Raw genomic sequence first — 113,986 nt, forward strand, 5'->3', positions numbered from 1 at the left:
ATATTCTGATTCCCAGTTTAGTTGTTGGAATGTGTGCACACTGCTCTCTGGTTTGAGCTGTGTAAATGCTCTGGTTCCCAATTTATTTGTTGGGTTAGGAACAGGAGTAGGCCATTTAGCCCCTCGAACCAGTTCCTCCATTCAATGAGATCATGGCTGATCTGTGACCTATCTCCATATACCCACCTTTGCCCAATATCCTTTGATTTAATTTTGGTTAACAAAAGTCTATCTCAGATTTAAAATTAACAATTGATCTACCATTGAAATGTCTGGCTCTAATTTTTAGAATATGCCCCCTAGTTCTAGTCTCCCCAAATAGCAGAAATAGTTTCGCTCTATCTACCCTATCTGTTCCCCTTTAATATCTTGAAAACACTGATCAAATCACCCCTTAACCGTCTAAATTCCAGGGAATACAATTCTAATTTGTGTAATCTCTCCTTGTATGTGTGTCAGCCGTGGCTCAGTTGGTAGCACTCTCGCCTCAGAGTCAGAAGGTTGTGGGTTCAAGTCCCACTCCAGAGACTTGAGTGTAAAAAAACTAGGCTGACATCAAGGGAGTGCTCCGCTGTCCGAGATGCCGTTTTTCAGATGAGATGTTAAACCAGGGCCGCATCTGCTCTCGGGTGGACATAAAAGATCCTATGGCACTATTTTGAAGACGAGTAGGGTGATTATCCCGGTATCCTGGCCAATATTTAACCCTCAATCAACATCACTAAAATAGATTACCTCTGGTCATTATCAGATTGCTGTTTGTGGGAGCTTGCTGTACACAAATTGACTGTCATGTTTCCTACGTTACAACGACTACACTTCAAAAAGCTCCTTGGGACGTCCAGGAGTCATGCAAGGCGCTATATAAATGCAAGTCTTTTTCTTTTTGTAATTTAACACCTGGACTCCAGGTATCATTCTGTTAAACCTATGCTGCACACTCTCCAAAGCTGATATATCCTTCTGTGCACCCTGCTCTTTTATTTGATCTCTGTATATACTCTTGTCCCCAGTTTATTTGTTGGAATGTGTATGCAGTGCTCTTTGATTTGAGTTGTGCTGGCTGGTCTCACGCTCTACCCTACTTGAGGTCATCTAAATACGACTTCCCCCGTGTTCTAACTAGCACCAAGTCTCGTTCTCCCATCGCCTCTGTGCTCGCTACATTGGCTCCCTGTTAAGCAACATCTCGATTTAAAAATCGGGGATCTCAAAGATGTTGTAATCGTGGCCATCTTCAAGAAAAGTGACAAGTCCAATTGTGGTAATTACTGAATAATTTCCCTGCTGTCTGCCACAGAGAAAGTTATCGCAAGAATCCTCCTCAATCGCCTTCTCCCAGTGGCTGAAGACCTCCTTTCAGAGTCGCAATACGGATTCCACCCACTAAGGGGCACAATGGACATGATCTTCCCCGTGCGTCAAATTCAAGAAAAATGCAGGGAGCAGCACCAGCCTCTGTATGTGGCCTTTTTTGAGTTCACACAGGCCTTCGACACTGTCAACCTGGAGGGATTATAGAGTGTCCTCAAATTCGGCTGCCCTCAAAAGTTTGTCACGATCCTCCGCCTGCTTCACAATGACATGTAAGCTGTGATCCTGACCAACAGACCCAATACACGTGCAAAGCAGGGTCAAGCAAGGCTGTCATCGCACCAACTCTCTTCTCGATCTTCCTTGCTGCAATGCTCCATCTCACCCTCAGTAAGCTCCCTGCTGGAGTGGAGCTAATCTACAGAACAAACTGGAAACTGTTCAACCTCCATCGCCTCTAGTCTAGTTGCAAGGTCCTTCCATCCTCTGTCAATAAATTACAGTATGCAGACGACGTTTGCATTTGTGCACACAGGTCGAACTCCAAACCATCGTCAACACTTTCACCGAAGCGTACAAGAGTATGGGCCTTACACTAAACATGCGTAAGACAAAGGTGTTCTCTCAAATTGCCCCCGCCACATAGTACTGCCCCGATTATCAAGATCCATGACGAGGTCTTGGACAACGCGAACCATTTTCCATACCTCGGGAGCCTACTGTCAACAAGGGCAGACGTCGATGATGAAGTCCAACACTGCCTTCAGTGTGCTAGTGCAGCCTTCGGTTGCCTAAGGAAGAGAGTGTTTGAAGACCAGGACCACAAACCCAGCACCAAGCTCATGGTCCACGGAGCAGTAGTGATACCTGCCCTCCTATATGCTTCAGAGACATGGGCTATGTACAGCAGGCATCTCAAAGCACTGGGGAAGTACCACCAATGCTACCTGCATTGGCAGGATAGGCGCACCAACATCAGTGTTCTCGCTCAGGCCAACATCCCCTGCATTGACCATACTTGATCAACTCCGATGGACGGGCCACATTGTCCGCATGCCTGATACTAGACTCCCAAAACGAGCGCTCTACTCCAAGCTCTGATACGGCAAGCGAGTCCCAGGTGGGCAGAGGAAACGCTTCAAGGACATCCTCAAAGTTTCCTTGAAAAAGTGCAACATCCCCACTAACACTTGGGAATCCCTGGCCCAAGACTGCTCAAAGTGGAGGAGAAGCATCCGGGAAGGCGCCGAACATCAAGAGTCTCTCCGCCGGGAGCACGCAGAAGCCAAGCGCCGACAACGGAAGGAGCACACGACAACCCAAGCACCCCACCCACCCGTCCCTCTAACCACCATCTGCCCCACATGTGACAGAGACTGTAGGCCCCGCATTGGACTCGTCGGTCACCTAAGAACTCTTATTAGTGTGGAAGCAAGTCATCCTCGACTCCGGGGTGACTGCCTAAGAAGAAGATATAAGTACAAGTTTGTGTTGTGTTCTCTGGTCCCCAGGTTTAGTTGTTTGGATGTGTGCAATTTTCTTTGATTTAACATAAGAACATCATAAATAGGAGCAGGAGTAGGCCATACGGCCCCTCGAGCTTGCTCCGCCATTTAATACAATCGTGGCTGATCCGATCATGGAATCGGGTCCACTTCCCTCCCCGCTCCCTATAACCCCTTAATCCCTTATCGTTTAAGAAACTGTCCATCTCTGTCTTAAATTTATTCAATGACCCAGCTTCCACAGCTCTCTGAAGCAGCGAATTCCACAGATTTATAACCCTCAGAAGAAATTTCTCATCTCAGTTTTAAATGGGCAGTCCTTTATTCTAAGATTATGCCCCCTAGTTCTAGTTTCCCCTATCAAGTCCCCTCATAATCTGATTTGTTTCGATAAGATCGCCTCTCATTTGAGATGTGTATGTACCCTGGTCCCCAGTTAAGGAGGGTTGTGTGTGTGCAATTTTCTTTGATTTGAGTTGTGCATGTAGCCTGGTCCCCAGTTGAGGTGTGTGTGTGTATAAAGCTCTGGAGGGCAGGTATTACTACAGGCCTGTAGACCATGAGCTTGATGGCAGTTTTGAGGATCTGGTCTTCAAACACTCTTTTCCTCATGGACCATGTACAATAGACACCTCAAGTTGCTGGAGAAATATCACCAACGATGTCTCTGCACAATCCTACAAATCCCCTAGGAGGACAGGCGCACCAATATCAGCGTCCTCGTCCAGACCAACATCCCCAGCATTGAAGCACTGACCACACTCGATCAGCTCCGCTGGGCAGGCCACATAGTTCGCATTGCCAGACACGAGACTCCCAAAGCAACTGCTCTACTCGGAGCTCCTTCACTGCAAACGAGCCAAAGGTGGGCAGTGGAAACGTTACAAGGACACCCTCAAAGCCTCCCCTGATAAAGTGCAATATCCCCATTGACAGCTGGGAGTCCCTGGCTCAAGACCGCCCTAAGTGGAGGAAGTGCATCCGAGAGCGCGCTGAGCACCTCGCGTCTTGTCGCCGGCAGCGGAAGGAGCGTGCGGCAAACCAGTCCCACCCACCCTTTCCGTCAACGACTATCTGTCCCACCTGTGACAGAGACTGTGGTTCCCGTATTGGACTGTTCAGCCACCTAAGGACTCGCTTCAGGAGTGGAAGCAAGTCTTTCTCGATTCCAAGGGACTACCTATGATGATGATGAGTGATGATGATTAAAGCGCTGGCTGTGTCACGTGCTGCCTTGGCTGAGCTGTGCCTGTGACAGATGCTCCTCCCCCTCAGTGACCCGGTTGCCATGGGAGAGGTCGGTGAGTGAGTGAGGGGAGGGGAGGGGAGGGGATGCGATGCGCGGGGTCGCGGGTCTCTGGTTCGAGCCCGGGAGCCGCCCTCCTCCCTTCAGGTGCGGGGAGAAGGGGCCTCCGCTGCTGCTGACGGCCGCTGGAGAAGGGGACAGGCCTCGTGTGAATCCCCGGACTCGCGTTAAACCTCCGCCCGGGAAGGGGAGGCCCCTCCTGGACTGTTGAGGCTCAAGGCTGCACAGTGGAGAGTGGCCTGAGAAAGGGGGAAGATTGCTGCACTGATCACTCCCAAGTACTGTGTTGTCCATGCTCCAGGAAAGTTCATAGAAATTCTGGGCAAAGATGATTTTAATATTTTAAGTAGGAGAAAGAAAATCTGCTGTACTCCTGGGGGAGAGCAAGGAGATTTAAAGCAGTATGAAAGAGGAAAGAAATTTATTTATATAATGTCTCAAACCTCTTGTGGCACTTCACTCAACTGCCCAGTGGCTGCAAGAAATGGAAATTGGGCAGTGAAAGCCTAGTATTGAATTTTAAAGTCTTGTGTGCATCCTGGGTCTGTACAGCAGTAAATGTGAATGGCCAATTGATATCTGATGAATTCACTTGCTACTCAGGCTCGTTAAATTTGTTGGAAGTACAGTACTCAAAAATTGAGCTTCCCAGCTTTTTACGATTCCAGCACTGAAAATGATTAATCAACTATTGTTTGATACATAAAAAGGTATGAAAGATACAGAACCCATCAAACTCACTCTGTTGTTTATACACTGTAGCTTGCAGGGTTTTTATTACCTGTTTTAATGTAACTCGGTGAGCAGAGCTGGGGTGAAGTGGGATCAGCCCTAATGATCACCTGAATTCCTGTGTCTGGTGGAGATGCCCTTAAGCAATGAATGGAGCTTACTTTTACAGTTTGATGTCTGGAATTGTTACAGTGGTAATTCCTACAATAGTGTATTGTGCTAGCGTCTGTCACAAGTAGCCTGCGTGCAGTACATATTCGCAAGTTTTAAATCTGCGACTAAGTGTGGTGAATATATATATATACATTTGAACTTTCTGCTCATTTTATTGGTGATAGATATAAAATGATAAATGTTCATATGTGGGGAGCAAGCAGCAGAGTGGGATTAAACCAGATGGCTCGCGTGAAGAAAAACATCGATGGGCTGAATGGCCTATTTCTATGCTGTAACATTAAATATATTCAAATCCCTCCATGGCCTCGCCCCCTCCCTATTGCTGTAATCTGCAGCTCTGCAATCGTCTTGAGATCGCTGCGATCCTCCATTTCTGCCCTCTTACAAAAGCCTAATTTATCTTTGCTCCATCATTGGCGGCTGTGCCTTCAGCTAAACTGTGCCCTAAGCTCTAGAATTCCTTCTCTACCTCTTTTTTTTAAGATGCTTCTTAAAACCTACCTCTTTGACCAAGCTTTTGGTCATTTCCTTGTGTGGCTCGTTGTCAAATTTTGTTAACGGTTCCTGTGAAGTGCTTTGGGATCTTTTACGCCATTAAAAGGTGCTTTATAAATGCAAGTTGTTACTGATTTGTATTTCTTTTTTAATTCCTGTTTGTCAGCCTGCCATGTCTATAAGACAGATCTTGTCACTGGGAAAGCAGATTCCATTGCAGACTTCTGTAGAAGGTGTTTGGTTATGCCAACATGTGGCATGTAATCTGTTGGCATACCCTCATGCCAATAGCACTTTGTTACGAAATTTCACTACAAGCTGTTCCAAATACGCCAAGGCTCGAGGACTCAGGAAGAAAAGGGAGCTTTCTGAAAAGAAACAGGTAACATTAATCAGTCTTCATCCATACAATCTTCAAATGCCTTGATATATTTGACATATGCATTTTGTATGATGGGGAAAGGAATTATATTGGCCTATAATATTGGCCTGGATATTGCAGTCAGTGCTGAATGAATGATGCTAGCCATTTATCACACTTGCATTTGCCCACAAACTTTCTGTGGGCTTTTGCACTGTGGAACTTGCGGTTATTAGAGAACCAAAACAGCGCAGCGCCCTCTACAGGGGATCTGGGATCTGTGTGGAGAGGGCAAACAACGGCATGTCTACTTAACCAATCAGATTGAAGAATCCTCGCTGAGACACACAGTCCAAAGCAGGAAGAATAAGTTAGAATGTGAAATTAGGTACAGAAAATGAAATAAAGATGGGATTAAGAAAGAGAAATAAAATATATACTTTTTTTAATTGTCAATTTAAAAAAAAAAACTCTCCAACAATAATTCAAATCTGAAGGAATGAGACTTCGCACTTGTGAAAGTTGATTTTTAGTGTTGGGTTGTTTGGTAGTAATTAAGACTTATCATGCTGTTGTTAATTGACTTACTCTTGAATGGACAAGCCCTAACTTTTTCTGGTGTGTTTAGCGGGTATCCAGTGGATAAGTATAGCATTCTGATGCCCTTCCATGTATTGTAATGCCGAGTCTCTCAGTGAGGTACCAGTATAGCAGGGCAACTCAGACAGCAATTCCCTGATTTCTGCGTTTAACTGCTCGTGTGTGGATGCTGGTGGTTGCTGTCTGATTTACTGCTTAATAACTGAGTGCTGAGTGCCTCGCCACTATTCCTACTGCAAAATCCAGGCCATTGTTTAAGGTATCGAATGTCCATGTACACCAATTACCAACAAAAGTGTCGACCATTCAATAAAGATAAATACAGAAAGTTCAGTCACAAAAAGGAAAACAATTTGAGCTTAAAATTTCTATAATCTTTTGTTGAGGGAATTTATCCATATGTTTAGAGCGCTTTCTGCTTTTTAAAGGGGCAATTTAAAAAAAAAAATTGGAATTGTAAAATTATTTGTAGCCATAACATTTCTTATCATTTAGACCCGGTATTTTGTGGATCAACGAAGAATCAGTGTGATTGGAGGGGCAGGCGGTAATGGAACGTGCACTTTCCACAGTGAGCCTCGCAAAGAGTTTGGAGGACCGGATGGAGGAAATGGAGGCGATGGAGGACATGTTATTTTAAAAGGTAAAGGGGCCGAAATTGCCCTCAGCGAGAAATTGGGGAGGGCACTTCAATTTAAGCGGAAATTTACCGACCGGCGGGAGTTGGAGGGAAGAGCCGGAAAATCCGGCTTTTTAACTCTTGACACCGCCTCCCTGCGCTGTTGGAGGTGGGATTGGGGCGGTGTCCATCACTGCCGCGCTGACCATGAGAGCGCTGCGGTGGTGACATCAGCGCGACGCTTCACTTAAAGAGGATGGACGCTGCAAGGCCTATGTGGAGCACACTGGACCATGAGGGAGGGTTCGGCCGGACCAGCGGCAGCCATTGTCGAGCCAACTTCGGAGTCGGCCGACAATTAAAACAAAACGGTGGCCGCGGGAGTGCGCCCTCCCCTTTAAGGGCGGCCGCACTGCCCAGCCACTGGCAGCTTCCCGCCGCGCGAAGCTGTTGGGTACTGACCGGTGGCCGCACTCCTGCAGGGCAATTTCCCCTGCGAAGCTGAAAAGGGGTCGCCGTCGGGCAGTAAGGGATCGGCGCGTGGCCGACAACGGGCGCTGGGTGGGGTGGAAACACGGGACGCGGAGGCAATTGCGGATGGGTTGGTCCCGCTGCCTGCCCCCGGTTGGAAAGGCCTTACCACCCCGTTACCGCCATTTTTCTGCACTCTTCTTGCATGGGACTGTTCAGTGGGTGCTGGTTGCCCTCTAGTGGCCATTATTCATTCATGAGCCTTGATTGTGAGTGTCAGCAGGCTGTTTGGCTATGTGGAGCATCATAACCGCGCCTGGTCTGAATGTCCACATACCTTGCTGCAGGGGGCACTGGATAGCAGTCAAGAGGATGGTTCCTGGTTGATGTGCCCCTCCCTTACTCCAGGTGTGCTGAGGTTAATTGAAGTATACATGCTGTTGCTGCAACTTAAATTCACCAATTTTCTGTGTTTCTATGTTTCTAATTCTACACAGACCAGGATTGAATCTGGTTGTATGGCTCCGTTATTCACTTGATAAACTCCCAGCTGTTAAAACTCTGGTGTGCCTTTTAAGGGACTTCATAGATCCACAGTGACAACAATGCTATTTTAACCAGCTTATTGCTGCTCTAGAGTATATTCATAGATTTTTTTAAATTTCCTAACCTAAGGTATCTGTGATAATGAAATAAGACTTAAAATTTTGAAAACTGTCTTTGTGAATGAGCAGTACCTGTCCCTAATGATTTTGCTTCATCTGTTTTAAGTTGTTTGTCAAAGTTAGTTAAGTTGAACAACTAAAACATTACATCTAAATTGTCATTATATGTCATCCACTTTATAGTCATTTTGTACAAAAACTGCAGTCAAATTTATTAACTACACAAAAGGAGTACGTAGGGTGGAATATGAATTGTGCTGTATGGGAAAGATTTTGTTCATATTCTAAAGAAAAATAAAGAACTTGAACTTGTATAATGCCTTTCGTGATCTCCGAAAGTTCCAAAGCACTCACGAGTAATAAAAAGTATTTTCTGCCGTGTACTCACTGTTGTAATGTAAAGAACTGCGGCAGCCAATTTGTACACAGCAAGGTTCCATGAGATTAATGACCAGGTAATCTGTTTTTAGCAGGGTCAAGTTAGATGCATTTACGTCATGACCCATGATAATCTCCTATTTTAGTAAGCTGTGGGAGAGACCAAATCTGACAAAACACACTAACTGAGACCGCAATAGGAGCTGTAGACATAGATATTAGTATAAACGGCCCTCTTCAGGGCCTGAGATTTTTGAGCTATCATGATGATCTGTTTTAGTTGTGTAGTGCCATAGGACCTTTACGTCCACCCGAGAGGGCTTCAGTTTAATGACTCATCCAAAGGTCAGCCACATTCTAAATGCAGGTAATTGTAGATTAGTCAAAAATCTATTGATTCAAAATTAGAACTCCTATTTGCATATATAACCTTTCTGGTCCAAAAGGTTAGAATTCATAGAAAATATGTTCAAAATATTCATTAGTGGAAGATTTCAGTACACTGTAAAACTTCATGGTAGAAGACACTAAAAACATCCCAATAGTGGATAATCAAGGGGCTATAGGGAGGGAGGAACTTAATACAATCACTATCACTAAAGAAGTAGTACTCGGTAAAATAATGGGACTAAAGGCGGACAAGTCCCCTGGACCTGATGGCTTACGTCCTAGGGTCTTAACAGAAGTGGCTGCAGAGATAGTGAATGCATTGGTTGTAATCTACCAAAATTCCCTGGATTCTGGGGCGGTCCCAGCGGATTGAAAAACCACAAATATAAAGTCCTTATTTTTTTTAAAAAGGAGGCAGACAGAAAGCAGGAAACTATAGACCAGTTAGCCTAACATCTGTCATTGGGAAAATGCTGGAGTCCATTATTAAAGAAGTAGTAGCAAGACATTTGGAAAAGCATAATTTAATCAAGCAGAGTCAGTATGGTTTTATGAAAGAGAAATCATGTTTGACAAATTTGCAGGAGTTCTTTGAGGATCTAACGCGCATGGTGGATAAGGGGGAACCAGTGGATGTGGTGTATTTGGATTTCCAGAAGGCATTTGATAAGGTGCCACATAAAAGGTTACTGCACAAGATAAAAGTTCATGGGGTTTGGAAATAATATATTAGCATAGACAGAGCATTAGCTAACTAACAGAAAAGAGAGAGTCTGGATAAATGGGTCATTTTCCGGTTGGCAAACAGTAATAGTGGGGTGCCGCAGGGATCGGTGCTGGGGCCTCAGTTATTTACAATCTATATTAATGACTTGGATGAAGGGACCGAGTGTAATGTAGCCAGGTTTGCTGATGATACAAAGATGGGTTGGAAAGCAAATTGTGAGACGGACACAAGAAATCTGCAAAGGGATATAGACAAGTGAGTGGGCAAAAACTTGGCAGATGGAGTATAATGTGGGAAAATGTGAGGATATCCACTTTGGCAGAAAAAACAGAAAAGCAAATTATAATTTAAATGGAGAAAAATTGCAAAGTGCTGCAGTACAGAGGGACCTGGGGGTCCTTGTGCATGAAACACAAAAAGTTAGTATGCAGGTAAAGCAAGTAATCAGGAAGGCAAATGGAATGTTGGCCTTTATTGCAAGGGGGATGGAGTATATAAGCAGAGAAGTCCTGCTGCAACTGTACAGTGTATTGGTGAGGCCACACCCAGAGTACTGTGTACAGTTTTGGTCTCCGTATTTAAGGAAGGATATACTTGCATTAGAGGCTGTTCAGAGAAGGTTCACTAGGTTGATTCTGGAGATGAGGGGGTTGACTTATGAAGGTAGGTTGGGCCTATACTCATTAGAGTTTAGAAGAATGAGAGGTGATCTAATCGAAACATATAAGATAATGAGTGGGCTCGACAAGGTGGATGCTGAGAGGATGTTTCCACTCATTGGGGAAACTAAAACTAGTGGACATGGTCTCCGAATAAGGGGCCGCCCATTTAAAACTGAGATGAGGAGGAATTTCTTCCCTGAGGGTTGTAAATCTGGAATTCTCTGCCCCAGAGAGCAGTGGAGGCTGGGTCATTGAATATATTTAAGGTGGAGATAGACAGATTTTTGAGCGAAAAGGGAATAAAGGGTTATGGGGAGCGGGCAGGGAAGTGGAGCTGAATCCATGATCGGATCAGCCGTGATATTAAATGGCGGAGCAGGCTCGAGGGGTCAACTGGTTACTGCTGCTTCTATTTCTTATGTTCTTGTTTTTTGGAATTTAAAAGAATGTTATCACAGGCTACTTGTGGGAAATTGGGGGGGGAAAAATCCACGGCAGTTTTTCCAGAATAAAATGGACCAAAGCTTTAGCATTTTGTTTCATTTGTGGAATAATTTGTCTTCACAGTGTGTCGTCCTATTAGTGGTGCTTTGGTCACGTAGATCAAAAGGCAGCAGGATCTTTGTCTTGATGAGGTGTGCACCCCACCGTGGAGGACTTGCGTCATTGTTTCATTCTCACTGCTACAACATTCTGTGGCTGTCGATGGTGAAAATAACCCTGATAGCTGTAAACTAAAACAAAAAGCCGTCAGTGTTTTCCTGAATGTATAAAGAATTCAATCTCAGCCCTCAAGACGATTCATTTTTGTGAAATTCTCTCTCTTTCTAATTTCAAGTAATTTTGGTTTTTCAGTTGCTCAACAAATAAAATCACTCTCATCCACTGTATCGGTTTATCGTGGCAATAATGGAGAATCCGGAGGGAATAAAAATTGTTACGGAAAAAACGCAGCTAACACTTACGTAATGGTGGGTACCCCAAAACTGATCAAAACCTTGCATTTCTGCAGTTCAATCGGTTAAATTAAATTGCAGCTATGCCCTTTAGGTGCCTCTTGGTACTGTGGTGAAGGAAGATGGGAAGATAGTTGCTGATCTCTCAACTCACGGAGAGGAATATGTGGCATCGTATGGTGGGCTTGGTGGCAAGGGCAATCGTTTCTTTCTGTCCAATGAGAATCGGGCACCGACGACCGCAACCCCAGGAGAGCCTGGTCAACAGCGGGTCTTGCAGCTGGAGCTCCGGACTATGGCTCATGCTGGGATGGTATGTAAAGATGAAAGTTTTTTTTTTTTACTTTGCCAGTTTTCAACTATGTAATGCCTTGACGATTAACTGTGTAAAGCAACACTGTGTACAACTTCGTTTCTTGCCAGCTGTGGCTCAGTGAGCAGTGCACTCGATTCTGAGTCAGAAGGTTGCAGGTTCAAGTCCCACTCCAGGAATTTGAGCGCACAAATCTAGGCCGACACTCCCAGTGCAGTGCTGAGGGAGTACTGTACTGATGGAGTTGCAGTCTTTCGGATGAGACGTTAAACCGAGGCCCCGTCTGCCCTCAGGTGAACGTAAAAGATCCCATGGCACTATTTTGAAGAAGAGCAGGGGAGTTATCCCCGGAGTTCTGGCCAATATTTAACCCTCAATCAACATAACAAAAACAGATTATCTGGACATTATCACATTGCTGTTTGTGGGAGCTTGCTGTGCGCAGGTTGGCATCTGTGTTTCCCACATTACAACAGTGACTACACTCCAAAAGTACTTCATTGGCTGTAAAGTGCTTTGAGACGTCCAGTGGTCATGAAAGGCGCTATATAAATATAAGTCTGTCTTTTTTCTTCCATGTCAGAAGTGATGGACATTTGCCATGTTTATGATGTCTCAGTAAAATTATTCATCACTTGCTCATAACTAAGTATTTTTCCCAACTAGTAAAAGGCCCAAGCTATTAAAAAAAAAACTTCCACCCAGCTTTATGTCATCTAACACATTCTTTTTAATGAAGCCTGAAAGGCAAGACCACTTCCATTCTACGTGATTTGTCTATGCATTTGCACCTGATACAGATAACTTGAATAATTTCATCAGCACTAATGCATTTTGAGGTTTTAGGTTTAATGGAGACCGGAACCTCCTTTTGAATTGCAGACGTATGGTAACTTAAAAAATGGCCTTTTTCAAGTTTTCCTTCACTATCACTTTCTCCTCCCCCCCCCCCCTCCCCCGACCAGCTGAGAGAACAGGATGCCCCGAGGCCTTTGCTGGCTGACTGCTAGGGAGTGAACAAGAGTGGCCTGCGGCCTATTTTCCCCTTCCCCAGCCCTGCCCATCACCACCTCCTGTGGTGAACCGCTGATGTCAGGGTTGACTAAGTCAAACTTACCGTACCCTTTTTTTAAAAAAAAAAAATAAAACCCCTCAAAATATATATATTTTTTTGTTTCTGTGGTACATGCATTTTAGATAGGCAGCTTAAAAAATAAAACACTTGTGAGATCATACTAGTAACGATGAGTAACTTATAATAGAACATAAGAATTAGGAACAGGAATAGGCCATCTAGCCCCTCGAGCCTGCTCAGTTCATAACATAGTTCACCGTGGAATAAAGTAATGAAAGGACTTGCATTTAAACAGCAACTTTCACTAGGTTGGGGCAGCCAAAGCGCATTACAGCCAATGAAGTACAAGTGTAGTCACTGTTAGAATATAAGGAAACGTGGCAGCCAGTTTGCAAACAGCAAGGTCCCACAAACACATATATGACCAGATAATTTATTTTAAGCAGTGTTGGTTAAGAGATAAAGTGGTTACCAAAATTGTGTATACTCATGATGTATCCATTTGAAATAATGGGGTTTTACCACCACCATCTAGAACTATTTGCACTTGCAATGTCAGAATAGTACAGCTGTAGCCTAGCTGGTCAGGCGATGTGGTTGCCATGGCACCAACACCAACTGGAGGGGAACTGACTGATTCTCAATGGTAGTTTTGATTGGCAGCTTGCCAAGCCAATCCTCCACACCAACATCTGAGGGAGGAGCAGCGATTAAGCTTTTGGCTTCCCCGTCTTTCTCTCTGTGGAATAAAGAGAGTTTGAGTGTAACAGCAAGAGAGGCAGAGGATTTTGCTTTCCTTCCAGCTAGAACAAGGCTGTCAGAAGCTCTAGTCTGAGGCAGTAGGCTTGTAATTTCTTATTTTTTTGATGCTATGAGGAATGATGTGAAATAGGTAAAACTCGCTGTGCAAACAATAATCTCTTCTTGTGTTTCATATCAAACAAACCAGTTTCTTGGTTTATAATTATCCTCGTCTCACTAGAGTACTCATCAGCTGGCCTTGCAGTAGATAGGAGAAATGAATAATGGAACATATCTGAGATCAACATAGTCGGTGCACACAATCGGGGGGGGGGGGGGGGTCTTAGAGTGACTGAAGGGCAGTAACAATATTATATAACTAGATATATTTGGGCAGTAAAGGAATACTCGGATCTTAGGGGACATGAGGTCTGCTTAGCGAGAGACCCTTAAATTGAAAGAATATCTATTGCAGATCCCAAATTGACATTTGCATACCATCTTGAATGTCATTTGACATCTACATTTCTCAGGAAATGTTAATTCTGACATATCCGTCCCTAGCCACTGACTCCATCCCTCTCCCCAACTTCTGTCTGAGGCTGAACCAGACTGTTCACAACCTTGATATCACATTTGACCCTGAAATGAGCTTTCGACCACATAGCCACAGCATAACTAAGACCGCCTATTTCCACCTCCGTAACATCGCCCAACTCCGCCCTTGTCTTAGCTCTTCCATTGCTGAAGCCCTCATCCTTGCCTTTGTTACCTTTAACTTGGCTATTCCAACGCACTCCTGGTTGGCCTCTCACATTCTCCCCTATATAAACTAGAGGTGATCCAAAATTCAGCTGCCCATGTCCTAACTCGCACCAAGTCAGCCCTGTGCTCGCTGACCTCGATTTCAAAATTAACTTCCTTATTTTCAAATCCCTCCATGGCCTCGCCCCTCCCTATCTGTTAGCCCCTCCAGCCCCACAACTTCCCTCCTCCCCCCCCCCCCCTCCCCACCCCCCCCTCGAGATGTACGTGCTCCTCTAATTCTGCCCACGTGAGCATCCCTGATTAAAGTCGCTCAACCATTGGTGGCCATGCCTTTTGTTGCCTAGGCCCCAAGCTCTGGAATTCCCTGCCTAAATTTCTCCACCTCTCTACCTCTCTTTCCTCCTTCAAGACGCTCCTTAAAACATACCTCTTTTTCCAAGCTTTTTGGTCACCTGCGCTAATTTCTACTTATGTGGCTCAGTGTCAAATTTTTTAATCTCATAATACCCCTGTGAAGCATCTTAGGACGTTTCTCTACGTTAAAGGTACTAAATAAATACAAAAGTTGTTGTTGTAACGAGCTCCCGGTTAGATTTTGAAAAACGAAACTTTCATTTTGAATATTCCAGCCATTAGGAATAACAATAGTGTATCCTCCCTCAGTGAAAATATTGCATATGTTAGCATATTACAAGCCTCGGATGCATTGTTTAACAATCTATTCAGGGACTGTTTGTAAGAAAAGGCAGACTGATTTCCCCCTGCACTTGATATCAAGTGCAGCCAGTTTTGCATTCTCCCTCCCTGAAATCAGTGATTTTAAAAGTTCTTACAAAACTCGCATGCTGCAAATTCCAAGAAAAGTTTTTTTTTTAAATTAATCATTCGCGGGATTTAGGTGTCGCTGGCAAGGCCGGCATTTATTGCCCATCCCTGATTGCCCCATAGAAGTTGGTGGTGAGCCGCCTTCTTGAACTGCTGCAGTCCGTGTGATGAAGGTGCTCCCACAGTGCTGTTGGGTCGAGCTGGTTTTATTCTTATCGTATTTGCATAGTGGTTTTGATACTGAGTGGTTTGCTAGACCATCTCAGAGGGCAGTTAAGAGTCAGCCACATTGCTGTGGGTCTGGAGTCACATAGGCCAAACCGAGTAAGGACATCAGATTTCCTTCCCTATAGGGCATTAGTGAATCAGATGAGATTTGATGACAATACGGTAGTTTCATGTTCACCATTACTGATACGGTACTGGATTGAACCTCCCTTATCCAGACCCTTGGAACCTGGCCTGTTCTGGATAAGAGATTTTTCCCGACGTGGGGTGGTCACGTTAAATTGGATGGTACAGGTACTAAGCAAGGGAATATCTGGGCTGGCTGACTTGGGCTTTGGGCTAGGAGTGTGGCAGAGAGATCATGGGGGTGGATCGCGGGGTCAGGCCAGCGATTGCGGGAGTCGGCAGCGAGGAAGAATTTCAATTTGTTCATGTCGGAGTTCTGCACATGCGCCACCTGGGTGGCCGGGAATGGTTCTGAACGAGGGGTGGTTCTGGCTAAGGGAATTCTGGATAAGGGAGGTTCAACCTGCACTAGCATTTTATTGCAGCTTTAGCTAATTAACTGAATTACTAGTCCAGCAACATAACCACTATGCTACTGTACCCCTATGTAGAGATTCTTGTGATTTTATTCACAACGATTGATGGCTCTGTTACAAGCATAAACCAACATGATACCTTATGATCGTTGGCATACCACTGCATCAGGCAGTGCCTTTACCCATATACAATCAGAAAAGTTCTTTGCTGCTCCAAAATCTAATGAAATGTGAAAGAGTCTTTATACAGGCTGCTATGTTTTCACCATATCAATGCATCAAAGTGGTGTTTTTTTGGTCAATTTTTATCTAATTATTGAAACCATTGCCAGTTTATATTGTGAATGGGTTTTAATACATACAAACAAAATTGGATGAGTATATATGGCTGTTATGCATTTATTTTAGACCAGCATTGCTTGACAATACTAAACATTATTTCCTATTGTGTTAAGGTTGGTTTTCCCAATGCTGGAAAATCATCTCTTCTGCAAGCAATCTCAAATGCCCGGCCAGCAGTGGCTGATTATCCATTTACTACATTAAATCCTCATGTTGGTGTGATACAGTATCGAGACTTCGAGCAGATCGCAGGTAAGCCTTGCTTTTTTAAACTGCTTATTTTCTGCTTGAAACTGATAATGATTTAGAATTGTGTGGTTATTTTGAAAGTTTAATGCGCATTGGCCTGTAATTTGTGGTCAACGGTAAAGCAAAGGCATTCGCCACTGGCCCCGAAGTAAGCTTCCCACAAAGGTGTCTCAATCTCTGTGGTGAGAAGTTTGGCTTTTCCGACGTTCAGATGAGATCCGTGTAAGTTAACGGGGAATCCCTAATGTGAGCTACTGAGATGTCAACAAACTGTCTAAGCAGTCAATCACAATGCAAAATTCTCTCGGACTGGGAACCAGGAAACATAGAAAATAGGTGCAGGAGTAGGCCATTCGGCCCTTCGAGCCTGCACCACCATTCAATAAGATCATGGCTGATCATTCCCTCAGTACCCCTTTCCTGTTTTCTCTCCAAACCCTTGATCTCTTTAGCCGTAAGGGACATATCTAACTCCCTTTTGAATATATCCAATGAACTGGCATCAACAACACTCTGCGGTAGGGAATTCCACAAGTTAATAACTCTGAGTGAAGAAGTTTCTCCTCATCTCAGTCCTAAATGGCCTATCCCTTATCCTAAGACTATGTCCCTTGTTTCTGGACTTTCCCATCATCGGGAACATTCTTCCCGCATCTAACCTGTCCAGTCCTGTCAGAATCTTATAAGATTCTATGAGATCCCCTCTCATCCTTCTAAACTCCAGTGTATAAAGGCCCAGTTGATCCAGTCTTTCCTCATATGACAGCCCAGCCACCCCTGGAATCAGTCTGGTGAACCTTCGCTGCACTCCCTCAATATCAAGAACATCCTTCCTCAGATTCGGAGACCAAAACTGAACACAATATTCCAGGTGAGGCCTCACCAAGGCCCTGTACAACTGCAGTAAGACCTCCCTGCTCTTATACTCAAATCCCCTAGCTATGAAGGCCAACATACCATTTGCCTCCTTCACCGCCTGCTGTACCTGCATACCAACTTTCAATGACTGATGAACCATGACACCCAGGTTTCGTTGCACCTCCCCTTTTCCTAATCTGCCACCATTCAGATAATCTGTTTTTGCCCCAAAGTGGATAACCTCACATTTATCCACGTTATACTGCATCTGCCATGCATTTGCCCACTCACCTAATCTGTCCAAGTCACTCTGCAGCCTTTTAGCGTCCTCCTCTCGGCTCACACCGCCACCCAGTTTAGTGTCATCTGCAAACTTGGAGATGTTACTCTCAATTCCTTTATCTAAATCATTAATGTATATTGTAAAGAGCTGGGGTCCCAGCACTGAACCCCGCGGCACTCCACTAGTCACTGCCTGCCATTCTGAAAAGCATTTGTTTATCCCGACTCTCTGCTTCCTGTCTGCCAACCAGTTCTCAATCCATGTCAGTACATTACCCCCAATACCATGTGCTTTGATTTTGCTCACTAATCTCTTGTGTGGGACCATGTCAAAAGCCTTTTGAAAGTCCAAATATACCACATCCACTGGTTCTCCCTTGTCCACTCTACTAGTTACATCCTCAAAAAATTCCAGAAGCTTTATCAAGCATGATTTCCCTTTCATAAATCCATGCTGACTTGGACCGATCCTGTCACTGCTTTCCAAATGCGCTGCTATTTCATCTTTAATAATTGATTCCAACATTTTCCCCACTACTGATGTCAGGTTAACCGGTCTATAATTACCCGTTTTCTCTCCCTCCTTTTTTAAACGGTGGTGTTACATTAGCTACCCTCCAGTCCATAGGAACTGATGCAGAGTCGATAGACTGTTGGAAAATGATCACCAATGCATCCATTATTTCTATGGCCACTTCCTTAAGTACTCTGGGATGCAGCCTATCAGGCCCTGGGGATTTATCGGCCTTCAATCCCATCAATTTCCCTAACACAATTTCCCTCTTTTTATAAAGATATCCTTCAGTTCCTCCTCCTCACTAGACCCTCGGTCCCCTAGTATTTCCAGAAGGTTATTTGTGTCTTCCTTCGTGAAAACAGAACCAAAGTATTTGTTTAACTGATCTGCCATTTCTTTGTTCCCCACTATAAATTCACCTGAATCTGACTGCAAGGGACCTACGTTTGTTTTCACTAATCTTTTTCTCTTCACATATCTATGGACGCTTTTGCAGTCAGTTTTTATGTTCCCAGCAAGCTTCCTCTCATACTCTGTTTTCCCTCTCCTAATTAAACCTTTTCTACCTCTGCTGTATTACAAAATTCTCCCAGTCCTCCGGTTTGCTGCTTTTTCCGACCAATTTATATGCCTCTTCCTTGTATTTAACACGATCTTTAATTTCCCTTGTTAGCCACAGTTGAGCCACCTTCCCCGTTTTATTTTTACTCCAGACAGGGATGTACAATTGTTGAAGTTCATCCTTGTGATATTTAAATGTTTGCCATTGCCTCTCTACCGTCAACCCTTTAAGTATCACTCGCCAGTCTATTCTAGCCAATTCACGTCTCATATTGGAGCTGAGGGTGGATTCACTCTGGAGCATCCACGATGCTGAGAATGACGTGAATAGCACGTTTAGTGAGTTGGTCATACCGCAGGTGAAGGGTCCACAGCCAGCTAGGGAATGGAAGACCAGCAGGAAGAGCAGTGCAAGGAAGGTAGTGCAGGGGTCCCCTGCGGTCATCCCCCTGCAAAACGGATACACCGTTTTGAGTACTGTTGAGGGGGATGACTCATCAGGGGAGGGCAGCAGCAGCCAAGTTCATGACACCGTGGCTGGCTCTGCTGCACAGAAGGGCAGGAAAAAGAGTGGGAGAGCAATAGTGATGGGGGATTCAATTGTAAGGGGAATAGATAGGCATTTCTGCGGCCGCAACCGAGACTCCAGGATGGTATGTTGCCTCCCTGGTGCAAAGGTCAAGGATGTCTCGGAGCGGGTGCAGGACATTCTGAAAAGGGAGGGTGAACAGCCAGTTGTCGTGGTGCACATTGGTACCAACGATATAGGTAAAAAAAAAGGGATGAGGTGACGAATTTAAGGAGCTAGGAGCTAAATTAAAACATAGGACCTCAAAAGTAGTAATCTCAGTATTGCTACCAGTGCCACGTGCTAGTCAGAGTAGGAATCGCAGGATAGCTCAGATGAATACGTGGCTTGAGCAGTGGTGCAGCAGGGAGGGATTCAAATTCCTGGGGCATTGGAACCGGTTCTGGGGGAGGTGGGACCAGTACAAACCGGACGGTCTGCACCTCGGCAGGACTGGAACCATTGTCCTCGGGGGAGTGTTTGCTAGTGCTGTTGGGGAGGAGTTAAACTAATATGGCAGGGGGATGGGAACCAATGCAGGGAGACAGAGGGAAACAAAAAGGAGACAAAAGCAAAAGACACAAAGGAGATGAGTAAAAGTGGAGGGCAGAGAAACCCAAGGCAAAAAACAAAAAGGGCCACTGAATGTAAAGGGGCTGCAGGAGGGGTCAAAACTAAAAATCATGGTTTAAAAACTAGTATTAAAACATTCTACCTAAACGCGCGCAGTATTCGAAATAAAGTAAATGAGTTGACGGCACAAATCATTACAAATGGGTATGATTTGGTGGCCATTACAGAAACGTGGTTGCAGGGTGGCCAAGACTGGGAATTAAACATACAGGGGTATCTGACGATTTGGAAAGATAGACAAGAAGGGAAAGGAGGTGGGGTAGCTCTGTTAATAAAGGATGATATCAGGGCAATTGTGAGAGATGATATTGGCTCTAATGAACAAAATGTTGAATCATTGTGGGTGGAGATTAGAGATAGTAAGGGGAAAAAGTCACTGGTGGGTGTAGTTTATAGGCCCCCAAATAATAACTTCACGGTGGGGCGGGCAATAATCAAGGGAATAATGGAGGCATGTGAAAAAGGAACGGCAGTAATCATGGGGGATTTTAACCTACATATCGATTGGTCAAATCAAATCGCACGGGATAGCCTGGAGGAGGAATTCATAGAATGCATACGGGATTGTTTCTTAGAACAATATGTTACAGAACCTACAAGGGAGCAAGCTATCTTAGATCTGGTCCTGTGTAATGAGACAGGAATAATAAACGATCTCCCAGTAAAAGATCCTCTCGGAATGAGTGATCACAGTATGGTTGAATTTGTAATACAGATTGAGGGTGAGGAAGTAGTGTCTCAAACGAGCGTACTATGCTTAAACAAAGGGGACTACAGTGGGATGAGGGCAGAGTAGACTGGAAACACAGACTAAACGGTGGCACAATTGAGGAACAGTGGAGGACTTTTAAGGAGCTCTTTCATAGTGCTCAACAAAAATATATTCCAGTGAAAAAGAAGGGCGGTAAGAGAAGGGATAACCAGCCGTGGATAACCAAGGAAATAAAGGAGAGTATCAAATTAAAAACCAATGCGTATAAGGTGGCCAAGGTTAGTGGGAAAATAGAAGATTGGGAAAATTTTAAACAACAGCAAAGAATGACTAAGAAAGCAATAAAGAAAGGAAAGATAGATTACGAAGGTAAACTTGCGCAAAACATAAAAACAGATAGTAAAAGCTTTTACAGATATATAAAACGGAAAAGAGTGACTAAAGTAAATGCTGGTCCCTTAGAAGATGAGAAGGGGGATTTAATAATGGGAAATGTGGAAATGGCTGAGACCTTAAACAATTATTTTGCTTCGGTCTTCACAGTGGAAGACACAGAAACCATGCCAGAAATTGCTGGTCACAGGAATGTGGGAAGGGAGGACCTTGAGACAATCACTATTACTAGGGGAGTAGTGCTGGACAAGCTAATGGGACTCAAGGTAGACAAGTCCCCTGATCCTGATGAAATGCATCCCAGGATATTAAGAGATGGTGGAAGTTATAGCAGATGCATTCGTTATAATCTACCAAAATTCTCTGGACTCTGGGGAGGTACCAGCGGATTGGAAAGCAGCTAATGTAACGCCTCTGTTTAAAAAAGGGGGCAGACAAAAGGCAGGTAACTATAGGCCGGTTAGTTTAACATCTGTAGTGGGGAAAATGCTTGAAACTATCATTAAGGAAGAAATAGCGGGACATCTAGATAGGAATAGTGCAATCAAGCAGACGCAACATGGATTCATGAAGGGGAAATCATGTTTATCTAATTTACTGGAATTCTTTGCGGATATAACGAGCATGGTGGATAGAGGTGTACCGATGGATGTGGTGTATTTAGATTTTCAAAAGGCATTCGATAAGGTGCCACACAAAAGGTTACTGCAGAAGATAAAGGTACGCGGAGTCAGTGGAAATGTATTAGCATGGATCGAGAATTGGCTGGCTAACAGAAAGCAGAGAGTCGGGATAAATGGGTCCTTTTCGGGTTGGAAATCGGTGGTTAGTGGTGTGCCACAGGGATCGGTTCTGGGACCACAACTGTTTACAATATACATAGATGACCTGGAAGAGGGGACAGAGTGTAGTGCAACAAAATTTGCAGATGACACAAAGATTAGTGGGAAAGCGGGTTGTGTTGAGGACACAGAGGGGCTGCAAAGAGATTTAGATAGGTTAAGCGAATGGGCTAAGGTTTGGCAGATGGAATACAATGTCGGAAAGTGTGAGGTCATCCACCTTGGGGGGGAAAAAAAAACAGTAAAAAGGAATATTATTTGAATGGGGAGAAATTACAACATGCTGCGGTGCAGAGGGACCTGGGGGTCCTTGTGCATGAATCCCAAAAAGTTAGTTTGCAGGTGCAGCAGGTAATCAGGAAGGCGAATGGAATGTTTGCCTTCATTGCGAGAGGGATGGAGTACAAAAGCAGGGAGGTCCTGCTGCAACTGTATAGGGTATTGGTGAGGCCGCACCTGGAGTATTGCGTGCAGTTTTGGTCACCTTACTTAAGGAAGGATATACTAGCTTTGGAGGGGGTACAGAGATGATTCACTAGGCTGATTCCGGAGATGAGGGGGTTACCTTATGATGATAGATTGAGTAGACTGGGTCTATACTCGTTGGAGTTCAGAAGGATGAGGGGTGATCTTACAGAAATATTTAAAATAATGAAAGGGATCGACAAGATAGAGGCAGAGAGGTTGTTTCCACTGGTCGGGGAGACTAGAACTAGGGGGCACAGCCTTCAAAATATAGGGGAGCCAATTTAAAACCGAGTTGAGAAGGAATTTCTTCTCCCAGAGGGTTGTGAATCTGTGGAATTCTTTGCCCAAGGAAGCAGTTGAGGCTAGCTCATTGAATGTATTCAAGTCAAAGATAGATAGATTTTTAACCAATAAGGGAATTAAGGGGTATGGGGAGCGGGCGGGTAAGTGGAGCTGAGTCCACGGCCAGATCAGCCATGATCTATTTGAATGGCGGAGCAGGCTCGAGGGGCTAGATGGCCTACTCCTGTTCCTAATTCTTATGTTCTTATACCATCGAAGTTACCTTTCCCCCAAGTTCAGGACCCTAGTCTCTGAATTAACTGTGTCACTCTCCACCTTAATAAAGAATTCTACTATATTATGGTCACTCTTCCCCAAGGGGCCTCGAACAACAAGATTGTTAATTAGTCCTTTCTCATTACACATCACCCAGTCGAGGAAGGCCAGCCCTCTAGTTGGTTCCTCGATATATTGGTCGAGAAAACCATCCCTAAAACACTCCAGGAAATCCTCCTCCACCGCATCGCTACCAGTTTGGTTAGCCCAGTCAATATGTAGATTAAAGTCGCCCATGATAACTGCTGTACCTTTATTGCACGCATCCCTAATTTCTTGTTTGACTGGCCCCATCCTCATTACTGCTGTTTGGTGGTCAGTACACAGCTGCCACTAGCGTTGGGAAGTGATTAAGCTCATTTTATTGGAACTTTTAAAAAATGTTAGAGAGCAAAACAAAGATTTGAGCTCTTAATCAGGAAACAGTAAACTGAAGTAAAGATAAGATGAACAAAAGAAAATTAAAAAAAAAAACATTCTTTTAAGTTTCTTAATTTTAATTTTGATTAAAATGAATAAATTTGACACTCCACAAAATTAAAACTAGTTTTTCAGGGTTGTAGCATTTGTTTAACAGTCAATAAATTGTTAAAACCCCAGATGCACCTAATCCAAAATGGTCTTAACTTTTAACGCGTATTTACTAGCGATTATTACCATGGAAAAGCCCATGTTTTTGTCAGTTTAGCTGATTTTGCTGATTACACTGATTGCAGGCTATTGGGATTTGTGGGAGGGGGGTGGGGGGGCGCAGTAACCATGCAGCCAGTGTCGGAGCAGTGAATGACTGACTGCAACTTCAGGATTTCCACATTCGGATGTGCAAGCACTTCATCCTGAAGTTTCAGAGGAGTAATAACAGCGAACGCTGTTCGTTCCCTGATATCCATTTTCTGCTTCTTAACAAGTAAGTCTGATAGTTGCTGGTATGCTTAGGGAGGAGTGCTTCAGATTTTGGATCGCATTTATTTTTCCCATAAATCTGCTCCCCTGCATCCCTGAATGCATAACCTCCTTGGTGGGGTATGTTTGCACAGGTACCAGTTGCCCCCTAGTATCTCGCCCAATTGGCCAAGAGTGAGCCTCCACAAGTAAGTTACGACAGATAATCATCCACGAGTTTGAATTCCGTTCTGTTTCAAGCATCATTTCAGCCTTTGTTCGGAGGTGGGACCTGCAAAGGCAACATCCTGCTGAGAGTTCCTCTTCTCGCCAGTTCGGTTCACCACCATTCCTTCCCTTCCTCCTCCCTGCCATCACTTTGGGAGTTCCTGGGGCAGATTTTGGTCTGGGCCCATTTTTACAGCACGCGGCTGAACCAAGAGGCCCGAGGATCACCAGGAATTGGTTCTTGGGCCTCATGGGCGAGGTGCCGGCAGCTGTTTTCTTTTCCTGATTTCAAAAAGAGTGCCTTAGTTTGGTTTCCATTCTGTGCTCAGTATCAAAATTACCCTAGTCAAAGTACTAATGACTTCCTTTGTGCCTGCAACTAGGGCCCATCTCTCCTTGTACTCCTCAGCCACTCCCCAGTGTCAACCAATCCATCCTACTCCATTTGTTCCTTTTCTGGGGAACTGCCCATGGCTGCTCAAAATTTGAGCATAATCAGACTAAAAATTAACACTGAGCCAAAGAAGGAGAAATTAGGAGAGGTGAGGTGACCAAATGCTGATCAAAGAGGTCAGTCTTAAGCAGCATAGAGAGGTGGAGTGGCAAAGATGTTTCGGGGAGGTAATTCCATAGTTTAAGGCCGAGATTGCTGAAGGCATGGTCGCCAATGGTGGGGTGAAGGAAGTGGGGGTTGCACAAGAGTTCTAACTTAAAAATCTTCATGTTTAAAAAGAAAACATAGCCTTTTATTGTTGGTATATGCCATTTAGAGCTTTGAAAAAGAAATGCCTACAACAGAGATTTTTGCAATTTTTTTTCTTTTTCTTTTCTTTTCCAATTCAAAATGCTGTACTTCTATGCTATTGGCTATTGTATTTAAAATACAGAACGGAATTGCTTGTAAGCAGTTTTTACATTGCAAATCAATCTGAAGAGGATGCTATTGCGCATTTTAAAGGCGTATTTCTTTCTGTAGTTGCAGATATCCCTGGCATCATTAGAGGAGCTCACAGAAACAAAGGCCTGGGAGTTTCCTTTTTGAGACACATTGAACGCTGCCGCTTTCTGCTATTTGTGCTCGATCTGTCAACACCAGAGCCCTGGCAGCAGCTGGCAGATTTAAAATATGAACTGGAGCAGTACGAGAGAGGATTGTCAGAGAGACCATTTTGTGTCATTGGGAACAAGATCGACCTTCCAGAGTCCAAAACCAATCTTGTTCTGCTTCGAGAAAAAGTAAGGCAGAGTGCAATAATCCCAGTATCTGCACTAACTGGTGCAAATGTTGAAGAACTTTTAATGCATCTCCGGGAACTATATGATGGATACCTGGAGAGCACCCAGATCGAAGGCTCCATACCAGTCAAGTGGTAAAATTATACTTATGGGAATATCTATCCAAAGTAAATAATTAAACTTGTCAAAAACAAATTGTGTGATTCTTTTGTTCTGAATATAAAGTGTTGACGTCTTTATGATCCTTTGTACAACAACATTTCTATTCAGGAATGCACAGTATCTTCCAAGATTTTATAACAGTGGAAACATTCATTCAAATGAAAATTGGACAAATTTCTTTCAGAATATAATATTTTAGGATATAGTATCTGAGTAATCTGAGACATGACATTTGGCAAGTGCAGCATGATTGGGAGGAACAGGTAACTTTGGATATGTGGGGGTGGGGATGGTTCCTCAACTCGTATCTGAGTCTCTTGTAGACTAATAGAGATTGATTGCTATGATTACTCAACAACTCCATTGTTGTTGTATTGTGCAACTACCAGGATGGTAGAAGGCAAACTGGATAATTGAAGGCAAACTAGATGGACCTTGGCCTTTTTATGGCTACCAATTCTTATGTTCCTATGTAATGTTCAGGCTTTGCAAATAATTTTTGTTTTATCATGCATTTGGCTTTATATTGTTCCACTTAAACAGCATCACATACAATGAATTGCTTTGAAGGAAGTGCAGTCATTGTTACATGTGCAAAAGATGACTGCCATGTTTGCCTAACAGTTGAGGTCAATAACTATTTAATCTGTTCTTAATTTATTAGTTGAGAATTACGGAAATTTTATTGGCCCATTTTATCCACCTGATGAGCCAGATTTTAGATGATTTAGGAATGTACTGATTCAAAAGCAAAATACTGCGAATGTTGGAAATCTGAAATAAAAACAGAAAATGCTGGTAACACTCAGCAGGTCTGGCAGCATCTGTGGAGAGAAAAACAGAGTTAACGTTTCAGGTCAATGACCTTTCATCTGGCCTGCAAGTTAACTACTTCTCCACAGATGCTGCCTGACCTGCTGAGTATTTCCAGCATTTTCTGTTTTTACTTAGGAATGTACTAAAATATTTTAAGTTCTATCCCTGATCAAATTTAGTTTTTCTTTGGATAAAATGTAGCCTCTTAATTAAAATGTAGAAGTCTTTAGTGTACCTTCATTATTATTTGTAAACATAAGTAGTTGCAGTCTGTCAGAGACGAGTAGTGATGCTGTGGGTTCCAGCCAGGCACTACCCAGTTTACAATACCTGGCTGGAACTCTAATTCACATACCTAGGAGAGAGATCTGTCCATGCATTTATGCATAAAACTCCTCTCTCAGCACTTAAAATTTATGTTGAATACAGATAGGAGTGTCTGTACAGCCTAAACATATATAGGTTAGTTTTAAAGAGGTCCGAGGAATCTCTGAAACGGTTTTAAAATTTATGTTGGCACTGCATTGAATCACGCGCCATATGGTGTCAAATCTGAGCAGTGCGTAACTAGTCACTCCAGGGAGTCTCGCATCACTTCTCATCAGTCATGCTGGGGTCTGACTCAGACGTTGTATCGCATCTTTAGCATTGCTGCAAATTGGAAAGCAGTTTAAAGAACCTATAAATAGGAAAATAGACAATATTTTAAGGATTTTATTGGCTGTTAAAACAACTTGTTTGAATTGTACAAATCTAATATGATGCAGAGAATTAAGAAAATGCCCTAATAATCGATGATTAATGCTCAAGAGCATTAATGAGCTTGAGGTTTTAAACAAAAAAATTGAAAGCTTATTTGAATTATAGAATCTTACAGCACAGAAGGAAGCCATTCGGCCCATCGTGCCTGTGTCGGCTCTTTGAAAAAGCTAACAAATTAATCCCATTTTCCTGCACTTTTCCCACAGCCTCCTGCAAATTGTTCCTTTTCAAGTATATATCTAATTCGCTTTTTAAAGCTACTATTGAATTTGCTTCCGCCACCCTTTCAGGCAGCGCATTCCAGATCGCAACAACTCGGTGCGTTTAAAAAAAAAAATATCATCGCCCCCTAGTTTTACTAATTATCTTAAATCTGTGTTCTCTGGAAACAGTTCCTCCTTATTTACTCACACAGCCCCATATCATTTAGAAAAGCTCTGTTAAATCTCCGCTCAGCCTTCTGCTCCGCGCAGAACAATCCCAGCTTCTCTAATCTCGACACATAACTGAAGTCCCTCATCTCTGGTATAATTCTGGTAAACCTCCTCTGCACCCCCTCCAATGCCTTGACATCCTTCCTAAAGTGTGGTGCCCAGAATTGGACACAATACTCCAGCTGAGGCCTAACCAGTGATTTATAAAAGTTAGCATAACTTCCTTGCTTTTGTACTCTACACCTCTATTTATAAAGCCAAGGGATCCTGTATGCTTTTTATATAACAGCCTTATCAACTTATCCTGCCACCTTCAAAGATTTGTGTATGTAAACCCCCAGGTCTCTCTTCCTGCACGCCCTTTAAAATTGTACCATTTAGTATATATTGCCTCACCACACACTTCCTCCCAAAATGCATCACTTCACACTTCTGCACTAAATTTTATCTGCCATATTCTGCCCATTTTACCCGTCTGTCTGTCTCATCTTCAAGTCTGTTGCTAACCTCCTTGCTGTTTACTACATTTCCAAGTTTTGGGTCAAATGCAGACTTTGAAATTGTGCCCCCTCTACCCAGCTCTAGGTCATAAATATATATCCAAAAGAGCAGTGGTCCTAATACCGACCCTTGTGGGATACTACTGTATACGTCCTTCCAGTCTGAAAAACAACCGTTCACCGTGGCTCAGTTGGTAGCACTCGTGTTCAAGTCCCACTCGAAGGACTTGAGCACAAGAATCTAGGCTGATACTCCAGTGCAGTTCTGAGGGAATGTTGCGCTGTCAGAGGTGCTGTCTTTTGGATGAGATGTTAAATCGAGGTCCCGTCTGCTCTCTCATGTAGACTTAAAAGATCCCATGGCATTATTTTGAAGAAGAGCAGGGGAGTTATCCATGATGTCCTGGCCAATATTTATCCCTCAATCAACATCACTAAAAACAGATTATCTGGTAATTATCACATTGCTGCTTGTGGGAGCTTGCTGTGTGCAAATTGGCTGCTGCGTTTCCTACATTACAACAGTGACTACATTACAACAGTGACTACACTCCAAAAGTACTTCATTGGCTGTAAAGTGTTTGGGACATCCTGAGGTCTTGAAAGGAGCTATACAAATGTAAGTCTTTTAGTGCACTCTGCTTTCTGTCTCTTAGCCAGTTTTGTACACTTGCTACCACTGACTCTTTAATCCAATGGGCTTTAAGTTTGAAAGGCCAGGGCCCATCACAAGGACACAACCAAGGTTGGAAAACAAATATAGAGCAGTCAAAATAAATCATTAAGTATTAGGTGAAGCCAAGTGTATGTTTAAAAGACCTTCAGAAACAAAATTCAATGATCTAGGTAATTTTGAATGAAACAATAGACATTTAAGAACATAAGAATTAGGAGCAGGAGTTGGCCCTACGAGCCTGCTCTGCCATTCAATAAAATCATGGCTGATCTTAGACTTTAACTCTGCTTTCCTGCCTGATCTCCCTATCCCTTGATTCTCCTCGAGTCCAAATATCTATCAATCTCGGCCTTTAATATACCTTTCTCCAGAAATGTAGTCTCATGAGATTTGCATTTCATGAAAATAAAAATCCAATGTGAAAATACAATGGAATGTTTAAAAAAAACCTATATGGGTGTTTATATAAAATATTTAACATACCATATAAATGATCTACATTGTCACGACTTAATGGGATTCTCTTTGACATATAAATGGACTTGTACATGTTTGTTCATTTGTGTTGATCCAGCACATAACTGTTTTATTGATTTTTCCGTTTGCTTACATTTACTGTAGTGGGGGAGGCCTGAATTGTCTAAAAAAAAATAAGGCATTTTTGACCGAGTTTTTTTTCCCCCTGGAATGGGAAAATCTTTCCCCCTCCCCCTTAAAGGGTCCATCTTCCTGCGTTGGGCTGGAGGAATGGGGCGTGGCGCTGAATGGGAAAAGCTGAAATCAGGGATAGCTCACCTCTGCTCGCTGACGGGTCAGATGACAGTATTATTGATGCAAACAAAGGGACGCAGATGCTGCCTTTACCCCGGGCGGCGGGGATCATGCTATGCCTGGTCCGTGGGAAAAGATCTTGGAAGCAGTGTCCTGTGGTGCCATTCCAGCAATAACCAGGTAACGGGATCGAGTGAATGGCTTGTGTGTTCTTATTCCGGATTAGATTTCTTTCCGAATACCTGCGCACGATTCGCACAGATCGAATTTGAAGATTAATTTGGTTCCTGCATTTTTACACACCGGTGTATTACGGGAGGTGACAGAGCGCATTGCAGAGGGGAAGTGATTCCATCATTACAGCTTGAATGAAGCAAAATCTCCCCTCCCGGTATAAATATAGGTCGTTGTGAACGAACACATTTTTTCATATTTTGACTATTCAAATTAATTGAGTTTCAACAATTTAGGGTTATTTTTGTTTAAAGTTCGGGGGGGGGGGGGGGGCGAGGGATATATTAGAATAAATGTCTAGCATTTTTTAAAATTCCAGAAGCATTTATTTTTAATTCCAGAAGGGGGAAAAGAGTAGTGTATCCTTTTTTGTCACAATAGCATACTGAGTAACAGAATGAGAAGGGCAACTGATTTACTGCAGCAAGTCATTTATCATACATACCAACATTTTTCCTGTCTCTGGCACTTTTTATGCAAAATTACAATGTTCGCCAGCTGTGCTGTGTAGAGATTCAGTCAACTTGTGAGGTGTTGTACTGTGACAAACTTGCCCCACCATTAAACATTTTGAGACATAGCATGATAATTCTCCATTTAAAGCTTAAATTTAAATTTGCACTTCGTTGTGGAATGGATTCTATTTTCAGTACAAAATCCTATTCCGGCACCAATTTAGCCCTCGATTGCTGGAAGGGCCAGGCCAGCCAGTTTTTCATGTCACTGAAATAAACCCCAATATTACAGTAATAACATTGCTGAACGGTTACGTCTTTACCTGGCCGCGAAGTAAGCTTTGCACAAAGATATTGCGATCTCTGTGTCGAAAACTTCGGGTTTTCCGACGTTTAATTCAAATCAACAGACTGTGGTGGGGATCCCCTAGTACGAACTGCTATGACGTCAGCAAGCTGACGAAGCAACCAATCAAAATGCAGAATTCTCACACAGCAAACAAGGAAGTGAGCAAGCTCTTAAAATTCTCACATTTTAGAAATGTTAGAGAGAGCTAAACAAAGATTGGGGCTCTCACACGGGCAAAAAGGCAAACCTGAAATAAAGATGAACAAAATTTTTAAAAAATAAATATTTTTTAAAGTTTCTTAAAAAATTAAATTTTTTATTAAAATGGATAAATTTCACTGCACAAAATTTAAATTGGTTTTCCAGGCCCTTAGCCTTTGCTTAGCAGACAATACACTGTTAAAACCCCAGTTACACCGAATCCCTTTGAGACTAACTTTTCGTGGGGAATTTACCAGCGTAATTACTGTGGAAGAGCCGAAGTCTTCGTCAGTTTCCCTGATTTGAGTGATTGCCGGCTCTGTGTGGAGGGTAGGGGGAGGGGCGGTGGTGGTGGTGGAGCCTGTGCCGGAGCTGTCAATGACAGACCGCAACTTCAGGATTTGCACATGTGCCTGCGGTTGCCCTAAATTGTGAAGTTGCGGTTGGTTTCAAAGGTGGAATGACACTGAACGCTGCCAGTTCGCCATCATCTGGACCGCAAATTCCGGACCATTTAGTTTATGGGTGTTGTTGACGCAAAGTGGTTTTAAGTGTTTATCAAATCAAAAGTATTACTTGGGAGTGAGGTCACAATCTAAGCACATTAAAACCAAGCAATGTGACCTCTATTCAAGAACCATCTCATAATGGTTTGAGCACACTTCAGGTGCATTATAGCTCTAGCCTGGTGCAAAGTCACATTTTAAAAGTGTCTATGTAGTCTTTTGAACTTCTTGGATACTTTGTAAACTGAGCTTTCAATGTTTTTAATGTAAGGGGAAGGCCGTGCTCCCACTCCTGTTCCAGTAACAAAAGGTAGCTGTCCAGGGTGTACAGATGCGTACAAGCACTCATCAAAAGGTCTTTTTTATGTCCATGTGACAGTTGGCAGTATAACTTGGATCTGCTAACTTCTCGTCATACTACAAGCACTCTAACCTAAGACTGGTAGCTGCTCCCTCAAGAATATCGCATTGAAAAATGTTGGGTTCTTTATTTTAGCTGATGGAGATGATGTGAGTGGAATGGATAGAGACAGCAAACAATGGGCACAAGTGTTATGGGACTGCCTTAAATTGGGACAACCTCTTGTAAAGGTAGGAGAGCTTCATGAATGACTGGCAGAAAGACAAACTGTGCATTTGCACAGCTACAAAGATAAACATTCTAATGATGAATCATTGTAAGATTATTTCATCTACTGCATTCACTTGCCGTCGATTCCATCCCCCTTTCTGAGCACTGACTCAGGCTGAAACAGACTGTCCGCAACCTCGCCGTGCTACTTGACTGTGAGCTGAGTTTGCCATACTATCATCTCTCCATCACCAAAACCGTCTACTTCCACCTCATTATAGAAACATAGAAACATAGAAAATAGGTGCAGGAGTAGGCCATTCAGCCCTTCAAGCCTGCACCACCATTCGATAAGATCATGGCTAATCATTCCCTCAGTACCCCTTTCCTGCTTTCTGTCCATACCCTTGATCCCCTTAGCTGTAAAGGCCATATCTAACTCCCTCTTGAATATATCCAATGAACTGACATCAACAACTTTCTGTGGTAGGGAATTCCACAGGTTAACAACTCTCTGAGTGAAGAAGTTTCTCCTCATCTCAGTCCTAAATGGCCTACCCCTTATCCTAAGACTGTGTACCCTGGTTCTGGACTTCCCCAACATCGGGAACAATCTACCTGCATCTAACCTGTCCTGTCCCGTCAGAATCTTATATGTTTCTATGAGATCCCCTCTCATCCTTCTAAACTCCAATGTACAAATGCCCAGTTGATCCAGTCTCTCCTCATTTGTCAGTCCCGCCATCCCTGGAATCAGTCTGGTGAACCTTCGCTGCACTCCCTCAATAGCAAGAACGTGCTTCCTCAGATTAGGAGACCAAAACTGAACACAATATTCCAGATGAGGCCTCACCAAGGCCCTGTACAACTGCAGTAAGACCTTCCTGCTCCTATACTCAAATCCCCTAGCTATGAAGGCCAACATACCATTTGCCTTCTTTACCGCCTGCTGTACCTGTATGCCAACTTCCAATGACTGAGGAACAATGGCACCCAGGTCTCGTTGCACCTCCCCTTTTCCTAATCTGCCACCATTCAGATAATATTCTGTCTTTGCGTTTTTGCTCCCAAATTGGATAACCTCACATTTATCCACATTATACTGCATCTGCCATGCTTTTGCCCACTCACCTAACCTGTCTAAGTCACCCTACAGTCTCTTAGCGTCCCCCTCACAGCTCACACCGCCACCCAGTTTAGTGTCATCTGCAAACTTAGAGATATTACACTCAATTCCTTCATCCAAATCGTTGATCTATATTGTAAAGAGCTGGGGTCCCAGCACTGAGCCCTGCGGCACTCCACTAGTCACTGCCTGCCATTCTGAAAAGGACCCGTTTATTCCCACTCTTTGCTTTCTCTCTGCCAACCAGTTCTCTATCCACGTCAGTATATTACCCCCAATGTGCTTTGATTTTGCACACCAATCTCTTGTATGGGACCTTATCATTGCCCACCTCCGACCCTGACTTAGCCCATCTGCTGCCGAAACCTTCATCCATCCACTGAGCTATCTTCTCTGCTTTCCTCCCTCTGCCTCTACACTGAGTGACCTCACCTCGGTGATTTCAACCTCCACCTCAAATCTTCTTGCTCCCTCTCCTCTGAATTCACTGCCCTCCTTTCCTTCCTTAATCCCTCCCTTCATGTAAACTTCCCTACCCATGTACACAGCCTCCCTTCAATGTTATCATCTCGCTTTCTAAGGATAAGGGGTAAGCCATTTAGGACCGAGATGCGGAGGAACTTCTTCACCCAGAGAGTGGTGAACCTGTGGAATTCTCTACCACAGAAGGTTGTTGAGGCCAATTCACTAAATATATTCAAAAAGGAGTTAGATGAGGTCCTTACTGCTAGGGGGATCAAGGGGTATGGCGAGAAAGCAGGAATGGGGTACTGAAGTTGAATGTTCAGCCATGAACTCATTGAATGGCGGTGCAGGCTAGAAGGGCCGAATGGCCTACTCCTGCACCTATTTTCTATGTTTCTATGTTTCTATGTTTCTATCTCGTGTAGCCTCGCTATCTCCACCGATAAGGCAATCTCCTACCATTTCCTTATATCACTCTCTGCCCATAGTCCACCTACCAACCCCATTTTTTTTTGTGTCCACCCCTGGAAAAAACTCTTCCACAAGTTCCTTATCACTGCATTTTCTAATTCCTAACCATCTACAGCAACAACTTGCATTTATATAGCACCTTTAACGTAGCTTGGGGCCTAGGCAACAGAAGGCCACCAATGGGTGAGCGACTTTAATCGGGGCTGGCCTATTCATTGCCTAATATTTCCAACAATATTCTCTACATTCATATGATGTGGGAACCATTGTGTTGAATTCTATAGCCAACACATTTCTATTCAATTACATTCACAGCCTTGATATTACAACAACAACGACTTGTATTTATATAACACCTTTAACGTAGTAAAACATCCCAAGGCACTTCACAGGAGTATTATGCACTAAAATTTGACACCGAGCTGCATAAGTAGAAATTAGCACAGGTGCAAAAGCTTGGTCAAAGAAGTAGGTTTTAAGGAGTGTCTTGAAGGAGGAAAGAGAGGCAGAGAGGTTTAGGGAGGGAATTCCAGAGCTTGGGGCCTAGGCAACAGAAGGCATGGCGACTTTAATCAGGGATGGCCTATTCATTGCCTAATATTGCCAACAATATTCTCTACATTCATGTGATATGGGAACCATTGTGTTGAATTCTATAGCCAACACATTTCTATTCAATTACATTCACAGTCTTGATATTACAGTCACAGTCTGGATAGACTGGGCCTGTATTCACTGGAGTTTAAAAGAATGAGAGGGGATCTCATATAAAATTCTGAAGGGACTGGACAGGTTAGATGCAGGAAGAATGTTCCCGATGTTGGGGAAGTCCAGAACCAGGAGTCACAGTCTAAGGATAAGGGGTAAGCCATTTAGGACCGAGGTGAGGAGAAACTTCTTCACTCAGAGAGTTGTTAACCTGTGGAATTCTCTTCGGCGGAGAGTTGTTGATGCCAGTTCATTAGATATATTCAAGAGGGAGTTGGATATGGCCCTTATGGCTAAAAGGGTCAAGGGGTATGGAGAGAAAGCAGGAACGGGGTACTGAGGTGAATGATCAGCCATGATCTTATTGAATGGTGGTGCAGGCTCGAAGGGCCGAATGGCCTACTCCTGCACCTATTTTCTATGTTTCTATGTTTCTATGTTTCTATTACAACAACAACAACGACTTGTATTTATATGACGCCTTTAACGTAGTAAAACGTCCCAAAAATGTGACACCGAGCCGCATAAGTAGAAATTAGCACAGGTGACCAAAAGCTTGGTCAAAGAGAGAGGTTTTAAGGAGCGTCTTGAAGGAGGAAAGAGAGGTAGAAAAGCAGAGAGGTTTAGGCAGGGAGTTCCAGAGCTTGGGGCCTAGGCAACAGAAGGCACGGCCACTAACGGGTGAGCGATTATAATCAGGAACAGCCTACAATTCTTCATGACATTTCAGCAGCTTCTGACTTGCTAAATCTCACCCTCTCCACCACCTCTGACCCCATTAAAATTATTACACTCTCTCACCCTAGTCGATCCTCTGGTATACCCCTCATCTCTGCTCCCTTAAGTTTAAGGGACGCAGACTTGAATGTCTTTGCTGGTCAACTGGTCGAATCATCCATCACCAGATATGACTAGATCATATAAGCATGACCAGGTCCCGCTCCCATCACTAAAACCGCCCACTATTCTAAGATCATTCAGGATGGCAAAAATAACCATTTCATTCCTATCTTTCCAGTCGTAACAATAAAGTTACTAGCAATGGCTTCTCTTCTCAACCCTGTACCGCCACCAAGGATGTGGCCCCTCTCCTATTTCTCATCTACATAATGACCCTCGGTGACATCATCCAGCAGCACGACATGAGTTTTCACATGTATGCTGATGATACCCAGCTCTACCTCTCCTCCATCTCTCTCGAACCCTCTACCGTCTCTATACTGTCAGTCTGCTTTTCCAACATCCAGTAGAAATTTCCTTCAATTAAATATCGGGAAGACTGAAGCCATTGTTTTTGGTTCACGTCACAAACTCCATCCTCTTTCCATTGATTCAATCTCTCTCTCTGACAGTTGTCTAAGACTGACCAAGTCTGTTCGCGACCATGATGTTATATTTGATCACGAATTGAGCTACCTACCTCATCTGTTCTATCACTAAGACCGGCCATTTCCACCTTCGTAACATCGCCTGTCTCCGCCCTTGCCTCAGCTTATCTGCTGCCAAAACCCTCATCCATACCTTTATCACCTCTAGATTTACTGTTCCAACGCACTCCTGACTGGCCTCCCTAGTTCTACTCTCCATAAACTTGAGGTCATCCAAAGCTCTGCCACCTGTGTCCTAACTCGCACCGTCCTGCTCACCAATCTCCCCTGTACTCGCTGACCTACATTGGCTCCCAGTTAAGCAATGCTTCGATTTCAAAATTCTGATCATTGTTTTCAAATCCCTCCATGGCCTCGCCCTTCCCTATCTCTGTAATCTCCTCCAGCCCAATAATCTCCTAGACTTTTGTGCTCTTTTTATTCTAGCCTTTTGAATATCCCCAATTCTAATTGCTCCACCATTGGTGGTCGTACCTTCAGTTGCTTCGGTCCTAAGCTCTGGAATTCCTTCACTAAATCTCTCCGCTTCTCCACTTCTCTTTCCTCCTTTAAGATGCTCCTTAAAACCCACCCTCATCAACCCTCTCTGTTACCGCTTCAAAAAACTCGATCAAGTTGGTAAAACACGATTTACCTTTAAAATATCTGTGCTGGATTTCCTTAATTAACATAGAAACATAGAAATTAGGTGCAGGAGTAGGCCATTCGGCCCTTCGAGCCTGCACCACCATTCAATAAGATCATGGCTGATCATTCAACCTCAGTACCCCTTTCCTGTTTTCTTTCCATTCCCCTTGATCTCTTTGGCCGTAAGGGCCATATCTAACTCCCTTTTAAATATATCTAATGACTGACCTCAACAACTTTCTGCGGTAGAGAATTCCACAGGTTAACCACTCGCTGAGTGAAGAGGTTTCTCCTCATCTCGGTCCTAAATGGCTTACCCCTTGTTAGATCTCTTAATTTCCAATGAAATACAAACTCCGATGGTAGTTTTAACTTTTTAATCTTGGCAGAGAGCAACAAACTTCTTGGCTTCAAGCCAGGTCTTTGTTCTTACTGAGACACATGGTCAAAATGGTTGTATTTTATACCTGGATCAATTTACAGAAAAGAACTCGCCTTCTTTGACCTTATTGGCTCAATTGAAAGTCTTTTAACGTTTTATTGGCTCGCTACCCAAGGTCCGAAAATGTCAAGTTGATTGATGAGTTAATGCAACATGCCGAACTGCATGTAGCAGCCTTGACTTGGGGGTCTGTGAATTTTCACAGTCTGTCTAAATGAGCCTGTTTGAATTCTCTATTACCCCTTATTCTTAGACTGTGACCCCTGGTTCTGGAATTCCCCTGCAACGGGAACATTTTTCCTGCCTCTAACCTGTCCAATCCTGTCAGAATTGTATATGTTTCTATGAGATTCCCTCTCATTCTTCTAAACTCCAGTAGATACAAGCCCAGTTGTTCCAGTCTCTCCTCATATGTCAGTCCTGCCATCCCGGGAATCAATCTGGTGAACCTTCGCTATACTCCCTCAATAGCAAGAACGTCCTTCATCAGATTAGAAGACCAAAACTGAACATAAACTGGAGTTTAGAAGAATGAGAGGGGATCTCATAGAAACATAAAATTCTGAGAGGATTGGAGATGTTAGAGGCAGGAAAAACGTGGCCTCACCAAGGCTCTGTACAACTGCAGTAAGACCTCCCTGCTCCTATACTCAAATCTTCTAGCTATGAAGGCCAACATGCCATTTGCCTTCTTCACTGCCTGCTGTACCTGCATGCCAAACTTCAATGACTGATGTACCATGACAACCAGGTCTCGTTGCACATCCCTTTTTCCTAATCTGTCACCATTCAGATAATATTCTGTCTTCCTGTTTTTGCACCAAAGTGGATAACCTCACATTTATCCACATTATACTGCATCTGTCATACATTTGCCCACTCACCTAACCTGTCCAAGTCACCCTGCAGCCTCTTAGCATCCTCACAGCTCACACCGCCACCCAGCTTAGTGTCATCTGTAAACTTGGAGATATTACACTCAATTCCTTCATCTAAATCATTGATGTATATTGTAAATAGCTGGAGTCCCAGCACTGAACCCTGCGGCATCCCACTGGTCACTGCCTGCCATTCTGAAAAGGACCCGTTTATTCCCACTCTTTGCTTCCTCTCTGCCAACCAGTTCTCTATCCATGTCAGTACATTACCCCCAATACCATGTGCTTTCATTTTACACACTAATCTCTTGTGTGGGACCTTGTCAAAAGCCTTTTGAAAGTCCAAATACACCACATCCACTTGTCCACTCTACTAGTTACATCCTCAAAAAATTCTAGGAGATTTGTCAAGCATGATTTCCCTTTCATAAATCCATGCTGACTAGGACCGATCCTGTCACTGCTTTCCAAATGCGCTGCTATTTCATCTTTAATAATTGATTCTAATATTTTCCCCACCACCGATGTCAGGCTGACCGGTCTATAATTTCCTGTTTTCTCTCTTCCCTCCTTTTTTAAAAAGTGGTGTTACATTAGCTACCTTCCAGTCCATAGGAACTGATCCAGAGTCAATAGAATATTGGAAAATGATCACCAATGCATCTACTATTTCTAGGTCCACTTCCTTAGGCTGCATCCCAGAGTATTTATCAGGCCCTGGGGATTTATCGATCTTCAATTCCATCAATTTCCCTAATACAATTTCCTGACTAATAAGGATTTCCTTCAGTTCCTCCTTTTCGCTAGACCCTCGAACCCCTAGTATCTCCAGAAGGTTATTTGTGACTTCCTTAGTGAAGACAGATCCAAGTGACTGTTAACTTAGTCCCTGAATATCGTTTCTAAAAGCTTCGCCACTACCGAGGTTAAACTGACTGGCCTGTAGTTTATCCTTACACCCTTTTTTGAACAAGGGTGTAACATTTGCATTTCTCCAGACCGCTGGCACCACCCCTGTATCTAAGGAGGATTGGAAGATTATGGCCAATGCTTCCGCAATTTCTATTTTTATTTCCCTCAACATCCTAGGATGCATTCCATCTGGTCCTGGTGACCTATCTACTTTAAGTATAGCCAGTCTTTCTTGTACTTTCTATCAATTTTTCTCCCATACAGTATCTCAACTACCTTCTCTTTAACTATGACGTTGGTAGCATCTTCTTCCTTGGTAAAGACGGATGCAAAGTACTCATTTAGTACCTCAGCCATGCCCTGTGCCTCCATATGTAGATTCCCTAATTGGCCCCACCCCTCCTCTTACTACCCATTTATTGTTTATATGCTTATGGGTGTTTGGATTCCCTTTTATCTTAGCTGCCAATCTATTCTCATACTCTCTCTTTGCCCCTCTTATTTCCTTTTTCACTTCCCTTCTGAACTTTCTATATTCAGCCTGCATCTCACTTGTTTTCTCAACCTGATATCTGCTTCATCTTATTCTCTATCTCTTTCGTCATCCAGGGAGCTCTGACTTTGGTTGCCCTACTTTTCCCCGTGTGGGAATATACCTCAACTGTACCCGAAAAGGGTTCAAGGCTGAGATAGATAGATTTTTCAACTCTAGAGAAATCAAGAGATATGGAAATCGGGTGGGAAGCTGGAGTTGAGATATGATCAGCCATGATCATATTGAATGGTGGTGCAGGCTCGAAGGGCCGAATGGCCTACTGCACCTATTTCTATGTTTCTATGTAAGATCAACCATGATTGTATTGAATGGCGGAAGAGGCTTGAGGGGCCGTATGGCATACTCCTGCTCCTAATTCTTATGTTCTAACCCTCAGAATCCTGCTCACCTATCATCCCTGTGCTTGCTGATCCCCAATGTCTACAATTTTAAATTTTCATCCCTTCATGGCCTCAGCCTTACAACCCTCCAAGAATGCTGCATTCCTCCAACTCTGGCCTCTTACTTTGGCCTCTGGCCCCCACTCCCTTTGCCCCACTCTTGTTGCGCCTTCTTCCATCGAGGCCCTAAGCTCTGAAATGACCTTCCTAAACTTCTCCACTTCTCCACCTCTCTCTTGTTCCTTAAGATCCTCCTTAAAACTCATCTCTTTGACCAAGCTTTGAGTCACCTCTCCTAATATCTTCTTCTTTGCACAGATTCACGTTTGATCTAATTATACTCCTGTGAAACGGCTTGGGACGTTTTATTATGTTAAATGTGTAACTTGTTCATAGAATCATAGAATAGTACAGCACAGAAGGAGGCCATTTGGCCCATCGAGTCATAGAAACATAGAAACATAGAAAATAGGTGCAGGAGCAGGCCATTCAGCCCTTCTAGCCTGCACCGCCATTCAATGAGTTCATGGCTGAACATGAAACTTCAGTACCCACTTCCTGCTTTCACGCCATACCCCTTGATCCCCCGAGTAGTAAGGACTTCATCTAACTCCCTTTTGAATATATTTAGTGAATTGGCCTCAACTACTTCCTGTGGTAGAGAATTCCACAGGTTCACCACTCTCTGGGTGAAGAAGTTTCTCCTTATCTCGGTCCTAAATGGCTTACCCCTTATCCTTAGACTGTGACCCCTGGTTCTGGACTTCCCCAACATTGGGAACATTCTTCCTGCATCCAACCTGTCCAAACCCGTCAGAATTTTAAACGTTTCTATGAGGTCCCCTCTCACTCTTCTGAACTCCAGTGAATACAAGCCCAGTTGATCCAGTCTTTCTTGATAGGTCAGTCCCACCATCCCGGGAATCAGTCTGGTGAATCTTCGCTGCACTCCCTCAATAGCAAGAATGTCCTTCCTCAAGTTAGGAGACCAAAACTGTACACAATACTCCAGGTGTGGCCTCACCAAGGCCCTGTACAACTGTAGCAACACCTCCCTGCCCCTGAACTCAAATCCCCTCGCTATGAAGGTTAACATGCCATTTGCTTTCTTAACCGCCTGCTGTACCTGCATGCCAACCTTCAATGACTGATGTACCATGACACCCAGGTCTCGTTGCACCTTCCCTTTTCCTAATCTGTCACCATTCAGATAATAGTCTGTCTCTCTGTTTTTATCACCAAAGTGGATAACCTCACATTTATCCACATTATACTTCATCTGCCACGCATTTGCCCACTCACCTAACCTATCCAAGTCACTCTGTAGCCTCATAGCATCCTCCTCGCAGCTCACACTGCCACCCAACTTAGTGTCATCCGCAAATTTGGAGATACTACATTTAATCCCCTCGTCTAAATCATTAATGTACAATGTAAACAGCTGGGGCCCCAGCACAGAACCCTGCGGTACCCCACTAGTCACTGCCTGCCATTCCGAAAAGTACCCATTTACTCCTACTCTTTGCTTCCTGTCTGACAACCAGTTCTCAATCCACGTCAGCACACTACCCCCAATCCCATGTGCTTTAACTTTGCACATTAATCTCCTGTGTGGGACCTTGTCGAAAGCCTTCTGAAAGTCCAAATATACCACATCAACTGGTACTCCTTTGTCCACTTTATTGGAAACATCCTCAAAAAATTCCAGAAGATTTGTCAAGCATGATCTCCCTTTCACAAATCCATGCTGACTTGGACCTATCATGTCACCATTTTCCAAATGCGCTGCTATGACATTAATAATTGATTCCATCATTTTACCCACTGCTGAGGTCAGGCTGACCGGTCTATAATTCCCTGCTTTCTCTCTCCCTCCTTTTTTAAAAAATGGGGTTACATTGGCTACCCTCCACTCGATAGGAACTGATCCAGAGTCAATAGAATGTTGGAAAATGACTGTCAATGCATCCGCTATTTCCAAGGCCACCTCCTTAAGTACTCTGGGATGCAGTCCATCAGGCCCTGGGGATTTATCGGCCTTCAATCCCATCAATTTCCCCAACACAATTTCCCGACTAATAAAGATTTCCCTCAGTTCCTCCTCCTTAATAGACCCTCTGACCACTTTTATATCCGGAAGGTTGTTTGTGTCCTCCTTAGTGAATACTGAACCAAAGTACTTGTTCAATTGGTCTGCCATTTCTTTGTTCCCCGTTATGACTTCCCCTGATTCTGACTGCAGGGGACCTACGTTTGTCTTTACTAACCTTTTTCTCTTTACATACCTATAGAAACTTTTGCAATCCGCCTTAATGTTCCCTGCAAGCTTCTTCTCGTACTCCATTTTCCCTGCCCTAATCAAACCCTTTGTCCTCCTCTGCTGAGTTCTAAATTTCTCCCAGTCCCCAGGTTCGCTGCTATTTCTGGCCAATTTGTATGCCATTTCCTTGGCTTTAATACTATCCCTGATTTCCCTAGATAGCCACGGTTGAGCCACCTTCCCTTTTTTATTTTTACGCCAGACAGGAATGTACAATTGTTGTAATTCATCCATGCGGTCTCTAAATGTCTGCCATTGCCCATCCACAGTCAACCCCTTAAGTATCATTAGCCAATCTATCTTAGCCAATTCATGCCTCATACCTTCAAAGTTACCCTTCTTTAAGTTCTGGACCATGGTCTCTGAATTAACTGTTTCATTCTCCATCCTAATGCAGAATTCCACCATATTATGGTCACTCTTCCCCAAGGGGCCTCGCACAATGAGATTGCTAATTAATCCTCTCTCATTACACAACACCCAGTCTAAGATGGCCTCCCCCCTAGTTGGTTCCTCGACATATTGGTCTAGAAAACCATCCCTTATGCATTCCAGGAAATCCTCCTCCACCGTGAAGCAATCTATGTGCATATTAAAGTCACCCATTATAACTGCTGCACCTTTATTGCATGCACTCCTAATTTCCTGTTTGATGCCCTCCCCAACATCACTACTACTGTTTGGAGGTCTGTACACAACTCCCACTAACGATTTTTGCCCTTTAGTGTTCTGCAGCTCTACCCATATAGATTCCACATCATCCAAGCTAATGTCTTTCCTAACTATTGCATTAATCTCCTCTTTAACCAGCAATGCTACCCCACCTCCTTTTCCTTTTATTCTATCCTTCCTGAATGTTGAATACCCCTGGATGTTGAGTTCCCAGCCCTGATCATCCTGGAGCCATGTCTCTGTAATCCCAATCACATCATATTTGTTAACATCTATTTGCACAGTTAATTCATCCACCTTATTGCGGATACTCCTTGCATTAAGACACAAAGCCTTCAGGCTTGCTTTTTTAACACCCTTTGTCCTTCTAGAATTTTGCTGTACAGTGGCCCTTTTTGTTCTTTGCCTTGGGTTTCTCTGCCCTCCACTTTTCCTCATCTCCTTTCTGTCTTTTGCTTTTGCCTCATTTTTGTCTCCCTGCATAGGTTCCCATCCCCCTGCCATATTAGTTTAACTCCTCCCCAACAGCACTAGCAAACACTCCCCCTAGGACATTGGTTCCGGTCCTGCCCAGGTGCAGACCGTCCGGTTTGTACTGGTCCCACCTCCCCCAGAACCGGTTCCAATGCCCCAAGAATTTGAATTCCTTTCTGCTGCACCACTGCTCAAGCCATGTATTCATCTGCGCTATCCTGCAATTCCTACTCTGACTAGCACGTGGCACTGGTAGCAATCCCGAGATTACTACTTTTGAGGTCCTACTTTTTAATTTAGCTCCTAGCTCCTTAAATTCTTTTCGTAGGACCTCATCCCTTTTTTTACCTATGTCGTTGGTACCAATGTGCACCACGACAACTGGCTGTTCTCCCTCCCATTTCAGAATGTCCTGCACCCGCTCCGAGACATCCTTGACCCTTGCACCAGGGAGGCAACATACCATCCTGGAGTCTCGGTTGCGTCCGCAGAAACTATTCCCCTCACCATCGAATCCCCTATCACTATCGCGCTCCCACTCTTTTTCCTGCCCTCCTTTGCAGCAGAGCCACCTACGGTGCCATGAACTTGGCTGCTGCTGCCCTCCCCTGATGAGTCATCCTCCCCAACAGTACTCAAAGCAGTGTATCTGTTTTGCAGGGGGATGACCACAGGGGACCCCTGCACTATCTTTCTTGCACTGCTCTTCCTGCTGGTCTTCCATTCCCTATCTGGCTGTGGACCCTTCTCCTGCGGTAAGACCAACTCACTACACGTGATACTCACGTCATTCTCAGCATCGTGGATGCTCCAGAGTGAATCCACCCTCAGCTCCAATTCCGCAACGCGGACCGTCAAGAGCTCGAGGCGGATACACTTCCCACACACGTAGCGCCCAGGGACACCGGAAGTGTCCCCGAGTTCCCACATGGTACAGGAGGAGCATATCACATGGCCGAGCTCTCCTGCCATGTCTTAACCTTAGATACCCTTAAATTGGTAATAACAATGTTGCAGTTCACTTACTGATATAAAAAAGAAAAGAAAAGCTACTCACCAATCACCAGCCAATCACTTACCACATTGGCTGTGACGTCACTTTTTGATTACTTTCTACTTCTATTTTGCTTTCTCTCCCGCTGTAGCTGCACCGGTATGCTTTTGACAGGTCGCTCCCCTCTTACCAACTGCCGCTGGCTCTCGATCTCCCGCTGGGCTTTTGACAGGTCGCTCCCCTCTTACCAACTGCCGCTGGCTCTCGATCTCCCGCTGGGCTTTTGACAGGTCGCTCCCCTCTCACCAACTGCCGCTGGCTCTCGATCTCCCGCTGGGCTTTTGACAGGTCGCTCCCCTCTCACCAACTGCCGCTGGCTCTCGATCTCCCGCTGGGCTTTTGACAGGTCGCTAGCTCTTTCGAAGAGCAATCCAATTAGTCCCTTCCCCCGCTCTTTCCCCATATCCCTGCAATTTTTTCTCTTTCAAGTATTTATCCAATTCCTTTTGGAAGGCTGCTATTGAATCTTTCAGGCAGTGCATTCCAAATCCTAACTACTCGGGTAAAAACGTTTTTCCTCATGTCGCCTCTGGTTCTTTTGTCAAATCACTTTTAAACTGCGCCCCCTCGTTATCAACCATTCAGCCATTGGAAAGTTTCTCTTTATTTACTCTAACTAATTCCTGCATGATTTTAAACACTTCTAGCAAATCTCCTCTCAGCCATTTCTGCTCTAAGGTGACCAACCCCATAACGAGCATGGTGGATAGAGGTGTACCGATGGATGTGGTGTATTTAGATTTCCAAAAGGCATTCGATAAGGTGCCACACAAAAGGTTACTGCAGAAGATAAAGGTACGCGGAGTCAGAGGAAATGTATTAGCATGGATCGAGAATTGGCTGGCGAACAGAAAGCAGAGAGTCGGGATAAATGGGTCCTTTTCGGGTTGGAAATCGGTGGTTAGTGGTGTGCCACAGGGATCGGTGCTGGGACCACAACTGTTTACAATATACATAGATGACCTAGAAGAGGGGACCGAGTGTAGTGTAACAAAATTTGCAGATGACACTAAGATTAGTGGGAAAGCGGGTTGTGTCGAGGACACAGAGAGGCTGCAAAGAGATTTAGAGAGGTTAAGCGAATGGGCTAAGGTTTGGCAGATGGAATACAATGTTGGAAAGTGTGAGGTCATCCACCTTGGGAAAAAAACAGTAAAAGGGAATATTATTTGAATGGGGAGAAATTACAACATGCTGAGGTGCAGAGGGACCTGGGGGTCCTTGTGCATGAATCCCAAAAAGTTAGTTTGCAGGTGCAGCAGGTAATCAGGAAGGCGAATGGAATGTTGGCCTTCATTGCGAGAGGGATGGAGTACAAAAGCAGGGAGGTCCTGCTGCAACTGTATAGGGTATTGGTAAGGCCGCACCTGGAGTACTGCGTGCAGTTTTGGTCACTTTACTTAAGGAAGGATATACTGGCTTTGGAGGGGGTACAGAGACGATTCACTAGGCTGATTCCGGAGATGAGGGGATTACCTTATGATGATAGATTGAGTAGACTGGATCTTTACTTGTTGGAGTTCAGAAGGATGAGGGGTGATCTTATAGAAACATTTAAAATCATGAAAGGGATAGACAAGATAGAGGCAGAGAGGTTGTTTCCACTGGTCGGGGAGACTAGAACTAGGGGGCACAGCCTCAAAATACGGGGGAGCCAATTTAAAACCGAGTTGAGAAGGAATTTCTTCTCCCAGAGGGTTGTGAATCTGTGGAATTCTCTGCCCAAGGAAGCAGTTGAGGTTAGCTCATTGAATGTATTCAAGTCACAGATAGATAGATTTTTAACCAATAAGGGAATTAAGGGTTATGGGGAGCGGGCGGGTAAGTGGAGCTGAGTCCATGGCCGGATCAGCCATGATCTTATTGAATGGCGGAGCAGGCTCGAGGGGCTAGATGTCCTACTCCTGTTCCTAATTCTTATGTTCTTATGTTCTTTAGTCTATATATGTAACTGTAATCCCTCATCCCTGGAACCTTTCTATTAAATCTCTTCTGTACCCTCTCCAAAGACTTCACGACCTTCCTAAACTGGTGCCCAGAATTCGCCACAATACCCCAGTTGGGGCCGAACTACTTTTTATATAGGTTTAGCAGGCGGAATGCAATTTTCCAATATACATTTGTGGCATGTATTTTTCTAGTGCCAAATTATGGTCAGTTATATGCTGTGGCCCCATATCCACAAGGGAACCAAGTTGAAACTGCACGAAGACAGCTCATATAGAAAGAAGGCATGCAGGTACAGCAGGCGGTGAAGGAGGCAAATGGCATAGCAAGAGGATTTGAGTATAGGAGCAGGGAGGTCTTGCTGTAGTTGTACAGGGCCCTGGTGAGACCACACCTTGAGTATTGTGTGCAGTTTTGGTCTCCTAATCTGAGGAAGGACATTCTTGCTATTGAGGGAGTGCAGCGAAGGTTCACCAGACTGATTCCCGGGATGGCAGGACTGACATATTAAGAAAGACTGGATCGACTAGACTTATATTCACTGGAATTTAGAAGAATGAGAGGGGATCTCTTAGAAGCATATAAAATTCTGACGGGATTGGACTGGTTAGATGCAGGAAGAATGTTCCTGATGTTGGGGAAGTCCAGAACCAGGGGCCACAGTCTATGGATAAAGGGTAAGCCATATAGGACCGAGATGAGGAGAAACTTTTTCACCCAGAGAATTGTGAACATATGGAATTCTCTACCACAGAAGGTTGTTGAGTCCAGATCGTTGGATCTATTCAAAACGGAGTTAGATGTGGCCCTTACAGCTAAAGGGATCAGGGGGTATGGAGAGAAGGCAGGAGTGGGGTACTGAGGTTGCATGATCAGCCATGATCATATTGAATGGTGGTGCAGGCTCGTAGGGCTGAACGGCCTACTCCTGCACCTATTTTCTATGGGTCCAAGTTTCAGGCCGCGCCTAGAACGGCGCAGCCCCGACCTGGACGCCCGTTTTTCGCGCCACAAAGTGCGCCTAAAGATTCTCCGGCTCCCTGCTGGTCCTCTGGAGTCGGGTGCGGCGCCGCACGGGCTGTGGGGGGCGGAGCTAGGACCCTGCGCTGAAAACAGTGCCGGGACCTCTGCACAGGCGCGCCTGCAGTAGCTTCAGGCGCCCAAAACTGTGTGGGAGGGGCTCGAAACACGCAGCCCCTAGCCCTGACCGAGTGGCCTCACTGGGGCTGCGTGCATAAGGCTGCCTGCTTCCTCCCGGCTCAACTCCCGCTTCCCCCCCGCCCCCGGACCGGACCCGACCCACGCTCCCCACCCCCCCACCCGAACCTCCCTCCCTCCCACCACCCCCCCGACCCGACCCGCGCTCCCCCCACCCGGACCCGACCCGACCCGACCCAACCTGACCTCCCTCCCCCCGGCCCCGACACGAACCGATCCGACCCGACCTCCCTCTGCCCACCCCCCCAACCCCCCGACCCGAACCGAACCGACCTGACCCGCGCTCCCTCCCTCCCCCTACCCGAACCAACCCGACCTCCCTCCTCCCCCCCCCCCCCCCCCCCGCGAACCGTGCTCCCGACGGTCCCCCAGCCCCTGGACTGGACCCGACCCAACCCGCGCTCCCGACCCCGACCCGCGCTCTCCCTGACCCGACCCGCGCTCCCGGCCCCGAACCGCGCTCTCCCTGACCCGACCCGCGCTCCCGACCCCAGACCCCGGACCCGACCCGACCCGACCCAACGCCACCTGCCTGTAAATCTGGTGCTGGGGACGGGCCCTGCCCAAAGTCTTGGGCCCGGCCGGGCCCGGCCCATTCAGTTCCCCTTCTCCTCTCCTCCCCCTCCCCTTCTCCTCTCCCCCTCTCCCCTTCTCCTCTCCCCCCTTCCCCTTCTCCTCTCTCCCCGTTCAGCCTGCCCCCCTTCTCCTTCCTTCCCCCCCTTCTCCTTCCACCCTTGTCCTTCCCCCGCTCCTCCTTCCCCCTCCTCCTTCCCTCCCTTCTCCTTTCCCACTTCTCCTTTCCCCCTCCCCTTCTCCTCTCCCCCCTCCCCTTCTTCTCTCCCCCCTCCCCTTCTCTTCTCCCCCCTTCCCTTCTCTTCTCCCCCCTCCCCTTCTCCTCTCCTCCTTCCCCTTCTCCTCTTCCCCTTCCCCATCTTCTCTTCCCCCCTTCCCCTTCTCCTCTCCCCTTCCCCTTCTCCTCTCCCCCCTTTCCCCTTCTCCTCTCCCCCTTCTCCTCTCCCCCCCCTTCTCCTCTCCCCCCCTTCCCCTTCTCCGCTCCCCCCTTCCCCTTCTCCTCTCCCCCTTCCCCTTCTCCTCTTCCCCCTTCCCCTTCTCCTCCTCCCCCCTTCCCCTTCTCCTCCTCCCCCTCCCCTTCTCCTCCTCCCCCCTCCCCTTCCCCTTCTCCTCCTCCCCTTCTCCTCCTCCCCCCCTTCTCCTCCTCCCCCCTTCTCCTCCTCCCCCCCTTCTCCTTCTCCTCCTCCCCCCTTCCCCTTCTCATCCACCCCCTTCCCCTTCTCCTCCTCTCCCCCTTCCCCTTCTCCTCCTCCCCCCCTCCCCTTCCCCTTGTCCTCCCCTCTCCTTCTCCTCCTCCCCCCCTCCCCTTCCCCTTCTCCTCCCCCCTTCCCCTTCTCCTCCTTCCCCTTCTCCTCCTCCCCCCCTTCCCCTTCTCATCTCCCCCCTTCCCCTTCTCCTCCTCCCCCCTTCCCCTTCTCCTCCTCCCCCTTCCCCTTCTCTCCCTCCCCCTCTGCCTCCCTCCCTCCCCTCCACCTGCCCCCCCTCCTCCCCCTCCCCTTGCTGTCAGAAACACAGACACTGACAGACAGAGAGTGAGAGACACACACAGACAGACAGACAGAGAGATAGAGACACTGACAGAGACACACTGGGGGGGGGGGGGGGCATCCCAGCTCGCTGTTGGAGGGCTCCCGGTGCTGCAGTCGGTAAGTAGAAAATGTTTTATTTATTGATTTAAAAAAAAAATTATTTCTTATTAATTTTTTTTGATTGATTTATTGGTTGATTTATTGATGTTTTTATCATTTATTATTGATGATGGGGGCTCTTTATTTGTTAAACTGAAGTGTTTAATGTTTGTAAACGTCCCTTTAAACCCCCCCCCCCCCCCATTCCCTACGCCTGATTTGTAACCTACGCCTGATTTTCTAAAGTGTAGACAAGGTTTTTTTTCAAGCGTACAAAAATCTTCACTTACTCCATTCTAAGTTAGTTTGGAGTAAGTTTTCACTGCCGAAACTTTGAAAACAGGCGAAAGTGGCCAGACACGCCCCCTTTTGAAAAGAAAATTCTGTTCCAAAGTGAAACTGTTCTAACTGACTAGAACTGGAGCAAACTAAATGCCGAGAATTTGAATTTCTAAGATACTCCGTTCTACACCAGTTGCTCCAAAAAGTCAGGAGCAACTGAGGCCGAAACTTGGGCCCAATGTTTCTTTCAGCTGGTGGAGAGGACAGTATTTGTTTTACTCACTTATCTGGGCAGGAACCAGAGATGAAAGGATAGTTTCCTGACCCACTTTATAAGAACATAAGAAATAGGAGCAGAAGTAGGCCATTGGCCCCTCGAGCCTGCTCCGCCATTTAATAACATTATGGCTGATCTGATCTTGGGCTCAGCTGCACTTCCCTACCGTCTGGGCCATCTCATTCGTAAATTCAATGACCCAGCCTCCACAGCTCTCTGGGGCAGAGAATTCCACAGATTTACAACCCTCTGAGAGAAGAAATTTCTTCTCATCTCAGTTTTAAATCGGTGGCCCCTTAATCTGAGACTATGCCCCCTAGTTTTAGTTTCCTCTATGAGTGGAAATATCCTCTCTGCATCCACCTTGTCGAGCCCTCTCATTATCTTATCTGTTTCGGTAAGATCACCTCTCATTCTTCTGAACTCCAATGAGCAGAGGCCCAACCTACTCAACCTATCCTCATTAGTCAGCCCTGTCATCTCCGGAATCAACCTAGTGAACCTCTGAACAGCCTTCAATGCAAGTATATCCTTCCTTAAATACGGAGACCAAAACTGTACGCAGTACTCTAGGTGTGGCCTCACCCAATACCCTGTACAGTTGTAGCAGGACTTCTCTGCTTTTATACTCCATCCCCCTTGCAATAAAGGCCAACATTTCATTTGCCTTCCTGATTACTTGCTGTACCTGCATACTAACTTTTTGTGTTTCATGCACAAGGACCCCCAGGTCCCTCTGTACTGCAGCACTTTGTAATCTCTCTCCATTTAAATAATAATTTGCTTTTTTATTTTTCTTGCCAAAGTGGATAACCTCAAATTTTCCTACATTATACTCCATCTGCCAAATGTTTGCCCACTCACTTAGCCTGTCTATATCCCTTTGCAGATTCTTTGTGTCCTCCTCGCAATTTGCTTTCCCACCTTTGAAGTGAGAACTATGCTACTCAGTCCCTAATAAAATGCACCTTCACAATAACTAGACCATTAGAAAGGGGTGGAAGGAACTGCTGCACAGTGCAAAGGATTAGAGGCAACAGGTAAACCGAGAACGAGGCCGATAGAGTAGCGATGAAGAGAGAAATGCACTGGTGTGACTGACTGAGCAAAGCAGATGAGAATGTAACTCAATCTGATAAGTTGACAAGTAACATTTTCAACCCTGATCCATGCACTTCAATTTTCACGAGTCATTCTCAACCTTAATCTACTTCTTGATAATATTTTTAATTGTTTTTGAGAATCTGTGTTATTACCATTTACTATTGATGTGGAGACTGCTAATATTGAGTGCAGAAAGGCTGTTTGAGTGTCTTTGTGTTTCCAGAGTGATGTCATTATAGGTCTTGGCTGTCATGATATTCGAGTGGCTGAAAGAGCTGCAAATCTTTACCTGGCAGATTGGGCTCCACTGATGCTATTTACTGGTTACCTGGGAAGCCATACTTCAGGTAAGAAATATTACTTCTTAATAATATTCAAACAAAATAGCATTTCTGTTGCATATAACATTTTTTCTGCATTTTCTGCTGTTGTTTATAGTGTTGCATTCAGGTTTGAGACTTTGCACTTACAACTGTTCTGTTGTGTTTGTAGGAGCTATGCTTAAAAGATTTATTTTTGTTAAGTTTTGTTGTGTCTTTTCAAATTCAACAGTGTATAGATAAACACGCTCCAAAGTTTCGACTCTTCCTTACTTTGGTGAATAAGTTTGCTTTACGGTGGAGCTAGGCAGATTTTTGAACGATAAGAGAATAAAGGGTTATGGGGGGAGCGGGCAGGGAAGTGGAGCTGAGTCCATGATCAGATCAGCCATGATCTTATTGAATGGCGGAGCGGGCTCGAGGTGCCAAATGGCCGACTCCTGCTCCTATTTCTTATGTTCTTCTTATGTAATCCGACATTTTCTAAACTGATTAATTATGTTTTCATGGAACGGAACAAAAGCCGGGGGTGGGAGGCGTGCATTTGTGCCTGAAAATTGCACTTGAGGTGCAATAACCAGCGTAGGACTCTGATTTGCATATTTAAGGAGCTCTGTGCCTGTATCAGGCAGTCGGGCTGTTTGTCCATTTACAGAACCACCTGAAAATTGCGTCCGGAGAGCGTTGGGCACCTATGGGACAGTGCCACGTCTCCACGATCCCCACCAATATTCAGCTGCTGGTTGCTTATTTTTCAGAGAAGAAATGGGTGGCCAGTAGTTGAAAATCGCCCCCCGATACATTAGTTATTTTCACAACCTCAAAGAAGATGTTGATAAATAATGTGCTATGTTACCAATTATGCACAACATTCTTTTCTATACTGCTTTTAAAATAAAAGAGACATAACATTTAAGACTAAGCCCATAAACTGCAGTTTCAACCCTGGGACAGGGCTTCTTGTTATTTTGCAAGATTAAGGTGCGGGGGTGTTGAGTTTGAGCTGCTCTGCCTGGTAGCCATGGATTAGCAGCGGTCTCTCAGTACAGTTCAGTCTGTACTTTGCCAAAACCATTTGACATTAATTACAAAAAAAAGCATATCATTGCAAACACACAGAATTCCTCTGATTGAAGGTCTTGTTTTTCTATATATACACTAATGAAGCAAATACCACCCAACACATTTAAATGTTCCACGTCACAGGTTTACACCTTCCCCTTTCTTCCCACTGAAGGAAAAGTTTTACATTTTAAACATGGAATCAGAAAATATCCCTTTTTTTTTTCTAGAAGACACCTTGCACACCTGACCTCAAGAATAACCTTTCACTGTAAATCAATAACCCTCAAGCTTCTCAGCAGCTGTTGTTTCAGAGAACTCCCGGCAGCACGGAGGCAAACTCAGCATGGGCCAGTGTTTCACAAGCATTCTCATTTTATCAGATTCCTTATTCACCCCTACTGGACTGTAGACATTATTGTGAAGAAGATATCAATTCGTTTTATCAATTATAATATTTAAAATGAGCAACGTTTTAGCTAAAAAATTTAAGATACCAGTGGTTTGGTCAGACAAGACAAAATTAATGTGGGATTCTATTATAATCAATACTTAATGTTAAATTTCCTGCAAAGCAGCTGACAATTATTTAGGTGTCAACTTTAGTTCAGTGGGTAGCACTCGTGCCTCTGAGTCAGACAGTCCTGGGTTCAAGTCCCACTCCAGACACTTGAGCACATCATCTAGGCCGGCACTTCAGTGCAGTACTGAGGGAGTGCTGCACTGTCGGAGGTACTGTCCTTTAAATGAAAATTTAAACCATCTACTCTCTCCGGTGGATGTGAAAGATCCCATGGCACTATTTGAAAAAGAATTGGGGAGTTCTTCCGGTGTCTTGGCCAATATTTATCCCTCAACCAACACCAAAATCAGATGATCTGGTCATTTATGTTATTGCTGTTCGTGGGACATTGCTGTGCACAAATTAGTCGTGCGTTTCCCTGCATTACAACAGTAACTACATTTCAAAAGTACTTCAATGACTGTAAAGCACTTTAGGATGTCCTGAGGTCCCGAAAGATGCCGCAAAAATGCAAGTTCTTTCTTTCCATTTTTTAGTATTCCATTTTTATTGTTTCTGAATACATTTATAGTAATGGATTGTTAATCCTAGTTTGTGAACATGCTATGATGTGCAATGGTAGACAGCATTGTTAGCTGCTGCTAGCACAGACAAAAGTAACAATACAACTGTATATAGAAGAGTTTCGAATAATGGTTAACCACGCGAACATAACTCATACAGCTATGAGGTCCAGTAAATCTGTTAACTGGATTACTGTCTTATTACACCCCTGTGAAGCATCTTGGGATGTTTTAGGCACTATATAAATTCAAGTTGTTGTTGCTATAACTCACAGATATTCCTTACTCTCTATACAGTTTGACCCAATAGTGACATTGGATTTCGACTAATGCTGCTTTCTTTCATTTCTGCTTTAACTACAGCTGTGCATTTTTAACAAAAAGTTTGTCATAGTAACCATGAAAATGATTGAATATTGCAAATGTCTATTTCCTTATTGTTAAAAAAAAAATAAATTGATTCCTCTTACCTGTCATCATAAATATGATTTTTAACAACAGGAAAATGGGATCGACCCGAGGCAGATGTTTTTGCTGAAACCGCGGTTAAATTGGGCGTTCCAGTTGACAAGATTATACTGGAAAGAAGGGCTACTAATACAGGCGAGAATATACAGTTTGCACATCAAACACTGAAAGAAAAGGGTATCCCAGGTATATAACAACCTGAGCTTTTATTATTCCTAGTTATTGATGTGACTCTTTGTCCAATACACGTTTCTTGTGGGGATTGGGTAATGCAATGAGTCAAGGAAGTCGGGATGGAGAAATGAACAAGCCCCCGTTGCGGGGATTTAGATGCTCATGGTCGGATGGAGATGTACCGCCCACCCACTGACTTGACACTTGTCATTTCTGTCCTTGGGGGTTGACGGGGTACCTGCACAGAGGTAGGAGGTGGCAGATCGAGACTTGGTTGATTTTCCAAAGTAATGTCTTGAGCCTCCAGGTCTGCAGAGACCGGCCGCTCCACCAACTTTCAACCCTTTTAACACTATCCTTTCATCGGCAGAGAACTGCAATCAAGTGTAGAAAGACTGATGAGATAAAGCCTCCTCTTTATGCTGACTCTAAGAGCTCTAAGTGGACTGAGCTGATTTCTCAGCAGTTCAGAGAGGTCAAAGGCAGCCATACTTTGACACAAATTACTATTCAATGAGTTGTGTCACCAAAAGGTGCCATAAAGATGGCTGGTATAAGAAATTACATAGGGGCAGCAGGACATAAGAAATAGGAGCAGTAGGCCATGTGGCCCTCCAAGCCTGCTCCTGGAAGATTGCGGCTGATCTTCTACCTCAACTCCACCTTTCCGCATTACCCCATATTGCTTGATTCCCTTGGTGTCCAAAGAAGAAGGGGCTCTGTTGATGTGGGGGAGGGAATTTCCTCTGTGAGCTATCTGTATCAAAAATTTTTAAACATTTTTAAAATAAAGAATGAGTTTACGATTTCATTCCACAAACAGGAAATCTTTCCTCATTGTTGGGGCAGAGTAGATGGAGCTCAGTTTGTTGATGCTGTTATTGGGTGAAAAAGCGAATCATTGTTCCACTGGACTCTTGTTCAGAAGCCCCATCTTTGAACCTTAATCTTGACAATTGTTGAAATTTAGGATCCTTTTATAGTCTGGTTGGATCAAGACCAAATTGCTGGTGACAAAATAGTTTATCTTGGAGTTTGGTGGTATATTAAGGAAAATGGTTGCAAAATTCAAAGTGAAAGCCTAAGTTGCAGTGAGGGAGGAGAGCATGGTAACACAGCAGAGAAAGAGACATACAAAGGAAGAAACTAATTTAAAAATGCAGCATGCTTGGACCGAACAGGCATTTAAAAATTGCAATCCATTAATTTAACAAAAATATAATTCCTAATTTTATTGGGAGAATTGTGAATATTTTTCATCGCTTAATTAAAAAAAAAATTTTGCTGGTCAAAATGAGCAAAGTTAGTAGTGGGAAATTGAACCTTTCCCTACTACAGCAACCTGATCATTTTTCCATTCCCCACACCAGCTGCCTTGTCCCTGCTCTGAGTGAGATTGTCAATTAGTACTTGGTTAGAGCTTTGCACATTAGCCCCACGCTCCTAAGGAGCGGAGCGGGGTGGGTGTAATGTATGCACCTGTGAGTATGCTCACTGGTTTGTAGAGCTGTTGCAGTGGCCTTTGACAGGTCCACGCAGCGGGCGGTCGAGGGGATCGTTCAGCCTGACTGCCTACCTCTCTTCTGCGATTACATCAGAGCCAGGGTGTCCCTGGAGATGGAGCACACCATGTGCACCGGTACGCTCGTGGCCTTCCATGAGAGGTGGGCGCCGGGGGGACTGGAGTGCATCATCACCCCCAGCAACCAAATTTTAATTTGATTTAATACCTAAAGTTTCATTTGTTTAAGTTGTCGGTTTTAGTGCCCCCCCCACCCCTCCACCCCTTTTTAGCCAGGGGGCACTTGTATAATTTGTGTTTCTGGTGCCTTCAAAACCCCCCCCCCCCCAAAAGCCCCCCAAAAAACCCCAAAAAACAAGGGGCCACTTGATTTAATGATTATATTTTACAGATTACAACAAAATAGTTGTAGAGCTGTTGCATTGTGAGTGGCTTAGCCAGTCACGTGATGTTCACAAGACTCAATAAAACTGCAGTCAGTTGGGTCCAGGTCATTCATGATGAGTATGCAGTTGTGAGCCTAGTGGATGAACTGGTAATATATAGTGTGATTGTTAAAGCTTTGTTAATAAAACAACTAGTTCTTATTAGCAATGTATTGCTATGAATTCTTAGGCAAAGGACCCATGAAGCAAACACATTACAGTGGGTAAGTCGGAGGATCTCCTTGTGGACTTTCTCGTGGGCTAAAACAGCAATTTGTGAGTCCAGGATTGGCGCCGCTCATAGGGCTGGGGGAACACTCCGGCTGCCTTCCTCTCTTCTGCAGCATTGTCCATGCCCAGGTGGCCCTGGAGAGGGAGCATGCAGTGTCCACTGGTACGCTTGATGTCTTCCACGACTGGTGGGCACTGCAGGGTATAGAGTGTCTTGTAGACATTGATAACAGCATTATGACTTAGTTAGGAAGGTTCCTTTTGTTTCTGTTGGGACTTGTTGCTTACATTAGCTTATTTTAGCTTGATTGGACAAAATGTTTGTTTCCTATATTAGTGTTGCCCTAAAAGGGGCACTTGATGTCATGACCTTAGGTCAGCCCAATGTCACCCTTATTGGTCCATCACAAAATGCACAGAAGGAACTGGATGGAGACTACGCAAACACATTTCACAAAAGTTACCACACTGCTAGCACAGAAAGGATATTTGATCCTCAGTTTCAGAGATGAAAGGCTAGTGGCTAACCCACTAAGTCACCCAGTTCCCAACCATTTCGCATTTGTTGATTGAATTGTCAGTAATAATCATACCATGAAAGACCCGAGCCTGGAACCTATAACACTTTCAAAGGTGGGCACAAATACCAAGCAAGAAAGCTCAACATAATCTGTGAAACTCAAAGAAAGAGATCTGCTGCTGTAGTTTGATTAATAGCAGCTGTCATTGCAATTCCTCGTGAAAATAAACTGCTGCCATTTGGATTCTGTGCTAGTCTAGCAGATGAAGTTGTATTTCTCATCCAGTAGATGCTGCTGTTTTCAATTTGTCACAAAGGTGCAGAGCAGCTAAAGATGTAGATTTAGATTTGATAACTTCCTTTAGGGAACATTTTATTTTGACTTCCTCTAGAGTTTTAAGGACTGCAGTGTTTGATTCTTCTTTCTTATTAGGTGATGCGATTTATGTTTGAATTCAGCAGACGATCACTATGAAAAACACCATTCATAGTGCTATGTTGTTTTGTGGTTCACCATTGCTGTACAGCGTCTAATAGAATGCATGCATGTATCAAATTCTCATCCTTGTTTTCAAATCCCTCCATGGCCTCACCCCGCCCTATGTTTGTAACCTCCTCCAACCCCACAACCCCCCCGAGATGTCTGCGCTCCTCCAGTTCTGCCCTCTTAAGCATCCCTGATTATAATCACTCAACCATTGGTGGCTGTGGCTTCTGTTGAGGAGGCCCTAAGCTCTGGAACTCCCTGCCTAAACCTCTCCGCTTCTCTACCTCTCTTTCCTCCTTCAAAGACGCTCCTTAAAACCTACCTCTTTGTCCAAGATTTTGGTCACCTGCCCTAATTTCTCCTTATGTGGCTTAGTGTCAAATATTTTGTCTTATAATACTCCTTGGGACGTTTTACTACGTTAAAGGTGTTATATAAATAAAAGCTGTTGTTATAATAGCAAGATCATGAAGGTAATTGAATAGAAATATGTTGGCTATAGAATTCAACACAATCGTTCCCACATCACATGAATGTAGAGAATACTGTTGGCAATAATAAGCAATAAATTCTTTACATCTGCGTATGACATTTCTGTATCTGCCATTTTAAAGCGGGTATTAACCTGTTTATTTTAAAAGTATCACTATCTCCACTGAAGTATCGGACACAGGAATATCGTAGGAACAGGTTAATCATTTGCTGAACCATAGTTTCTAGGCGAATGCAATGAAGCGGGAAGGAGATGGAGCAGAAATGTGAATTTGAGTCAGCCATGGTCCCAAGTAAGCACAAAGATAAAAATTAGAAGAAAAAAAGTAGAGATACCACAATTGTAAGACTGGCTTTTCGCAACCTGGGAGCTTTGGCACGAGACCGATTAAGTCTTAGGCAACCACTGATCTCGGGCCTCAGCCCAATTATTGGTAATGGGCTGTTTTTTTGCATGGTGGGACCATATTAGTCTACATTTGTATTCAGGTTATGAGGAGGAAAATAATCATTACTAACTGAAACCAGTAGTGAATAGTCCCTAGGTATCATAGGTATTTCAGATTATTATATTATATTATACTATAATATAATGGGGGGGGTCATTAAAATAATTTGAAAACATAAAATGCATGTACATGATGTAAGTTGAATAATTACTATGTATTCTAGTGGTGCTGTTTTTACAACAGTTTAGTAGGATTGAAGTAATGAAATACAAAATTTAAAAAATAATCTTTGCATGAAGGCAAGTCACCCTGATGACAAAAAGGGATGAAGAGGGGAGTATGCTGCAGAATGGCCACAGGTTCATCCTAAACAAGTTCCAAACCGACTAGTTCCTACTAAGAAAAGAAGTGAGCAAACAGTTCATCAAGACTGGCAGAAAGCAGTTCCAAAATGTTCTCCCATTTGTAGCATTAGTCCAAGTATTGCTCCTATACTAAAATATGTCAATGGAAGTTAGTGGGAAAAATTGCTCGTTAGTGATTGACCCTCAGCAAAGCGTTAACAATCGTGAGAACCTCCAACAGAATTGTGGAGGGAGATAGAAATAGGCATTGAGTTAACAAAATTACATTTATGTGAGTCAATTATATGAAGAAGTGGCTGCAGAGATAGTGGATGCATTGGTTGTAATCTACCAAAATTTCCTGGTTCTGGGGCGGTCCCAGCAAATTGGAAAACTGCAAATGTAATGCCCCTATTTAAAAATGGAGGCAGACAAAAAGCAGGAAACTACTGACCAGTTATCTTAACATCTGTTGTTGGGAAAATGCTGGAGTCCAATATTAAGGAAGCAGTAACGGGACATTTGGAAAAGCATAATTTAATCAAGCATGGTTTTATGAAAGGGAAATCATGTTTTACAAATTTGCTGGAGTTCTTTGAGGATGTAATGAGCAAGGTGGATAAGGGGGAACCAGTGGATGTGGTGTATTGGGATTTCCAGAAGGCATTCGATAAGGTGCCACATAAGAGGTTACTGCACAAGATAAAAGTTCACAGGGTTGGGGGTAATATATTAGCATGGATAGAGAATTGGTTAGCTAACAGAAACCAGAGAGTCAGGATAAATGGGACATTTTCCAGTTAGAAACATAGAAAATAGGTGCAGGAGTAGGCCATTCGGCCCTTCAAGCCTGCACCACCATTCAATAAGATCATGGCTGATCATTCCCTCAGTATCCCTTTCCTGCTTTCTCTCCATACCCCTTGATCCCTTTAGCTGTAAGGGCCAAATCTAACTCCCTCTTGAATATATCCAATAAACTGACATCAACAACTCTCTGCGGTAGGGAATTCCACAGGTTAACAACTCTCTGAGTGAAGAAATTTCTCCTCATCTCAGTCCTAAATGGCTTACCCCTTATCCTAAGACTGTGTCCCCTGGTTCTGGACTTCCCCAACATCGGGAACATTCTTGCCGCATCTAACCTGTCCAGTGCCGTCAGAATCTTATATGTTTCTATGAGGTCCCCTCTCATCCTTCTAAACTCCAGTGTATAAAGGCCCAGTTGATCCAATCTCTCCTCATATGTCAGTCCAGCCATCCCGGGAATCAGTCTGGTGAATCTTCGCTGCACTCCCTCAATAGCAAGAACGTCCTTCCTCAGATTAGGAGACCAAAACTGAACACAATATTCAAGGTGAGACCTCACCAAGGCCCTGTACAACTGCAGTAAGACCTCCCTGCTCCTATACTCAAATCCCCTAGCTATGAAGGCCAACATACCATTTGCCTTCTTCTCCGCATGCCAACTTTCAATGACTGATGAACTATGACACCCAGGTCTCGTTGCACCTCCCCTTTTCCTAATCTGCCGCCATTCAGATAATATTCTGCCTTCGTGTTTTTGCCCCCAAAGTGGATAACCTCATATTTATCCACATTATACTGCATCTGCCATGCATTTGCCCACTCACCTAACCTGTCCACGTCACCCTGCAGCCTCTTAGCATCCTCCTCACAGTTCACACCGCCACTGTTGGCAAACAGTAATTAGTGGGGTGCCACAGGGATCGGTGCTGGGTCCTCAACTATTTACAATCTAAATTAATGACTTGGATGAAGGGACCGAGTGTAATGTAGCCAAGTTTGCTGATGATACAAAGAAGATGGGAAAGCAAATTGTGAGGAGGACACAAATAATCTGCATAGGGATAGAGACAGGCTAAGTGAGTGGGCAAAAATTTGGCAGATGGAGTATAATGTAGGAAAATGTGAGGTTATCTACATTGGCAGAAATAATAGAAAAGCAAATTATAGTTTAAATGGAGAAAAATTGCAAAGTGTTTTAGTACAGAGGGACCTGAAAGCCCTTGTGCATGAAACACAAAACGTTAGTATGCAGATACAGCAAATAATCAGGAAGGCAAATGAAATGTTGGCCTTTATTGCAAGGGGGATAGAGTATAAAAGTAGAGAAGTCTTGCTAAAATTCTACAGGATATTGGGTGAGACCAAACCTGGAGTACTGCGTACAGTTTTGGTCTCCGTATTTAAGGAAGGATATACTTGCATTGGAGGCTGTTCAGAGAAGGTTCACTCGGTTGATTCCTGAGGTGAGGGGGTTGACTTATGAGGATATGTTGAGCAGGTTGGGCATATATACATTGGAGTTCAGAAGAATGAGAGGTGATCTTATTGAAACATATAAGATAATGAGGGGGCTCAACAAGGTGGATGCAAAGAGGATATTTCCACTCATAGGGGAAATTAAAACTAGGGGACATAGTCTCAGAATAAGGGGCTGCCCATTTAAAACTAAGATGAGGAGAAATTTCTTCTCGGAGGGTTGTAAATCTATGGAATTCCTCTGCAACAGAGAGCTTGTGGAGGCTGGGTCATTGAATAAGTTTAAGGCAGAGATAGGCAAATTATTGAGTGATAAGGGAGTAAAGGGTTATGGGGAACGGGGAGGGAAGTGGAGCTGAGTCCATGATCAGATCAGCCATGATCTTAGTGAATGGCGGAGCAGGCTCAAGGGCCAAATGGCCTACTCCTGCTCCTATTTCATATGCTCTTAGGTTAAGTTTAACTTATGTGTTTTAACAGATTATTAATAACTAGGATCTGTAACAAGCCGTGGCAGGCTGATGATGATCATAAAATTCGCTGTATGGAATATGATGTGTTTTTTTGACATACACTTGGTTCCAGGTGCAATAGGGTGACTGATCCCACAGTTTCATAAGAACATAAAAACATAAGAAATAGGAGCAGGAGTAGGCCATTTGAACCCTCGAGCCTGCTCTGCCATTTAATAAGATCATGGCTGATCTGATCATAGACTCGGCTCCACTTCTCTGCCCACTCCCCATAACCCTTTATTCCCTTATCGCTCAAAAATCTGTCTATTTCCGACTTAAATATATTCAGTGACCCAGCGTCCACTGTTCTCTGGTGCAGAGAATTCCACAGATTTACAACCCACTGAGAGAAGAAATTCTTCCTCATCTCATTTTTAAATGGGCGGCCCCTTATTCTGAGACTATGCCCTCTAGTTTTAGTTTCCCCTATGAGTGGAAATATCCTGTCTGCATCCAACTTGTCGAGCCCTCTCATTATCTTGTACGTTTCGATAAGACCACCTCTCATTCTTCTGAACACCAATGAGTATAATCCCAACCTACTCAACCTATCTTCATAAGTCAACCCCCTCATTTCCGGAATCAACCTAGTGAACCTTCTCTGAACAGCTTCCAATGCAAGTATATCCTTCCTTGAATACGGAGACCAAAACTGTACGCAGTACTCCAGGTGTGGCCTCACCAATACCCTGTACAATTGTAGCAGGACTTCTCTGCTTTTATACTCTATCCCCCTTGCAATAAAGGCCAATATTCCATTTGCCGTCCTGATTATTTGCTGTACCTGCATATTAATGTTTTGTGTTTCATGCACAAGGACTCCCAGGTCCCTCTGTCCTGAAGCACTTTGCAATTTTTCTCCATTTAAATTATAATTTGCTTTGCTATTATTTCTGCCAAAGTGGACAACCTCACATTTTCCTACATTATACTCCATCTGCCAAATTTTTGCCCACTCACTTAGCCTGTCTATATCTCTTTGCAGATTGTTTGTGTCCTCCTCACAATTTGCTTTCCCACCCATCTTTGTATCATCAGCAAACTTGGTTACATTACACTCGGTCTCTTTATCCAAGTCATTAATACAGATTGTAAATAGTTGAGGCCCTAGCACCGATCCCTGTGGCACCCCACTAGTTACTGATTGCCAACCGGAAAATGACCTGTTTTTCCTGACTGTATTGTGTTAGTTAGCCAATCCTCAATCCATGTGAATATATTACCCCCAACCCCATGAACTTTTATCTTGTGCAGTAACTTTTTGGGCCCAAGTTTCCACATGATTTGCGGCTGATTTATAGGAGCAACTGGTGGAGAACGGACTATCTTAGAAATCGCAATTCTCCACAATTTTTTTTCTGCAGTTCTAGTCAGGTAGAACAGTTCCACTTTGGAACAGAATTTTTTCTTCAAAAGGGGGCGTGTCCAGCCACTGACGCCTGATTTCAAAGTTTCCACAGTGAAAACGTACTCCAAACTAACTTAGAATGGAGCAAGTGAAGATTTTTGTAGAACTGAAAAAACCTGTTCTACACATTAAAAAATCAGGCGCAGGTTACAAATTAGGCGTCCAGAACGAGGTGGGGGGGGGGAGGGGGGGGAGGGATGTCATTAAATTCTATAATAAATCCTTATTTATACTTATACAAATATTATACAAATAAATCCAACCTGAATAAACATTTATAAGCAAAGAAAAGATTAAATAAACCATCTTCCTACCTGTGTGAAAGTGCTTCAGCCATCGTTCGTTCCCGCGGGGGGGGAGGAGAAAGCCGTTCGTTCCTGACGGCGGGCGGGGAGGGGGAGGGAAACGGCTGCCTCAACTTTCTGAGGCGTCCTGCAGCCTTCTCAGTGCTGATGTGCTGATGGCAATGTGCTTTTATTAAAAAATGTTAAAAAATTAAACAGCTACAAAGAACTACAAAAATGGCCGAACGCTCCAACGCGCATGCGCAGCATTGCCGGCAGGAAAAAAACTAATTTAAATGGTACCCGCCCCCTCCCACTTACAAATTCGGCGCGAGTGTAGGCTCCGCCCCCCTGGGCGGCGCGCCAAACAGACAAGGAGCTGCAGGGCGCTCCAGAATCGCCCGTTTTTTATCGTGTGGAAACTTGGGCCCCACATGTGGCACCTTATCGAATGCCTTCTGGAAATCCAAATACAACACATCCGCTGGTTCCCCCTTGTCCATCCTGCTCGTTACATAGAAACATAGAAAATAGGTGCAGGAGTAGGCCATGGCTGAACATGCAACTTCAGTACCCCATTCCTGCTTTCTCGCCATACCCCTTGATCCCCCTAGTAGTAAGGACTACATCCAACTCCTTTTTGAATATATTTAGTGAATTGGCCTCAACAACTTTCTGTAGTAGAGAATTCCACAGGTTCACCACTCTCTGGGTGAAGAAGTTTCTCCTCATCTCGGTCCTAAATGGCTTACCCCTTATCCTTAGACTGTGACCCCTGGTTCTGGACTTCCCCAACATTGGGAACATTCTTCCTGCATCTAACCTGTCTAAACCCGTCAGAATTTTAAACGTTTCTATGAGATCCCCTCTCATTCTTCTGAACTCCAGTGAACACAAGCCCAGTTGATCCAGTCTTTCTTGATATGTCAGTCCTGCCATCCCGGGAATCAGTCTGGTGAACCTTCGCTGCACTCCCTCAATAGCAAGAATGTCCTTCCTCAAGTTAGGAGACCAAAACTGTACACAATACTCCAGGTGTGGCCTCACCAAGGCCCTGTACAACTGTAGCAACACCTCCCTGCCCCTGTACTCAAATCCCCTTGCTATGAAGGCCAACATGCCATTTGCTTTCTTAACCGCCTACTGTACCTGCATGCCAACCTTCAATGACTGATGACACCCAGGTCTCTTTGCACCTCCCCTTTTCCTAATCTGTCACCATTCAGATAATAGTCTGTCTCTCTGTTTTCACCACCAAAGTGGATAACCTCACATTTATCCACATTATACTTCATCTGCCATGCATTTGCCCACTCACCTAACCTATCCAAATCACTCTGCAGCCTCATAGCATCCTCCTCGCAGCTCACACTGCCACCCAACTTAGTGTCATCCGCAAATTTGGAGATACTACATTTAATCCCCTCGTCTAAATCATTAATGTACAATGTAAACAGCTGGGGCCCCAGCACAGAACCTTGTGGTACCCCACTAGTCACTGCCTGCTATTCTGAAAAGTACCCATTTACTCCTACTCTTTGCTTCCTGTCTGCCAACCAGTTCTCAATCCACGTCAGCACACTACCCCCAATCCCATGTGCTTTAACTTTGCACATTAATCTCTTGTGTGGGACCTTGTCGAAAGCCTTCTGAAAGTCCAAATACACCACATCACCTGGTTCTTCCTTGGCCACTCTACTGGAAACATCCTCAAAAAATTCCAGAAGATTTGTCAAGCATGATTTCCCTTTCACAAATCCATGCTGACTTGGACCTATCATGTCACCTCTTTCCAAATGCGCTGCTATGAAATCCTTATTAATTGATTCCATCATTTTACCCACTACTGATGTCAGGCTGACCGGTCTATAATTCCCTGTTTTCTCTCTCGCTCCTGTTTTAAAAAGTGGGGTTACATTGGCTACCCTCCACTCCTTAGGAACTGATCCAGATTCTATAGAATGTTGGAAAATGACTGTTATTGCATCCGCTATTCCCAAGGCCACCTCCTTAAGTACTCTGGGATGCAGTCCATCAGGCCCTGGGGATTTATCGGCCTTCAATCCCATCAATTTCCCCAACACAATTTCCTGACTAATAAGGATTTCCTTCAGTTCCTCCTTCTTACTAGACCCTCTGACGCCTTTTACTAACCTTTTTCTCTTTACATATCTATAGAAACTTTTGTAGTCCGTCTTAATGTTCCCTGCAAGCTTCCTCCCGTACTCTATTTTCCCTGCCCTAATCAAACCCTTTGTCCTCCTCTGCTGAGTTCTAAATTTCTCCCAATCCTATTCACTGCTATTTCTGGCCAATTTGTATGCCACTTCCTTGGCTTTAATACTATCCCTGATTTCCCTTGATAGCCACGGTTGAGCCAACTTCCCTTTTTTATTTTTACGCCAGACAGGGATGTACAATTGTTGAAATTCATCCATGCGGTCTCTAAGTGTCTGCCATTGCCCTTCCACTGTCAACCCCTTAAGTATCATTCGCCAAACTATCCTAGCCGAGTACCCTTCTTTAAGTTCTGGACCATGGTCTCTGAATTAACTGTTTCATTCTCAATCCTAATGTAGAATTCCACCATATTATGGTCACTCTTTCCCAAGGGGCCTCGCACAACGAGATTGCTAATTAATCCTCTCTCATTACACAACACCCAGTCTAAGATGGCCTCCCCCCTAGTTGGTTCCGTGACATATTGGTCTAGAAAACCATCCCTTATGCACTCCAGGAAATCCTCCTCCACCATATTGCTTCCAGTTTGGTTAGCCCAATCTATATGCATATTAAAGTCACTTACGATAACTGCTGCACCTTTATTGCATGCACCCCTAATTTCCTGTTTGCTGCCCTCCCCAACATCACTACTACTGTTTGGAGGTCTGTGCACAACTCCCATAACGTTTTTTGCCCTTTGGTGTTCTGCAACTCTACCCATATAGATTCCACATCATCCAAGCTAATGTCCTTCCTAACCATTGCATTAATCTCCTCTTTAACCAGCAATGCTACCCCACCTCCTTTTCCTTTTATTCTATCCTTCCTGAATGTTGAATACCCCTGGATGTTGAGTTCCCAGCCCTGATCATCCTGGAGCCACGTCTCTGTAATCCCAATCACATCATATCTGTTAACATCTATTTGCACAGTTAATTCATCCACCTTATTACGGATACTCCTTGCATTAAGACACAAAGCCTTCAAGCTTCTTTTTTTAACACCCTTTGTCCTTTTAGAATTATGATGTAGTGTGGCCCTTTTTGTTCCTTGCCTTTGTTTACTCGGCCTTCCACTATTGCTTTTTACCTTTCTACCACCTGTTTCTGACTCCATATTACTTCGCCCTATCTCGCTGCATAGGTTCCCATCCCCCTGCCATATTAGTTTAAACACTCCTGAACTGCATTAGCAAATGTTACCCCCAGGACATCAGTTCCAGTCCTGCCCAAGTGTAGACCATCCCTTTTGTACAGGTGCCACTTCCCCCAGAACTGGTTCCAATGTCCCAGGAATTTGAATCCCTCCCTCTTGCACCACTGCTCAAGCCACGTATTTATTCTAACTATCCTGCTCCCTCTACTCTGATTAGCACGTGGCACTGGTAGCAATCCAGAGATTACTACCTTTGAGGTCCTACTTTTTAATTTAACTCCTAACTCCCTAAATTCAGCTTGTAGGACCTCTTCCCGCTTCTTACCTATATTGCTGGTACCTACATGTACCACGACAACTGGCTGTTCGCCCTCCCTCTCCAGAATGCTCTGCAGCCACTCCGAGACATCCTTGACCCTTGCACCAGGGAGGCAACATACCATCCTGGAGTCTCGGTTGCGGCCGCAGAAACTCCTATCTATTCCCCTTACAGTAGAGTCCCCTATCACTATAGCTCTCCCACTCTTTTTCCCACCCTTCTGTGCAGCAGAGCCACCCACAGTGCCGTGCAGCAGAGCCACCCACGGTGCCATGAACCTGGCTGCTGGTGCCTTCCTCTGGGAAGTCATCTCCCCCAACAGTATCCAAAACTGTATATCTGCTTTGGAGGGAGATGACCGCAGGGGACTCCTGCACTACCTTCCTGCTCTTGCCTTGTCTCTTGGTCACCCATTCACTATCTGTCCTAACCCTTACCTGCGGTGTGACCAACTCACTAAATGTGCTATCCACAACATTCTCAGCATCGTACATGCTCCAGAGTGAGTCCATCCACAGCTCCAGTGCCGTCATGTGGTTACATCCTGAAAAACTCCAGCAAATTTGTCAAACATGATTTTCCTTTCATAAAGCCATGCTGACTCTGTTTGATTGAATAATGCTTTTCCAAATGTCCTGCTACTGCTTCCTTAATACTGGTCTCCAGCATTTTCCTAACGACAGATGTTAGGCTAACCGGTCTATAGTTTCCTGCTTTCTGTCTGCCTCTTTTTTTAAATAGGGGCGTTACATTTGCGGTTTTGCAATCCGCTGGGACTTTCCCAGAATACAGAGAATTTTGGTAGATTACAACCAATGCATGCACTATCTGTGCAGCCACTTATTTTAGGACCCTAGGATGAAAGCCATCAGGACCAGGGGACTTGTACGCCTTTAGTCCCATTATTTTACCGAGTACTACTTCTTTAGTGATAGTGATTGTATTAAGTTCCTTCCTCCCTATAGCCTCTTGATTATCCATTATTGGGATGATTTTAGTGTCTTCTACCATGAAGACTGATACAAAATATTTGTTCAACGTCTCTGCCATTTCCCTGTTCTCCATTATTAATTCCCCAGTCTCATCCTCCAGGGAACCAACATTTACTTTAGCCACTCTTTTCCTTTTAATGCACCTGTAGAAACTCTTACTATTTGTTTTTATATTTCGTGCTAGTTTACTTTCATATTCTATCTTCCTCTCTTTTATTTTTTTATTTATTCTTTGCTGGCTTTTAAAAGTTTCCCAATCCTCTGGCCTCCCACTAGTCTTGGCCACATTGTCTGCCCTCGTTTTCAATTTGGCACCATCCCTTATTTCCTTAGTTAGCCATGGATGGTTATCCCTTCTCTTATAGCCTTTCAATCTCATTGGGATATATTTTTGTTGAGAGTTATGAAATATCTCCTTAAATGTCTGCAAGTGCTCATCAACCGTCCCACTCTTTAATCTATTTTCCCAGTCCACTTTAGCCAACTCTACCTTCATACCTTTGTAGTCTCCTTTATTTAAGCTTAGGACACTGGTTAGAGATCCAACTTTCTCACCCTCCAACTGAATTTGAAATTCAACCATGTTATGGTCACTCATTCCTGGAGGATCCTTTACTAGGCGATCGTTTAGTAATCGTGTCTCATTACGCAGTACCAGATCTAAGATAGCCTGCTCCCTGATTGGTTCCGCAATGTACTGTTCAAGGAAACTATCCCAGATACACTCTATGAACTCTTCCTCAAGGCTACTCTGGTCAATTTGCTTTGTCCAATCATTATCAAGGTTAAAATCGCCCATGATTATTGCTGTTTCTTTTTTACAAGCCTCCATTATTTCTTGATTTATACTCCGCCCAACAGTGTAGCTACTGTTAGGGGGCCTATAGACTACACCCACCAGCAACTTTCCCCCCTTATTCCTTATCTCCACTAACAGTGCCATGTTATATATGGTCAGCATCCTTCAGGACATGATGCAAAGTTAATGTAAAAGAATAGGTAAAACAAAAAGTGTAAGTGTGGCATAGGTCAGTCAGTGCAATATAACGGGAGATACCCACCACCATTTCTGCAATAGGTCTTTTGTACTCAGAAGGTAACTCCACAGGAACCAGCAGAATATCATTGTGATTTTTATATAATAAGTAATTGCAATATCTGAACGTACAGTATGCAAACAAAATGAAATCAAACAATGTAATCAAACACTGTATATTAAGACTGCAGTGATACTGCACTCCCGCTGATAACACTGCTAAAAACATCTGACCAGAGATCAAAAATAATACAAAATCACACACAAAATAAATGCTGGACACACTCAATATGTTAATTGTCATCTATAGAGAGAAAATCTGGATGAACATTTTGGGTGCAGATCCTTCCTCAACAAACCTCTTGATAGGAATGAACAAAACAAAAATGGGGTAAGAAGCGGTAACATTAGGAGTTGAGTATATTGACTGCTGACACAAATAAAAACACTTAATGACTTTCATAGACTGAAACCAGGCTAATTAAAAAGCTGGAAGAAGGTTGAAAATAAACTCCTGAATGATACACAAAGACCAGCTCAGTCAATTAGTGAAAACGTATTAGAAGATAAAGTCAGGTAAGGCAATGAAAGACACATAAAGGGGAGGGATGAAAACAGTTCCAAAATGGAAGTGAGTGAAATGGAAGAAACAAGAAAATGTGGGAGACAGCAGTCACTGCGAAGAACTTTGATTTTGATACACGGAGAACATTTTTCAATAGCAATCAAGCACTGATGTATGCTTTTGTTCTTAAGATTACTAGCTGAGCTACTAACATAGAGGCCGCAATTTCGCCAACCAAGGCAAGTCCAGGGCTGCCGGGGTCTTAAACGTCCAGTGGTCGTGAAAGGCATTATATAAATGCAAGTCTTTCTTTCTTTGGTGAGGCTCCGGTCTGCTGTTGGTAATTTTACGATGATGGGGTTTGTTAAGCCCGCCCAGCGAGGTTCCCGGCCAATTAAAAGGAAGCGGGTCTAAGGACGTCATTTGATGATGCATCATCAGCTAGTTTCCTTAAAGGTACCATGGCCAAATTGATTCTGACAGATGTGTTGTCAGTGATCTGCAGCATTGAGGTGCTGCAAACACTGACAAGCACTGTACAAAGCTGCACGGCTGCACCCAGGCCCTTCCATGCCTTCCTCCATATGCTTATGGAGGGAGTCACAGCATGCAAGGAGGTTCTCTTCCCTTCCAATGAGCAGAAGAGACCCCCCTAGGAGACCAACACAGCCTGCTTTCACATTGCACAGGAGGGCACAAGCAGGGATGTCGTTAGCAGGACCAGATTGCAGTGGCACAAACCTTTCATTAATCTCAGTAAATCACGAAATGTTACTGGAAAGCCACATTCAACCTTATCCTGCTGTGCCACTCATCACCTCCCCATCACTATGCCTTCCCTACCCTACTCCTGCATATCCTTACTCACGCCAACTTACCTTGCACCTCCACCCATCCCTCTCTATCTATCTACATTGTCACTTTCCCATCTCACTAGCCAACCCTCACATTCACCCTCATCCTAATCCAATCATACCAACTAACAACACACAAGGGTAGGGACTTGGATCTTTTAGCTAATATTCATGTAAAGTTTCTGTTAATATATTATCAAACATAAAAATCTTTATTTTCAACACTTTGCCTTCTTGGACAGATTTGTGTGCACCTTTGGACATGGCTTAGTCAATTGTAATCAATGGTGAGACATAAGGATACCCCCCGCAACGGTGATGAGTGTGAAAGGAATGGCTTGGGCATTGCAGGGTTGTTTTATGGTGCTGGTGTGGCGTGGTACCAACCTGGTGTGTCATGTGGCAGCCAGGGTGTACGTCAACTGAAGTAAATCTAGCCATGCTGAGGCCATCCCTGGCCTCCCGGGCAGCAATGTGGTCAGGTGCTGATGTCCTGTGTCCTGTGCAACATCAGGTGATTGCGGAGAAGGTTGGTGTTGTTGTTGGTACAGGTGTGCCTGGTGACGTTGGTGTTGGGGCTGATCGTGGTGGGATTCTGAGGACCAAGCTGAGATTTTTTCAAGGGCACCGATGCTGATGGAATAGATGGCAGCAGAAATTGAGATGACCGAAGGGATCTGTCAGTAGTGAGAGAGGTTGTTCCTAGGATGTGACAGTGGAAAGAGAGTTTACGCCAAACATTTCCAATCTGCATAAAGCTCAAAAGTGTATCCCAAATCCTGAAGGCTCCAGCTTCTAAGATTGGAAAGTGAACTGCTGTGAAATGAGAGCTTTTATAACACACTTGCAGCTGTCAATTGTTTAGAAGTATATATACTCGTTGAGTCTGGAAGAGTCCGTGTTCCATGTTTTTATGGAATGTGTGAGGTTGCAGCCCCTATTCCATTATTTGAAGGGGCTGCTCCTCAAATTCTGGTTGCACTTCAGTCCCACGCTCCTGATCTTTGGGCACCCTGTGTAGAGGGGAGCGGGCAGGTCGGAAGGCCTCCTCATAGGACTGCTCCTGGGCACGGCCAAGGGGGCCATCAGCCGGTCCAGGTAGCGGGCGGTCGAGGGGGTTGTTCAGCCCGACTGCCTGCCTCTCTTCTGCGGTTACATCCGAGCCAGGGTGTCCCTGGAGATGGAGCACGCGGTGTCCACCGGTACGCTCGCGGCCTATCACGAGAGGTGGGCACCGGAGGGACTGGAGTGCATCATCACCCCTGGCAACCAAATTTTAATTTGATTTTAAATGCCTAAAGTTTAATTTGTTTATTGTGCCGGTTTTAGTGCCCCCCCCCTTTTAGCCAGGGAGCACTTGTATAATTTGTGTTTTTAGTGCCCTAAAAAAAAAACAAGGGGGCACTTGTTTGAAAGTGTTTGGAGTGTCCCCCCTTTTAATCAGGGGGCACTTGATTTAACAATTTAATTGTCTTCAACTAAAATAGTTGTATACTCATTGAAAACCGGACTTACCTACCTGACGTGATCTCCGAGCACCGCAAATCTCATCAAACCTGGAAAAATGGTAATTAGAGGGTAAAACTGTCTTTAATTGGCTTTTAACTAGCTCTTAATGATGTAAATTGCCTTCCCCGCCGCTTGGTGTCAGGTCTGTTAAGCGCTGACAGACCTGACCCCTGGGAAACTAGTTTGGAGGCAGGTTGACAGCAGGAACCGACCCACTGTCAATCATTTCCAATTTGACAGCTGACCTGCCGCCAAACACGCCCTCTCAGCACCAGTAAAATTCCGGTCGTATTAACAATAAACTGTATCGTGGATCATCTTGGAGCAGGATTCATCCAGCTTGACATTAACACATCATTGTGTGAAAGTCATTGGAGCCCCATTTACTCAGGACATTGAATCATGATGGGTTAATATTTCTGAACTTTTATTAATCATTTCAAAAATAGACATTTACTCCAATGGCAAAATAGTCAGTTGGCCCAAGCTTCGACTTTGAAATATTGCTTCATCGACAAGAGCGTCCAAGACCTTGACCTTCCTTGCTTCTACAACCTCTTGCAGTCCCCATGTTATAGCATATGCCCTCCACTCTTTCTGATTTGGGCTTCCTTTACCTCTCCTTCTCTGTGCTCCATCCTTGGTCACAGAGTCTTTAGACGTCCTGGTTACATATTCTGGAACATACTTTCTAAACTGCTCCACCTTGCCGACCCTGCCCTCTTTTCAAAGACCTCACTAAAACTAACATCTTTGAGCAAGGCTTTGGTGACCCCCATGAACTCTTCTCCCTTCCATACTTGTGTCCATTCTCGGTCTCAGTGAAGTGCTTTGGTATTTTTTTAAAGGGACTCTATAAATGCAAATTGTTGTCCAGAAATGTTTTGCGAATTCTCTATTTTTTCCAGTCCACAAGATTATTCTCGTCCAACAGCCTTTCATGGAGCACCGGGTTTATGCTACCTACCTTAAACAGTGGCCGCAAGATGAGGGGAGCGTGCAGGCCGTAGTCACTTCTCCAATAATGGAACTTGATGATTTTCCAAATGAACACGTGGGAAATATGAACAACTTAATTGGATTCATGTTAGGTAAGTTGGGAAAAATAAACAATTTGTCTGTTCCAAACTGAGATTTCAAGCTAAAATAACTTCTTGAAAAGTATTAACTGTTGTTCTATGAACATTAATGCTATTTTCATAATCCCCAAGGTTGATATTTTATACACGTGAAAACATTAACTACCATGTGCAGTATGGCATGATGAGAAAAATTGTCACAGTGTATGAGAGCAGGTATTCCAGGCATAGAAACATAGAAAATAGGTGCAGGAGTAGGCCATTCGGCCCTTCGAGCCTGCACCGCCATTCAATGAGTTCATGGCTGAACATGCAACTTCAGTACCCTATTCCTGCTTTCTCGCCATACCCCTTGATCCCCCTAGTAGTAAGGACTACATCTAACTCCCTTTTGAATATATTTAGTGAATTGGCCTCAACAACTTTCTGTGGTAGAGAATTCCACAGGTTCACCACTCTCTGGGTGAAGAAGTTTCTCCTCATCTCGGTCCTAAATGGCTTACCCCTTATCCTTAGACTGTGACCCCTGGTTCTGGACTTCCCCAACATTGGGAACATTCTTCCTGCATCTAACCTGATTAAACCCATCAGAATTTAAACATTTCTATGAGATCCCCTCTCATTCTTCTGAACTCCAGTGAATACAAGCCCAGTTGATCCAGTCTTTTTTCATATGTCAGTCCCGCCATCCTGGGAATCGGTCTGGTGAAAGTTCGCTGCACTCCCTCAATAGCAAGAATGTCCTTCCTCAAGTTAGGAGACCAAAACTATCCACAATACTCCAGGTATTTTACGCCAGACAGGGATGTACAATTGTTGTAGTTCATCCATGCGGTCTCTAAATGTCTGTCATTGCCCATCCACAGTCAACTCCTTAAGTATCATTCGCCAATCTATCCTAGCCAATTCACGCCTCATACCTTCAAAGTTACCCTTCTTTAAGTTCTGACCATGGTCTCTGAATTAACTGTTTCATTCTCCATCCTAATGTAGAATTCCACTATATTATGGTCACTCTTCCCCAAGGGGCCTCGCACAACGAGATTGCTAATTAATCCTCTCTCATTACACAACACCCAGTCTAAGATGGCCTCCCCCTAGTTGGTTCCTCGACATATTGGTCTAGAAAACCATCCCTTATGTACTCCAGGAAATCCTCCTCCACCATATTGCTTCAAGTTTGGTTAGCCCAATCTATGTGCATATTAAAGTCACCCATGATAACTGCTGCACCTTTATTGCATGCACCCCTAATTTCCTGTTTGATGCCCTCCCCAACATCACTACTACTGTTTGGAGGTCTGTACACAACTCCCACTAACGTTTTTTGCCCTTTGGTGTTCTGCAGCTCTACCCATATAGATTCCACATCATCCAAGCTAATGTCCTTCCTAACTATTGCATTAATCTCCTCTTTAACCAGCAATGCTACCCCACCTCCTTTTCCTTTTATTCTATCCTTCCTGAATGTTGAATACCCTTGGATGTTGAGTTCCCAGCCCTGATCATCCTGGAGCCATCTCTGTAATCCCAATCACATCATATCTGTTAACATCTATTTGCACAGTTAATTCATCCACCTTATTACGGATACATGTTGCTGGTGGGAGCCAAGGATGCTCATCTCATTCTGCATGGGAAAAAATAACTATTTGTGTCTTTAAACATTCATGCCCATAGAATAAATATATTGCACCTGAAGCTGTGGATAAGTGAGTTTATTTTATTCATGAAAAAGACCTCGTACAGGATGACTTTAGTAAGTAAATGCAGTGTCCCCACCTGATGTGATACTGAGCTATACAGACCAGAAGGGTCCCAGGTTCAATCATCGAGTTAGCTAACTCCATGGCAATTGGGGTGCTAATATTAGTCTTAGCTACTGTGAGGTCGTGAGGGAAAAAATTCACTTAAGCTTCCTATTCCAGATTGTTATCTAATGACTCCTGCTGGAAAGACAATGGGCGACATTTTGCAGCCTTCCACCTCAGTGGAAATAGGATGGTAGCACCCCAGAAATGGTGTAGAAGGGCTTACTGTCCCATTCCTGCCTTGGTTGTGGCCGCTTCAATCTTCCCCCGGGTCGACCACTGTGCAGCTGGATTGCCTGCCAGAGTCAAGTCCTTTTAATGTGCAAATTAAAGTCCTATGAAGTACACAGAACCTTGAATACCATTTTAGGCATATGCTAGGCAGAGCATGCACCGCGCATACTGCACCCAGTGCCAGCAAGCGGTTTTACCAAAGAGGAGCCCAAAGGTAAGCTGAAGGCACGGCCACCAGTGATGGAGCGATTAAAATTAGGATGCACAACGGGCCAGAATTGAAGGAGCACAAAGATCTCAGACAGTTGTAGGGCTGAAGGAGGTTACAGAGATAGGGAGGAGCGAGGCCATGGAGGGATTTGAAAACAAGGATGCGAAATTTAAAATTAAGGCGTTGCCAGATTGGGAGTCAATGTAGGTCAGTGAGCACAGGGGTGCTGGGTGAACGGGACTTGGTACAAATTAGGATAAGGACAGCAGAGTTTTGGATGAGCTCAGGTTTATTGTAGGGTGGAAGATGGGAGGTTGGGCAGAAGAGCATTGGAACAGTCAAGTCTATCAGGCATCCGATGTTTGCACTGCGGGTAAATCTACCCTTATGTGTGTGGACAATTGGCGAGAGCAAGACTGAGTTCAGCCATGATGCCCTACATCATTGATTAACCTGCTAATGCTCACTGTCTGGGATCACACATGAAAATGGCAATGTGAGGGGTACTCACCATAGAGTCAATAGCTCGCTAATGAAATCCCCAATAGTAATCGCTGAAATTAATGACACATGATTACCATTTCCGAGTAACGATCTATTGGTTCATTTATAGTGAGAGTCATAACTTATAATTACTATCACAGAAAGGAAATACATTGTAATTACCATATGTTCTACATGTCAGTTAGTTCCATTTCTACTTCACAACAGTCAAAACTTATCACAATGTTCGTACTAGTAGACTGGAAGAAAATATTGCAAGTAGGGATTGGGCAAGATGATGAGAAAATAATCCATCCAGGTAATCAGTAAATTGATAGTTTTCAAGGTTAGAAAAATGAAAGCAGACTAATTTGGTAGAGTTTAGAAGAAAGAGAACTTATATTTACTTAGCTTGTTATCACATGTCTCAGAAATATCCTGAATTGCTTTACACAGAATTAACTACATTGTGCAGTGACTGTCGCTATGTGGGTAACTGTGGCAGCCATCTTGCATACATCAAGATTTTCGCAAACAGCAATGAGATGACTGACCAGTTAATCTATTTTCCGGGATGTTGCTGGAGGAATGATTGTTGGCTAGAACATTGAGACCTTTCATTGAATCGTGCCATGTGATCTTTGACATCCAACTGAACCATCAGAACAGATAGTTGGGGGTCTCAGTTTAATTTCTTATCCAAAGGACAGGACCCCCCAACAAAGCAGCACTCCCTTAGTACTGCACTGAGTAAGAGGGAGTGCCAGGCAAATACAACAGTGCTAAATATAAGAGGACAAATACACACAGTTGACAATTGTAAAAGTAACTGAGAGAAAGATTCAGGAGGGTTTGATTTAGCTGAGCTTAAAGAAGAGGACATAAACTGATTGTGCAGGATTAATGAGAGATTTGGTTGAATTTAGATGGGAATTGTTACATTCTGGATAAGTGACAATTTAAAAAAAGAACTTGCCTTTATAAGGTGCCTTATTGCAGCTGTGCCCAGATGTCCCAAAGCTATTAACATCCAATTCATTATTTTTGCATGTGGGTATTGTTATGTAATGATGTGTGTATCGTCCCAATACCGTAAATGTAATGTAAGCACTATGCCACACCACAGAGGGCGCTGTGGTGGGAAACCTGGTAGTACCTGCAACAAGGGCTATATAAGGCTGACCACCACACCTGGGAGGCACTCTGGAGCTGAACAATAAAGGACGAAGGTCACAGCAGTTAGACTTACACCAGACCGTGTGGAGTCAGTGATTTGTGTGCTACATACACCACATTGGCAACGAGGAAGCGGACGAACTCCACGCAACCATGGCTACTCTGGGCTCGCTAAAGGAATTTACCGTGGGCAATGATTGGGAGGCCTTTATGGAAAGGCTCGAGTACTACTTCGCAGCAAACGACCTGACGGAGGACACATACGCAACGAGAGAGAAGCGTAAGGCGATATTGCTCTCCAGTTGTGGAGATGAGGTTTATTGTCTCGTCAGGGATTTGCTGGCACCCGGGAGCTCCAGGGACAAGTCATACGAGGAGCTGACTGAACTCATTCGTGACCAGTTGAAACTAAAGGAGAGCATCCTCACGGCCAGATACAAATTTTACCGTCACTGCAGACCCGAGGGCCAGGATGTCACCAAATATGCTGCGGACCTCAGGAGACTCGTGGCACCCTGTGATTTTGGCGCACACCTTGACGAGGCTTTGCGGGACATTTTCGTTATGGGGATTGGCCATGAGGGCCTCCTTCACAAGCTGCTGGCCACAGAACCCACAGTCACTCTGACAAAAGCCATCACCATCAGCCGGTCATATATGACCTCAACTTGCAGCACCAAGCAAATAATCCACACAGTCTTGAACCCGGCAGGCACTGTCCACAGGATAGCGCCCACCATGGACAAAACTGCAGAACGTGGCTCTGCCCGGGGCAGAGAGCACGGACCTCGGGATCCTGGAACTCAGAGTCCGCTGAGGGGGGCCAATCAAGCAGCACCATGCTGGCGCTGTGGAGGAAGCCATGGGGCTCACCGGTGCAGGTTTGCGGAGTATACGTGCAATACCTGCCACGTTAAAGGCCACCTTCAGCGTATGTGTAAAAGAAATCGGACTCACCATGTGGCTGAGGAGATGGGGGATGATCTACTGTTCAGCGAGGAGCAGGTAGAAGATGATGAGGTGTTTGGACTGTACACGTGTACCGACGATTCGCCCCCAGTGATAAGGAAAGTAAAAATCAACGGAGTCCCAGTGAGTATGGAAGTGGACACGGGCTCGGGGCTGTCGTTGATGAGTCGGAGAACTTTTGATAAACTGTGGATTAACCCAGCTGCACGACCCAAGCTGGTCCCGGTCACGGCGAAGCTGCGTACCTACACCAGGGAACTGATACCTGTTCTCGGCAGAGCGATGGTGCAGGTATCCCAAAAGGGACGAGACGCACGCTTTACCTCTGTGGGTCGTTGCAGGCGATGGGCCGACACTCCTCGGCCGGAGTTGGATGGGGACGGTCCGTGGGAGCTGGGAAGACTTCACCACTCCCCGGGGTGCTGCTCCCCGGGGTGCTGCCGTGCCCTGGGTCCCCAGAGAGCATCACCGACCGAGCTGGAGCTGCAGCCTCAATCCACCCACAGGCAAGCCCCAGGCCCGGATCTCACACACAGATCCTGTAGCCTCAGCCCCCACAGGCAAGCAGCCCTACACAGAGGGGCCTAGTGGGGGGGGAGTGAGCCGGCGGGGTGCGGGGGATCCAGGATGGCCGGCGGTTCGGAAGGGTCCCGCCGAGGAGCTGTTAGCATCGGGCGGCGGCAGCAGCTGGAGGTCGGGGGCTATGGAGGCCGCGGGGGACGCGGCAAGTGCGGCCTCTGGAGTGGCCACGACGGCCGCAGGAGAGGTGGCAAGTCAGGTGGCAGCGGAGGGGAGCGGAGACGGAGGACATCCGGAGCGGCGGAGAAGAAGATGGCGGGGGCATCGTGTCAGAGCAGCAGAGCATCAAAGATGGCAGCGCCCAAGGAGCAGCCTCGTGGAATCCTCCTGCATCAAAGATGGCGCCTTAAAAAGGAAATGCACCCGGGAGTCTTAAAAGGGCCTTACCAAGAGGTGGTCCCCACAAAGGACTTCTGTAAGGCAGAGCGAGTCCAAATTGAGCTATGTTAATGTGAGATGGCGAATTTATAATAAAAATAAATTTTTTAATGCTGAATGGCCACTGTATTTGTGTAAAATAATGGATGAAGTACAATTAATGATAACGGCTAACAAGGAAATCAAGGATCCGTTACCAGTCAATAACTAGTTAATGTACCAGATAATATGTAGCATACTAACGCACTGCCCATGCCTACCTGCCTTTCGTTGGACAAGTGTGATGTTTTGTAATGATGTGTGTATCGTTGTCCTGCGTCCTGGTGGGGGAAGGTGATGTTATGTAATGATGTGTGTATCGTCCCAGTACCATAAATGTAATGTAAGCACTATGCCACACCACAGAGGGCGCTGTGGTGGGAAACCTGGTAGTACCTGCAACAAGAGCTATATAAGGCTGACCACCACACCTGAGAGGCACTCTGGAGCTGAACAATAAAGGACGAAGGTCACAGCAGTTAGATTTACACCAGACCGTGTGGAGTCAGTGATTTGTGTGCTACATACACCACAGGTATATACGGCAACTAATAAGCACACAGAAAGGTCCTGCTAAGAACATAAGAATTAGCAGCAGGAGTAGGCCATTCGGCCCCTCGAGCCTTCTCTGGCATTCAATATCATGGCTGACCTCAACTCCACTTTCCAGCCCGATCTCCATATCCCTTGATTCCCCTCGAGTCCAAAAGTCTATCTATCTCAGCATTGAATATACTCAATGATTCAGCATCCACAGCCCTTTGGGGTAGAGAATTCCAAAGATTCACAACCCTCTGAGGGAAGAAATTCCTCCTCATCTCAGTCTTAAATGGCCCTTTATCCTGAGACTATGCTCTCTAGTTCGAGACTCTTCAGCCAGGGGAAACAACCTTTCAGCATCTACCCTGTCAATCCCCCTCAAAATCCTATGAGATCACCTCTCAGTCTTCAAAACTCCAGAGAGTATAGGCCCAATCTACTCAATCGCTCCTCATAGGACAACCCTCTCATCCCAGGAATCAATCCAATGAACCTTTGTTGCACTGCTTCGAAGGCAAGTAGATCCTTCCTCAGATAAAGAGACCAAAACTGTGCACAGTACTCCAGATGTGGACTCACCAAAGCCCTATACAATTGTCGCAAGACTTCCTTACTCTTGTACTCCAACCCGTTTGCAATAAAGACCAACATTCCATTTGCCTTCCTAACTGCTTGCTGTATCTGCATGCTCGCTTTCTGTGTTTCTATTTAATAGTTTCTCACCATTTAAAAAGAAATGCTTTAAAAAAAATTCTTATCACTAAAGCCTTACATTTTCCCACATTATACTCCATCTCCCATCTTATTTCCCACTCATTTACCTGTCTATATCCCTTTGCAGGCTCTTTGTGTCCTCCTCACAGCTTACTTTTCCACCTAGCTTTGTGGCGATAGCAAATTTGGATTTACGCTCAGTCCTTCATCTAAGTCATGAAGATAAATTGTAAATAGCTGAGGCCCAAGCACTGATCCTTGCTGCACCCCACTGGTTACAGCCTGCCAACAGCAGATGAAATGAATGACTAGTTAATTTGTTTTTGGTGGTGTCGGTTAAGGGAGGAATGTTGGCAGCAACACAGGGAGAACTTCCTGCTCCCTCTTTAAATAGTGTCACAGATTTTTTTTTTGCATCCAAGGGAAAGGCAGAATTTTATATATACATTGTAATAGGATTCTAGTTCAACTTTAAGTTTGTTTTGTATTTTTCTCCAGGTACTTTGGAACGAATTCGAGATTACCCAGCGAAGGGGTTTCAAGTAGAACAAAAAATGTCCCCTGAGGTTTACAATGCCTACGAGAAGCTACTGCAAGCTGGTTACCAACCATATTAAAGTGAATGCATCACAGAATAAACACTCTTGTCACTTTAATCTTTTTCATCAAAAGGACTTTGTAACTTTCCACCACTGGGGATGTATGTTAAAAATCATTTTATACTGAAATAATACTTTTTCAAGGGACGTTATAAGGGTTAGGATTAAGTGAACCACCCAGAACCATTTAGCTAAATTGATCAAGGATTCTGAATTTGAGATCCAAAATATGATTGCACAGTTTTTGTATTTATGGAGCAGAGTAACTGCACAAATCATGTATTCAGTGAAATAACTGAGAATAAGAAATGCAATAATTGATAAAGATAGCACTAATATCACAACAAACATATCATTACTAAAATCTTATAATAGAATCATTACATTTAATGCTACCTAAGAAATAAATTCTAGAAAGAAAGTTAATGTCGAAAACCGCAGGAATCCACTGTTCACCCAATTAAATTAATGAACATTCCACTAAATTGCTTAAAGGACGTATCCACCTCATTTCTATTTGTAAATACAGATGAAATACTGTTATTTTTATTTGCCACACTCAAACAGCCTTCAGTCCAATGTATTCACAATAAAAACATTCTATCGCCTAGCCATAGAATACATAACTGGATTGGCATTTTCTCCAAATTCTGTCTGGCCACCATCTTGAAAATCCTCTGAGCATGGATGTAGGCCAAAGACTGTAGATGCTACAGGCCCAGAAGAAACATCCTGGGACATGATGCAAGTGAAAACCTTTAGCTCTTAGCATAGGAATTATTATTCATGGCAAACACTTTTCATTTAAAATTGGGGTCTGAATGCTAACATTGAAAGTTTTATAGTTCCCTAGGATGCCACACACACAAATATTTTGGCAAGCTGTTCCATCAGTGCCAGCAAGTTTACCTTATCCAGTGGTCAGAATGCCTGGTATTGCTCCAAAAAGTACAGCAAGATTGACCTACATGAATCAGTGAAAAACCCGGTCACTTTTCAATGTTCTCAAACTCAACGAGCTGAAAAGTGAGCCAACAGAGACTGTTTTTGAATATGTAGATTCAGAATGGATGACGAGAATCTGGAGGTGGTTGAAAATATTTAAGTTTTTGAAAAAACATTTAAAATTATGAGACATTAATCATAAATAATATAAAATTAAAATAGTAAAAATTGAAGAGAAAGAAAATGAAAGACAGATTTATATAACGCCTGGACCTCTCAAAGTGCTTTACACCAATTAAGTACTTTTGGAGTGTAGTCACTTGTAATGTGGGAAACACTGCAGCCAACTTGTACACAGCAAGCGCCCACAAACAGCAATGTGATAATGACCAGATAATCTGTTTTTGTTATGTTGATTGAGGGATAAATATTGGCCAGGACACCGGGGATATCTCCCCTGCTCTTCTTCAAAATAGTGCCATGGGATCTTTTACATCCACCTGAGAGAGGCCTCGGTTTAATGTCTCATCCGAAAGAGGAAGAAAGGCTTTATTTTAAAGCGCTTTAACATGTCTAGTTTGTTACAATGATATTAATGTTACAGTCATAGTTATTCTTGGCACCTGATTAGCATTATTAGTATTTTCAACATATCCCTGCATGAGCTGATATATTTTTTAAACTGGGGATTAAGACCAGATATATTTTTTTCTTAATGTGGGAGCTTCATTAATAGGAATCCTTAAAAAATGAAGTAGCAAAAACAATTACAATTTCGTTTGTACAATAATATGAGGAACTGAATTGATAGAGACATGCCTGTACCTTTGTTAACACTTAATGTTTATTCAGCCCTTTTTATTCTGCTGAAATCAGCAAATCTTGCAAAGAAGTGCACCCATTGATGCCATCAGAGCTAAATGGAGGAGAAAGCTCTCCCAGCAGCAAGACCCCCAACTTCACAAGAGCACCCCTCTAACCTGTTAATGTGATATTTCCATTTCTCTCACCAACCATCCATACATCCTTTCTGAGTGATCACACCAATTAGCACAATGGGGTTTGGTCCACTAGCATCTCTGGACTGAACCTGCCCAGATTGATTTGACTGCAGGGTCTTATAGCCAACAGGAAGAGGCAAATCAACACAATAACCCGGGCTGGTTTTAAACCAGGATCTGATAGATAAAAGGGACAAAATTAACTAAATAAGCTGAATTAGAATGGGGAGGCAATGAGCACAAAATGGCATCACGCAGCAAGGGAAGGTGAAATTGGAGAGAAGAGTTATACCTAGATGGTCTCGGGTGCCACCTAGTAGCTGGTTACAGTAAGCATTGGTGGCAACCGGACAGTCGGCAATGCATCATCCCCGTGGCTGCAGAGGCATCAGGCCAGAGATCAGAGTGAAAGGTTATAGAAAAGGAGGAAAACGTTACCCAAAAATCAAGAATAGGAAAAAAAAAAATGAATGCTGTGGTGAAAACAATTCCCTCTATCCAACGATTCTTGTTGGGATATTTGCAGAATAAATCCCGAAGCAAATGTTCTCCTGAAGTAAATATTCGCATTAGCTTGCTAATTAGCTGGCATATTTGCAAAGGGCTCCGTCCAGTGGTTCCGCCGAGAACTGTCGATATGCACCTCGGCTGTAGCCGGCAGATATTAGTGACAGTGACACAAATGAATCCAGCCAGCGCTTGGAGGTAAACTGTGCAGGTGGTTGCTTGGCAGCTATAACCATGGATTTCAAATTCAAGTGTTCCACAATAACCTCATTCCCCTCCCCAGAGAGATCGTTTACGCTGTCTTGCAATGTGTTGTAGGATTCCTGCCTCATCTGAATCAACTTTGGCAGAGAGTTCAATTGTCATCAACTCTTGGTTATTTAGTTATTTTTAACTCGGTCTGTATTGTCAATTATTTTATAAATAAAATTATATTTTAACCTGAGATTATGTACTTTTTAGGAATGTGCGAGTTCAGTTCACTTGAAATGATCAATTCGTAAATTATAGGGGCGACATTGCTGATTTGTGAGTGAACGAAGGCACCAAATATTAATTTTCTTGCCCAACCATTTAATTAATAAGCAGCTTTTCACTATATGTTCCCAACGCGCTGTTATAGTGGATACATTACCTTAATGATGTAAATTCAATAACATTTATTTTAAATGGCATTTTTTTCTCTCCACAATTTGCAATGGTGAAAGGTTGTTTCTGTGGTTCTCTGGGAGTATAGCTGTATCCAAGGTAACCAGTGATACTCCATAGCAACGGAGCAGCAGGCTTCTGATTCCAGTGATGGAATATCACTCCGGCCGGAGCTGTGAGAGTGAGTTTGCTGGATCAGAGTGGTGATACTGCTAGTCAAAAGTAAGAGGGTACATTTTCTAACCTGCTTTTATTTTCCATGAACCATACCAAAAAAAACCTGTTGCAATCCCGTAGTTCAGGGAAAAAAAAAGATAAATTGCTTCATCCCCAAGGAGGCAGTACTGAAGAAATGCCAGGATTTAAATGTTTGCAAGACAGGAAATGTAACTGTTTCATCGCGCAGCGAAACTAAGATTTTATTTATTATTTTATTCCAGAAAATGCTAATGAGAGATTGACACCAAACACTCCAGTTTGAACAGCAGAGCAGCTGATGCAACACATAGAATCCATGGTCAGTAGCAGATTTACTAGAGGGTACTCTGATTGCAGAGTATTAGCAGAACTCTTTAATTTATATATTCTTTAACTTTGAATAAAAAAGGGCTACTCAAACTGGAGGCTTATTGACGAGAAAAGCTTGATTTTTGCAGAACGGTTGAAACATGAACCTAGACATTACTGGTATGTGGACACTGGGGCCATACGTATTACCTCTATCCATTGGCTGTTGTAAGATATTTACATCAAATGGGTTTAACACCTCTCTTACAACATCTCACAGAGGAATGTAAAACAACGATAGTGTGCGTGTGCGAATATTGGATTGAGTAATTCCTAGGTTAGATTCTCATTTTTGTAAAACATTTATTTGATTACATTTATTCAAATAACAGAATCATAGAAATTTACGGCACAGAAGGTGGCCATTCGGCCCATCGTGTCTGTGCAGGGCTGAAAAAGAGCTATCCAGCCTAATCCCACTTTCCAGCTCTCGGTCATAAGCCTTGTAGATTACACCACTTCAAGTGCATATCCATGTACTCTAAATACCATGAGGGTTTCTGCCTCATCCACCCTTTCAGGCAGTGAGTTCCAGACCCCCAGCATCTTCTGCGTGAAAAATGTTCTTCTCAATCCCCCCACCCCCCGTAATCCTTCCACCAATTACTTTAAATCTATGCCCCCTGGGTATTGACCCCTCTGCTAAGAGACATAGATCCTTCCTATCCGCTCTGTCTAAACATTTGTTCTGCAAATATGACGTGCAGTTGAACTATTGAAATAGTTGAACTGTCAGTACAAACAAACGTTACCATCTGACTGTGAAGCGTGAGAACACCAATGGCAAGTCGGGGCCATAAAAGGAGTAGCGTGGAGGCATACTACTTCAGGGAGCAGTGCGAGCTGGTGCAGGAGGGCGACGGCAGCGAAGAGGGACGTCATAAAGGTCCAGGTCGGTGATTGGAGCGTGGGCAGATACTGCAGGAGCGGCGAGGTCGGGGCGAAGGAGCGCCGAGAGATTGTAGAGGGATGTGCTCGGGGCCCAGGGGAGGCATGAGTTTGGAGCCAGAAGAGGCGAGGGCCCAGGGGCAGCACGGGCCAGCCCACACTGCGTTTTGTGCGCACACTAGGTCCGTGCAGCAGAGTGGTCTCCAGTCGTCTTGGGTAACCCTTGCCATTGGACCAAGACCTAGCTCTGTTGAGCCTGTGTGGTGGCTAGTGTGCAACGGCCACCCCACATTAAAAAAATCCACGCACGGGCATCTTCCACCCTTGAGGATGTAGTTCGGGTCCTTCATTGAAACACATGTGAACTCATTCTTTTTTTGGCGTGGAAGCAAGTCATCCTTGTTTCGAGGGACTGCCTATGGTGATTGTGACGTGACTGAGACAAGTAGAAATGAACATTTTTTTTTGTTGGTTTGAAAATCCAAAATTGAAATGCAAGTAATTTATATTAGTGATACCACAGCGAAAGGAAATTCCACTTTCTAATAATAAAGAGAATTGTAGAATTACACTTTGCAGCAGGATGTGGTTGGAAATGATTTTGGTTCTACAGCTTGTTCGACATGAATTCAGCACAACAGATACATGCACGTGGGCCCAGTCCATACACCTGGATTACTTGGGACATGCAGAGTTCAGGTACAGGATGTTTAGTATGTGACGCATGTATTCTTTCTCCCTCTCAAATCCTCCTGGCGGAATCAACATTAAAAGCAGCATTGGAACAGAATTATTAAATAAGCATCATTATCACCGTAGGCAGTCCCTCGAAATCGAGGAAGACTTGCTTCCACTCTAAAAATGAGTCCTTAGGGGGTTAAACAGTCCAATACGCGAATTACAGACTCTGTCACAGGTGGGACAGACAGTCGTTGAAGGAAAGAATGGGTGAGACTGGTTTGCCGCACCCTCCTTCCGCTGTCTGTGCTTGGTTTCTGGCGACGAGGTGCTCAGTGCCCTCCCGGATGCTCTTCCTCCACTTAGGGCGGTCTTTGGCCAGGGACTCCCAGGTGTCGGTGGGGATGTTGCATTTTAAGGAAGCTTTGAGGGTGTCCTTGAAACGTTTCCTCTGCCCTCCTTGGGCTCGCTTGCCATGTAGGAGTTCCGAGTAGAGCGCTTGCTTTGGGAGTCTTGTGTCAGACATGCGATTAATGTGGCCCGCCCAACGGAGCTGGTTGAGTGTGGTCAGTGCTTCGATGCTGAGGATGTTGGCCTGATCGAGGACGCTAAGGTTGGTGTGTCTGTCCTCCCAGAGGATTTGCAGGATCTTGCGGAGACATCATTGGTGGTATTTCTCTAGCCGTTGGTGGTATTTCTCTAGCGATTGGAGATGTCTACTGTATATGGTCCACGTCTGTGAGCCATACAGGAGGGCGGGTATCACTACAGCCCTGTAGATCAGGTGAAACCAAGATGGCAGATGGGATAGCAGCTCCCTAGGGAGCTCTTCCTAAACAAGCCCTCATCTGACCATCTTCCACCTCTCTCTCCCTCAAATCTCCCCCCCCCCCACTCACTGTCTAAACCCCCTTTGGCCCTAACCCTAAAACACTCTACGTACCCTTAAACCGTGCTACAAGGGCCCACTGCCCATCCCCCAACCCCCAACTGCGGCCTACCTTCCAGGCCAACCTCCTCGCTGCCAAGTCCTCCAGCTGGACCTTCGCTTCTCACTCCCCACGGACGACTCAGCTGCTCCAAGCGACCCCCTGTGAACCTTCGACCAGCTACAAAATCAGGTTTGGGCCTACCTCACGCGTAAGCCTTCCCTCTGGGCCTCCACCCATTGGCAATGACCGGGCCTCCCTCCATCCATCGACGACTTGGCCTCTCTTTCTCCAGCGGCGACCTGGCATCTCCTCCTCCAGCACGTCGCTGAGCTACAGTACGCGGACGACGCCTGCGTCTGCGCACATTCTGAGGCTGAACTCCAGGATATAGTCGACGTATTTACTGAGGCATACGAAAGCATGGGCCATACGCTTAACACCCGTAAGACAAAGGTCTCCACCACCCTATCCTCGCTGCACAGTACTGCCCCCCAGTCATCAAGATCCATGGCGCGGCCCTCGGCAAGGTGGACCATTTCCCATACCTCGGGAGCCTCTTATCAACAAAAACAGATATTGATGAGGAGATTCTACACCACCTCCAGTGCGCCAGTGCAGCCTTTTGCCGCCTGAGGAAAAGAGTGTTCGAAGACCAGGCCCTCAAATCTACCATCAAGCTCATGGTCTACAGGGCTGTAGTAATACCCGCCCTCCTGTATGGCTCAGAGGCATGGACCATGTACAGTAGACACCTCAAGTCACTGGAGATAAAATAGAAACATAGAAAATAGGTGCAGGAGTAGGCCATTCGGCACTTCGAACCTGCACCACCATTCAATATGATCATGGCTGATCATGCACTTCAGTACCCCATTCCTGCTTTCTCTCCATACCTCTTGAACCTTTTAGCCATAAGGGCACATCTAACTCCCTATTGAATATATCCAACCAACTGGCATCAACAACTTTCTGTGGTAGAGAATTCCACCGGTTCACAATTCTCTGAGTGAAGAAGTTTCTCCTCATCTCAGTCCAAATGGCTTACCCCTTATCCTTAGACTGTGACCCTTGGTTCTGAACTTCCCCAACATCGGGAACATTCTTCCTGCATCTAACCTGTCCAATGCCGTCAGAATTTTATGTTTCTATGAGATCCCCTCTCATTCTTCTAATTTCCATTGAATATAAGCTTAGTCAATCCAGTTTTTCTTCATATGTCAGTCCTGTCATCCCGGGCATCAGTCTGGTGAACCTTCGCTGCACTCCCTCAATAACAAGAATGTCCTTCCTCAGATTAGCAGACCAAAACTGAACACAATATTCAAGGTGTGGCCTCACCAAGGCCCTGTACAACTGCAGTAAGACCTCCCTGCTCCTATACTCAAATCCTCTCGTTATGAAGGCCAACATGCCATTTGCCTTCTTCACTGCCTGCTGCACCTGTATGCCAACTTTCAATGACTGATGTACCATGACACCCAGGTCTCGTTGCACCTCCCCTTTTCCTAATCTCTCACTATTCAGATAATAATCTGCCTTCCTGGTTTTACCACCACAGTGGATAACCTCACATTTATCTACATTATACCACATCTGCCATGTATTTGCCCATGCACCTTACCTGTCCAAGTCACCCTGCAGCCTCTTAGCATCCTCCTCACAGCTCACACTGCCACCCAGCTTAGTGTCATCTGCAAACCTGGAGATATTATATTCAATTCCTTCGTCGATATCATTAATCTATATTTTAAATAGCTGGGGTCCCAGCACTGAACTTTGCAGTGCCCCACTAGTCACTGCCTGCCATTCTGAAAAGAGCCCGTTTATTCCTACTCTTTGCTTCCGGTCTGCCAACCAGTTCTCTATCCACGTCAATACATTACCCCCAATACCATGTGCTTTAATTTTGCACACTAATCTCTCGTGTGGGCCTTGTCAAAAGCCTTTTGAAAGTCTAAATACACCACATCCACTGGTTCTCCCTTGTCCATTCTGCTAGTTACATCCTGAAAAAATTATAGAAGATTTGTCAAGCATGATTTCCCTTTCATAAATCCATGCTGACTTGGACTAATCCTATCACTGCTTTCAAATAGCGCTGCTATTACATCTTTAATAATTGATTCCAACATTTTCCCCACTATCGATGTCAGGCTAACCGGTCTATAATTCCCTGTTTTCTCTCTCCCTTCTTTTTTAAAAAGTGGGATTGCATTAGCTACCCTCCAATCCATAGGAACTGATCCAGAATCTATAGAATGCTGGAAAATGACCACCAATGCATCCACTATTTCTAGGACCACTTCCTTAAGTACTCTGGGATGCAGACCATTAGGCCCTGGGGATTTATCAGCCTTCAGTCCCTTCAATTTCCCTAACACCATTTCCTGACTAATAAAGATTTCCCTCAGTTCTCCCTTCTCGCTAGATCCTCGGTCGCCTTGTATTTTCGGGAGGTTATTCGTGTCTTCCTTAGTGAAGACAGAATCAAAGTATTTGTTCAATTGGTCTGCCATTTCCTTGTTCCCATTATGAATTCACCTGATTCTGACTGCAAGGGACCTACATTAGTCTTCACTAATCTTTTTCTCTTCACATATCTATAGAAGCTTTTGCAGTCAGTTTTTATGTTCCCTGCAAGCTTACTCTCATACTCTATTTTCCCCCTCCTAATTAAACCCTTAGTCTTCCTCTGTTGAATTCTAAATTTCTCCCAGTCCTCAGGTTTGTTGCTTTTTCTGGCCAATTTATATGCCTCTTCCTTGGATTTAACACTTTCCCTAATTTCCCTTGTTAGCCACGATTGAGCCACCTTCCCTTTTTTATTCTTACACCACACAGGGATGTACCATTGTTGTAGTTCATCCGTGTGATATTTAAATATCTGCCATTGCCTATCCATCGTCAACCCTTTACGTCTCATATCGTTGAAGTTTCCTTTCTTTAAGTTCAGGACCCCTAGTCTCTGCTTCTTTGTTTACCTTCTGCCCCTGCACCAGCTGGCCTCCCGATCTGCTGCCGCTCCGACTCGCTGCCGCTGCCCTTTGTAACCCCGAGCCTGCTCCTCTATCGACTGGCTCGCACCCATGTCCAGCTCCATTGATACAGGCACGCCATTCAGCTTCACATTAATGACTATCAGCTGGCTCTTGCTCAGGAACGAATACAGTCCATTCACTTTCTCCTCGGGTTGCGTATCTGGGCCATCACTGAACTGGTTCTCATCGACCTCGTGGTGAGCTGCACCACGCTTGCTCCGTTGTGGACACATCCTGTGAAGATGCCCCACTTTTGAACATCCATTGCATGAGTATTGCCTAAACCAATACTGATGAGGCCGATGATTGCCCCCACAATGCCAACAGGGTGAAATCTGGTTCAAACCAGTTGGCGGCCTCTGAGCAGCGGCAGGTTTTGCGGTAGCAGCTCTGCCCGAAAACGATGCCATCTTGTTTACAGTACTTGCCGTGGAACTCCGACTCGTCGATGATATCTGCCTCAAAATGATCATCCGTCATCATGCATGCCTGGGCAGTCGCGTTGTTCTTTTTCAAATCCAGCGTCTCTGCAGCCAACAGCTTCCAGAGGATCGCATCATGGTAGATGCCTATCACGAAGACATCATGCAGCATGTCTTCCAGCATGTTCCCGAACTTGCACGGCTCAGGAAGATGTCGCAGGTCGGCGACAAATCCCGATATGTCCTGGCCCTCAGCACGAACATGCGTGTAGAAATGGTAGCGTGATATGATGATCCCCTCTTTTGGCTTCAGATGGTTACCCACCAACGTACACAATTCCTCGTATCCTTTTTCCGGCGGACGTACAGGTGGAGAAGATTCTTCATGAGGCCGTAAATTTTCGGACCACAAATGGTGAGGAGAACTGCCCTGCACCGAACTGCGTCAGCCTCCCTCTCCATGCCGTTGGCCACAAAATACTGATCCAGGCGGTCGACAAAATCCGCCCAATCCTCGCCCTCCATGAATCTCTCCAGGATTCCAACAGTGCCCATTGTATGTGCGAAGGTTCTTAAATTACCTCGTTGCCAATTGTAATGACTCAAGAGTTTGGTTACTGTAAACTCACTCAGGTGCAACCTGATCCATCTTTATTTCAGCCCAAGAGTGCCAGCCTGACAAAGATACCCAGCTTAAATACAGGTGACCAAGCACACATGCCACATGCGTACAGCCCGATGACCTCCGACCGCGGCGCCCTCTGGTGTCTGGTGACCCCCAAGCATTAATACATAACAGAAATATATAATGTCGTCTGGCTTCTCTTCCCGACATGAATAGTTGAGAAAATTGTTTTTTTTATTTCAGCCAATCAAAAAGTGTAACAGGGAAGTATGATCACTGGAGAATGATCCAGGAAATGTGAGACCATGGAAATGAAATGTGTTTATAATATACTGATGTTAATCATGTTCTGAGGTAATTTGGGCACTCTGTAGTCATTACAATGCACAATTCCTCAATCTACAGTGCTTCGGAAAATTATGTCTGCAATTTTCTCAACTATTCATGTTAGTGTCAGCTGTGGCTCAGTGGATAGCACACTCGCCTCTGCATCAGAAGGTTGTGGGTTTAAGCCCCACTCCAGGGAATTGGGCACATAAATTTAGGCTGTCACTCTGAGGGAATGCTGCACTGTCGGAGGTGCCGTCTTTCGGATGAGACGTTAAACTGAAGTGTCTGTGCTCTCAGGTGAACGTGAAAGATCTCATGGCACTATTTCGAAGAAGAGCAAGGTTTTATCCCCGGTGTCCTGGGGCCAATATTTATCCCTCAATCAAGATAACAAAACAGATTATCTGGTCATTATCACATTGCTGTTTGTGGGAGCTTGCTGTGCGCAAATTGGTAGCCGTGTTTCCCACATTACAACAGTGACTGCACACCAGTAAAGTTCTTCGAGATGGCCGTTGGTCATGAAAGGCGCTATATAAATGCAAGTCAAAAAAATAAATAAAAAAATATTCAGGCACTGGAGATTTCTTTACTTTGCGTTCCATTATTTTCTACAATACCAATTTTTAAAAACTTGTATTTAGTCCAGTCGGTTCCTCTCCTTGACTTATTTCTTGGTTTCCTTGTACCACTGCTATGTTATCCTCTTCCTCCACTGTGAAAATAGATACAAAAATACCCACTTAACCAGTCTGCCACTTCGTTATTGTCCATTCCAGTCTCATCTTCATCTGTCTTTAATGGGCCCACATCCCTTTAACCACTCTCTTTCTCTTCACGCATTTATAAAAACTTTTGCTGTTAGTTTTGATATTCCTTGAAGGTTTTTTTCATATTCACTTTTTTAAACTTCATTGCTTTCGTTTTATCCCCTTGTTGCATTTTATAGTTCTCTCAGTCCACTGGATCTCCACTTTTCCTTGCATTTGTGCAAAACGTTTATAAAGTATTTATAGCACAGAAACAGGTTATCCGGCCCAATAGGTTTATACCGGATGTTTATGCTCCACACGAGGCTCCTCCCACCACACTTTCTAAAACCATCAACACTTCCTTCTATTCCTTTCTCCCTCAGGTGTTTATTTGGCTTCGCCTTAAATGCATCTATGTTAGTCACCTCAAACACTCCCTGTGGTAGCGAGTTTCACATTCTAACCATCCTCTGGGTAAAGAAATTTCTCCTGAATTCCCTACTGGATTTATTCGTTTCTATCTTACATTTATGGCTCCTCATTCTGGTCTCACCCACAAGTGGAAACATCTCTACGTCTACCCTATCAAACCCTTTCATAATCTTAAAGACTTCTATCAGGTCATCCCTCAGTCTTCTCATTTCTAGAAAAAAAAAGCCCCAGCCTGTTCAATCTTTCCAATAGGTATAACTTCTCAGTTCTGGTCTCATCCTCATAAATCTTTTATGCAGCATCTCCAGTGCCTCTATTTCCTTTTTATAATATGCGTACCAGAATGGTTCAGAGTACTCCAAGTGTGGTCTATACAAGTTTAACATATTTGCTTGAGATTGTGTCATACCTCATTTATTGACTATGGTTGCTCAACTACACAATAGAACCTTTCCCATTTATAGATACAGAACATACTGGGTATGATGTCATGCCAAATACTTCTTTGAATACTTCCCATTGTTTGTATGTATGTTTAACTGTTATCAGTTCAGTCCGGTTTACTGTTGTCAATTAATTTCTCGTTCGAAGTTTGTGTTACATAACTTATAAACAATGGTTTGTCAATCTCCCGTCACGCTCTCAAAATCTAACATCAAATTCAATCATGGTCAATATGACCAACATTTGCAAGAAACTCCCTCCTTACCGTCACATTGCACAGCTGCAGGTGTGACTTTGGGGGTGAATTTCCTCACTGCGTCTCCCTCTGCACAGCTGCAATTCCGTCAGAGGTCCCGTTAATGCAATAAATGGGGTTTCCACCAGAGTTACAGTGGCTCAGTGCAAGATGCTCCCAGAAAAGCCCCCCCATGTGTCACAGAATGGTGATGCTCTAATAGGGAGACCACAATATACACAGCACATTCAATATGTTACTAATATTAAACAAGCCACCTCTAATCAAAATGCAGATATGGGTCACATGTAAAGAAATAACAATGATTCAGAACCTCTTGCACATTTTGCAGGGGTAATCCTCGAACAAGATTTACAAAATATTAATAGAATGCAAATTCATGCTTTTGTATATCCTTAGTTGACCAAAATCAAATAGCAATGAAAGAAATAAAGACTTAGAACATAAGAACATAAGAATTAGGAACAGGAGTAGGCCATCTAGCCCCTCGAGCCTGCTCCGCCATTCAACAAGATCATGGCTGATCTGGCCATGGACTCAGCTCCACTTACCCGCCCGCTCCCCATAACCCTTAATTCCCTTATTGGTTAAAAATCTATCTATCTGTGACTTGAATACATTCAATGAGCTAGCCTCAACTGCTTCCTTGGGCAGAGAATTCCACAGATTCACAACCCTCTGGGATGAAGAAATTCCTTCTCAACTCGGTTTTAAATTGGCTCCCCCGTATTTTGAGGTTGTGCCCCCTAGTTCTAGTCTCCCCGACCAGTGGAAACAACTTCTCTGCCTCTATCTTGTCTATCCCTTTCATTATTTTAAATGTTTCTATAAGATCACCCCTCATCCTTCTGAACTCCAACGAGTAAAGACCCAGTCTGCTCAATCTATCATCATAAGGTAACCCTCTCATCTCCGGAATCAGCCTAGTGAATCGTCTCTGTACCCCCTCCAAAGCTAGTATATCTTTCCTTAAGTAAGGTGACCAAAACTGCACGCAGTACTCCAGGTGCGGCCTCACTAATACCCTATACAGTTGCAGCAGGACCTCCCTGCTTTTGTACTCCATCCCTCTCGCAATGAAGGCCAACATTCCATTCGCCTTCCTGATTACCTGCTGCACCTGCAAACTAACTTTTTGGGATTCATGCACAAGGACCCCCAGATCTCTCTGCACCGCAGTATGTTGTAATTTCTCCCCATTCAAATAATATTCCCTTTTACTGTTTTTTTTCCCAAGGTGGATGACCTCACATTTTCCGACATTATATTCTATCTGCCCTTGCATTTATATAGCGCCTTTTACGATCACCAGATGTCTGAAAGCGCCTTACAGCCAACGAAGTACTTTTGGAGCGCAGTCACTGTTGTAATGTAGGGAACGCGGCAGCCAATTTGTGCACAGCAAGCTCCCACACACAGCAATGTGATAATGACCAGATAATCTGTTTTAGTCATGTTGATTGATAAATATTGGCCAGGACACCAGGGATAACTCCCCTACTCTTCAAGTGTCAGCTGTGGCTCTGTGGGTACCACACTCACCTCTGAGTCAGAAGGTTCTGTGGTCAAGTCCCTCTCCAGGAACGTGAGGACATTAAAAAAAAAATCTAGCCTCACGCTCCAGTGCAGTGCTGAGGGAGCACTGCATTGTTGGATGTTGTGGTGTATGTATCACTCAAATCACTGACTCCACATGGTCTGGTGTTGTAGTAACTGCTGTGACCTTAGTCCTTTATTGTGTAACTCCAGAGTGCCTCTCAGGTGTGGTGGGCAGCCTTTTATACTCTGTCTTGCAAGTACTTTCAGGTCTCCCTCTCTGTGGTGCACCATTGTACTTATACATTTAATGTACCTGGACAATACATAACATCTCACACCCCGCCCCGTTCCAAGAGCCATTGCCAGTAACTTCGGCCTTGTTCATCCTGGTTGATTTGTGAGTGTGAGTCCATTACCATCCACTTCCCTCTTCCCCCTCATGTAGAGATTATGCTTGTGATCCGGTGCAAGCACGTGGTATTAGCAGTCCTTACATGGGTGATGAACTCACGAGTATAACCTCCAACAGAAAGCAGGTATACATGGACAGTACATTTGTATGGTACATATATTGTATGGTACAGATGTTATGTCAAAAGGTTGCAGGTACACTGAACAGTTATTTAATCCCAGCTCACTGGGTGAGGCACGGTGGCGGTCGGCTGCCCCTTTTTGCCCTAGGTAATGGGCTGCGCTGAGACAGGGTATCGCAACTGGTGCGTTGCCTCTGTTCTCAGTAGTCGCCTTAGCGGCTCATCTGCAGCCGCTGAACCATTGCATGAATCACGTAAAATCAAAAATCGCCTTGGTCCGTTAGGCATGTTAGTCACGGACCCCTTAACCCTTTTACTTGTGCCTCTTGGTATTAACTCTTTTCGTAAATCATTCATATCCATCATTTTAAACACAGTACCCATATAGCATCAAAATATTAACTCTTATCCTAAATCACGTCATCATACAAATCACATTACTCAATTAGACTCGCTCTTGCCTTACAAAAGTCTCTTTGTGGGGACCGCCAATGGTGTAAGACCCTTTTAAGGCTCCCGGGTGCATTTCCCTTTTAAGACGCCATCTTGTGGTTCCCACGAGGTTTCCACTGGGCGCCGCCATTTTAGTTGCTCTGCTTGCCTTTGTTCTGCTGAACTCTGCTGCTCTTGAGCTCGCTGGCATGGTGTTTTAGGAAGAACTAGAAGGGGTAAAGAAGGAAGAAAGAAGAAAAACGGCTAAGAACGATTGAATCTTGAATTGTGGCAGAAATGGTTCTGTGGATTCGATTAGTCATAGTCCCTGTGGCCTCCGTAACTGCCGTAACTGCTGCCTAATCTGCCGCTCTGGCTCTTGTGCCCACCCGAGTAGCTGTCGCGTTCTCCCAGGTCATACCTGCCGCCGCTGTAGTCTCCTCTCCTGCCATTCCAGCCGCCGCCGTCCCGGCCCCCACCGTAGCCGCGACCGTCGCCCGACTTTCTCTCTGCGTGGGCCCCCCCCGATTTGTCGTCCGTCGCTGGATTTCCCTGCTCTTCCAGGGTCTGCTCGTCTGTGGAGGCTGAGGCTGCAGGATTGCTTGAGGTCAGGAGTTCTGGGCTGCTGTCGCCTGTGTGGGGATTTAGACTGCCGATGAACGGCTTCTTTCTCCTCCAGCTCGATCGACGCTGCTCTTTGGGAACCCGGGGAACAGCAGTCTGTGGAGGAATGAAGTCTTCCCAGCTCCCACGGACCTTCCCCACCCACCTCCTGCCGAGAAGCGTCGGCCCATCGCCTGCAATGACCCACAAAGGTAAACCGTGCATCTCGCCCCCGTGAGATACCTGCACATCCACTCTGCCAAGAACAGGTATCAGTTCCTTGGTGTAGGTGCACAGCTTCACCGTGATCGGGACCAGCTTGGGTCGTGCAGCTGGGTTGACCCACAGTTTCTTAAAAGTTCTCTGACTCATCAACGACCGACCCGATCCAGTGTCCACTTCCATACTCACTGGGACTCCATTGATCTTGACTTCCATAATCACTGGGGCTGAATCGTCGGAACACGTGTACAGTCCAAACGCCTCATCTTCTTCTGCCTGCTCCTCGCTGGCTGGTGGATCCTCTACCATCTCCTCAGCCACACGGTGAGTCAGGTTTCTTTTGCACATACGCTGAAGGTGGCCTTTCGTGTGGCAGGTATTGCACGTATACTCCGCAAACCTGCACCGGTGAGCCCCATGGCTTCCTCCGCAGCGCCAGCATGGTGCTACTCGATTAGCCCCCCTCGGCCTACTCTGAGTTCCAAGACCCCGAGGTTCGTGCTCCCTGCCCTGGGCAAAGCCACGTTCTGCAGTTTTGTCCGTGGCAGGTGCTATCCTGTGGACAGTGCCTACCGGGTTCGAGACTGTGTGGATCATCTGCTTGGTGCTGCACGTCGAGGTCATAAATGCCCTGCTGATGGTGATGGCTTGCTTCTGGGTGACTGTGGGTTCAGTGGCTAGCAGCTTGTGAAGGAGACCCTCATGGCTAATCCCCATAACAAAGACGTCTCGCAACGCGTCGTCAAGGTGTGTGCCAAAATCACACGGCGCCGCGAGTCTCCTGAGGTCCGCAGCATATTTGGTGACATCCTGGCCCTCAGGTCTGCAGTGGTGGTAGAATTTGTGCCGGGCCGTGAGGATGCTCTCCTTCGGTTTCAGTTGGTCATGAATGAGTGCGATCAGCTCCTCATATGACTTATCCCTGGTGCTCGCGGGTTCCAGCAAATCCCTGACGAGACAGTAAACCTCATCACCACAACTGGAAAGCAATATCGCCTTACACTTCTCACTCCGTGTTCCCCGTCAGGTCGTTTGCTATGAAGTAGTACTCAAGCCTTTCTATAAAGGCCTCTCATTCATTGCCCACCGTAAAATCCTTTAGCGAGCCCAGAGTAGCCATGGTTGCGTGAAGTTCGTCCGTGTCCTTGTCGCCAATGTGGTGTATGTAGCACTCAAATCACTGACTCTACACGGTCTGGTGTTGTAGTAACTGCTGTGACCTTAGTCCTTTATTGTGTAACTCCAGAGTGCCTCTCAGGTGTGGTGGGCAGCCTTTTATACTCTGTCTTGCAGGTACTTTCAGGTCTCCCACCACAGCGCCCTCTGTGGCGCACCATTGTACTTATACATTTAATGTACCTGGACAATACATAACAGATGTGACATTAAACCAAGGCCCCGTCTGCTCTCTGAGGTAGATGTAAAAGATCCCATGGCACTACAGGGAACTTCAAAGAAGAGCAGGGGAGTTATCCCAGGTGTCCTGACCAATATTTATCCCTCATTCAAAATAATAAAAACACCTTATCTAGTCATTAACACATTGCTGTTTATAGGAGTTTTCTGTGCGCAAGTTGGTTGCCGTGTTTCCCACATTACACCAGTGACTACACTCCAAAAGTACTTTATTGGCTGTAAAGCGCTTTGAGACATCCGGTGGTCATGGAAGGCACTATATAAGTCCAAGTCTTTCTTTCTTTTTCTTTGAAATAGTGCCATGGGATCTTTAACGTCCACTTGAATGAGCAGACGCGGCCTCGGTTTAACGCCTCATCAGAAAGATGGCATTCCCGACAGTGCACCACTCCCTCAGCACTGCACTGGAGTGTCAGCTTATATTTTTGTGCTCAAGTCCCTGGACTGGGACAATGGGCTTAGGTCATTCTCAGAGGAAGTGTCTCCACTCTTCCTGTCTGCAGATGGCATTTTGCAATTGAAGGGGGTAAATTTGCAGAACTGTGGGGAAATGCCAGGGAATAGGACTAATGGGAGAGTTCCTTCAGCGAGCTGGCACAGGCACGATGGGCCAAATGGCCCCCTTCTGTGCAGGATCATCTTATGATTCTGTACTTGCCTCGGCACAACTTCACGAAGACTTCAATCCTGTGCACCCACAGGACACAGCAGGACTCCTCCACATCCCAGCTCTGCTATCCCGAATTCTTACCTCCTTCGCTCCCGCTCATCTTCCCCTCCACGGAACCATTGGGCTAGTCGGGCTATGAACACGATCAAGCTTTGCTCTCACTCTCACTTTCTCACTCACTCCGCCAACAGCTGTGTGTGCCCACTAACAGCTTGGTGATGGATAAGATAAGCAGGCTACAGTACTGGTGGGTACAGGTCTGTCATTATATAACACTGGAGTACAGTACTGGTGGGTACAGGTCTGTCATTATATAACACTGGGGTACACTACTGGTGGGTACAGGTCTGTCATTATATAACACTGGGGTACAGTACTGGTGGGTACAGGTCTGTCATTATATAACACTGGGGTACAGTACTGGTGGGTACAGGTCTGTCATTATATAACACTGGGGTACAGTACTGGTGGGTACAGGTCTGTCATTATATAACACTGGGGTACAGTACTGATGGGTACAGGTCTGTCATTATATAACACTGGGGTACAGTACTGGTGGGTACAGGTCTGTCATTATATAACACTGGAGTACAGTACTGATGGGTACAGGTCTGTCATTATATAACACTGGGGTACAGTACTGGTGGGTACAGGTCTGTCATTATATAACACTGGGGTACAGTACTGGTGGGTACAGGTCTGTCATTATATAACACTGGGGTACAGTACTGATGGGTACAGGTCTGTCATTATATAACACTGGGGTACAGTACTGGTGGGTACAGGTCTGTCATTATATAACACTGGGGTACAGTACTGGTGGGTACAGGTCTGTCATTATATAACACTGGGGTACAGTACTTGTGGGTACAGGTCTGTCATTATATAACACTGGGGTACAGTACTGGTGGGTACAGGTCTGTCATTGTATAACACTGGGGTACAGTACTGGTGGGTACAGGTCTGTCACTGTATAACACTGGGGTACAGTACTGGTGGGTACATGTCTGTCATTATATAACACTGGGGTACAGTACTGGTGGGTACAGGTCTGTCATTATATAACACTGGAGTACAGTACTGGTGGGCACAGGTCTGTCATTATATAACACTGGAGTACAGTACTGATGGGTACAGGTCTGTCATTATATAACACTGGGGTACAGTACTGGTGGGTACAGGTCTGTCATTATATAACACTGGGGTACAGTACTGATGGGTACAGGTCTGTCATTATATAACACTGGGGTACAGTACTGATGGGTACAGGTCTGTCATTATATAACACTGGGGTACAGTACTGGTGGGTGCAGGTCTGTCACTGTATAACACTGGGGTACAGTACTGGTGGGTACAGGTCTGTCACTGTATAACACTGGGGTACAGTACTGGTGGGTACAGGTCTGTCATTATATAACACTGGGGTACAGTACTGGTGGGTACAGGTCTGTCATTATATAACACTGGGGTACAGTACTGATGGGTACAGGTCTGTCATTATATAACACTGGGGTACAGTACTGGTGGGTACAGGTCTGTCATTATATAACACTGGGGTACAGTACTGGTGGGTACAGGTCTGTCATTATATAACACTGGGGTACAGTACTTGTGGGTACAGGTCTGTCATTATATAACACTGGGGTACAGTACTGGTGGGTACAGGTCTGTCATTGTATAACACTGGGGTACAGTACTGGTGGGTACAGGTCTGTCACTGTATAACACTGGGGTACAGTACTGGTGGGTACATGTCTGTCATTATATAACACTGGGGTACAGTACTGGTGGGTACAGGTCTGTCATTATATAACACTGGAGTACAGTACTGGTGGGCACAGGTCTGTCATTATATAACACTGGAGTACAGTACTGATGGGTACAGGTCTGTCATTATATAACACTGGGGTACAGTACTGGTGGGTACAGGTCTGTCATTATATAACACTGGGGTACAGTACTGATGGGTACAGGTCTGTCATTATATAACACTGGAGTACAGTACTGGTGGTTACAGGTCTGTCATTATATAACACTGGGGTACAGTACTGATGGGTACAGGTCTGTCATTATATAACACTGGGGTACAGTACTGGTGGGTACAGGTCTGTCATTATATAACACTGGGGTACAGTACTGGTGGGTACAGGTCTGTCATTGTATAACACTGGGGTACAGTATGGGTGGGTACAGGTCTGTCACTGTATAACACTGGGGTACAGTACTGGTAGGTACAGGTCTGTCACTGTATAACACTGGGGTACAGTACTGGTAGGTACAGGTCTGTCACTGTATAACATTGGGGTACAGTACTGGTGGGTACAGGTCTGTCATTATATAACACTGGGTACAGTACTGGTGGGTACAGGTCTGTCATTATATAACACTGGGGTACAGTACTGATAGGTACAGGTCTGTCATTGTATAACACTGGGGTACAGTATGGGTGGGTACAGGTCTGTCACTGTATAACACTGGGGTACAGTACTGGTAGGTACAGGTCTGTCACTGTATAACATTGGGGTACAGTACTGGTGGGTACAGGTCTGTCACTGTATAACATTGGGGTACAGTACTGGTGGGTACAGGTCTGTCACTGTATAACACTGGGGTACAGTACTGGTAGGTACAGGTCTGTCATTGTATAACACTGGGGTACAGTATGGGTGGTACAGGTCTGTCACTGTATAACACTGGGGTACAGTACTGGTAGGTACAGGTCTGTCACTGTATAACACTGGGGTACAGTACTGGTGGGTACAGGTCTGTCACTGTATAACACTGGGGTACAGTACTGGTGGGTACATGTCTGTCACTGTATAACACTGGGGTACAGTACTGGTGGGTACAGGTCTGTCACTGTATAACACTGGGGTACAGTACTGGTGGGTACAGGTCTGTCACTGTATAACACTGGGGTACAGTACTGGTGGGTGCAGGTCTGTCACTGTATAACACTGGGGTACAGTACTGGTGGGTACAGGTCTGTCACTGTATAACACTGGGGTACAGTACTGGTGGGTACAAGTCTGTCATTATATAACTCTGGAGTACAGTACTGGTGGGCACAGGTCTGTCATTATATAACACTGGGGTACAGTACTGATGGGTACAGGTCTGTCATTATATAACACTGGGGTACAGTACTGATGGGTACAGGTCTGTCATTATATAACACTGGGGTACAGTACTGGTGGGTACAGGTCTGTCATTATATAACACTGGGATACAGTACTGGTGGGTACAGGTCTGTCATTATATAACACTGGGGTACAGTACTGGTGGGTACAGGTCTGTCACTGTATAACACTGGGGTACAGTACTGGTAGGTACAGGTCTGTCACTGTATAACACTGGGGTACAGTACTGGTAGGTACAGGTCTGTCACTGTATAACATTGGGGTACAGTACTGGTGGGTACAGGTCTGTCATTATATAACACTGGGGTACAGTACTGGTGGGTACAGGTCTGTCACTGTATAACATTAGGGTACAGTACTGGTGGGTACAGGTCTGTCACTGTATAACACTGGGGTACAGTACTGGTAGGTACAGGTCTGTCACTGTATAACACTGGGGTACAGTATGGGTGGGTACAGGTCTGTCACTGTATAACACTGGGGTACAGTACTGGTAGGTACAGGTCTGTCACTGTATAACATTGGGGTACAGTACTGGTGGGTACAGGTCTGTCACTGTATAACATTAGGGTACAGTACTGGTGGGTACAGGTCTGTCACTGTATAACACTGGGGTACAGTACTGGTAGGTACAGGTCTGTCATTGTATAACACTGGGGTACAGTATGGGTGGGTGCAGGTCTGTCACTGTATAACACTGGGGTACAGTACTGGTAGGTACAGGTCTGTCATTGTATAACACTGGGGTACAGTACTGGTGGGTACAGGTCTGTCACTGTATAACACTGGGGTACAGTACTGGTGGGTACATGTCTGTCACTGTATAACACTGGGGTACAGTACTGGTGGGTACAGGTCTGTCATTGTATAACACTGGGGTACAGTACTGGTGGGTACAGGTCTGTCATTATATAACACTGGGGTACAGTACTGATGGGTACAGGTCTGTCATTATATAACACTGGGGTACAGTACTGGTGGGTACAGGTCTGTCATTATATAACACTGGAGTACAGTACTGATGGGTACAGGTCTGTCATTATATAACACTGGGGTACAGTACTGGTGGGTACAGGTCTGTCACTGTATAACACTGGAGTACAGTACTAGTGGTTACAGGTCTGTCATTATATAACACTGGGGTACAGTACTGATGGGTACAGGTCTGTCATTATATAACACTGGGGTACAGTACTGGTGGGTACAGGTCTGTCATTATATAACACTGGGGTACAGTACTGGTGGGTACAGGTCTGTCATTGTATAACACTGGGGTACAGTATGGGTGGGTACAGGTCTGTCACTGTATAACACTGGGGTACAGTACTGGTAGGTACAGGTCTGTCACTGTATAACACTGGGGTACAGTACTGGTAGGTACAGGTCTGTCACTGTATAACATTGGGGTACAGTACTGGTGGGTACAGGTCTGTCATTATATAACACTGGGGTACAGTACTGATAGGTACAGGTCTGTCATTGTATAACACTGGGGTACAGTATGGGTGGGTACAGGTCTGTCACTGTATAACACTGGGGTACAGTACTGGTAGGTACAGGTCTGTCACTGTATAACATTGGGGTACAGTACTGGTGGGTACAGGTCTGTCACTGTATAACATTGGGGTACAGTACTGGTGGGTACAGGTCTGTCACTGTATAACACTGGGGTACAGTACTGGTAGGTACAGGTCTGTCATTGTATAACACTGGGGTACAGTACTGGTAGGTACAGGTCTGTCATTGTATAACACTGGGGTACAGTACTGGTGGGTACAGGTCTGTCACTGTATAACACTGGGGTACAGTACTGGTGGGTACATGTCTGTCACTGTATAACACTGGGGTACAGTACTGGTGGGTACAGGTCTGTCACTGTATAACACTGGGGTACAGTACTGGTGGGTACAGGTCTGTCACTGTATAACACTGGGGTACAGTACTGGTGGGTGCAGGTCTGTCACTGTATAACACTGGGGTACAGTACTGGTGGGTACAGGTCTGTCACTGTATAACACTGGGGTACAGTACTGGTGGGTACAGGTCTGTCATTATATAACTCTGGAGTACAGTACTGGTGGGCACAGGTCTGTCATTATATAACACTGGGGTACAGTACTGATGGGTACAGGTCTGTCATTATATAACACTGGGGTACAGTACTGATGGGTACAGGTCTGTCATTATATAACACTGGGGTACAGTACTGATGGGTACAGGTCTGTCATTATATAACACTGGGGTACAGTACTGGTGGGTACAGGTCTGTCATTATATAACACTGGGGTACAGTACTGGTGGGTACAGGTCTGTCACTGTATAACACTGGGGTACAGTACTGGTAGGTACAGGTCTGTCACTGTATAACACTGGGGTACAGTACTGGTAGGTACAGGTCTGTCACTGTATAACATTGGGGTACAGTACTGGTGGGTACAGGTCTGTCATTATATAACACTGGGGTACAGTACTGGTAGGTACAGGTCTGTCATTGTATAACACTGGGGTACAGTATGGGTGGGTACAGGTCTGTCACTGTATAACATTGGGGTACAGTACTGGTAGGTACAGGTCTGTCACTGTATAACATTAGGGTACAGTACTGGTGGGTACAGGTCTGTCATTGTATAACACTGGGGTACAGTACTGGTGGGTACAGGTCTGTCACTGTATAACACTGGGGTACAGTACTGGTGGGTACATGTCTGTCACTGTATAACACTGGGGTACAGTACTGATGGGTACAGGTCTGTCATTATATAACACTGGGGTACAGTACTGGTGGGTACAGGTCTGTCACTATATAACACTGGGGTACAGTACTGGTGGGTACAGGTCTGTCATTGTATAACACTGGGGTACAGTACTGGTGGGTACAGGTCTGTCACTGTATAACACTGGGGTACAGTACTGGTAGATACAGGTCTGTCACTGTATAACACTGGGGTACAGTACTGGTGGGTACAGGTCTGTCACTGTATAACACTGGGGTACAGTACTGGTGGGTACAGGTCTGTCATTATATAACACTGGGGTACAGTACTGGTGGGTACAGGTCTGTCATTGTATAACACTGGGGTACAGTACTGGTGGGTACAGGTCTGTCATTATATAACACTGGAGTACAGTACTGGTGGGCACAGGTCTGTCATTATATAACACTGGAGTACAGTACTGATGGGTACAGGTCTGTCATTATATAACACTGGGGTACAGTACTGGTGGGTACAGGTCTGTCACTATATAACACTGGGGTACAGTACTGGTGGGTACAGGTCTGTCATTGTATAACACTGGGGTACAGTACTGGTGGGTACAGGTCTGTCACTGTATAACACTGGGGTACAGTACTGGTAGATACAGGTCTGTCACTGTATAACACTGGGGTACAGTACTGGTGGGTACAGGTCTGTCACTGTATAACACTGGGGTACAGTACTGGTGGGTACAGGTCTGTCATTATATAACACTGGGGTACAGTACTGATGGGTACAGGTCTGTCATTATATAACACTGGGGTACAGTACTGGTGGGTACAGGTCTGTCATTATATTACACTGGGGTACAGTACTGGTGGGTACAGGTCTGTCACTGTATAACAGTGGGCTACAGTACGGATCGGTACAGGTCTGTCACTGTATAACACTGGGGTACAGTATGGGTCAGTGCAGATCACTAAAGTGCAGTCACTGTTGCAATATAGAAAATGCGACAGCCAACATGCACACAGCAAGATCCCACCAGCAGCAGCAGCAATGTGATAAATAACCAGACCATCCGTCCTCTAGTGATGTTGATTTTGGGACAAACATTGGCCCAGGCAGGGAGAACGTCCACTGCTTCTCCCCGAAACAATGCCCTGAGGTCTTTCACGTCCACCCGAGGGAGGGCAGACAGGGCCTCAGTTCAACGTCCCATCCGAAAGACGGCACCTCCAACAGTGCAGCGCCCCCTCAGCACTGCATTGGGAATGTCGGCCTGTGTCAATTTGTGCTCAAGTCTCTGGAGCGGGACTCGAACCCACGACCCCACGACCCAGAGGCGAGAGTGCCACCCACCGAGCCATGGCTGACACACATACATAGGAACAAGAGGCCATCCAGCCCCTGAAGCCAGTTCTGCCATTCAATTAGCTCAAGGCTGATCTGCATCGTAACCCTATCTACCCACCTTGGTTCCATAACCCTTAATACCCTTGCCTAACAAAAATCTATCAATTTCAGTTCCGAAATCTACTACCACAAGGAGTAATTGAGGCGAATAGTATAGGTGAATTTAAGGAGAAGAGAGATAAGCGCACGAGGGGGAAAGGAATAGAAGGTTATATTGATAGGGTGAGATGAAATAGAGTATGAACTAGAGTGGGAAGAGGCTGTTGTGGAGCATAAACACTGGCACAGACCAGCTGGGCCGAATGGCCTGTTTCTGTGCTGTACATTCAATGCAACTTAAGATTAATTGAGGTACTTTCCAACTGCAAACAGTACAAATATGCCAATGGGTTGGCATGGAAACAGTCTTGTTTATAATTCCAGGATATCTTTTAAGATAACAAGTTATTTGCCTAAAGGACTGCTACAGGAGGAACAGAAACTCGTTTGAGAATAGGCTCGCTGCACTGGGGAACTGGCAGACGAGCTCAGCTGATCACACAACAGGGGGGGGGGGTGGGGGGTTGGTGGTGTGGGGGTTGTGGGGGAGGGAGGGGGAGTACTGGGGGCAAGGTTGGGGATGCGGTGGGTGTAGGGGGGTGGGGGGCACGTGGGAGGTGGGGTGTGTGGAGGCGGAGTTGAGGGAGGTGTGTGGGGAAGCAGGGAGGTACGGGGGGGTGGGAGCGGGGGTGGGGTTGAAGTGAGTGTGGGAGTGGAGGGGTGGTGGGGGGGCTGGACCCAGGGTTGTACCGGGACATGCCAAGGTAGCAGGAGTGTTTCTAAAGGGCGGTTTTAACAGGCAGCGTATGAAAGGGACAAACTTTAAAAGATTTTTTTCCCGACACAAGTAAAACTGTGTGATGGGGAGGTAGAGGAGGAGAGCATGGAATCTAGCTCAAAATAAGGAAGGGGTGGGGGGGACAATATGGGAGGTGAATGTGTAGAAGAGATTGGTCTGAGACAATGGAGAAAAGTTAAAAAAGAAAGACTTGCATTTATATAGCACTTTTCATGATCACCGGACATCCCAAAGCACTTTACAGCCAATGAAGTACTTTCTTTTTTGGAGTGTAGTCACTGTTGTAATGTAGGAACCGTGGCAGCCAATTTTTGGACAGCAAACTCCCATAAACAGCCATTTGATAATGACCAGATAATCTGTTTTTTTTTAAAGTGATGTTGATTTAAGGATAAATATTGGCCCCAGGACACCAGGGATAACTCCCCTACTCTTCTTCAAAATACTGCCATGGGATCTTTTACATCCACCTGAGAGAGCAGACGAGGCCTCAGTTTAACGTGTCCTCCGAAAGATGGCACCTCCGACAGTGCAGCATTTCCTCAGTACTGTACTAGGAATGTCAGCCTAGATTTATGTATCACCAGACTGATTCCTGGGATGGCAGGAATGACATATGAAGAAAGACTGGATCGACTAGTCTTATACTCACTGGAGTTTAGAAGAATGAGAGGGGAGCTCATTGAAACAAAGAAAATTCTGATGGAATTGGACAGGTTAGATGCAGGAAGAATGTTCACAATGTTGGGGAAGTCCAGAACCAGGGGTCACAGTCTAAGGATAAGGGGTAAGCCATTTAGGACCGAGATGAGGAGAAACTTCTTCACTCAGAGAATTGTGAACCTGTGGAATTCTCTACCACAGAAAGTTGTTGAGGCCAGTTCATTAGATATATTCAAAAGGGAGTTAGATGTGACCCTTATGGCTAAAGGGATCAAGGGGTATGGAGAGAAAGCAGGAATGGGGTATTGAAGTTGCATGATCAGCCATGATCATATTGAATGGCGGTGCAAGCTTGAATGGCCGAATGGCTGAATGGCCTACTCCTTTCTATGTTTCTATGTTTCAAATTAAAAAAGGGAGCTGGATAGATTTTTGGCAAGAGTAAAGCAGATGAAAATCATAAAAGGGGAATATCTATATTACCCGGATGGACTATTTCCCGGTTCCTATATATTATAAATCTTATCCCTCCTCAACTTTAAATTCCTTTGGAGTGAACTTTTAATGAGTGCTAAATGTGGGTGTGACTGCACCTGCTACCTGTTTAAGAACCATTGGTTGTTAGTCTGTGAAGCTTATTGCATCACGTATCAAGCCTGAAAAGAAATGGAGAGAATCAGCTTTGGCTCAGCTCTTGTCATGAATTTATTGCGGCTAAATTTTTTAGGTGTTCCATGTATCCAATATTAAGTGCCTGCGCACACTTTATCTACAAAAAAAAAGAGCCAAAAGCAAATAGATTTGATCAAGACTGTTACTGGTGATGTTGTGCTGATGAAAGCCCAGAGGTGTGCATGAAGGTGCCGCTTGTTCAGTGCACGCGGGTATAGTAAACCACAGCACAAACTATTTGATGCTCTCAGTCTATTCGCTTGGTTGGCTACTAGATTTGACAAAGCAGGTGCGATTAATGTCACCAATTACCACATTCCTACAAGAATGAGAGTGAGAGTGAGAGTGCGAGAGAGAGAGAGAGAGAGAAAAAGAAAGAAAGAAAGTAAGTGAGAGAAAGAAAGAAAGAAGCTGCAATTCTATAGTGCTTTTCACGAGCCCAGGATTACCCACAACGCTTTACAGCCAATTAAGCACTTTTTTCTGAAGAGTAGTCACTGTTGTAGGAAATGCAGCAGCCAACAAGCTCCCATAAACAGCATTGTGATAATGACCAGATAATCTGTTTTGATGATGTTGGTTGAGAGATACATAATGCCTCTGTTATTCATAGAATCATAGAAATTTTCAACACGGAAGGAGGCCATTTGGCCCATCGTGTCCACGCGGCTAAGAAAGAACTATCCAGCCTAATCCCACTATCCAGCTCTTGGTCCGTAGCCCTGTATGTTACGGCACTTCAAATGCACATCCAAGTACTTTTTAAATGTGATGAGGGTTTCTGCCTCTACCACCCTTTCAGGCAGTGGGTTCCAGACCCCCACCGCCCTCTGGGTGAAGATATTTCCCCTCAAATCCCCTCTAAACCTTCTACCAATTACTTTAAATTATGCCCGCTGGTTGTTGACCTGTCTACTAAGGAAAATAGATCCATCCTATCTGCTCTACCTAGGCCCCTCATAATTTTATACACCTCAATAAGGTCTCCCTTCAGCCTCCTCTGTTTCATAAAAAACAAACCCAGCCTATCCAATCTTTCCTCATAGTTAAAATTCTCTAGTTTAGACAACATCCTCCTAAATGTCCTCTGTACCCTCTCTAATACAATCACATCTTTCCGATAATGTGGTGGCCAGAATTGCATGCAATACTCTAGCTGTGCCCTAACGAGTATTTTATACAGTTCAAGCATAACCCCCCTGCTCTTGTATTCTATGCCTCGGCTAATAAAGGCAAGTATTCAATATACCTTGTTAATCATCTTATCTACCTGGCCTGCTACCTTCAGGGATCTGTGGACCTGTACTCTAAGGTCCCTTTGTTCCTCTACACTTCTCAGTGTTGTACCATTTAATGTGTATTCTCTTGCCTTGTTAGCCTTCCCCAAATGCATTACCTCACACTTCTCTGGATTGAATTCCATTTGCCATTGTTCTGCCCACCTGACCAGTTCATTGATATCTTCCTGCAGTCTACAGCTTTCTTCTTCATTATCAACCATACAGCCCATTTTAGTATCATCTGCAAACTTCTTAATCATACCCCAAACATTCAAGTCCAAGTCATTGGTATATACCACAAAAAGCAAGGGACCTAGTACTGAGCTCAGCAGAACCCCACTGGAAACAGCCTCCAGTCATAAAAACACCCATCAACCATTACCCTTTGCTTCCTGCCTTTGAGCCAATTATGGATCCAACTTGCCACTTTGCCCTGGATCCCATGGGCTTTTAGTTTCGTGACCAGACTGCCATATGGGACCTCATCAAAAGTCTTGCTAAAATCCATACACACGACATCATACACACTGCCCTCATCGACCCTCCTTGTTACCTCCTCAAAAAATTCAATCAAGTTAGTCAGACACAGCCTTCGGTTAACAAATCCATGTTGACTATCCTTGATTAATCTGTGTCTTTCTAATGAAGATTTATCCTGTCCCGCAGAATTTTTTCCAATAATTTTTGCACCATCGAGGTTAGGCTGACTGGCCTATAATTACTCAGTCTATCCTTTCTCCATTTTTAAACATGTTAGCAGTTCTCCAGTCCTCCGGCACTACACCTGTAGCCAAGGAAGATTGTAAAATGATGGTCAGAGCCTCTGCTATTTCCTCTTTTGCTTCTCTTAACAAACTGGGATACAATTCATCAGAGCCTTGGGATTTATCCACTTTCAAAGCTGCTAAGCCCCTTAATACTTCCTCTCTATGTTTATTTCATCTAATATTTGACGTCCTCCTCACTGATTGCAATGTCTGCATTTCTCCTCTCTTTTGTGAAAACAGACACAAAGTATTAATTAAGAACCATACCCACGTCTTCCACCTCCACACACAGATTACCTTTATGGTCTCTAATAGGCTTTAGTTCTTTCTTTAGTTATCCTCTTGCTCTTAATGTATTTATAAAACATCTTTGGGTTTTCCTTGATTTTACATTGTGGGATTTCGTCTCCACAATGACTGTGCGTGGTTGCTGCTACCAATGCTGTCATGGACAAATCCATCTTGCGACAGCTAATCGGTGAGGATGAGGTCAAGTAGGTTTTTCCCTCGTGTTGGTTCTTTCACCACCTGCATAGAATTTACAGCACAGAAACAGGCCATTCGGCTCAACTGGTCCATGCAGGTGTCCACACGAGTCTCCTCCCACCCTACTTCATCTAATCCTAGTCTGGTCATATCAGTCCTAGTCTGGCAACTATATCCTTCAGGACTCGGCCAGCTCGGTCAGTAGTGGTGCTACCAAGCCACTCTTGGTGATGGACATTGAAGTTCCCCACCCAGAGTACATTCTGTGCCCTTGCTACCCTCAGTGCTTCTTCCAAGTGGTGTTCATCATGGAGAACTGATTCATCAGCTGAGGGAGGGTGATAGGTGGTAATCAGCTGGAAGTTTCCTTGCCCAGGCTTGACCTGAAGCCATGAGACTTCATGTGATCCAGAGCCAATTTGAGGACTCCCAGGGCCACTCCCTCACGACTGTATACCACTGTGCTGCCACCTCTGGTGGGTCTGTCCTGTCAGTGGGACAGGACATACCCAAGGATGGTGATGGAGGAATTTGGGACATTGGCTGAAAGGTATGATTCTGTGATTATGACTGTTACTCTCCCAATTTTGGCACAAGTCTCCAGATGTTGGCGAGGAGGACGTTGCAGGGTCAACTGGGCTGGATGTGCCATTGTCCTGTCTGAAGCCGGTGCTGAGAGGTCCGTCCAGTTTTATTCTTATTATTGTTGTTTGCATTGGATGTGTACAACTGAGTGGCTCACTGGGCCATTTCAGAGGGCCAGTTACGAGTCAAGCGCATTGCTGTGGGTCTGGAGTCACATATCGGCCAGACCGGGTAAAGATGTCAAATTTTCTTCCCTGAAGGACATTAGTGAACCAGATGGGTTTTTATGACAATCCGGTAGTTTCATGGTCACCATTACTGACACTAGCTTTTTATTCCAGATTTATTTAATTAACTGAATTTACATTCCCCAGCTACCGTGGTGGGATTTGAACTCATGTGATGGGATTTGAATCTGGATCATTAGTCCAGGTCTCTGGATTACTAATCCAGTAACATAACCACTATGCTACCGTTCCCCATTTTCATCAGTTCATAATCTGGAATGCACTGTCTTCAAAGGTGGTGGAAGGAGATTCAATAATAACTTTCAAAAGGGAATTGGATAAATATTTAAAGGGGGAATTTTTGCAGGACTGTGGGGAAAGAGCAAGGGGAGTGAGACTGATTGGATCGCTCTTTCAAAGAGCCAGCACAGGCTCGATGGGCCGAATGGCCTCCTTCAGTGCTGTTTCACTCTATGATTCTATAAAGTAGTTTATAACAATAACTTGCATTTATATAGCGTCTTTAATATTCCAAGCTGCTTCACAAAAGCATTAGCAAGGAAAATTTGACTCCGAGCCACATAAGGAGATATTAGGCCAGATGCCGAAAAGCTTGTTAGAGGAGGTAGGTTTATGGGGAAGCTCGATAAGTACTTGAGGGACAAAGGAATAGATGCATATGGAGATATGATTAGATGAAGTAGGGTGGGAGGAACAGAGGGACCTTGGAGTGTATGTCCACAGATCCTTAAAGGTAGCAGGACAGGTCAATAAGATAGTTAAAAAGGCATACGGAATGCTTTCCTTTATTAGCTGAGGAACAGAATATAAGTTATGCTAGAATTGTAAACAACACTAGTTAGGCCACAGCTTGAGTACTTTATACAGTTCTGGTCACTACATTACAGGAAAGAGGTGATTGTACAAGAGAGGGTACAGAGGAGATTTACAAGGATGTTGCCAGGACTGGAGAATTTTAGCTATGAGGAAAAATTGGATAGGCTGGGGTTGTTTTCTTTGGAACAGAGGAGGCTGAGGGGAGATTTAATTGAGGTGTATAACATTATGAGGGGCCTAGATAGAGTGGATAGGAAGGACCTATTTCCCTTGGCAGAGTGATCAATAACCAGGGGACATGGATTTAAAGTAGTGGGTAGAAGGATTAGCGGGGAGATGAGGCAAAAAAAAATTCACCCAACGGGTGGTGGGGTCTGGAACTCAGTGCCTGAAAGGGTGGTAGAGGCAGAAACCCTCATTGCATTTAAAGAGTACTTGGATGACCACTTATAGAGCCGTATGGAGGCATGTGAAAAAGGAACGGCAGTAATCATGGGGGATTTTAACCTACATATTGATTGGTCAAATCAAATCGCACAGGGTAGCCTGGAGGAGGAATTCATAGAATGCATACGGGATTGTTTCTTAGAACAGTATGTTACAGAACCTACAAGGGAGCAAGCTATCTTAGATCTGGTCCTGTGCAATGAGACAGGAATAATAAACGATCTCCTAGTAAAAGATCCCCTCAGAATGAGTGATCACAGTATGGTTGAATTTGTAATACAGATTGAGGGTGAGGAAGTAATGTCTCAAATGAGCGTACTATGCTTAAACAAAGGGGACTACAGTGGGATGAGGGCAGAGTTGGCTAAAGTAGACTGGAAACACAGACTAAATGGTGGCACAATTGAGGAACAGTGGAGGACTTTTAAGGAGCTCTTTCATAATGCTCAACAAAAATATATTCCAGTGAAAAAGAAGGGTGGTAAGAGAAGGGATAACCAGCCGTGGATAACCAAGAAAATAAAGGAGAGTATCAAATTAAAAACCAATGCGTATAAGGTAGCCAAGGTTAGTGGGAAAATAGAAGATTGGGAAAATTTTAAACAACAGCAAAGAATGACTAAGAAAGCAATAAAGAAAGGAAAGATAGATTACGAAAGTAAACTTGCGCAAAACATAAAAACGGATAGTAAAAGCTTTTACAGATATATAAAATGGAAAAGAGTGACTAAAGTAAATGTTGGTCCCTTAGAAGATGCAAAGTGGGATTTAATAATGGGAAATGTGGAAATGGCTGAGACCTTAAACAATTATTTTGCTTCGGTCTTCACAGTGGAAGACACAAAAACCATGCCAAAAATTGCTGGTCACAGGAATGTGGGAAGGGAGGACCTTGAGACAATCACTATCACTAGGGGGGTAGTGCTGGACAGGCTAATGGGACTCAAGGTAGACAAGTCCCCTGGTCCTGATGAAATGCATCCCAGGGTATTAAAAGAGATGGCGGAAGTTATAGCAGATGCATTCGTTATAATCAACCAAAATTCTCTGGACTCTGGGGAGGTACCAGCGGATTGGAAAGCAGCTAATGTAACGCCTCTGTTTAAAAAAGGGGGCAGACAAAAGGCAGGTAACTATAGGCCGGTTAGTTTAACATCTGTAGTGGGGAAAATGCTTGAAGCTATCATTAAGGAAGAAATAGCGGGACATCTAGATAGGAATAGTGCAATCAAGCAGACGCAGCATGGATTCATGAAGGGGAAATCATGTTTAACTAATTTACTGGAATTCTTTGAGGATATAATGAGCATGGTGGATAGAGGTGTACTGATGAATGTGGTGTATTTAGATTTTCAAAAGGCATTTGATAAGGTGCCACATAAAAGGTTACTGCAGAAGATAAAGGTACGCGGAGTCAGAGGAAATGTATTAGCATGGATAGATAATTGGCTGGCTAACAGAAAGCAGAGAGTCGGGATAAATGGGTCCTTGTCGGGTTGGAAATCGGTGGTTAGTGGTGTGCCACAGGGATCGGTGCTGGGACCACAACTGTTTACAATATACATAGATGACCTGGAAGAGGTGACAGAGTGTAGTGTAACAAAATTTGCAGATGACACAAAGATTAGTGGGAAAGCGGGTTCTGTAGAGGACACAGAGAGGCTGCAAAGAGATTTAGATAGGTTATGCGAATGGGCTAAGGTTTGGCAGATGGAAAACAATGTCGGAAAGTGTGAGGTCATCCACCTTGGAAAAAAAACAGTAAAAGGGAATATTATTTGAATGGGGAGAAATTACAACATGCTGCGGTACAGAGGGACCTGGGGGTCCTTGTGCA

The 113,986-nt window shown here is 44.7% G+C and overlaps 2 protein-coding genes across 4 annotated transcripts; both read left to right on the forward strand.

The window, feature by feature from the left end:
* The first annotated feature begins 4,094 nt into the window (after positions 1-4,094).
* mtg2 (mitochondrial ribosome-associated GTPase 2) lies at positions 4,095-25,434 on the forward strand. Of its 3 annotated transcripts, none has more exons than XM_070895118.1 (7): positions 4,095-4,120; positions 5,696-5,911; positions 6,986-7,133; positions 11,258-11,373; positions 11,453-11,671; positions 16,306-16,444; positions 24,980-25,434. In XM_070895118.1, exons 2-7 carry the CDS (start codon positions 5,702-5,704, stop codon positions 25,375-25,377), a joined length of 1,230 nt encoding a protein of 409 aa, XP_070751219.1. In that variant the 5' UTR covers positions 4,095-4,120; positions 5,696-5,701; the 3' UTR covers positions 25,378-25,434. The 3 variants fall into 3 exon arrangements, with proteins under 3 accessions (XP_070751219.1, XP_070751217.1, XP_070751218.1); XM_070895116.1 differs by having other exon boundaries at positions 4,107-4,116; XM_070895117.1 differs by lacking the exon at positions 4,095-4,120 and adding an exon at positions 4,164-4,835.
* A 4,041-nt stretch (positions 25,435-29,475) lies between these two features.
* Positions 29,476-80,233, forward strand: LOC139276903 (uncharacterized protein SCO4629-like). The gene is made up of 7 exons (XM_070894898.1): positions 29,476-29,540; positions 30,274-30,383; positions 31,602-31,696; positions 50,901-51,024; positions 53,647-53,799; positions 72,312-72,494; positions 80,115-80,233. The coding sequence occupies exons 1-7, from the start codon at positions 29,476-29,478 to the stop codon at positions 80,231-80,233; spliced, it is 849 nt and encodes a 282-aa protein (XP_070750999.1).
* Positions 80,234-113,986: the final 33,753 nt, after the last annotated feature.

Source organism: Pristiophorus japonicus, chromosome 12 (genome assembly GCF_044704955.1).
Source record: "Pristiophorus japonicus isolate sPriJap1 chromosome 12, sPriJap1.hap1, whole genome shotgun sequence".
In the NCBI taxonomy this organism is placed as follows: Eukaryota; Metazoa; Chordata; class Chondrichthyes; family Pristiophoridae; genus Pristiophorus; species Pristiophorus japonicus.

Coding starts and splice junctions, on each gene's coding strand:
- mtg2 (XM_070895116.1), top strand. Junction 5,912..6,985: donor AGCTTTCTGAAAAGAAACAG/GTAACATTAATC, acceptor CTTATCATTTAG/ACCCGGTATTTTGTGGATCA. Junction 16,445..24,979: donor AGACTTCGAGCAGATCGCAG/GTAAGCCTTGCT, acceptor TTCTTTCTGTAG/TTGCAGATATCCCTGGCATC.
- LOC139276903 (XM_070894898.1), top strand. CDS start 29,476: ATGCCTGGTCCGTGGGAAAAGATCTTGGAAGCAGTGTCCTGTGGTGCC. Junction 29,541..30,273: donor GCCATTCCAGCAATAACCAG/GTAACGGGATCG, acceptor GCACCAATTTAG/CCCTCGATTGCTGGAAGGGC. Junction 30,384..31,601: donor CGTCTTTACCTGGCCGCGAA/GTAAGCTTTGCA, acceptor TCTTTATTTTAG/CTGATGGAGATGATGTGAGT.